The following is a 104,715-nucleotide window of genomic DNA, read 5'->3' as shown; positions in this document are numbered from 1 at the left end:
ATCTGTATCTGTATCTGTATCTGTATCTGTATCTGTATCTGTATCTGTATCTGTATCTGTATCTGTATCTGTATCTGTATCTGTATCTGTATCTGTATCTGTATCTGTATCTGTAATCTGTATCTGTATCTGTATCTGTATCTGTATCTGTATCTGTATCTGTATCTGTATCTGTATCTGTATCTGTATCTGTATCTGTATCTGTATCTGTATCTGTATCTGTATCTGTATCTGTATCTGTATCTGTATCTGTATCTGTATCTGTATCTGTATCTGTGCCTGTGTCTGTATCTGTATCTGTATCTGTGCCTGTGTCTGTATCTGTATCTGTATCTGTACCTGTATCTGTATCTGTATCTGTATCTGCATCTGTATCTGTATTTGTATCCTGTATCCTATATATGTGTATGTATCTGTGTAGATTTGTGCATGTGTGTATGTATTTTTAACTTAATTTGTATATTTGTCTGTATGAGCATTTGTATCGGCAACTAAAATTCAGCTATGTGCTTCGACAAAGTGAATTTCATATGTGCAATCCAAAAGCTCATTTACGCGGAACGCTTTTCAGCATGTCCAACCATATTTCAGCGAGTATTTCAGGTCTGTCAGTTTGAGTATACGTGGAATTAATTGCGCTGAGTTCGCTGCGCTAGTTTCATACAATGCGAATTGTGAAATGCGAAATGTGATAAGCGACGTTTGGCATAATTTTTTATGCCGAAACACGTAATTTTATTGTACATGCTGCTCGATTCAATGCACGCTGTCGATAAGCCCAAAGGCAGGCATGTAGCCACTCTGGCAGCCAGGATAAAAGCCAGGACGAAGAACTGGCTCACAATGTAGTGCAACACTTTGTCGACTTTAATCCGCAGCTCACGTAGCGGAAGGTGGAATGAGATAGATTGATGCGGGAAGGGGGTAAGGGTGTTGAGTGGGGTCTGTCAGGAAGTGAAGCTCGCCGCGCTGTCATGTAATAAGTGGCAGGTTCATTCAGTGGGCGTGGCACCTGAACATTTTCCATTACGCGCCAACTTTAATGCAATAATCCTCAACGTCGAACGCACGGACGAGTTGATAACAATTTCAATTTTTATGACAAGTCAACTTGCAACGGAAGAAGGCGAAACGAACTCTGCGGCCAAGCAATGCCTGCTGCTCGGGCAGTAATAGTAACTGCAACTGCAAGGCAACAAGGCAAAAGTGACAGAAAAATGCCGAATTCCAAATACCCTTGCCGGCAAATCAAACCTAGTTATCTCTGGCAGCTACAATGATACGGTAGTCTGATTCTAAAAAGACTTTGCTGAAATATATGTCTGCAAAAAAGTTAATATAACAAATAAATAAAACATATACGAAATAACCCAAATAAAATAATTGTAATTATATAAAAATAAAAAACAATACAAAATAAAATGAAACAAAAAATATAAAAATATAATATATATATATTTATTGGTTAATAGTTAAAAATAACAATATACAGTGTATATACAGTGTATATAGATATCTATATGATTGGTCCAGATTCTATTCAGGTTTTAGTATTAATTCATGGTGCAAATAATGCGTGGATAATAGCTGGCTTATGTACTCATTACACATTTGATGGCAAATGTATTGTACCCACCGCAAGGGTATATTAACAAAAGCCAACAAGAACAACAACAAATAATAACATGACCGATTGCACCATTACCGTTGCCGTTGCCAACACTCGACTCAACTCCGAGTTCATCGACTGTGCCGTCGCGTTATGATTTATTGGCGTGCAACACGAAGTGTGTGCGAGCGTGTGTCTGCGTGGGTCTCTCTCTGTGTGTGTGTGTGTGTGTGTGTGTGGAAGGGAGTGTGTGCACTCAACCATTTTTATGTGTGCGCAGTAAAGGGGCTTGCGAGGAAGCTTGCTGCAGCTGGTATATGATTCGCTGGGCTGTCAACAATTTTTGGATGCTGGCCAGGATTCAATGCATACGAGATACATTCCGGAGGGTATCACTTAATTGCCGAGCGCAGGTGCAAAACCGAACGCGTCTATGATATCCAAAAAGGATTGGGAAGTGGCTTTAGGCTGTGGAATTGGTCTAGCGCGTTGCTCAGATGTGACTAGATTAGCCACGGCTTTATTTAAGCTCTATTGCGTTTCATATTTATATCTCTGGCTGTATATTAAACTGAATTTCTCTATGTCTAGTTGCGTTTGTATAATATTGTAGGTGTGTGTGTGTGTGTGCTTGAACCTGTTTCTGTATCTGAATAAATATCTTAATACTTATGTATGTGTACTTGTATTCTTCGAGTAAGTATATATATATATATATATTCAGATCTATAGCTTGCATATTTTATCGTGTATCTTTGTATTTGTCTACCAAACTTTATCATTGTAGGTTCGATTTTAAATCCAGGTGTATCTCCTAAATGTATTTATTAATTTGGACCTGATATGTATCTGTATCTTTAAGTGTATTTTATTGTATCCTCATCTGAAATAATTAATTTATATGCATGTGTATTTGTATCTGTCTCCCAGACGCAGTGTCTGTAGGAATTCGTTTTATATATCTTTATCTTTATCTGTAATTCTATATGTATTTGTATCAGTAAATATATCTTCTGCGTAAGTATATATGTATTTAGTGTGCTTATGATATATATATATATATATATATAAATTGAATTGCATTAATCAGCGGCGAGATGTACTTAATTAAAATATGTATTAAGTGCGCCTATAAACTTAACTGTATCTATATTTTTAAATGTTTTTTTTTTTTATCAATTCTTTCAATATATGTAGGTTTTTGTAGTTGCTTGTTTGTGCTATAATCTCTTATATTGCAACTATTATACAAATCTTATCCATAACTATCAAGCTAAAGTCACGCTATTAATGTCTTAAAAAATGCAAAAACAAAAATAGCTCATACATCACGTAGTACAAAAATCTTTACAGCTGCTTGGGTACAAAACTTTAGCAATTCGCACAATGTATATTAAAACTTTAAGAGTTTTAAATGAATTTTCGTAGTTTATTTTTAATTTCAATAGTGGCTAGCCCTGGCTGCTTCTAATTTTAGGCAACCGTGTCCTCGACACACATTTCGTCAGAGATTTCGGTCGAGAGTCACGAAATCAATTGGCAAAGTGAATAAGCAAAAGTGTGAGAAGCCGAAGCAGAAGCGAAGCAAATTGTTTGGAATTTGCATAAATTATCAGCTGGCAATTGGCAGGGCGAAATGCAGCAAATTGAAACAATGAAGCGACCATTTGTAGTGCACTCAAACTCAAACTGACAGCATTCTCCTAGCGAGGGGGAAAAAGCAGGAAAATAAAATAAAAATAGGTCCCCTTCGGTGACGGTTGCTTCAATAAAATTTCGCCGAGTTTGCTTCAATTTGCGGCAATTTTCGCGACGTTGCAGCAACTCCTGCATCCTGGCTGCATTTGCTGCAGCATTTTGTGTGAAGGACTCTTGCAAATGGCTCGTGAAATCAGGCACAGTCACGCCCAGCCACAGGCAGCGCCTCCCCCATTTGCTGCCGTCCGCCTTGGCGGCTTATTGACAAAAAGACCCAAACGAACGCTCAAATAAAACGAAAAGTCTTTTGCTTTAGGTTTTTCGCTTTTCATTTCGCCTTTTTTTTTTTTTTTTTTTTTTTTGGTTTTTCTTTTTGGGTGAGCCCGGAGTCTGCTCTAAATTGCACTTTATTTGCGGTTTGTTGATTTTATTGCACAACTTTGTTTACAATTCTGCTTAAATTTCATTACACGATCCCAGTGAAACGAACCAAGCGAATCGAGGAGCGAGAAGCAAAGAGAGAAGCAACCAACCGGCGGACATTCAAAATGAATGACGGAACCTTGATATGATTTAATATTTGAGCAGTGCCCAAACCAAATGCCAAGTGGAGCAAATTGTGCTGCAAGCACCATTTCAGATAAATATATATATATATATAAAATGGGTCAATTGTGTATTGAATGAGCGACAAACCTGGTTAGACAAATTGCTGTGCTTAATTAGTTGAGTTAGTTTTGGTTTTTTTTTTGACAGCAGTGCACATTTTGAAATGCAGAACTATGCTAGGGAAAAGGAAGTATTGAGGAACTAAAGAGCGTACTGAAGCTAAAGAGTTTCAATTAAATACACTTTTAGACCCTGAAGAGGCTATTAGAGTTTTGCGTAACGCAAAGCAGGGAACATCTTCGATCCCGTAATGTATATATATTCTGAATCAACATCAAAGTCCAACTTGATAAAGGCCATGTCTTTGGGTAGATCGCACGGGGGCCTCACTGTGGTGGAGTCAGCCAGCCTGCGGAAGAACTTGATCTTATCTGCAACCTCTGTTAGATGGAATTCTATTTTTTGATTTACCATCAATCGAATTCCACACTTTATTAAATAATAGTTTGGTTAAAAGTTAATTGTGTTTTTCTTTTAGACGTATTATCGCACGTGCGCATTGTTAGTTTTTGCAGGCTTCTAGGGTTTGCAGCTATTTTTACATACAAATCTATTTTTGACCGAAGCGATCTACATCTATCTGGAGATATATTCAAACAACAAACAGTTCTTAATTCGTTTTTAATTCAATTGCTTAATTTTCTTTGCTCTCAGACACACACACACACACACTCACACATACTCATGCAAACTTAAACACAATCCGCAGTGCAACACGGCCTGCACAGTATCTGTGTCTGCATCTGTGTATCTGTATCTTTAACTACCTTGTGCCTGCATCGCGTTGAGCTTTCATATTATTACCAACCCCTGCCCACCACCGCACTCACCGTGTGCATTTTATTTAATTTGCTTGGCACTTTGTTTGCCTGCCTGTGTTTGCCTGTTTGCTTATTTGTTTTGATTTCTCATGCTTCGTGCTCTGTTTGTCTCTGTTTTCTTCTTCTGCTTTTGGTAGTTCTGCTTCTTGTTAACATTGTTGCACGAATTGCAAATCGGTTGAAGGTTTTTTCCCATATTTTTTTGTGTGTAGGTGACTTTTTGGTGTCGACTTCCATTCACTGAAAGCCGCCGCCGACGACGCCCACTGTTCCTCAAGTATTTTGACCTTTGCCTTGCAGCCTTTGACCGATGGCGTGTTTTTCATATATTACGACTAAATCACAGAGTCATCAAAGCCAACTACAAACACTTACTGAAATGTTGGTGCAAGCACAATGAACTTGGCTTAAACCAAGACTGCAGGCAACAAAAAATGTGTTTAGCGTGTGCCCCTCATAAATTACGTGTATTAAAAAAAAAGGCCACATATATAAGCCAATGGATTTTTGGATTTTCTTGCAATAAAAGTAATATTAATTAAAAATAAAAAATGATATAAATAATATAAATAAAAATAATCATAAAATAATATCATTGTTCATTGTCTAAGACTAGTATTATTATTTTAAATTTTATTTTTATTTATATTTTTATTATATTATAAACAATGAGAAAAATATGGTTTATAATATTCCGCAGCTTTATGACACTAGCCACAGGACTTGTAATTCGTTAGCATTATATTTTAATATGAATAATAAATCCTTCATTGATATATATTTTTTGATATATATTCAATCTTCGGCCTTGTCTTATTTTTGTATTTTTACTGGTATTGTAAACTATACGAAATTTATTTAATAATTATTAATTAATTATTCAATATAATTTTTAATTGTTCGTTTAATCTGTCTCGTTCGACTGTTAGATATATATTATTTTATTATACATTCAATCTTCGGGCTTCCTCAAGTTTTATTTAGATTTATCTTTTATCTTGGCTCTATAGATAACAAGCATAACAAAGTTATAAGCGACCTCATGAACAGAAAAAAATAAATAAAAAACAAACACAAATCAGCGCAGACAATAAAAAACAGCGCCGCAAACTATGCAACGAAAAAACCCAAGTGTTAACAAAACGCGTATGTATGTGTGTAAGATTTAGAGAGAGAGAGAGAGAGAGAGAGAGAGAGAGAGACAGACAGGTAACGTGAAAGGGAGAGGTAGAGCATAAGCAAGGACAGCAGCTCGCCTGGCTGGCAGGATAATCAAAAATGTTAATTTGGCAAAAACAACAACAAGACAAAAATCAAGAAGTTGTTTGCAAGCAGTTGCCGCACAGGGTGACGCAGTCCGTGCGTTGTGAACTGCGCTGTGTGCCAGGCGCAAATGATGCGCCAGCTGCCATTATCACAGCCTTCATTCATGGATACCAACCGATGGCAGCAGACGAGGACACGGCCGAAGGCGAGCACGAGGGCTCGCAGCAGCTGACGCAGCAGCAGCAGCGGAAGCAGCCTCCCGTGTCCATCGTTTCGTGTGTGCCGAAAAAAGTTTGACGAGCACTGGAAGCGCAAACAGGGATAAACACAATGGAAGTCATTGAAGCTGAGCGCACAAATGCGAGCGCATGAGAGCGAGCTTTAAGCTGCAGTTAAGAGCGCGCACAAAACCTACAAGTGGCTTGTAAGAGTGAAACGAAGACAGCACCACACGTTACGCTCTCTTAACTGGCGCTTGTGCGACTCTCTAGCAGCGCTGTGTGGGCGTCCTGTAGTTTTCCCGTTTGTAAAAGCCATTTTTCATTCATGCGAATTTACTTTAAATTAATTTTTTTGTGGGGTCATAAATCATTTTTGGCTCTGGACCTACGCAGCGAGAGCGTGTGCATGTGCGTGTGTGTGTGTAGATGTGCGAGAGCATAAGCATGTGTGCGTGCGTATGGGTGCTTGTGCATGAATGAACGTGCGTGAAATTTGAAATAATTTGAGTTAGTTGCGTTCGCATTGAAGGATTTGGGTCAAGTGAGCTGTGGACTATGATTGGCTCTGTAAATGTTAAGATATTGAGTGGTATCGATAACAAATCTTTACTTAAGTAGCTGTTTTTTTTTTTAATTAATCAGCTTTCAAGTAATAACAATTGCTTGAGAATTGTGTGGAGTTTGGGATACTTTGGAAGAAGTGGAAATAGGAAAATAGAGTTTAATTGTTTTGCTTAGAAAACTTTAACTGGAAGCTGGAAGTAAGTGACTTAGATAATTGAAAAATTCTTTCGATTGTAAACTAGGCTATAGTTTAATAAAATTTAAATATTACAAAACATATTTGAATAATTTTTTCTTATTGTTGGTACTAATAAGATGAAATAAAATGAAATTATTATAAGTAGGAATATTTTAATATAGCTAACAATTAAATTACATTCCTTCTTGTTCAAATCTTTAAAAATTTAATAATTTACAACAGAAGCAAACCAGTTTTAAAAAAATATCAATTTTAAATCCGCTTGCACTCAGCTGCCAACTCAATATTCAATTGAGTGAGCCGCTAACCAAAGCTCTTATCTCATACCCTATATGGCGCTCACACACACATACAGAGCATTGCGAAACTACCTCAAGTAAAGCTCAATGGCGCGCGCGCTCTTTCGCAGCCTCTTGCAAGTTCTTTTTTTGAGGTCCTGCCTAAGCCAACATGCGAACTAGTCGTCGAGTCGGAGTCGGATTAGGTTAAGTTGGGTCTCTCTTTGGGCACTTCCAGCCAGTCGCTCGCAGCTGGCTTCCAGGCACGAGCGTGTACGAGCGCATTCCCAGTCACGTTTTAGCATCCCCACGCTGTTTGGGGCATCCAATCGGTCTGCTGCAAGAGATGTTCGCTCGTGTGCGAGCGAGCTTAACGAAGCTCTCCGATTCGCCTGCTGCTGCTGCTGCTGCTGCAGTAGTCACTTCCAGCGTCGCCTGGCTGGCAATTGCGGCCTGGCAGCGCATTCAGTTGGTGTTCCGGTTTCGGGTTGTGCTGTTAGTTGCCTTTTCCTGCACAGCCAAAGCAGAGCTAAGCGGAGACGCGTCGCGGTCGTGCCTGTGTCTTTGTCTGTGTTTGTGACTTGGACTGTGACTGTGTATGGAAGCGCGTGCGTGCGTGTGTGTATGTGTGTGTTTGTTGTCTGTCGTCGCTTAGCACTGCGCGCGCGTTTTGTCAGTGTATGTGTGCTTGTTTGTATGTGTGTGCGCGTGTGCCCGTGATTCTCTGTGCTTCTCTGTGCATATGTGTGTGTGTGCGTGTGCGTGTTAAAACAGTGTGACCATATATATATATATATACATATATATATATATATATATTAATGTATGTGCGTGCCTGCGTTTATTGTGCACCAATATACATACACTAATACATAAGTCCACATACATGGCAACTTTTAAGCGCCCAGCAGGATGCTCAAGCAGCAGCAGCAGCAGCTAAGAAACAAAAAATGAGAAGAAAACAATACTAGCAGGTAAATCGGCGATGCCAAGTCAACTAGTCAGGGAGATATAGCCACATTTATGTATATATATATATATATATATATGTGTCTATATATATTTATATTTATAAATATTTATATATGTGTATATCGAAGTGCGTGTGCGTGGAACTGAACATTTTTGCCTTGCGCTTTCCAACAGGAGGAAATTGATATTCTTATTTCTTGTGCTTTTTTGCAAAAAACATATAACGGCACGAGGCTCGCTCTCTGCACTGTGTGTGCGTGTGTGTGTGTGTGTTTGTGAAAATTCCATCATCATCATCATCGGGACTCGCGCTGGCAACATTGTTGTACACATATTTCTTCTTCTTACACATCAGCGTCCTTCTGCCTGCCATCGCACGCGCTGTTTCCTGCCCAGCTCTATCTCAACATCTATGTATTTTATTTACTGGTTGATTTGCCTCTTCATCTGCGACTGCTTATTCTTCTTCTTTTTCTATATTTTTTTATTGCTGCGGAAAAGCGAAATGCGAAAAACGAATTGCAAATGGCAGGCAAATTTCTAATTGACCATCAAATAAATATTTCAAATTGCAGCAACAGCAAAAGCAACAGCAGCAGCAGCCAAAAAGTATCTTTCAGATACATGTCAAGTGCAAGGCTGTGTGGGTGTGTGTGTCTGTGTGGCTGTGTGTATAACAGGTGCCAAAAAATATATAAATGGAAATGGCAAGCTTTTATGCTCGCATTGTGCCAGTATCTTTTGCTGCTTCTTCTTCCTTTTTGTTGTGGGGCCATAAAATAAAATCATAAGAAATTGTTTTGACATTGTCAACAAGTGAACAACTTGTGAAAATGGCTTATGAATAGTGTGAATATTTGTGTGAAAAATGAATGTCTGTAGCGTATCAAATTCTCTCCCTCTAATTCGCAAGCAGTTTTAGCATGTTTTGACTTAAAAGCTTCGCCATGCCATGATCATTGCTGAAAGCTTCAGTTGAGGTCTTGAAGTTGTTTAAAGTAATTTAATGGAACATTTTATTAAAATCTTCCGCTGATAATTTTATTGTAGTTAAGATATATGTTTTAAATTTATCTTCCATCTTAAGGGCATATTAAATATCTAATGTTCTATCTGCTTAACTTATTTAATTTTAGCAAAAAATGCAACAACAGCACACAATGGATGTTAGAACTAATTGAAAAGAACACCATAAAATAAATCAGCGCAAATAGAAAATACTGTTTTAATAGTTATGTCAAGCAATATTTTAATGTTTGAGTGAGAAGCACAGAAACAAATAATAATACCAAAAAGTGTTTGTGCTTGTGGAAAATAAGAAAATTAAGAGAGAACCAATCCCAAAAAACCATGAATTGGAAAAGTGCGTGAAAAGCAAAAACAACTGAAAACCAAACGAAATTCAATCTCTTATTGAAGCAATTGCAAAAGGTTTAAAAATAAAAAACAGCACAAACTATAAACATAAATTACAAAAAATGTTTAAGGCAACCAAAAGAAAATTTTGAAATTTATTGTAAATATTGAGAAGCTATAAAAGTTCTTTACATCTTCAACTTATACAAACAAATACCAAAAGTAAATTACAACAAAAAAAAAACCGAACAAAATACGGCCACATTTTTCGCTGAATGATTTTTAATATTAATTATAATACCCAACATAAATTTAAATCCAACATTTTCTATTATATAGAAAAAAAGTATTATAATTATATACAGAATATAAAAAACAGGAATCTCATATAAAATAGTTCATAAAAACTTAATAAGCAACCGAAACACGCACAAGATTGAACGAGAACGTTTATGATTTTACATCTAAGAAGCATATATATAAAAAATATTCAATAAATTGGCTGCATTAATGATTGACGTATTGAATGTAGTTAATATGGCAACAGTTTTCCATGCAAATTTATTCATAATTCAAACATAAACAAGACAGCAAATTTTCAATCATTGACATTCGTGACGTAACATATGCATATTCAATAATCGCAACTAATTAAAACTAATAATATAATAATAAAAACAAATACGAATAATAATAATAAGAGATTTAATAATCACATTGTGCTACAACTAATTGTACTCCACAAGTAAATTCATTAAATCAACTAAAAACCCGCATGAATACATCAACATTCATGTTCATCGTAATTACATCTTATTAAAAATATATATGGCAAATGAAAATGCTCAAAATTTGATAAAATATTTAAAATATAATAATAACAAACAATAAATGGAATATTTATAGTATTCAGCTAGTTCAACTAAATCTTTATATATATACACGACGACAACCAACAAATTGGAAAGCGACAACATTTGACTTACGAAATACAGAGAGTAAAAAGGTGAGTTTTTGAAATAATTATAAGTTTAAAACGGATTTTAACAAGATGGGTCTCATCTATTGTGCAAATAGAACGGAAAGTTAGACATATATCTTTACATGTGCTTCCTATTTAAATATTCTTAAAATTAAGCAGTTTGGAAGGCGAATTGAGCATTGAATATAAAATAAAAGGTTCAGTATTTAAGGTTAAATATTAAATATTAAAAGTTAAAAACTTATGCTATTTAATCTTTCTTTAATATTGTAAAGTAAAGTATGTCAAAAAAATCATAATCCAAGCATCAAAACATTTTTGATATTTGCCTTTTTCTGCCATTGGGTTCTGAAATTATTTTTAACATATCCAATTTTAAACAAAAATAGTGAAACAAAACATTGAAACGTAAAATTATGGTTTTATTTTAAATTTTTCGTAGACTCCATCAATTTTTGCTAACCAAAAAAACAAGGTATTTAAGTTCAGAAAGAATTGTAAGAACTTATTTACTTTTATCAACTTGGTTAAATATCGTAAAATAATTAAAATAGCAGCACGGAAAACAATACAATCGCAATCGCAGTGCTGTTAATAGAATTCAAAGCAGACGCGCAAGAACGTGTGGGTGTATGTATACAGAAATTCTTGGAGTTTGCGCCTGCTGCTGACAAGTGTGCTGGCAAAACAATTGGGTTTTTTTTTTTGATTTATAGCCTTGTGGTGGTAGCGGGGAGGTGGCGATAGCTATAAAATGAAAGATCCTTGATGGATATATAAACTATTCTAGAAGCTACATATCATGTTTAATGGCTTTAGCTCTTATTACTTACCCAATTTGCTCAAACAACAGAATTCTAATATCGATTTTTATCGATTACATGGAAACGCAACAAATTATCGAATATCGGAAACAAACTCGATCTGCGCAGGCACTAGGAGGACCTACAGCTAAAATTTCAAGTCTCAAGCTTTCATAGGTTCTGATATTCTTCCGTTCATACGGACGGAAAGACAGACGGGAATGTCTAGATCGACTCTGCGGTTGATGCTGATCAGGAATATTTATACTTTATGGGGTCGGATATACTTCCTTCTGCCTGTTACGTACATTTGCACAAATACATTATACCCTTTTTATCCATTTTAAACGGTAAATTGCTAAAAAATTAATTATTAGGCAAATATAACAGAATGTTTTATCTTTATGCGTTTAAAATGGGTTTCAAAGGAAGAAATGGGAGTTATGGATGGTAAATAAAACAGAGGGTATATAATCAAGAGTCTACCATATCCCTAATCTAAGCAGAATTTTGAACAAATTTTAAAAATTAAAATCAAAATTAAAATTGAAATATCTTTAGTTCTCATTCAATTCTATTCAAATATATAAAGAAAGAGACCACAAATTAAATACCCTATGAGGCATATCTAAAAATAAATGTTTAATTGAAAACTGGAAAGCTGGAAACTTAAACCCTGCAGAAATTCGAAATTTTTCACAACATTAAAGGCTGAAATTTTAAAATTGCAGAAATTATAAATTTTCAGAATCCTGAAATTATTTTAGGAAAATCGCTTCAATCTTTAATTTAAATAATATTATTTTCTTCGCATTTTAAACATATTTGAAATAAAAATAAAAATGATTATTCTATTTATTTTTGTTATTAATTTTATACATATTATTATTATTATTATTATTTTTATTATTATTATTATTATTATTATTATTATTATTATTATTATTATTATTATTATTATTATTATAATTATTATAATTATTATTATTATTAGTATTATTATCATTATCATAATTTTGATTATTATTTTAGGTTATATTATAATTATTAATAAAAATTGTTTTCCTTTTTATTATCGTTATTGTTATTGCTTAATAAATAATTTTAATACATAATTTATTTTATCAATTATATATATATTTTTTATTTTCAAATCATTATTAAATAACTACCTCTTAAAAATTTTCCACTAAAATCACAATTTAAACTTGATGTTATTTAAAAGAGAGGGAATCGTTTTGTAAGCAAAATCATAACTGCAGGCACATCATTTTCCCAGTTGCCGCAAAACCGCCCATTCCAGCCGCCTGCTTCGTATTGCCCCCGGGTGCAGTGTGTCCCCAAGTAGCCACAGCTCGATTTTGGGGGTTTTGTTGTTGTTGGTTGAGTTTGGGTTTTGGTTCTTGGGCGAGCATTTAAAAAATGTTTCATTGACCTTTGACGACCAAGCACACACACTCACGCACATACACAGACAGCTGTCAGGTGGGTGGGTGTGGTTGGGATGTGGTGGGGGCAATGCCCAAAAGCAAACAGCAGCCACCGCAACTCTGACGACAATAAAAAGCAGCAGAGCAATTGCCAAATAAATAACTTGACGCTCGCTCAGCGCGTTTATTTGCTTTTGTGCTGTGGCCTGGGCTTGATTTTCATTTTCATTTTGCCAACACAGACACACAGACACACGCGCCTCCACACGCACACCTACACAAATACAGAGCTCAGGCTCTAGACTGTTGCATATTAAAAGTGCCTCAGCTTCCTGTTTTCCTCCATTCTATTTTATTCTTTTTGCAGCCGCTGCTCATTTGGCTCTGTCTAAAAATCTGAATCTACATCCTCCTGAATCCTCCTTGATTTTTTTTTTGGTTTTTTCATTAATAATATGACACAATTCCTTCAGCATTGTCCTGGCCAGATGCGCCTGAGAGCACTTTTGGCTTTGACGCCTCCTTATGCTCATTATGCTCATTTGAGGCTTTGTCTTCTAGCGCCCCTCTGCAATCGCTTGCGCCCACTGCCAGGCAACGTTTTTCTGCTCTTTCTTTCATCATTCATTCATGCAGCAGCACTCACACACTCACACGTACACCCACGCTTACACACTCGCACACACGTTGAGTTACATCTGCAAATCCAAATGCAAACACAGCAGCAACGAAAAAGACCAACAAAGCAAGAGTGCAACAGCCACGTGTGTGTGTGTGGGTGTGTGTGTGTATGCGTGTGTGGGTGTGTGTGCCTGTGAATCTCAATTACACTTAAATAATTAAAGTCCGTTCGTTTTTGCTTGCAGTGCGTGCAACTTCAGCTTACAAAATGACCTTATACGTTAATTAAGATCAAAACGATTTAACGATGCTAACTTAGAAAACGTATTTCCAATTTGTATATTTTTGTATTGTTATGCAATTGAAAACTTGAAAAACGTGGTCCTTTTAAGTTTGTTAGATGCTTTGATTTGAATTGCCGTAGTCGGGAGTACCCCGCTCATGATACACACATTAAAAATATTTTTGCAACACAAGAAGGTACATACCTAATTTTTTGCCAAATATATAATCTAAATCTTACCAATTGAGTGGATGTACAGATTAAAATAAATGTAATTGCAGAAAATTATCAAATACCCCATCTATGCAAAGGACAACAACTGAGTTTATCAACCTAGCAACTTTTGCCAACGTGGCAAAGAGTATTCATGCATTCGTCCTTAGGTTTTTTTTTTTTTTTGGTTAACTTTCATTTGTTAACTGTTGTTGTTGTTGTTGTTGGGCGAAGTCCTTAATTATGTGCCAGAGCCCATGACTGACTGCCACAGTGGCACACTGGCTGAAAGGACACACACGCGGGCACAACTGATAGGCTCGACGGCGGCGGCGACTGCGACTCGCGACTTGCTCGTTGTCCTTCTCCTTGTTGCTGTCCTGCTGTGTCAAGTTGGGCGAGCCTGAGAGAGGGAGATAGAGACTCGAGACTCAAGTCCTTGTTGCGCTTGTGTTTATCGCTCGTGTTTGGCCGTTCTTGATGAGTGTTGTCGCCTCTTCATTGTTGTTGTTGTTGTTGTTGTTGTTATTGTTGTTGTTGCTGGTCGTTTTTGAAGAGGGCCGTTGTAGAGGGTGTCATGTCCATTTAGTTGTTGTTGTTGCTGCTGCTGTTGCTGCTATTTTTCCTGGCACTTTGAGGCGACGCCGCCTGCTTACTGCTTATTTATGTATGAAGGACCTTAAACTTTAGCTGCAAATGCAAATGGCCGCGCACAGCACACACACATACGCACAAAAACCAGATGATGAATTAGGCACAGCAATGAAAAACAACATTGAATAGTTTGTTTAAATCAAAGAGCAAATACCCTAGCAGGCATATCTACAAATACATTTTATCTAAAAATTTGTATTTGCTGAAAACTTTAATTCGAATTTTCCAATAGATTACTTGCTGGAATATTATAACTTGCAGAAAATAGAAATTATACTTGAGATGTTTTCTTTATTTTCTATTTTCAATATATTTAAGATTTTAAAAAAATTAACATTTTTATAAAGACTGTTATTATATTTTTATATATAAAATAAAATATATATTTTTATTATTACTATGTTTTTTTTTATAATAATTAGTTTTATTAATATAATTGGTTGGTTATTAATATTATTATCATTTATATATATTATAATTTGCATTATTATATGTGTTATTATTTTGATAAATTTTATTATTATTATCAATATATATATTGTTATTATTATTATTTTCTATTTATTCAATTTTAACAGAGCTTTTCAACATGAGTTTTTTCATTAATATTTTATTTTTATTTTTCTTTATTAAATTTATTAATTAATATTAAAACTCTCTCTCTCTCTCTAAATGAAAGACAACTGTATTCACCTTTTGCTTCAATCATTATTGACCTGATTTTCAAGCTATTTAAATCATTCCGCGTTCTTTACAATATTAAAGAAAAATGTGTGTTCAATAACACTTTTAGCTAACTAGGGCTAGAAAAATAAGGCTTTAAACAAAATTGATTTTTGTATAAAATTTGGATTTTCCCCTTGTCGTTTCTATATGTTCTGATACTCTCAGCTTGGGCATATGTTAAGATAATATGTACTGTCTTTAAAAAGATAAATACGGAACTGGGCAACATTTCATCAATAAACTAAGAGATTAGCTTGTAAAGAATTAGATTAAATTGGCTTGGACAAATAGCTATGACCATATCGCCCGATACGGTTGTCACAAACAGCTGTACAAGTTTCTTATACCCAATTGAACTCGCTTTAATTAGTTACAGGGTATAATAAAAAGTGGCAACAAAATGGCGTAGCTGCTTTTTAATCACAGACGGCGACGCAGCTTTTCCTGCCTGCCAGTTGCACAGTTTCTCACGTGTGCCAGCATCCTTATTGTCCTTGTTGTTGCCTCTGCTGCTGCTTAGAAACAATGCGGACATTTTTGTAGCTTGGCTGCGTTTTCATAACCTTCGCTACATGAAAATGAGAAGAGAAAAACAAAAATGTAAGAAAATTTAAGGTTAAAAAATATCGTTTTATTATTGTTGTGCCACTTAATTTGAAACTAGGCCAACGCAAAGGTTGTGCCCCCAGCTAAAATGAGAAAAGGTCACAGTTACACATATCTAACTCAAAGCGGTTGGACATTTTGAAAAGCTTTTATCTATCTAGGGGCTAAGAAATGACGTGGCCTTAGGCGAGAGCGAAAAATATGGTGGAGCTTATCTATTTATATTTATATAAGGTATGCCTAGTAAAAAATACTTTTTAATTATCTTTATTCATAAATATACTAACTACAACATTTACGTTTGATATATCCACAGGCTCTAAGTTTTCTCGAATTCTCTTTAATGCACGCCTTTCGATTATGTTTTGGGAAAGCCCAAATACGCTGGTGTTATTTCGCCTTACTCTGATCAGTTTTGATTCTTCAAATTGTGTACATCAGTTTCCATTAAATATATATATTTATGCATATACATATATATATTTATAAAGAGTATATATATATATCTTTCAACTACATTTACTACATAAAGCGGGAAAGATTTTTGGCAATCGCACTATAAAAATATTTTAGATGTACATATTTAAATTCGATTGAGTTATATTTCAATCAACTAATTTCCGCCCATTTAACAAAATCCTATTCTTTGTTGTATAATCTGCAATGAAAATCCAATGTTTTTTCTTCTTGTTTCCCAAAATTTGTATACACATACATTAATTGAGATACCTAATAAAAAGTTGAAGTATTAAAATATAAATTTAGCCATTCATTTTGATTTTAAATTTGCGCACTTAAGACCAATTAGTCATAGTTGCAGGCAGTCAAAGAGAATCAACACGATATGTATAAGCCTTTAAAGGTGTACAAATGTTTGAATTTAATAAAAATATATTTTATATTTCAATTAGAGTTTCATTTCGGGCTGAATAAAATCTAAATAAAAGTCAATATTAAAAGATTTGTACTAATTTAGAAAAACTTCCTCGGCAAGCCTAAATTTATTCATAATTTTATTAAAAAAATATATATAAAATCAAACTTGGCTCTTGTTAGTATAGAATACCCATTTTTTCATAGCATACTTTTGGGAATAGTTTGTAATTCTCTAAGGTATTTTTCTAGTATTTGGTATTTTTAACCAGCTTTTGATGCTGGTTTTATTTATTATTATTCCATTTTTTATAGCTTTATCTTTATTATTAATTTATATTTTTACTATATCTACTTATCTTACACTTTTTACTGATTAACGGAGAGTCGAACTCTAATTCATAATTAAAACGATTGTCTAATCATTTGGGATTTGCCCACAATGTGTTCACACTAAGTTGGCCAAGACCGTGCGTTGGCTCAACACTTTGCTAGTTAAACTGTCTGTTCACATAGAGAACACCCCAAGCCCTGGCTTCTATTTCCTCTGTCTTCCCTAGATGGTTACGTGCCTGTGCATTGAGCAGCAGATGTCACATGGGGTTGCTGAAAGTTTTTGCCACGCGCAACTTGGATAATTTAAGAGTAAAGCAGGGTTAGTGGGATGATGGCGGGTGGGAGGGGGAGAGGGGGGCTATGGCTCAGTGTGTTGGTGTGTGTAAAGGATGTACCCTGCGTTCTACGTGAGATAATGCAAATTTATGGCTGGCAATTAGCGGGTCGCGAATCGTAACCAAAGCCAAGGCAATAACTCAAGCGTGCGAACTTCGACTAGGCCCAAAGTTTTGGCCTAATTGCAGTTGCCAAAATCTCTCTCTAGCCTGTGCATTCAACGGCTAAGCCAGAATTCAGTTAGCGAGTGCTCCGAACATTAATTAACACAGGCGACGCGTCGCATATGTCTGTGCTGCAGATGAGGATACAAATGGAGTTACGAATGCAGCTGTAGATACAGATACAAGTGCAGAAAAGAAGTTAAAACAACAACTAGTGGCAATCGGCCACCAAAAATGTATCTAACTATTTCACCTATTATGGGCAACATGTATCTGAATCTATATCTGTACATGCATCTGTATCTTCATCTGTATCTATATCTGCAGCTATATCCTTAGAAAAAAATCACCACCTGTCTAGTAATTTGGGAATTATATATTTTATACTATTGGCCTTTAAGGTAATTTTAAAAATGCTCTTTACAAAAGAATGGAACTGAATTTTCATAAAGCTTTAAACTGATTTACGTACAACATTTTCTTGGGTGCTTCTTTGAGTGTATCTATAACTAGTATATGTATCTGTATATGTTCGCTACAGGCGAAGCGCAAGGCATCAGTTGCAATCTGCCTTCAATTCAATTATTTTAGATTAGAATGTGACTGTGTCACAAACACACAAGCACACACACGCACACACTTTTGTTTCTCTATGTCAGCTGTCATTCAACCGTTCATATGTTCATTTTGTTTGGCTCGCCGGAGCGACAGGCACGATTGGAAGACAGAACGCAGGATACGTGCCCCGTGACGCCTGGTTCTGCATTGACAGTTCTGTTGTTGTGCTCTGTCCATCAGCTGTGTGTGGGACTGTGTGGGCTGTAAATGTGCTTAACGGAAAAAAGTGTGAGCAAAGAAACCCTATGGCACTGTCACAACAGATCTGACAATAACGCTCCGCGTGACGTCAGAAGTACATATTGGATTTTGGTTTTCTCTGTTCGAGAAATATTTTTAGCAAACATATTTTTTGCGAATATTTTTAACAACGATTAGAACATAACTAGCTTGCATGTATGTATATAAAAGTTTGTTTTTTTAGCTGGTTGAGGTCTGGGCCTTGGTGTTTCCTTTTTATACATTTTATGTTCTTTTATTTCATTTGTTGGTGTTTAATTTTTCTGCTTTGCTTTTCTCATGGAACCAACTGCTGACAAATCATAATTTAAAAGCATGTTAATTATGGCCATTATTTACATTTATTTCTATGACACCCTCACAGTGCTGAAAAAACAAATCTACCTCTAGTAGGTAGGGACTGTATATGGAATATATTTTCCAAGCAGGTAAAGGCTACCGCTACAGGTAGACGGAATTACTGTCGACAGGGACACGTGCATTTTTTTGTAAGCATTCTAGTTTGAACAGGTTTCTCATGCCGAAACCCTGCGATATGCCTTGGCTAAACTTTTGTTGTTATTATTATTATTTCTGATAACACTAGAATTATCGTGGCAAATCCGTAAGCTGAAAACCTTCGCTATAAATAAGCAATAACAAATCCGCAAAGGCATTTAGTTCCGCTCTGGCGCCTCTTTGTGAGTCATAAGGCAACGCTTCGTGAAAATCACAAATGTATCTTTTACTTGGTGCAGATGCAGCTATTTTCCAGCTTATCAGCATCTTATATGCGGGTGTGACTTAAGCGACTTATTCAGCGGGTATTATGATAAAGTCAGGCATCCAACCCAACCACCCAACCAGTCGACAGCCATCAGCAACCAGCATTTGTATTGTCTGCTGCTACAGCCAGCAACAGCTGAGTGACCTTTGACAGCATCTCGGATAACACTATACAACATGCGTTTTGAGACTGAGTACGTGCAAGCAATAAAAAATGGAAGAATAAAATAAATAAGTCAAAATAAAAAAATAACTAAAAATAAATGCTTTAATAAATATACCAAAATATAAACAATAATAATTTTGGTTATTTATAATGTATTTTTTTGTTGTGCTTATTATTTTGAAGTTTTTTTTTTATTCATTTTATAAATAATTTAAAAATATAAGAACTCACTTTTATAAAACATAAAAATGTAATTACAAGTGAATTATTAAATAAATAGAAGAAACGTGTAGTTTATAATGTTATAAAATGTAAAAATAATTGCCAAAACGAATATTAATAAATTAAATAAAATTTAAATTATATTATATGTATATGCAATACATTTTTTAAAAATTATTTGTTTTGCTATTTTTTTTTAAATATATACAAATCGTTAAGCGCTCAGTTATTTAATAATTGAAATATAATATATAAATATAATATTTTAAAAATATTTCATCGGAGTATTTCGTTCCAAACACTCGCCCTTCTATAATTTCGCCTTCATATTCATCGCATGGCCTCAAGAAATGTTCACATTTTGCTGCCTAGTGTATTTTACGATATGCATTCTTCGAGTGCCCGGCCTGTCGCACTATGTCGATGCACTGCAACCCTCCTCGACTACACTTATCAGAGGGACGCGCCGCCAGAGAGATTGTTGGGTGTGTGAGTGTGTGCGTGTGTGTTTGTATGTGCGAGGGGAATAGAGCAAGGGTCGCCCTGGAACTTATCTAGCGGCGGATGTTGTTATTGTTTTCAAAATTTTTGGACAGCCCTCGAGCTGAGTATCGTCCGCTCGGGGCAAGTCAGTGCTTAAGTGAAGCTCGAATCGAACGGTTGACAGAATGAGAACTAACTGCCTGGATCTCTGCATGTGGCTGTGCCTTCTGGGCACAACTGTGGCCCTCAGGGAACACTACTGCGAACGGAATGTGACGACAAGCAGCCTGGTGCCCGTGACGAAGCAGCGAACGGTCATCAAACAGCCCTCCAAATGGAAGCTGTGGAAGAAGGCTCAACGTATCACCGAGTTCTACAATACGCACGAGGAACAGATTACCTATAAACTAATCTCGGAATGCTGCCCAGGCTATATGCAAGTGGAGTCCGGCTTGTGTGAGCCCATTTGTGAGCGCGGCTGCCCGGCCCATGCCAGCTGCGTGGCGCCACAGCGTTGCCAGTGCACCGCCGGCTATGTCTCGGCTGTCGCGCATCGTGATGGCAGCCACTATTGTGAACCCATCTGCGAGCGCACCTGTCCCACTGGGTCGCAGTGTGTGGCGCCCAACACATGCGCCTGCAAGCCCGGCTACCAGTCGCTGCCGCCCACGGGCGATGGTGTCAGTGCGCCCTGTGCACCCGTTTGCAAGCTGGGCGATGGTTGTGCCAATGGCCAATGCGTCGACGTGGAGCGTTGTGTCTGCAATCGTGGCTATCAATGGAATGTGGACAGACAGAGCTGTGAGCAGCAGAGCGAGGAGGAGATGCTGCTGCTCTCGAATGATGACGTCACCGAACTAGAGGAATACCTTAGCAGTGGCAAAGCTACAACATCAGCGATTGCCGCCGTCGCCGCCGCCGCCGACTGCGCCGAGGGATTTGTCTTCTATGCGGGCGAATGTCGTGCCGAGTTCTTTGAGAGCAATGAATCGGTGGTCAAGGATTGCCGCCAAACGGGCTGTGGTGCACATCAGAACTGCAACGAGCAGGGCATCTGCAGCTGCAATGCGGGCTACGTTGAGGAGCAGAAACAGGGGAACACGACTGCGAATGCGACGCTCACCTGTCGTCGTGGCCTGCTGGAGCAACTGTTGAGCATCGATCAGGCTGCCGATGATGAGGATGAGCTCAATACGCTTACTATACCCATTGTGGGCGTGGCCACGGGCGCTTTGCTTGTGCTGCTCATTGTGGGTCTGATTGGAGGACTGCGTCGACGTCGCGGACTCGAGTCGAACGAGTCGGTGGAGCCCAAAGAACCGGTGCTCCAATGCGAATTCACACAGAAATCCTACGATGTAGACGAGTGGGTTCCATGAGCGCAGTTACAGAAGCAACAGATGCAGCTGGAGGCAATAGTAAGGCGTCTGTGTTACTGGAGTATTGATTGTTACCACCTAAGTTTATCATAATAAATGTTTTAGATTGTTTGTAGAGTACAACTTTGGACTCGTTTTGGAGGGGTTTGAGCTGGTTGTATGTGACATCTGTAAGTTCTTCTGCCTTTTCTACTCCGTAGTTGCTATATACTATTCTTGTGGAAAGAACTAACAAACTAACAGGTAGAGATCTTAGAGTAGGAAGTGGGAAATTCGGTTGAAAGAAGAGACTATCTACGAAGCAGGATAAACAAAATTAAAAGAGAGAAAATGAGACAGAGTGAGTCAGAGACAGAGAAAGGATGGGTGTGTTATGGAATGCACAGGCCTTAAAATATTTACGTTGGTCCGTTTGCACACAGCATTTTCTATGCCTAAAATTCTAGTTCTCTTCTGAACTAAATATCGCTCTCGTACTGAGCAGGTAGTTCTTTGTGTGTATTCAGTTATTTTTAACAATTTTATTGCCTTCGCGGTGGTCGAATTATGAGCTAGTTTATATAGAATATATGCTATAGTAATAAGCCAATGTATTATTTTGAATGAATAAATAACAAGTATTTACAATTTATCAAATAGTTGCTATAACAACTTTTAATTCATTTTTCAATTTATGTTTTTTTCTTCACCGTTTGCTAAGTGTTAGTACAAATGAATCCATTTTCATTACTTTAAGTTTTGAAGTTTTTAGATATTTAATTTTTATTACCACCCAAGCTGGACATAATATTCATGGAATGGGCAGTTGGGCTATGGCTCTATTCTTCCATTCCACTCCTTTATTCTGTTCACACATTACTTAAAAAAGCTATAAATCTATATACTTATTTATTTATCTATTTGATTCTCAATATTCATCAAAATAAGTATATTCAATTAAATCACAGCGTGAAATACTGATTCATGCGCTTTGACTTTAGACTTTGTCTTTTTCAGTTATTTCTGATATTAATGTCTGCCCAAGGACAGTCTGATAAGCGACAAAAATTACAGAGATTTATCATCGAGCACGCAAAGACAATAGTCTTTTTGTGTCCGTATGATATACAAGAGAGCAATTAAAATTAAATGACAGTTTTATCAGAAGCTCAACGAGCAGAGAGCAAGAAATAAGTATATGTGTATGTACTCAGAGAAAGTTCTTGAGACTTTAGTCCTCCGAGTTCATTAATTGTAAAGTGTATTTCGATTGAACTTTAGACTGACTTGAAATGTTACTGAATCTAAAAAGAAAAGGCCTAGATTAAAAAATGATCACAAGAAATTGTAGACATAAGTAGACATTTCCTTAATTAAGAATTTCGTTCTTTAGTTCCTTGAATATAAAATATTCTTACTTCTACGTTCATTTTAACGCAAAGTATATTTTTTCTTTATTATTTTTATATTTGAATTTGGAACGATTCATCAACATTTATCTAGACATATTTCATTCTAAAAGTAACCACAAATATCGCGCATTTATCGCCCAAAAGAGGCCAACCAATTGGTTCCCCGAGCAGTCATATATGCACTCATCTGTCGATTACGGACATATATAAATAAAAAATTCATAAAAAGGACGCATGAACAAAAAAAAATTTAAAAACGGCTAAAAATACGCACAAACACACGCACGCACACAAACTCGCACACTCACTTGCACACCAAAGCACATGTGTGCACACAGATGCACACACACACACGCACACACACACACGCACACACACACACACGCACACACACACGCACACACACACACACATAAGCACACAGAGGCCGCCTGTCACTCTCGCTAATGTAGCTGAGAGTTTTTTGTAGCCATCGCTTTAATATCCATAGCAATTTTTTATCAGCTGCATATACATATATCGCATATGCATGTGTGTGTGTGTGCTTGTATCTGTATCTGCCGCTATAGGCTTGAGCTGTAGCTGTATCTGTATCTGTGGCCTGTATCTGTAGCTGTGACAGTAGCACAAAGATCTTTTAGCCATAATCGCTGCACATTTATATATTTTTCGCACTAAGCCACACACACACACACACACACATGCGAGAGCTTTAAGATGCGCAATAGGCAGAGAGAGGGAGAGAGAGAGTCAGAGCGAAAGCGAGAGAGATAGAGAGAGAGAGAGAGAGAGAGAGGGACCGCGCAAGCCGCAGTGCGTGAGAGCGCATAAACTTTGGCAGGCAAAATCTTGGAAAAAATTAAAAAAAAAAAAACAAATACACAGAAAAAAAGAAAACAAAAAGACAACCAAGCGAGCAATTTCTGACAGCAGCAGCCAGCTACCCGACCCCACACCCTTCGACCCTCACTCCTCCAACTTTTCCCATAGCTCAAGCGTCCCCTCGCGCTTCGCCCCCTTCGACGCCAGCACATTTCCTGTGGCGTTGGCGTTGGTCCTCACAGCAACAAGGATACTTAAAGCTTCTTTAATTTTTATGTTGTTTTCTCTTCTCTTTGTCGGCGCGTTGAGTGCGTCTGTGTACCACTCTGTGTGTGTTTCTGTGTTTGTGTGTGCGTGCGGGTGTTTGTGTTTGTGTGCGCCTCAACCATTCTCTTTGATTGCTTTTGTGCGTGTGTATTTGTATTGGTAACCTTTGCTGGCTGTGCCCACATTTTGCGTGGGACGTTGCCCAAGGACATGGATCCGTTTGCCTCGTTTGCCATTTGCTTTACTATTCCTGCTGTTGCTGCTGCTGCTTCTTCTTTTTTTTCGAGCTTCTCTCTTACACATATATATTAATTCTCTTTTTTTTTTATGCCCACTTTCTTATTTATTTATGATTTTTTGTTTGCAACATTTATTTTTGGCCAAGCACTAAAAACGTGCCCAACACCAACAGTCAGACCTGCATTTAATTGAATCAAGTCTGGAAATTTTAGAAAAATGTACAACTAAAGCAATGTTTTTGTTATTGGGCTGGAGCATAAGATCCGTTTGCTGCACGGTTTTATTTTACTTTAATTCCTCTTCAATCTTTAAGCTGACTCTAAACAGCGACTTTAGTGCACAGCCTTTTGCTTCCAGGCCGGCTTTAGGTGCTTTATTGATTCTCAGTTTTTGGGGTTTCAGGTCGGCAAATTGGCCTAGGTAATCTAGATAACCCCCCTAAACTCACTTAAAAGAATCAGTTTCTAAGCTTTGCATCTCGGTAAGTTAGTTTATTTAAATTGATAACTTTTAGGAGAACGCATTCTTTAGCTTTGTGCATATTTAAATATTTCTCTCTTCTTCTGTTGGAAAAGGGTGAGAGCGAGAAAGAGATCTAGTTATCGAAATCATACCCATCGTAAAAGTTAGGTTTAATACGCATCCTTTAAAATTTGTATACCCTGAACCCATTAAAAATGGGTACAAGGGTATATTGTATTTGTGCAAAATCCAAATGTATGTAACAGGCAGAAGGAAGTATCTCCGACCCCATAATGTATATATATTCTTGATCAGCATCAATAGCCGAGTCGATCTAGCCATTTCAGTCTGTCTGTCCGTCGGTCCGTATGTATGAATGCAGGGAGCTCAGAACCTATAAGAGCTAGAGACTTGAAATTTTAGATGTAGGTGCTCCTAGTGCCTGCGCATATCGAGCTTGTCCGATAATCGATAACTTACTGCGTTTCCAAGCAATCGATACAAATCGATATCCTGTTATTTGGACAATTTTGGTAAATAATAAGAGCTAGAGTCACCAAACTTGACATATAGCTTCTAAAATAGAATATATATTTTAATTTGATGTTGGAAGAAGGAGGTTCAGGGTATCCCCTAGTCGGGAGCTCCCGACTAGAACCTCTTGTTATATTTTTAATATCCCTTTTTTTTTACAAATGTAGACAAAGGCCAGTAAAAAGGAGTGCTGTCTGACTTGAAATGGTCTGAGTTAGAGTTAGATTAGGGCCTTGTGAAAAGCTTGAAGTATGTATGAATGTTTACGTATATATATCTTGGGGAATGGATAGAGCTAATCGCTGTAATTTAAGTCGGGATAATGAATATGCTGGAGAAGAGTGACATTCGCATACATAAGCTCGGACAAGTTAACACTAAGGCTGCTGGCTCAAATCCTAGGCTAGGGCAAGGATGAAATCCCTTACATGGACTTTATAAGTATTTTTATTTAATAGTGTATAATTATAACCTCTATTAATAATACTCTAATTAAAAAAGTTTGCGTATGGAATGAATTTTATTATACTACGGGTATCATAAGGCAGGCCTCGGGGTGAGTTCGCACCTAGAATTTCAATTGCAGAACAGTTAAGAAATGCATAAAAGTAGTTTATTCAAGAAGAATTTGCATTTATTTTTTATACCCTGAACCCCTTAAAAATGGGTAAAAAGCGTATATTGTATTTGTGCAAAATGCAAATGTATGTAACAGGCATAAAGTATATATATTCTGGATCAGCATCAACAGCCGAGTCGATCTAGACCTGTCCGTCTGTCTGTCTGTCTGTCTGTCCATCTGTCCATCTGTCCATCTGTCCATCCGTCCGTCCGTCCGTATGTATGAACGCAATATATAAGAGCTACAGACTTGAAATTTTAGATGTAAGTCCTCCTAGTTCCTGCGCAGATCGAGTTTGTTTCAGATAATCGATAACTAACTCCGTTTCCAACCATTCGATAAAAATCCATATCGACATCCTGTTTTTTGAGCCAATTAGTTAAATATTAAAAGCTGGAGTCACCAAAGTTGATATGTTGCGACTAGAATATTATGTATATATCAAGTATCTTCCATTTTATACCTATCGCTACCAGCCCTGAGCTATGAATCAATATATTGCCCACCAATTTAAGCCACAATTTAGTTTTTGAGAATACACAAATATTCTACAATACAAAAAGATATACTATAGAAAATTTCATAAAGATCGGTTAAGAAAAAAGCAAAGTAATATGCGCAATTGGATGGAGCAGCTAGCGAATAATTCAAGAATTTCTGCATACATGTACACACACATTCATGCGCGTCTGCTTCGCATTCTAACAGCTTGGTAATTGCGACTTTTTTCTGTAATGCTATTTTAGTTCCTTTTTTATCATGAGCTCTTAATTATTGATGTGGTTACTGAGTAGAGGCATAGCAAGTGGTACGGTCTGTCGCGGGTTCGACCCCTACCGGGGAAAGTCTTTTTTGTTTTTTTTTTTTGCTGCTAGTGTGGCTGTTGAGTAGAGTCGACGTCAAGTATTTTGGTGTTTGAAGAAGACGGTTCAGGGTATTCCCTAGTCGGGAGCTGCCGACTAGAACCTCTTACTTGTTTTCCAATTGAACAGTTGAAGAATTGAAATCGAACACTTATCGCTCTATTATATATATTCCATATTCGGCGCCTTTATTTTTGCTTTTTACAGCTAAGAGACTGTTTATGAGTTTATTATTATTTTATGATGTGCACAGTGATTTATGAAGCGCAAACAGAATACAAATTTCTGCTAAAATTTTCAGCGCAGTAATTCCCCAAAGTTGCAGCTTATTTGATTTCCCCCTGCTCTAGCGGCTCGTTTATTTTTTGCTGATTTTTTTTTTATGACTGCATCTTGAAGTTGCAGCTGCACTGATAGAGATGAAGAATAATAGCAACGCCCAGTTGCGTGCTGTTGGGTATACTCTATATACTTGTTGATGCGCCAGCCATACACACTCATACACACACACAGCAGCTGCTGCAGCTGCAAAAATGCATTGTCAGAAAGTAGGTCGCTGCTGCTGCTGTTGATGCAGTTGCCTGTGTAAAAGAAATGCAAAACAGTTATCAAATATTAACCACTAGTTGCGCTCTGGTGCTCTGGCTGCATGCCACGCCCACCAGCGCCCAATTAACTGGTGAGTTTTGTTAGCTACTTTATGGCCAGAAGTTATTTCTTTCCCTTCTGTGTTTTGTTCGGGCTGCAACTTCAGTTATGCCAGTTTGCCGTCACGCCCAGTCACGGTCCGTGCTGCGGCAGCATCAGCAGCAACAACACACAGCTGACCTATTTTTACCACACACCCACCAACACACACACACACATCCTACACGTACACACGCAGCTTTTCGTATTACTTACAACTAAAGCATGCGAGAGATACACACACAGTTACAAGGCGAGCGCAGCATTGCGTATACGCCGCGTATGTATATGTAAGCCCAATGCATGGCTGCATCTGTGTGTGTGCGACCAGGTGTATGTGTGTGTGCGTTTGTATGTGCTCGGCGCTGTGCAATGCAATGTGTTTCAATAACCATTGCTGGCGTTGCGGGCGTTTTTCATAATTTGCAAGCCCATGTATCCTGCATTTTATTGTCAAGTTGTGGCAAGGCCACGCCCACATGGGCGCAGCTGCAATTAAACACACACACAAACACACACAAGGAGCTCAGTACACACTCCTAATGCATGTGGCCTGAAGTATGTTAATAATTTTCGCATTAGAAATGCGCGCGTGAGCTGAGCTTAAGTTGTAATATGCTCTGTTTGGGAATAAGAAAAGGGGTATTAAAAACTTGCGCCAAGATATGTAACAGGTAGACGAATGTGTTAAGCTAAAATACATTTCTTTTTTAAGCGCTAAAAATTGAATGGATAAAAGATCTGGCCAGTATTTGTATTGCCTGCATAGCCCTTAGGAACTCGGACCAGCTCAAATTGTGTACCTTTACTTTGCATATGTTGAGCGATTCAATAATGAAGAGAAACTTTATAAGCAAATATTTAGTATCTTTCATTTATTATCCCAAAATAAACAATATATTTCTAGATTCCCATACATACACTCATATCTGTCCATTTACTCAGTATATCTGTTAAAAATCCAGAATTTCGGAATCTGTAAAAGCTATATATGTAAAATATTTGAGTCTGTAAATTGAATGTGTTTTTATTTTACAAAATATAAGTATGCTGTCTTGATCTGAAAAGTTGTATCTAAAAGTTAAATATGTTTTTTACCATACTCTCTGCAGACCAAACTCTATTAGTTGCCTGCAAAAGAAACCAACAACAATTGTCAGAGGTCAGGTTTTAATTATAAAGAGGTAATGCATATCTTTTTAAACAGTAGGTCTTGAAAAACTTAGTACTACTTTATTTCAGGCTCTTGTGGAGCAAAAAATATGTAACTTTAAATTTAGTTAGCTTACATCGAAACTGTGTATATCATACTGTGTGATACCCTCTACTTTTTTTCAAAATTTGTAAAAAGGGTATAATAAAGTTGTGATATGTATATAATAGAAAAGAGAGGAAAAGCAGCTTAACACTATCGAATACAAGATTTCAGAGCATATCTCGGTAATAAAAAAAGGTAGAGAAGTTAAATTGGGCATGCAGCTTTTACTCAGGAGTAACTTTATATATGTTTTGCATAAATATCACAATGATTCGTAGGTCTGTACAGAGTATGTCCTAATCGGAACTCACGACTAAGAGCACTCTCAGTTGTTTTTCCGCTGTTTTTTACAGGAAACTCTCGTAAACTGCACTTTATATTAGGCTCTATGTGAGTTCGTGTGTGAGAGTATGTGTGTCTGTGTGTGGCTTGGCTGACATTTATAAACTGCCGCCGGCCAAGTCAGAGAAAAATATTCACATTTTTATGCTAAAATATTTTTGCAGTCTGTGACCTAAAAAAATCGTTAAATGTTTGAAAAGCGGTTTCGCTTTTTTTCTTCTTCTGCCTCGCCTAGTGCTGCCTTTTAGAGAGCAAAGTGCCCAACCCACAAAGCATTTAAGTTAATGCATGTGGCACTCACACACATACATGTATATCCAAATGTGGTTTGACAGGTTAAAATGGTCGTAGGGTGGTTGCAAGTGTGTGTTGGTTGTGGAAGGGGAAGGGGGTGTGGGTGGGTGGGTGTGTGTGCTGCTTGGCAGCATTGTGGTATCTTGTTTAAGATGCAATACTTAAACTTTGCCTGAACATTTTGTTGCAAACACATATTTCATAAATACTTCAGCTTGGAATATGTTCCATTGTATTTTATGCTAAGACTATCTGAAATAACTATTTAAAACTTTGTTAGAACATCTAAAAAAGCAAACAGTAAATTCTACAATCAAACTTCAATGTTAAAAGAATAAAAAAATATGAAAAGGTTTTATTTTTAATATTTAACATAGTTTCTTATGCCAAAATGAATTTTAACAAATATCATGAATTTATAATAATCATTAATCTTAAAAGGTTTTCAAAAAAAGAATATTAATTTGTCTTGAATCGGTTGCCTTGCCATATCGTGGAAGTATATCAGAACACTATATCATGTTTTTATTATTAGATCAAAAAATTAGTTACAAGTAAATATCACATGAATTCTGTATTTTTATTAGGCTTTGAAATATTCAACACTGTCAAATCTCAAATGAAATCTGTTTAGAACGTATAAAATATATATATGGAGAATTGGGTGTAATTTCCTTTGGACAACGGTTATAATATGACTTTCACAATCCCAAAAACTATAAATAATAATATATAAGCAACATATTTAGAGTATAATGCTAAGCCACAGAGAAATCCTTTAAGATTTGTTCAACTCATAAAAGTAAGAAAAGTAGTTTCTAATGGTCTCACAGCATGTCTCATTTTTCAAAGTTAACCAAGGCTCAATGGAATGGCAAAGGGCTTGCCTGTTGCAATTCCCAATCGAGGCATGGTCAGAGAGAGAGAGAGAGCAAGTACGAATAACTGAAAGTGTGGATCAGATAGAGATAGAGACTGTGTTAAGTGAATGTTTTATGCGGTCATAATGGTTGAATGTGGGGCCGTTAACACCTGTCATAAAGTTAAAGCTCAACTGCATTTGCAGTGCGAACCAGACAAAAGGTAGCTTCACAGCTACCCCCACATTTACCCCCAAGCCACCCTTCCTCGCCCAGCCGCTCCTCACATAATGCGTCCCCACACTCAAATTAACAATTTGCTTGCAGCGACGCCGCCTCAATTAGAAGATAAATGTTTGTGTATACCAAGAAGCTGGCGAAAAAGGTTAACGAGTCCCACACACTCACACACAAACACACATATCCACACACCAACCCACACTCACACATGCATATAAAATTGTGCTGCAATATTTTGTACGGGCTGCGGGGCTTTGCCTGGGGGCTGCTTGAATATTTCCGGGGCGCTGCTGCTGCGGCTTTGGCCAACAGCTGCGCGTCAAATAACTCAACTGTGCGTTCAGCAGAACTAGGGAAGGGAACTGTGTGTGTGTGTGTGTCGGACGGGGTGGGGATGTAGTCTCTGTAAATGTTTGTGCCTCTAATGCTAAGGATGTAGAGCAGCCTGTTGGCACTGTGTGTGTGTGTGTGTGTGTGTGTGTATATGTGGTTGTGTGCGGGGCATGTCGCGCATTTGCACGGCAGCAGCATCCACGCTGCCACCGTCGTCGTTGCCACGTAATGTTGCCTGATTATTGGAGCAAAAATTAATTGAAAATGTTGGTCAATTGCCTTGCAGAAAGCAACCCCCTTACGAGCCACATCCCTCCCAATCCCCCCGTGTGCCCTGGCAGCGACCAGCTCTGCTACGCAGCTGCCTTTGGCTTTGTAAAAGCTATGCTCATCATAAAGTTGGTTATTTATTTTATATTAACTCCCACCCCCGCTTCCCCACCAACCCTTGTTGCCACAAAGTTTGCTGCATTGCTTGTTGCAACTATTTATAAATCAGCAACAACTTGCAACACCCTGCCCAGCCCTTGCCAGCCGTTTCCAGGCAGCGTTAATTAGTTTTAATGGAGTTTGAGGCCAGCCGGCGTAATCTTGTAGAAAAAAATGAAGAAAAATAAATAAATATGGATAAACGCGGCTTGCGGCATGTGGCAAGCAGCTGTGCCAGCTATCGGCTGTCGGCAAATTCTGTGCAGCAACTGCAATCGCTTAACGTTTCCTTAAATGCATTTCCAGCTGCAACAGGATATTAAAAAATGGTTGTGGTTTAACTTGAGGCAGACTCTTAAGTGCTCGCCTTTGTATTGTATTGTTCATCTGAAGAGATTGTTCACTTTTATTATGTTGGCTCACTCAAAGCATTAATTTCAATACCTTATGTACTATTATGTCTAGGGGTCTCGACAGGAGCCACTTAATCGCCCGAATTAGTGCTCTTGAAATGGAATCATAAATAATGCTCCAAAGGGAAGGTTTTTGATTGTTTATAAAGTAAAACAAATAGGTCATTCCAATTTTAAATAAAATTACAATTTTTTGAATGTTTAAAGATTAGAAGAATGGCCAAAGGTTATTTTTGTGGCTATACAGAATGTCAAAATTTTAGACTCCAGAAGGTACTGATCGATTATAGCGAACAATCAAACAAATTGAATTGAAATAAAAATAAATAAAAATGATAGGCCCACAATAAATTAATCAGTTTCGAATTTCTCGTAAACCCAAATTTAGCTAAACTCGCCCCACAAGTATTTCATCTTAAGTTCCAACTTGTCTATTTAAAAAATATATAAAACTTTTCCTCGTTTGCTCTGCATTTTTTGCCTGGCTGCCTGTCTTGATAAAGAGAATAATACATTTATAGCCTCAAACGAGTCTAATAATATTCCAAACACAATTCATTTTGCACTGAAATAACACAAGCAAAAATTGTATTGCTTTATAATATTAACAACGTGCAGCTAATATTTATGCACATACATATGTATACAATATATAACAGTGTATAAATACGCACACATACCCTGTAAAGTTTATTTGTGAATAATAGAAAAACGCAACGAAAAAAGTAATCAAAATCAAAATGAAATTGCGTGCAGCTTCCAGCGGCAACGTCAGGCGCACACACACACACACAGTTGCCCTCGAAACTGAACATGGAGGACAAACATTAACATTTCTATGCGTGCCACGGAGCCTATAAGTAGGCAACAAAAAAGAACCGAACTAACAAAAAAAACGCAGCAAAAGGAATTTCCAGCAGCATCCAGGGATAATTTCAGTTGCGAGCTTTTGCCAGACTCGTGACACAGAGAAAGCGAGAGACAGAGAGAAAGAGAGGAAGAGAGGGAGACTGAGAGAGCGTGCGAGCGTGAGAGTGAGCATAAGAGCAAAGACGCGTTCTCTTTGCTGTGGCAAAGGCAACAAAACTAATTCGATTTGTTGTCGGTTGTGTTTGTGTGTGTGTGCTTGTGTGCCGTTCGCTCTTTAACTGTTTGTTTATGTGTGTATTTTGTTTTAATTTTGTTTTTTGCTGCTGTCTTCGGTTCCCGGCCTAATAAAACTCATTAAAAACGCAGCGCAACGCCTACGCACGCGGCATGGTCTACGCGGCGTATGTGTAATATTTTTGTCGTGGCTCTTCTAGGCGGCTGCTCTTATTGGCTTTTGTTGTTGTTTTATTTTTCGCATCGTGACATTTATTTGTACTTAATTTATTTTGTGCGCCGCCGCTTTGCAAATTTCCACACACATTCATTTTCCCATTTTCTGCGCATCTTCCCTGTCCCCTCCCGCCGCTCCCTCTAGCCAGGCCCACTGTTGATGCCTCCTGCTCCTGTTTCCTTTGGCTTTGGTTTGTATCAGTGTTGTGTGCTGGCTTTTTTGGCTTTCGCTTTTGCGTTCCTTTCGTTTATTTGTGTACATACATATTTATTTTTCAGCATCACAACACCCACACCCTCCCCGCCTTACAGGGTCCCAACCACCTCTTCCCATGCCTTTGCTTCGATACACGCTTCCAGCTCATTTGCCGCTTCGACGACAAAATTTCAGTTTTCAGCTTTTGCTACATTTATGTGCGCTGCATAGAGCGTGCGATGGGCGATATGGTGGGCAGTGCTGGGATGTTGGGGGACTGAGGTGTATAAATATTGGTCTGTGCGGCGGGGCGGTTGAGGCGGTGTGAAGTGTTTGTATGTGAGCAGCTTTAAGTGGCGGCCAACGGTGTGTGTAGAGCGCGGGCGGGGGCATTGGAAATATGGGTCAAGTTGTTGCCGCCTGTGCTAAAAATTAAGTCGTCGCTGTCGACGCCAGCGCTGACTGCTTTGCCAACGTCGCTGTCGATGTTGCCGTCATGGCAATTATTGCTGTTGCGCATTAAGGGTTAATCCTATTGCCTTATAGAGGGCACAGAAATAAATTTCAGTCTATGTATGCGGCTGTGTGTGCCTGCCAGTGTGTGTGCGTGTTTGTGTGTATGTGTGTGTGCGTGTGTGTGTGCATATGTTGTGCCAGTAGGCACATGTTGACCATGTTGCTATTGTTTTTGCTGTGGCCATTTTTTTGCTGGCCATTTTGTGGCTGGTTAATAGGCAACAAAATATGCTTATTTATGATTGCAACAGCCAAAATTTTATTCATACATTCGCATTGGCCATGCAGTAGCAGGTTATGTAGGCACTTGTATGTTTATTAAGTCTTTGTTAATTTTGCTCAATGTAGGAAATCAAAATGAATAATAACTATTTTTATTCACTTCGAATTTGATTAAACGAGTGCATAAGAAGTGGCTATAGTATTATTTGATGAGTCCATTGGCTTATTGTTTTCTTTCTAAATGATAGCTGCGTTTTTATGACGTTTGAGTTTCAATCTTGTTAGAAATATTATATTAAGTTAGCCAGAAAATATTAATTCCATAATTTTTATAGGTGAACTTTTTCTAAACATATTTGTAAATTAACTGAATAAAATAGTTATACTCGGATTTTAAAGATTTTACATAATAATAATATTAAATTCAATAGTTTTCAAAAGTTTTGTTTTATATAGTAATTAGTTAAGTATTTTTCATTAAGATAAATCAAACTTTTCTACAAGCAAGGCAATAAATGTAGAAAGTATTGTTTTTTTTTTTTTTGAAATTTCCTTATGTAATATGTTTTTGGTTCTGGTACTTTGCATTTACTGGAACTTAAAATGAAGCGTATTTAACCACAGGAACAGCAACCGCTTGTTCCATCAGTCATTTGGCACCCTTTCATTGTTTCTTTCATATTTAACCAATTGGTATGAAGCTTTTGTAATTAACTGCAGGACATTTTCTTTATTAATGGACATAAATAACTTTTGGCATGCTTCACACTCCTATCTGACAGACGCAGCGCCCAGGCATGTGCCATAAACAATTGTCGAGTAAAATCCAAAGAAATGCGAAAGAGCCGCAACAAAAGCTGAGCGACAGAAGCAGAGAACATTGTTTAATGTATTTCAGTGCATATTCATTATTTGAGCGCTGGCTACGCATGATTTATGTGGACTTGCAAAGACACAAAGCCACTGGCGACGTAGACAATGCAATATTGGGGCGTGGCAGGCAAAAGTGTCGCCAGTTTTTAATATATACATGCAGCAACATATCTGTTGAAGGCTACCAACCAGAGGCAACCGCATTCAGCACACAGCAGGACACAAACATAAACAGCGACAACAAACAACAACCGACAAACAACCAACAACAAACCAACAACAATCAACATCAACAACCAACAGCAACTTGACAGAAATTCCATGCGAACATCGACAGCGACAACTGGCAAATATTCATGAGCTTGTCATGTTTGCTGCCTCCTAGATGGGGCCCCAGCAAATACTAGACAGCTGCCACGCCCCGCCGCCCTCGCTCCAACATGCTGTCCGGCGTGCGGCCATAAATTTCGTTTCGTTCCTGCCATATGCGCCGGCGAAATAATTTATTTGCATTTAAAATGCAAAATGCGACGCCAAACAATTGTTTTATGACCAAAGCGACGGGACGTGAACGTGTTTTATTGGCGCCTCAACTCACAGTTCAATGCACCCTTTAAAGCGGGCGACACCCTGTTTTTCAGCCCGAGCCAATTCATCAGAGCCCCGAGTGTGCACAGCTAGCCAGACATCTTCAAACAAAGAAGCGAAATTGAAATGCAACTCAACTAGCCCTCCATTGACCCCAAAACCAAAGGAGTTGATTAAAAGGGGACGGTAATAAGTGTGGAGAAAATGTTGACCAGAAGGTATTTCCCAGTTAGCGGCGATTTATGTGCGTCATTAGAGAGAATAGCCCTAAGAGATTAGTGGATAGACTTGGGGCAGGGAGAAATTTTTCGACATTTGTCAGATGGCTGAGACAAGACTGGACTGGACAAGCTGTACTGCGGCCTTATGGAACTATTCAATTAAATTTCTTAATTTAACAATTTTGTACATCTTTTATTTTTTAACTTGATTTAAAAATCACAACTTTATTTAAAAAAGTATTTTTTGATTTAACCTAAGGTCCGAGACGACTAATTACTTAGGCATCTGTGTGGGAAATATGAAATGTTTACTTTATCACAAGAGGCTACATGTGTAATTATGTTTTTTATATTTTTATTTAAATTTAAGTTAATTTGCATATCTACATCTGTGGTTTCATAATTTTGAAAAGCCTTTCGAGTAGAATTAGACTTTAATGTAGTTATTTTAATAATATGTAACATCAAAATATTATTTTAATATTATTTTATTTAGTTTCCGAGATTTCCCTACAAAAAATACGGATAAAAGATCATAACCTGATTTTATAGTGTAAATTCCAATTTATCAATGTTTTTTATTTTTCCAAAAAGCTTTCAAAATTTCCACAGTTGCCACCGAATGTTAACTCCCACTCAAATATTTGCTATGCACACAAAACAAGCGAAATTCCTACACAGATATTTTTGTCTATATATACTATATTTAAGGGTGGGCCCAGTACATGCCGAAAGAATATGCTTCCAGCTCATTGACTAGTGTCGCATGTGGGCGGGAATGAAGGAGTGGCTATGGGTCACAAGCGGCGCGTAAACTATGCGTTTGCAGCGTCTGCTTATGTGCAAAAATATGGCCAATTTAATGGACCAGACCATAAAATGACATACGAGAGTAAGAGAGAGGTAGGGAGAGAGAAAGAGTGTGGGGGACTGCGCAGCGTACAGAAGTAAAGAAGCTTATAGTCCAGTCCCCATTCCCCAAACTGAGCACAAAAAATAAACTAAATAAAACCCCTTTCAATGCAACTGAGAATAAAAGTAGAGCGGGCAAACTAAAAAAATCATAAAACGCGCAAAAAATAATAGTGTGTAGCAACAAGCAAATCATGATCCCAAGAACAAGAAAAAATACAAATACAAACCATGAGTAGACGACTGGATGATACCCTGTCGGAAAATTACTATGTAAATGAGCGGATCTTTAAATTTAATTGAAAGGTTTGAAAATATGTACTAGTCGACTGAAAGATACCCTCTGGTGATTATGGTAGACATTGCAGTATATAATATCCATAAGTGAATTATAAGGATACAGGGTGTCATAATTAAAATTTAAAACAAATTTACTATTACTTATTAAAATGCCTTAAAGTTTAATTAAGCTCTTCTATGCCTTCTATGGTGCTCTGTAATATCTTCTTTTATATTAAGGGCCAATTTACAAGGTATGGAAATTATATATCATAGATTTATTAGAAGCTCAAAAAAGTATTAAATAATAAAAGACTACATATTTTAAAAAAATATTTTATTATATATCAAGAAAATATGTTCCTATGTTGTTTTGAATAAGACCCCATATAAAGTTAGTCCTATTTAAGTAGGATATTCAGTAAGAAGAACTCTCTTTCCCTAAGCCTACATCCAAAAGCCCAATATAAATTACATGCCATAATGGCCAGAGTCCGAGTTTTCTGATACAGTCATACACATTACCACACGCATACACACACACGTTCCAACACACACACAAACATTCCCCCACACATACACACAACCCGCACACATGCCAACTGACACACTGTCGCATTTGTTGGCTGTGGCAAGATGTTATCAGGACACTGGGTACATGGCATAGGCACACGGTCTGCACAGGACACGTCGCTTTGTTCCACGTCAATTGGCTGCCCGCACGCAGAAAATGTTTACGGAGGGGCTCGGTAGCAGACCGTTAAGAAATCACATAAAATATTGCTAATATAATCCTTTATAGTTAATTCGGTAGGACGATAGCAAGCAAAAGGGTTCGTTTGTAGTTATTGTTGTTGGTTCGCTTTGTGCGAACTTTTCAGAATGTTGACATTTCTTCTTTACTTTTTTGTGTTGCGTTTGCCTCTTTGGAAAATGGGTTACAGGCAGATATAAATGAAGAGTGTTAACAGTTGGTAGCAAAGGACATGGTGTTAATCTTGGCACGAGTTGGCAGCTTAAATGTATTGAAAATTTAGTGGCTGAGGTCGATTGTGGTTCTTATCATGCTATAGTTAAGGCAAGTGATAAATATTTTGGTATAAATCGGGTAGATTATCTAACTTATTATTTCCGAGAAGGGGCTGTACATCTGCGAGCTTGAATTAAGATATTGTTCTACCTCTTTTGCCACAAGGAATGCTCTCGTTATTGATATTGGGCTGAGGGTTAGTGTTTTTAACTTTCGTTAAGGTTTTTTAAAAGCCTAAGCAGAAATTTTCTGCGAGCCAGTTTAATCAGGTTGAAGAACAAGCAGGTATTTATTGATTTACAAAGAAAGTCACTTAAAGCATAACGTGTTATTATTCTGATCCTAATAATTTATATCTTGTTTGGAAATTGAAATTTGTGCATTTACTTAAATTACTTATTAAGTATTTTATTTAATTAATATTAAGTTCGTATTTAGGGTTATTCTATTGGGGCTTGAACAATTTTGCGTGAAAATTATCGACGAATTTCTAGATTATAGGTATTTTTTCAGGTAAAAATTCTGATAACATAATTTCCAGCGGTATTTTTAGAATTAAGGCTACCTTTCAGAGTTTTAACAATATTTTGAACTTATTGATTTTAAATTTTAAAAGTTAAGCAAAATAAGTAAAACAAAACTAAGATTAAAAGGTAGACGTGCATTAGAAGTATTAATGATTGAAATCAATTTTCAAATATATAGTATATATATATATATATTTAAACTTTGATTATAAAGTGGACATGCATTAAAAGTATTATTGATTGAAATTAGTTTACATATGTATGTATTTTGTATGATGCAATATACTCAGCTATTTGACTGTCGTCCCTAAAATAATACCAAAGCTTCGCTATTTACGAGACAATCTACTCGCAAAACTTCACAAATATGTTTGTTTGGACAAATCATTGCTCACAAAATTGCTTGAGGGCCATCAGCTGCAGCAGCAGCCAAAGGTTACAGTCAGGACCACAGACGTGGGACTCTTAAGTGTGCCACAAACGATAAGAAGAGCGCACAAAACAACGTTTAAACTGCAATTGAACTTGGTCAAAATAAAAAAATAAGAAGTTAAATGCATAAGGATCTCGGCCAAGCGACACGCGGGGGTGCAATAACAAAAATGCGCGACTGTTGCAGTTGCAGGTGGGGCACACACACAGAGGCAATTTGATGGCTCTGTTGGCTGCCAGTTGTCTGAGAGACAAATATATATATTTAATTTCGAGAGCACAGGTAAAAAGGCCAAACAAGTGAGCTTTTATTTCAATTTTTTGGCTAGCTGCCCACTGGACCAAATAATATTGCGCATACGCCGCATGTTGCAAATCATTTTATTTCTGTGCGTTGTTCGCTGCAGCTCTCTCTTGCTTTCTTTTAGCCTGCCTAATCAGTTGAAGTGCATGCCACAGGCCATCATATATATAAAAAAAAGAGAATGAAATTTTGAAGCCCATTCTGGGTCCATTCTCGTTGCATTCGTTGGCCGTTTTATTGATGTATGGAATTTCATGAAATTTTATGAAATTTATGCGATTGCCGCCGCACAAATTGTGTGCATCAAATGGACGCCATTTTCGCACATTTCATACTACTAGGATACAGGGTGGCAGCGGGGGGTATTTGAAATGTGGATACTGTGGGCAACTGGCCGCGTCGCATTGCAGATGAAACCATTTTCAAAAGGCAACGACTGCGAGGCGACTCTCGACTGGAGCGTGAGCAAATTAATTTTCATCGTTGAAACAAAAACAAGAAAACAATTATGTTGTAGTGTTGTTAAGACTACTAGTTACCCTACATTTATTTCAATATTAGAAAATAATAGTGTTCTGAGATTATTGACTTATTCAGTTGCTTCAGTTTCTTGGATTTTCATTTGCTTGGATTAAAGTTTTTGGCGTATGAAATGCTCGATCCTCAGTTTAACTTCTTGTTGTGTGAAAATATAGATAAATATATATTTAGAAATATTTTTATACCCTGAACCCATTAAAAATGGGTATAAGGGTATATTGTATTTGTGCAAAATCCAAATGTATGTAACAGGCAGAAGGAAGTATTTCCGACCCCATAAAGTTTATATATTCTTGATCAGCATCAACAGCCGAGTCGATCTAGCCATGTCCGTCTGTCTGTCTGTCCGTATGTATGAATGCAAGGATCTCAGAACCTATAAGAGCTAGTGACTTGAAATTTTAGATGTAGGTGCTCCTAGTGCCTGCGCATATCGAGCTTGTCCGATAATCGATAACTTACTCCGTTTCCAAGCAATGGATAAAAATCGATATCGTTATTCTGTTATTTTTGGAAATTTTGGTAAATAAACTTGACATATAGCTTCTAAAATAGAATATATATATGCATTTGATGTTGGAAGAAGAGGGTTCAGGGTATCCCCTAATCGGAGGCTCCCGACTAGAACCTCTTACTTGTTTTTATATATATTTAAGACGAATAACAAATTATAATTTATTGTAGGACTTTGCAGTAATATTAAAAAAGGTGTTAAGTTAACTTCTTCTTCATTCGACATGAAATGGGTCATACATATTTTTTTTTAATTTTTATGGTTTCTAGTTTTGCCACTTTGCGATAAAAACTTTTTCGAGCCAACAGAAAATTTACAAATTTCTGCATATATTTTCAAACAATTGCTACTATTTTAGGTTTTCATACAATAAGTACACTCAATATACTATGTCAAAACTAATTGAGCTAATTTTTCAATATAGTATAGCTGTACTGTGTTCTAAGTTGTCTGCTATTGCTCGACGCATACCCATGCTGTGCTTTTACAGGGCATATATTCTGACACACAGACACACGCTCACACACAGTCTGGTTGTTAAAAAAACGGCTGCATGGTACAAATGATACGGCGGGCAGTATAACTCTTAGCTAAGGTTCCAGGCCCTGAGGCCGGTTGTTTTACCGCAGCCCGTTCGTCCCGCTTTGCGCCCCTCTCTCTCTCTCTCTGTATCTCTCTCTGTCTACCAATGAATTATGAATTCGTTTTGTGTGCACCAAAACTTTTTTCAGCCATTGCCTGGACGAGCCTCTTTGCCATTTTTATACCCTGAACCCATTGCAAATGGGTAAGAAAGGTATAATGTTTTTGTGCAAATGTAAATATATGTAACAGGCAGAAGGAAGTATCTCCGACCCCATAAAGTATATATATTCTTGATCAGCACCAATAGCCAAGTCGATCTAGTCATGTCCGTCTGTCTGTTTGTCCGTCCGTCTGTCCGCATGTATGAACGCAAGAATATCTGAACGTATAAGAACTAGAGATTTAAAATTTTAGCCTGCGCAGATCGAGTATCCGATAATCGATAACTTACTCAGCTTCCACGCAATCGATGATAATCGATATCGACATTATGTTTTTTTTTTTGTCAAGTTGGTTAAATATTAATAGCTGGAGTCAGCTAACTTGATATGTTGCTTCCAGAATATTATATTGTATATATATATCAAGTATCTTTCATTTTATGCCTATCGCCACCAGCCCGCTAACACCGCAGAGCTATACATCAAGTTAATATCCCAACTTATATTGCCAACCAATTGTTAATACACAAATATTCTGAGGTACAAGAAGATATATTGTAGAAAACTTCATTAAGATCGGTTAAGATAAAACCAAAGTTATGTTTGCGCAATCGGATCGTTCAGCTAGTGCAAACTGCAAGAATCTCTGCTTCCAATTTTATCAACGGCATTGCAATTGCGATCGCTTTCTGTGCTGCCATTTTAATTCGTATTTTTCTCAAATATACTTAGTTGTTGAGTAGAGTCGATAGCAAGTAAGCCAAGGGAACTGTTTTTTCTATTATCTATATTACTTCAAACGAGCTCGTTGCGCGAACCACATTGGGTATTGGAATAAGAGGGTTAAGGGTAACCCCTAGTCGGAAGCTCCCGACTAGAATCTCTTTTTGTTATTTTGCTTTTTCGCCCTTCCTCTTAAGTTGGTGGCTCGTTTTTTTATTTTGAGGCTGGCAAGAATTATGTGCAAAATGTTCTTAGCCATGTTTTGGCTTTGCGCATGTTGTTGTTCTTGGCATATTTTTCGCGTACTGGCGACAGTGTCAGAAAATGAATATTTGTTCAAGTGGATTTTTGGTTTGTGAAAATAAAAAAAAAAAAAAAAAAAAAAAAAAACTGAAGAAAACTTGATGACAAACTGCGCAAATTTCGCTAGGTTTTATTCACAGCCATTTGTTCAGAAGTTTTTAAGTTGTTTTGTGCATGTGACAAGAAAGAATTTAGTGGGTATTACGCCAAAAACTCACTAGACTTAGTTAAGTGTGAGATGAATGTGAGAAGTAGAGTAGCCAATAATACTTGCATTTTTTTTAGTCCGAAAATAATGCGATTATAAAGTTTTGCCTGTTTTACAATTCATGAATATACATTTTACACACATTTGTATCAATAAAATCTTTGGCAAATTATTCAGTCATTTATGCAGAATCGAATTGAATGCACTCGTTTATTAGTCAGAAACTGATTTGCATACAAAATATTTGCATAAAACTTTTTGACAGCCAATCGCATTTCATAACAAAAGTCCCCTCTGGCCCAATGCATTTCTTCTGCTGTCAGAACTATTTGAGTCCAAACATTTATCATATTACAGTGTCAGCCAGAAGATGCATAACATTTTTCAAAGGCAGCTCCGTAGCTTGCAGCTTGCTGGCAAAAACTATTTTCATTTTATTTCAATTTCGCCTGCAGCTGACAGCAGCAGGCTAAATTTAGATTTTAACAGCTTCTACCCTTTAAAAGTTGGTTAGCTGTAATGCAGGTACATGTGACTATATCATATTACTTCCAATTGATCAATAATAGTTTTATTTTTTTTGTTTTAAAAAATTTGAAGGAGTTTAATATATATACCAAACATATAATGCCGTACTGATAAAATGAATGAGCTTTTGTAGTTGGAACTTGTTGGTTTATCAAGTTTTACGACGAAGGTGTTTATTATAAGATAAAACCTTTTGTAGCCACAGCTTCATCTTATAAAGTATTTTTTTAAAGAATATTTATTTTAAATTAAAATTAAACTATCGAAGTCTTTGGATTAAATGGTATTAAGGTTATATTGCTTGCATCTGTTACATATCTGCAACTGCATATATTTTTCGACAATCTAAAAATAACCTTCCATTTATGTTTTTAGCTTGTCAACTGTTGCTAACTCTTTCTAAGTGCTTAGTTGCTCCTTCTACCCTCTGTCTAGTGCTCTTTTTGTGGCTAAAAATATGAGCCTTTCAAAAACAATTGACAGTTGCATCGACTATATACAGAGAGCACTATAAGCCTTTACAAACCCCCTTGAAGCTTCTTCCTACAAACTCCTTACCAGGCTCGAGTAGACCCCCCGATCCCCCACCCCTCTCACTATCTCTCACTCTTGGGCCCATTGTAATTGCAACTGCTCAGCTTTTGCCTGGTTTTGCAGCCTTTCTTCTTATGCAAAAGTTGTGTTTGTGCAGAATGTAACAAGTTTTGGTTATGAATATGCATATAAAGCCTTTCGGCTAGGGCTGGATGTCAAGTGTCCTGCCACAGCAGGACATGCCACAAATTCCCCGCACATGTCCATCAACGTCAACGTTGGTGCCCCAAACGAAAACCCATTTTGAAAGTTTAGCATTTGCATTTGTTGTCCAGGCTGGAGGCTCCTGGAGGCAGCTGCAGCTGCTGCTTTTGGTCATTTGGTTGCACACACACGCACAACCGTACACACAGTACGTGTGCATATACTGTGACAGGATACGCCCGGCGTCCAGGATGCACTTGTGCGTTTATCGTTTTGCATGTGCATTATTTATGCGAGCCGCAGACCAAAAGTCTACTTGGCATGCCTGCCCTAAGTATGCCTGCCTGTTCTGACCAGCATGTCAGGCAAGTACCAGGACCCAGGACTATGGGGCACTACCTATACCCGCTGCTCGCTGCCCGCTTCCCGATTTCCGCTTCACTTTGTGGCAGCAGCTGCACAAATTCCTGCCAAGCGATTAGCATGCAAAATGTTTTGGGTTTATTGTTTTAGCAAAACTAATTAGTTTGAGCAGTAATTGAAACTCAAAGTGAACCGAACCGCCCCTCACGCTGCCCGCCACCCTAATGCTACTGATTTTCATTGGTTGTGCAACAATACGCTCCATTTGTTCACTCGTTTCTGACATTCTGGCCTGACTGCTCGGCATTTAGTTCAAATCGCTTCAATATTCTGCATATGTTGAACAATTGGAACTGCTGTCAATGCAACGAATGGCCATAATTAAATATATTTTCAAGTAGCTAACACTCAAAGCTTCTGAAGTAGATCACATAATTAGTTTGAGGGATTTTAGCTTTGAGGCACAATCGAAGAGCTTTGAGGTCAGAGTGTAAAATGAACAGAAACTAAAAGTGTATCTGACAAATACAAAACAGGCGGGAAATGTGCAAGCCAAACGGAAAGTTATAGAGGAATCCACATTGTACTATATTAGCACTCTAGAACATTCTCAAGATTTTCATAAGAACTATAACGAACTTCATTTGTTATAAATATAATTAAGTTTTAAAAAATGTTATTATATATATATATATATATATATTGTCTTGAACTTTAGTAGTGGCGCGCCCATAAAAAATCATAAGATGGACTAGAATTGAAAAACATTCAGATATGACTATGGATATGTGGCTATTCAGCTTTTTTGTAAATGTGAACTTTTAATAAAAGAGTAACTATTTAAATCAAGCAAAGATAACGTTCTTCTTGTACTTATATAATAATATCTAGGCTCAGGTCTTCAAACAATTTTAAACATATTTAATTTGTATTATAGTCATTTTCAAAACACAATATTTATTAAGAAAAGTCCGTTAGTAAAGTTCTATTAAATTTTACATTGTAAGCATTTTGTGGATACTCAACTTTAAATTAATTATAATTTCAAATATTTCAATATCTTTGTATTTTCCGATATTTACAGGCCCGTCTTGCCACAGCAATAAGAAGCAACAGCAACAATAGCAAATAGCTACAAAGCACTGCCATCTAGAAACTGCAACAAATTGCAATTGAATAACAGCCGCAACAATAAAACCAAATTCAGCATCAAACATAACAGCAACAACAGCAACTAACGTTTAATATGCGCAATATATTATAAATATACAAATAAAATAAACATATGGCATAAATAGCATATATAAAAACAAAAAAAGGAAACAAAGGAAATTTTACAAGCAACAGCTGAGAACTTGACAAAATGATATAAAATAATAATTTACAAGTCGCTCAAACAAGGAAAATGCACTAAAACCCAATCTGAAGTGAAAAACCTTAACTATAAGAAAAAGAAAAAGATTGAAAAAATAACACGCACACACTCTTTGGGTTGTAAGCACAAACAAAGAAAGCAAAGTAAGAAAGAAAAGCAACAAAGACGACAACAAAAAAAAACATTATAAAAATATTGCAGCTAAGGGCAAACAATAAAACATATACTCGCCATATTGAAAATAAAAAGGGAAAACAAATTAAGAATTTTTGTAATATTAAGAGATATTAAGCAACAGCAGCAACAAAAACTGAATTAGAGACAATGTAAGCCACGAATAGAAGGAAAAACTGTATAAGAAATTGCAAAGAAAAAAAGAGAAAAGAGGAAAGGAATAAAAGGATTAAAACAAATATACGCAACGTCAACAGCAAACACCGAAGAGACTATGAAAAATGCGCAACTGAAGCTGAGTGAAGTTGATGATGATGAGCTGTGGCTGCAGCAGCAACAGCACCAAAAACAGCAGCAGCAACAACTGGTTTTTAGATTAGCACACAACACCAACAACCAACTTACTCAACAGCAACTAAAGAGCTTAAGTACAAAACACCACAGAAGCTGCAGCAGCAACAGCAACAGCAACAACAACACTACATTAGCAACAGCAGCAGCAACAACAAACCCACAGCATGTAGTCAGCGTGTCCAGCGAGAGCGCCCGTCAATATAATGCAAGGGCCTTGCAACAACAGCAGCGGCAGCAACAACAACAGCTAGACAGCAACATGTTGTCAGCGGCCAGAGCCGGTAGAGATCAAGCAACACATACAAACATAAGACTGTGCGCACGCAAGAGGCAAAGATTACGTCGGCGTCGAAAAAGAAAACCAACAGCTGCAGCAGCAGCAGTGACAGCAGCAGCAACATTTAGCAATAGCAACAGCAATCAAAGCACTACAGCAACATATTGGCTAGAGCGTAGCAGTAACAGCAACAGCATAAATTTATTTCATGGCCTTTGGCCAATTAGTGTTGGCATTGTACTCCAACTGTTGCTGCCAGCGCTGAGACTGTGGCAAATGCAGCTGCAGCTGCAACAGCGAGCTGCAACAGTGCTTAGAGCCATTGCTAACAGCACCACCGCCATTATTTCCTATGCAAATGCCATTGGCATGCAGCTGCTGCACAGTTGGAAGCGCATCAGAAATACCAACAGCAGCAACAACAATAACAGCAGCAGCGGCAACAGTAGCAACAACAACAACAGCAGCAGCAGCGCCACTCTTCTAATCAACGGACTTAATAAGCACTCATGGATATTTTTATTGATATATTTGAATTTATCTGCTAAAGGTAAGTGCCCCTTAACAACAATTATCCGTTTATCAAAATACCCAGCACAAGTGCAACACTTGAGCAACAGCAGCAACAACAGCAGTACCCAACGGCTGTCTGTATGTCTTGTTGTTGCTGAGTGTGTTGCAATTGTTGTTGTCGCAACCACTTGGCAGCAACTGTTGCCGCACTAGCTGGTGCATTGTTTAGCTGCACGCCAGCAGCAGCATCAGCAACAACAGCGGCTGCGGCAGCAACTTCATAATGCACGCCGGCAACATATTGTCACTTTGACACATAAAACCACTCAAGAGTGGGCAGAATATCTTTTTCTGGTTTTTTTTTTTCTGTGGGGGCGTTTGTTAGTTGTGACATTTACGACAGCTTCAAGTGAAGCATGCCGACAACAACAACAACAAACATGGCAACAAGAAGAGGCCCGACCTCAGACCCAGACACAACCTCAGTCGCAGCCGCAGCCACAGCCTCTACTGCCTGGCTGTCTATGGCACTTGAAAGCGTCTGCGCCTAGGGCTGTTTGTTGTTGTTGTTGTTCTTGTGCCTGGCAAGCCGCATAAAGACAGCGATAGGGCGGCTGCCACCTGAATGAATTGCATAGACAGTTTAAAACGCTTAAGAGTATGCTGTATAATAATCTTTGCACAAAGGAAATTCTACCGAATTGAAGCAATTGCTATGAATCATAAAATAAGGCAGGGGAAAGAGGAGATAAAATATAAGATGATTGCAAATAATTTGTAGGAGTTATAATAGTATATAATAAAATAATATATAGAGTGCAATATTGCATTAACATTAGCTTGTAACAGAAAAGTGGAAAGCTGGAAAGATCAATAATTGCATTGAAAAGATTTTTAAAAATATTCTGTTTGATAAAAGCAAGATGAAAGTAATTAAATAAAAAAAGTCACTCTAAAGAGTAAAAGATTGAAGGCTAGACAGACTGATGAAACAAAGCTATAAATGTATCTAAGAACTAATTGTCATGAAATATAGAAAAGATACAGAGCAGTGGGTGGAAAAATGAATGGAAAATTAGAATGATAAACGAAAAAAATATACAACGCCCATTAAAAAGATAGATAATGACTGAAAGAAAATATATAAAATATATAAAAAATAGACAATTATTAATGACTTCTGTAAGATACTGTTAGTTTGAAAGAAGAATAAGCTTCTTTATAAGCAAAATTAGGAATGCGGAAAGTCTTCATGGTAAGTGGTCTATTAAAATGGGTTTATATTAAGGAAAGGAAACGGAGAAACAGCCTTACAAATAAATAGCGTCCGTAAAGTTATTCCGCAGTAACACAACATATTATTTGCTTTAAATTTAGGTAAGAAAATTAAAATAAATTGATAAATTGCATGTAAATGTCGCCTGTTCATGTTGAACAGTGTTATGTGTCGCTTTATTTCAACAACTTGGCATGACACAAAATATGTTTAGCAAACATTTTCTGCTGGCAGAAATGAAGCCCAGCACGCTGCTCTAACCCAGCCAGCGGCTTTTCTATTTGGTTTTCTCCATGCAATTTTTGTGTGCAGTTTGGCAAAAATCCTTTTAATGGGTTTTTAGCAGCTTACAAATTCTTTGCCCTGACAACAATAATTTTTAAGCGCCTTGGGGCTAAAGTAAGGCGATTTCTGGTGTTGATGGGGCGGGTGGGGTTGGGGAGGGTGTTTCGGCTGACAGGTGTAACAGCAGGTTATGAATGTATTGGGTAAGAGCACAGCTGAGGCCGCCGCCTGCCACTTACACATATTGGGGTTATTAATGGGCACAGAAGGGCTTAGGTGTAGTGGGGTGTGGGGCGTGTGCAGCAGTTGCAAAGTGTTGCCTTGTTGATTTGCCACCCGACGCCTGCGCCAAGCCCCCAAGCCTGAATAAGTTGTTGGGCTTTGCGTGTCGCGGTTGTTGCCAGCTATGAAAACATATGATCACGTACACACACAAATGCACATATATTATATATACATGTGTTTATTTGTGTGTGTGTGGAAACTTCTTTGTCTCTGCAGTCGAAGTTGTCGTCTCTACCCCTCACACGTTGTCTTCCGGGCGAGAGTACATGTTTCATGCAGGCAACTGTCGCTGTCCATGTGCGTGTGTGCATGTTTATGATTTTATGGCAGCACTTCCGTTTCCGTTACGCCATATTGTGCTGTGTGTGTTTGTGTGAATGTGTGTGCGTGTTACTATGCCCCCTGGCTGCCGCACCGTACCGCAACACAGCGCTGCCAACGATAATCAGATTTAAACTTTGCACAACGTCAACGTCGCTTACAGCGCTGCATATGCATAACTTTGTGTATGTGTGTGAGTGTGCGTTTGTGTGTCAACTGCCCTATGACATCGTTCATACGCCCTGTTGGCCAGCCAAGTGCCACTGTTATGACGTTTATTGCTACAGAAAGCTTTTTGGCATGCTTGAAGACTTCACGACTTCAAGACCCCAAGACCTCAAGACTTTCAGAATTTTTGGCCATTTGACAGCCATATAAAAGCGACCAAGTTGATTTTAATGACTTCTATTTTGTTCTTGTTGCCGCTGACTAACGAGCTGCAAGAGCCAAAACACTGGAGAAAGCATGGACTACCGAGTGGGGCGAAAAGTAAGAGGAAATTGTTAGCTTTTTAAAATATAAGTTGTGATATACTTATGCATGTCAAAAATGTGTCACATGACTGAAAGGGACTAACAGAAAAGTGAAAGGGGGAAGCACAAGGGATGGGGAGTTTTTGCATAATGGCAAGTACATAATTTCATCATCTACTTGAGAGCGTTAAATAATTTTTAGTGACAAAAAAAAGATACAACAGAAACACGAAGTACGTATAGCATATCTGGCAACAAAGTATACAGTTTAGTATTGTGCATTTGCCTTTTTGCCAAAAGCTCATTTCAGCTTTAATTTTAATTGCCAAGCTCTGAAGTTTTTCTTTTAAATATATCAAGTTTTTATAAGCCAAATGGCTTTAAATTGCTTCATGTTTATAAATTATTTGAAGTAAGCAAAATTGATATGTATTTTTTAAATTAGTTATGATCAAATAAATAGTTACGAAACACTTAATATTAAAGAATGCACTTGATTCTTAAATAAGTTTTTATAAATTTAATAGCTTTGGAGAAAAGCACTTTATATTGTGAAAATGTATTACACGTAGGTCTTCGAACCGTATCGCTATTCAAAAAAAAAATAAAAAAATAAATTATTATTTTGTTTTATTGGAATTTATATATCAAAACTCAACTAGCACTTTAACTAGGATACAAAATTATTTGGTATGTGAAATAAAGTCTACCAGAGTCGAAAAACTTCTGTCACATATCTCCCCTAAATACATATTTCCCCTGTTTTAGAAGAAACTATGAAAGTCCTTTCCTTGTAGCGACAATACTGTGAGTTACTGTCAGTTACTCAACTATCTGGAAGATATTTTTTAATCTAGTTGACTTCAGCTTTTTCTAAGTAAGCTAACATGAAATTTTCCTTTCTTTTTTATACCCAAAGTATCACCTCTGCTGTCATTACCTATTCCACTAGGGTTTCTAGATCCCTACGTTTAATACACTTTTCATATAACTGCACGTAAATATTTGTATGTAAATGCAAACATACGCTTATCTAATGCCATTCAGTTGTAGGCTCTATCAATCTATATTCCTTACGTCTCATCTCCGCTTCGCTCCACTTAAATGTCATATGCTTTCCATCATTAGCTAAAGGGTTACACAAGAAAGAAAAACAGAATGTCATGCCAGCCATTTGCCTTTGCACACACACACACACATACGCAAGCACAAACAAGCTACACACACAAGCACACGCATACATACAGAGAGAGACTACCTCCTTTTGCGCCGCTCAGCTGCCACACAATGCTCGAAACTTTTTTCTGGGCTGAAATCAATCATCAAATATGATAGCATTCATAATTTGAATAGTGGACACAGGCGTTTGATTGATGGCCAGCCACGCCCAGGATGCTGCCAGCCCTCATTCAGCACTTAACGGCATTTGCTGTCACAACGACGCCCCAAGCCCCTGCTGTTTTTCGATTTGTAACCATTTTTGAGCCATGTTGCGTCTCAGGTTCCGTTTCAAGAAAGAACAAAAAACAACTTAGGAAAAAAAAAAACAAAATAGCTAGTCATAAGCAATTAAATACTCTGTTCCTTTACCAGCTGTATCCAATTAGGGTGTAAGCATTGTGTGATTGTGTGTATATGTGTGCAACCACCCTTAGCTAACTGTTGGAATTTTTATTGCATAAATTAAGCTTTGAATGGTTAAGCGTCACCTCGGCGCTATTAAAATGCTCAGCTTCAGTATGCTCTTCTCTTTTTCTCCCTCTCTCCTTTTCGTGCTCTCTCTAGCTTTCCCCACAGCCATTAGCAGGTGGTGCTGTGTCCCGCTGTGCCTGCTGTGCTGCTCCTGGCCACATTGCTGCTCATCAGACAGGCCATCAAGTCTAACGAGTCGCGCCGTGACCTCTCAACCATGTACCACCCGCCACCTACCATCTCACACTCCGCCTCGCCCCGCCACAGCCGACTCCCTCTTCAGCATCGCTCTTAACCTTTAGCTCACTCCTTATGTATAGGTTTTTAGCAGCTTAAGTGGTTTGGCGCCGCGTCAGTTTTCATTTCGCTTTCAATTTTTAATATCGACGGACAGCACGAGTGCCAAATGGCGGAACTGTTAGCTCTCTGCAGGATACTAGCGCAGCTTAGGGTATTTTAACTACATCATGAGGTCAATAGTAACTATGGAGACTAAGCAGCTAATCAAACATAAGAGCAACATGCACATAGAGCCTAACTCAAAAGTCTACAACACTAGGCGTATTTCAATATACCCTTTTATTTGTGTTTTATTATAATAGAATATATAGACGGAGTGGAAATAGGCATAGAGAAACGTACTCCCCAATAAACGCTATAGTTAGTCAAAAATTTGAGGGACAAAAAGACAAGTTTGGATATTTTATTTTGGCTTTCCTTTTTCTGTTTTGTGGGAGAAGGCGAAATATTACTTAAAACATCGATCAATTAAATTTGTTTTGTCTTGTTTATATATTTATATTTATTTCTTATTGCCTTGTGATTTTCAGTGTTCTAATAGATCTGTTAGAGTATTCTCATTCTGACTTGCTAAAGAAATATTTTTTTCCCGCTTGTTGTTGTTCTTGTTATTATTGCCTGCTGCCACTTTTGTAGGCGACTGCATTTTGTAACCAATTTTGTTGTATTTTATTTTATTTTTCTATTCCCTTTTTTTCTTTGCACATTAAATTGGCTTGTGCTTTGTGGTCGTGGGCCAGGCAACTGACTTGGGCTCATCCTGAACCTCAGGCATGGCATGGCCATGTTGTCCTGGCGCAGCTGTTGCAGCGTTTCTTTTGTTGTTGCTCTCTGTGGCTTCGCTGGCTTTGTGAAATAGCAATTACTTTTTCATGCTTCACTGCAATAAAATTGCAATTTTATGCGGCCTGCCGCCAAACAAGCGAAGCCTCCAAAAACAACAACAAGGGCAACAAAACCAAAAGGCAGCCAACGGAAGTGCAGCCATTGAAAAGGCATTTCAAAATGGCCGCAATTTATGGTGGCAACAGTCGCTGCCAAAAGTTAAGCCCACAAAACAGGCCATGACTAGAGCATTTAACTGTCCCAGCCATGTGAGCCATTATTGGGTGTGAAGTGTGGCAAGTGAATATATTAAGTAAAGCTACAGATGAGTCAATTTCTAGGAATGACCTCACAATCCAAGTTGGACAAAAATCAAAAAAGTTTCGTTAAAAAATTTCACTGTAAGTCCAGATGTGAGAAGTTCTTATACGATTTTCAAAAGCACCTGCAGTAAAGTTAGCTTAGTGCGGCTATTACTCTAATGCTTTATAAAAGTCTTATCGAGCCTTTTAAATAATATTGAAAATGAAATCAATAGATTTTGTGAAAGTTTTGTGATCAGCTAAAGTAAGTTTTTTTTCAACACCAGTGCTGACGGCAATTTAAAACTTTTGCGATATAACATAGGTTACAAATTATTGGAAGTTCTTCAAGCAGCCTCTACTACCGATCACAATCCAAAGTCCCAAAAAGCGCAAAAGTGTTGTCCAGGCTTGCCAGATATTATAGATATATGTGAGTAGATAATTAACAACTTTCATCTGGCAGGTTTGCTCTTATTTGATAGTTAACTGAAATTTAAGTTATGTTTTGAATAGTTAACACTTCCCTAAATAAATATCTGATCTAAGTTTATGCTGTACAATTTGTTAAGTATAAAATTAAGCCGTATCGAAAGGGTCTGCTCTAGGTCTGCGCACCTGCAGAGGGCGCAGTTTAAGAACAAGAGTTTTTTTGATGCCTTTTCTTTTTTTTTGAGAATGCGTTGCTTGACCTGCTCGTATTGCATTGTATTTAAAGTAAACGTAAATTTTATTCAAGAATCTGTTTGCATATTCATTAGTTGCACTTCCGGTTAAAAGCGTTGCCCAAAAAAGTATGCTATATATTTTTTTGTATGCTCTGCTGCAATGCAAATAAAAATGTGTAACAAACAGAAACGACTCAGCTGTAAAAGTAGATTTTAAATATACAATGCGCTTTCATCCAGTTGCGCTACTCTGTCCCCCTCTCTTCGTTCTCTCTCACTCTGTCTCTTTCTCATTAGGGCTTTCTCTTTCGCACCTCTTGTTGTATTTGTTTTTTTATTACATTCATTTTGACACTTCATCAGACGTTGGCCCTGTTTATTTATTTTTTTCTACTGCTGCTGCTGCCTGTTTGCTTTGTGCTCTGATGTCAATGCTTTGCCTTAAAGGCTTAGCTGCCATGCCCCGCCCATGTCGAGGCCCCGCCCGCTTGCATCGCCCGCCCTCCATTGTCAGCCAGCTGTGCTCGTTAGCTGCGACGCTTGCGGGCGCTGCATTTTGTTTAAGAATTTTTAATTTTAAATGCAACGCAAACGTGCGAAAAGAGAATGAAATATGCAAACGTGCTAGAAAATGAAATAAAAGAATTTTTTCCATTTTCCAGCGGCGGACAAGTTGTGCCTGGCAAAAGACTAAACGCGAATTAAAACTAAGCACACAAAAAAAAAAAAAAAAAAAACAAAAAAAAAAATTTATGGAATTTATGTGCATAATTTGTAAGCTGTTCATTTTGTATGCAAATCGTGTTCTATTACATTTAAGCGCACAAGGGCTGGGGTTGTTGGCGTGCTCGTAAAAATTAAAGTACAACTTCTTAAGAGTCTCAAAATGTCAATAAGAAATGAAAACATGTATATAAATATACATGTTGTCTAGCTGTAATTGTAATGGAATAGGTAATAATATAAAAAAAAACATTGTTTTACATTGCATACATTATTTGTTTATTATTATTTTTATAATGAGAGAAAATGAAGTAATATTACAATTTATTAGTTGTCTGTTACCAATCTAAGCAACATTTTATTTAATTTAAAATCATTTTAAAACTTCACACAAATATTCTTTGAATCGCATTTCTACAGAGGATGCTTTGATTCTCCGAAAAATGTGAAATGCGTGTCAAATGATTTTTCACATATTTTCATCCACAAATACGGATGGTAAACAAAAAAAGTTTCATAAAAACGGGGTGGGTTTTCCCTGAAACCTCGTCTTAACGTGCACCTTCATCACGTAAGGTACCTACAATGAAAATATCGCTTCCTAGCTCTTACGGCTCGGGCTATGCATTGATCACCAATCAGTCAGTCAGTCAGGACAAACGGTAAATTGAGATTCTCTCATATTCAAAGATTTTTGAACACAAATTTTAAAACGAAACTAAAAAGCTTTTTCAATAAATCAATCAATATTAATAATGTTTAATGCCCAACCATCCCTATTCATGCTTACACACTCGAAAACGTTTTAATTTCGCAACTGCATCATAATCGAGTGCAATTAAAATACAGTTCTGCCCGCCTCAATGCTGGGCAAGGGGTCTGACTGCAATCAATATGCCATTATCAAACTTCAACCTTGCTGCTGCCTGGGCTCTGGCACCTCATGAAAATCCATCACAGCATGGACAGGATATTAACTCTGCCGCCCCCGCACACTCTGCCAGGCGCCACAAGTGGCAATCATTAAAAATGAATTCTCAAGCAAGCGCTGCCACAATTTTAGCTGCACTTGCCTCATGCCACAAATCCGACACTGAATGCTACTTAGTGGCAAGAAATTCCCATTGTGCGCTGTGTTGCATGCCACAAAAAAAAAAAAAATGGAAAAAAATCGAGAAAAGTGAGGCAACTTGTGATCCGCAACTGCAAAGAACTCTTGAGAAATTATCAAATTGAGAGTGAGTGAGAATGGCAGGGAAAGAGAGGAGCGCAGTGCAGAGTATTTCTAGTTTTTCCTGTTCGGTTGCATGCATAAATAATTCGACGATAACGACGGCAGACAAATAACGGGGCGTGTGAGTGTTTTTTTTTGCTGCTCTCTATTCTTTACTATGTGAGTGCGTGTGGGGGTGTGCGTGCGTGTGTTTGTCGACGCCAATTTATTATCGCCAAGAAAGCGAGCAGTCGTCCGAGCAGCAGGCAAGTAAGAAAATTTGTATGTTAAAAACTTTCTGGCTCAATAAAAGTTTCCCTTTGTTATGCGCCAGCCAGAACAATAGAGAGACAGCCTGGCACAGGGACGTGTCAGCGGGTTGGGAGCTGGGGGGAGGCAGCACAGAGACATATGTTTAACAAAAAGCGCAAAAGTTTCATCCTGGTGCCGCCTACCGCCTGCCTGCCCGCCCGCATGCTAGCAAATAGAAACAGGAACAACAGGCATCGAATCAGTTGGCCAAGTTGCAAACCAAACCAGAAACTCGTAAACTTTTGCATATCAATAAATTTCAGTTGCGAGTCAGACCCCGCACCCATTTTATACTAGCAACCTTAGCAATCCCCCGATGCCCTTCCCTCCCTCTCCATAGTCTACTGTCTCTTGTTCCATTTGCCGCACGAATTATTGATGTTGATTTGCGGTGCTTTTGTGAAATGGCAAATGGCAAACACTTGCAGCTATCTGTGCTCTGAACACCCAACACTACAACCTACCTTCAGTCTAACTATACCCGCAGCCTAACTAACTCACCCTTATCCATTTTTTGTATCTCTATAAGCGCCTGCATTCGGAACTTGTGTGAAAACTAATTTTCATCTTTTATCATTGTCTTCTTCTCATTTTTCTTTTGCAGTTTGCCTAGCAGGATATCATGAAAAGAGACTGTTACATGATCTATTGGATCCATATAATACACTAGAACGTCCGGTTCTTAACGAGTCGGACCCGTTACAATTAAGCTTTGGTTTAACTTTAATGCAAATTATCGATGTGGTAAGTGCAAGCAAATTACCAAATATAAAGCAATATAACTAAATATGATGCTAGAATATTTTAAAATTTAAGATGGAATTATATAGCAACTTATGATATAGAAAGCATTTGCTTAAACTGAAATTATTTTCTAATACATTTTAGCGAAGTCATTGAATTTGCCCAGTCTGCTTTGTGCTGTATCCGTAAAAGTTTAATTGTGGCTGGGAATTAGGAAATAAAAAGTATTAAATTTTATATATTTGAATGCTTGAGAAAGAAAAGTAAGTGCATTGGTTAAGTGGCATATCCGTCTGACTAAACAACATTTATTGTCAACCTATTAAACTAGATAATTAAGAAAATTTTGAGAAAAACTCTTTTCTATCCATGACGGATGTGCTAGTTTTGGTCATACCCACCAGAGGCAGTAAATTTGGAAAATGTATTATATATATATTACAATTTGAAAGCCTTACGTTGTATTTTTAGCGTAACTGGCTTTAAAATTAAGTCAAAACGGCACTCGCTATTTTATTACATGTTTCAAAGGCAGCTTGAATATCGTTTACTAGTTGAATTAAAAATTTATTGGCTACTAGCAAAATCCACTTATTTTCCGGTATTTGCATTAAGCAACTGCCTTAAAGTGAAAGTTTGTCGTGGAAAATAAAACGAAGGTGACAAAAGCTGATGACACCATTTTGGCCGCTGTGCATGAAAAGTGAATTGCCAAGAAAGTGAAATTTTAATTATTTGCCTATGTGTCTGTGTGAGTGTGTGGGAGAGTGTTGGCGTTTGTGTGTGTGTGTGTGTATGTGTGATCCCTGAATGACAGCTTGGCTTGAGGTCTCTGCTTGGCTGACTGGCCTGGATGTAGACAGGACGCACACATCCTGCCAGCTCGACTGCCAGGCGAGTGTCGAGCAAATTACATGCAACGTCATGTGGCATGTGGCATTTGGCTCATTCGCACCTTTTGCCATGGTTTGTGCAACGTAGGGAAGGGGCTGGGAGGGTCAGGAATTGCATGCTGCATTCACTGGGGCAAAGTTTCTGTTGCGTAGAGGGCAGCCAAAGGTGGCTACATTTGTACATATATCAAGTCAGAGCGAGGCGTTTGCTTTTGTTAGTGAGACAACCTCAATTCATATTAGATTCTCCATGTGTGTGTGTGCAAGTTGTTTGTTGCCTGCCTGCCAAGCGGGTGTCCCGCGCAAAGTTGGGATTCAACTAAAAATGGAGCGCACAAACAAAAGGCACTGCGCCTGAAAGCCAGCCAGTCAAAGGGGTGTGGCGGGCAGAAGTATGGGGAGCGGCTTGCAGAGGGGCAAGTTGAATGTATGGGTGCAGTGGGATAGCTGCTGCTCGAGGCATAAAAATAGGCCTAGAACTGCGCATTCACTGGCGCACGCTAAAAGTCACACACGGGAGAGAAAAACTGCTGCAAAGCATTCACACACACACACACACACACACACACACACACACACACACACACATACACTCACACATGTGGCATGCAAATAAAATGAATAAATAAAATTTTGCACGTGTGTTGTTCACACCTGCCGCTAAAAACACACACATAAAAGTTGCGAGCCAAAATGAAGTGCGAGCTGCAAGTTTCGAGCTGTTGTTGCTGCTGCAAAATGAAGTTGAAACGAATGCGGCACAATGCTTTGGCCACTGGCTTGTTATACCCTGTACCCATTTAATATGGACATGAAAGGGGCATAATGCATTCTGTGCAAGTGCGGATAAAGGCATCATTGAATTCCTGAAGCATATATGTATATGCTCGATCAGCATCAAGACATGAGTTAAGATAAGCATATTCGGCTACCTGTCCTTACTTGTTTCTGTGTAATAACTGGAGACACCAATGTCGGCATATATCATTAAATAGAGTATGCTCCAATCAAGTTAAATTAAAACGATCGATTCTCTCATTTATCGATTTCAGTCAAGACTCTCTCTCAAAAAGCTTCTCTGCATTAAGAACTAGAGACCCCAAACTCGATATATATGCGAGTGTGTAATCTAAGGCTTATTTTAAATTGTTTTATTGATTTCGGCCTAGGCTCTTCTATAAAAATTAGATTCCCATTCATCATGCATTGATGATTTATATGTTTTCATCTTTACTAGATAAAAAATCTTAAGTTTTGGTATGTGCTCACATTTAGATGTCAAATTTAATGACCTTTTCTTAAGATCAAAAATAAAACAATATGATTTTGTGAATCAATTTCTATAGTATGGAGCTGAGCAAAAAATAGGAATAACTTTAGGATTTTGCACAGCTGAGCACAGGGCATAACCTGGTCGAGCATTTATTACAACATTTTGCATTTTGGTTGTTGTTGTTTCTCAAAAATTGCTGGCAGTAAAAACTGCAGCACGCACACTCGAAACGCAGCAGCAGCAACAGCAACAGCAACAGCAACAGCAATTACAGTCGCTGAGCCAGGCATAAAAATGCGAAAATCGGGTCATTTTGTTACAGTGGAGCTGGCTGGGGTGTTAACACTGCCATTGGTTACCCTGTAAAACAGCAGGAGCGGCGGGGAGCAGTGTAAGGGGAACTGTTGCTCCTGCTGCTGTTGACTTCGTCGTAAAGTTTATGTTCTGTGCAAAGTGTCAGCGCGTCATCTCAAAGTATGTGGCTGGCAGGTTTCTCTTCAAGCTGACGGTGCTTAAAGTTTTTATTCAAGGCACAAGTTGCGTATTGCTTAGATATGGCAACGCCATTGTGCATGCTGCATGTAAATATTCTCGCTTATGTGCCGCAATTAATGCAAGCAATCAATGTGGCAGCTTTTTAAGTGCGGCCATAAACGATTCAAGCATTGACATTTGGTATATAGATGATGCGTGTTTTTACAATAATAACAAGCCCATATGTGAGCTAATGGCGGATATGGGTTGTGTATGCATCGAATATCTGTCACTGCTGGTTTTTAAATTGAGTCTTTTTGCGATGATTTAAAAACTTGTATTAAAACTAATCAAAAGATAAATAAGGTAATACAATTAATTAATTAAATATATGTATCGCTTTTTTATCTAAGCAAACATTTCATGACAGCGCTTACTACAAGAAATATATTAAATCAATGTAGTCGGAGAAAATATACTTTCATTTTCTGCTGAAAGATAAGAAAGCGAAAAAAAGGCGATACCTCGGTTGTTAGCCCCACTAAGGGTTTACAAGATAAAGTTTGTCTGAACAACTGAGTGTCTAAAATGCATTGCGAAAAAAAGAAATTAAAGTATATATATATTATATCTTTTGAAATACTTGATAAAGTATTTTCCACACGACAATTTCTCCTAAGATCCACGAGAAATTCTTCCAAATATTTTCAATAATATAAGTAATAGATTAAATATACCTCATAAGCAGCTGGGCATATAAATTCATTCCAATAATTCATGCTCATTTAGGTATAACATTTTAAAATAAGTATGAACTGCAGCCATAGTATATGACTTTCGAATCAACAAATATCGGGTTCGTGCTTTAGGCTAAGGATTAAAAAACAATAAATATGATATTTTATTCGAAGGCCAGAGGTGCCATTGTGGACTTATTTAAAAATGTATTCATATAACATAAACTTTATTTTAATAAATTTCGTCTCTGGGCGTGTTAACATCCACTCGGCTTGACTATTTATTGTTGTCAATTTCTACATAATTGCAACGTCACAAATAAGAGATACAAATAAGACTATACTCTCTGGATTGTGAGACAGAGACAATTGACACTGAGATACATAGATACACAATATCTCGACTGACCCATGGAATATTAAAATGCGATGGTACATATAAAACTTACATATAGATTTACATATGAAACCTATACATATAGACTTAATAAAATTTATATTATATATCGCACCGCTTGAACAAAGGATACTTTATATCATATTGCTTATAACATTATATGAGGACTAGCCCGATAGTATTAAATAAAGTTTTCTCTCTTTGGGCCATTCTGACAAGCAACTGCGAATATAATTCAAATTCGGTTATTTACACTTAAAGGGTATAATATTAATGCACTTTTCTCGCGCGCTCTCTCTCTTTCTTTCTTTCTCTATCGTGTACCGTTGCCTCTCTCTTTCTTGGTCTTTTTCAAGCTCTGCCAATGGTATTACATTTCCCCCTGGGATATTGAGGCATTTGACACTCGCAATATTTTAAGTGTTAACTGCATTCGTAGCTGCATTTGCATATTTTACGTGCACGCTGCTGGATGCCCTGATAGGTACGGTAAGGGGCATAGGGTATGGGGTAAGGGGTTTTGGGGCAGGTCTCAAAGCAATTTGAAGATTTAACACCTGACAGCTGCCTCGACTGCTGCCTCGACTGCTGCTGCTGCTGCTGCTACTGTTGGTAGTTGAGGGTTGTGGGCGTGGCAAGGCCAGTGCAGTGTTGGCAAAGGCCAAGCGAAGTTATCCCCAGAGCAGCTGCAATTCAATTTAAACTACAAAAACTGGCACACACAGACAGCAAGAGAAAGAGAGAGAGAGAAAGAGAAAGAGAGTCAGTGTGGGTGAGTGCAAAGCATCATCAATTCAGCTGCTTATCAGTGAGACAGTCAACGTCTCTTATCTGTCAAGTTGCCAAGTGATTAAGCTTTAAGGTTGCCAACGCAAGCTGTTAAGGCGAGCGTGCGCCAACAATGGCAACGGGCTGGTTCAGTTTTTTGGAATGTAGCTGCTCCTCCTTAAGGACGACAGCGATTATCGTAGTGATATCTGCTATGCATTTTTATCGCTTGTGATTTATACAGGCGTTGGCTGTCAGGCAGCCAAAGCATATGCCATAATTGCGCCCCTGGGAGGTCAACTGTAAAAGGACACGGCAACACAGCGAAATGCAGCAACAATGCAGCACAAAGCGAAACTAAACGAAAACGTAACAAATCCTGTTTAAATGCCTGTATGTGTGTGTGCGTGTGTCTCTGCCTCTGTGCAGCATAGCTGAAAATTGCATTTAAATAACTCACAATTTATGCGCCACATTATGCCACAAATGCTGCGCTACCAGCACGCTAGAGCTGAGCGCGAAGCGTGACACGATTTCGGCATTATCCAACACGATGTAAAGATTCATGGATTAAAGAAAGAACAAAATTTTAAATTAAGCATGAGTATATTTCTATCCAACGTAAATATTGTGCGCCCAATACTCAAGAGCTATTTTATATTTATGGTGTGGGTCTACATAGTAACTTGTTAGATTTGCAAACAATTTATGTAGCCGTGATTACTTTCTGACAAACTGAACAAAGAAAGTAGTATGACCTTATTTTTTTTTCAAAAAGAAAAAACCGATAATTTCTTACACTTCTGGCAGCCCGAGTTTATCGAAGCTGCCAATGTCTGTTGCAATTTCTTTTCCACCTCACGAAAAACAGCGGTTAGCAAACATTGCAATTATGCAAGTAATTTATCATTTAAAATGTTTTTAAAATTCTTCTTAAAGACTAAAAACGTACTGTCCAAGAGTTTTTTCCACTCAAATGCAGTAATTTTTGTTTTTAGGTGATTTCTAAAATACGAAAATAAAATGTGTAGCATTCTTCTTAACCGTTAAATAATCAAGCATCTTAGTTTGCAGTGTTGGGAAACGCTCGTATATTCCTTGAGCTAACTCCTTGCAATATTAAAGGCGAAAAGCTTTGTTTTCTCCAGCAGTTTAGGAAACATAGTTGACGACATCAATTAGAATCTGTATAAAACGCATAACTTTCTTGCGAAAATACGTAAGTTTTTTCTGCACTTTTAGAGGATTAGAGAGGATCGGATTGTATTTGTCACTTGCGAATTTTGCGCGTGTCGTGTCTAGAGCATTCATCGCGCGCTCATCTGCAGTACACACACCTTTATATATACACACACACCCACTCGCACACCTTTATATACTCACGCAAACGCCTAACGAGCTGTGCAAACAGCGCCGGAGCAGCGTCGCAGCGTAGCTGCCCTGAAAAGTATGCTATGTATTTTATGCAGCACACACTTTTGTTTACCTGTTTCTCAAATTAGAATGTTATCATGTTGCAGTTTGTTTACAACTGGCTCCTGGTTCTCGCTGCCATTTCAACTTCGTGCCGCCCTCTACCCTGCTGCAACCCCACAGTGCATTGCAATGTTCGCCTAATTCCAAGCTGCCGTCAATTTTGTCTTCGTTTTCGTTTCTGTTAACAGTTTTACGTGTGGTTCAAAGGCACCAACAGGCACCTTTTCCAAGCGTTCTATACATGCATTTCATCAAGTTAAACGGGGCACCTCAAACACACACACATCCACACACATGCTTGGCATAGTTTTCAATGCATTTGGCTTTGGGTTTCATTTGAAGCTCCTCTTGCAGTCACTTTCCCGTTGATTGATGTTGTTGCATGTGCGAATGACTGCAACTCGAGTGTTCCCATATATATATATATATATAGACATATATCTATATGTGTGCTCTAGCGCTTTCAAAGGCAAAGAGTTTGTCAAATGAACCTACACCCACACCCATCCCTCCACACACACACACTGATGGTACAGTTGTTGGCATGTCCAGAGCATTGCTCAATGGTCTATGCGAGTATTTCTCATTTTCACCCTAAATTGGAACAGCACTTTGACGACAACCAAAGACACAACTCCACTTAACTAGGCGTAGTGCATGTTGTGCTTCAAATGATCTTAACTTTGCCTGAGTATATGCAAAAATACACTCAGAAAATCCACAAAATAAGAAGTTGTAGACAAATCTGAAAACCATTTGTACAATGATTCAAAACGTAAATACTGATAGAAATAAGTGAAATTGAATAATACCTTAAAGCTTACTCAATTTGTATACCCCCAATCCATTGAAAATGGGTAAAAAGGGTATAATGTATTTTTGCAAATGAATGTAACAAGCGGAAGGACCGCATAAAGTTTATATAATCTTGATCAGCATCAACAGCCGAGACGGTTTAGCCATGTCCGTCTGTCCGTCCGTCCGTATGTATGAACGCACGGATCTTAGAACCTATAAGAGCTAGACACTAGTCCATACGCAGATCGGATCCTGTTTTTTTTAACAAATTAGGTAAATAATAAAGAAAGAGTCACCAAACTTGATATGTATCTTCTATAATAGTATATATATTAAGAATATTTCATTTTATAGCTGTCACCACCTCCCCTTTACCAATTGACTTTTTGTTAATGTACGAATATTCCATGTCACATTTAGATGTACGGTAGAAAATTTTATTAGGATCGGTTAAGAAAAACGAAAGTTATGTTTTACCGTGCAATTGGATGGTTGAGCTAGTGCAAATTGCAAGAACCTCTGCATACATGTACACACACTCATTTATGCGCGTGTGCTTCGAATTTTTTCAACGGCATTGCGATTGCGAACGTTTTCTGTCCTGCTATTTTAATTCGTTTTTACCTCAATAAATAACACTTTTTGTGGCTGTTGAGTTGAAGCATAGCAAGCGCCGTCTATCACTGGGGAAACAATTTTTTTTTTTGGTGGTGTGGCTGTTGAGTATAATCGTCAGTAAGTAATGCGGTCAGTTGCGAGCTCGATCCCTGCCAAGGAACATTTTTGTTTGTAATTTATCGTTGTTACTTCAAATGAGTAAGATGGTTCAGTGTATTCCCTAGTCGGGAGCTCCCGACTAGATCTGCTTTCCTGTTCAAATTGTACGATTCAATTACAATTACTCAAATACTTTTAACTTGAATAAGGAATTATTCTGCTAAAGAAAACAGCTTAATACCTACGGAAATCGAATCAGCTTTTCAAAGCTCTAAAAAAGAAGATTACTTGTTTGGCTTAGAAAGAATTTAAAATTTAATTGATGAATGATAAACGCCTGGTTCATTATTATATTCATTTTTTTTAGTTAATGACTTTTCTTTTTTGCTGATTTCGCAGAAAGTGCTTGCCACATGCCTAAGAAGTGGCAGTAGAAGCAGAAGATGTATAGTTTGGCAGCAAATCCTGCCAACAAATGGCTGTAATTGTCGTTTGAAGCCATGGGCCAAGGCACATTCAGTTGCCTGGCTACGAATTGATGGGCTTTATGGGCCACAATGGCATTTTTGGTTTAGCAGCTAAGCCACCGACGCGGGCTGAAAATTACGTAAACACTTCTGAATGAAAGTCAAGTTGTCGAATGTCCTTGAAAAACCCAAAGCAGTGACAAACTAGGCTGTATATATAAGTGTGTGTGTATGTGTATCTGATGATAAAGGCGAAATTTAATTAACTGAACGCAAAAGATGCGCGGCTTCAGATACAAAATACAAATACAGATACAGATACGCACAGAGCAGCGCACTTGCATTGCCTTTTGTCTTTGGCCTCGTTCGATATCGAGTTTATGGCGTATATATATACATATTATATATATATAATATATTTTATATGGTATATTATATGTGTGCCGCCTTGTAAATATTTGCCGGCAGCTGTCATTTTGATAATGGAGTTTCAAATGTTTGCTTTTCATGCTCATAAACACATGTTGGTAAGCTCCCCCCTATGTCAAGGGCCTTAGGCCAGGCTGGCTACCACCTGCCGCCCTCGCCACAAACATATCCTGCTCCACTCGCATTGCCGCATTTTCTTGCGAGGCTCCACTAGGCAACTGTGCTTGCCTTCGATGGGAACAGCCTTACATGCTACATGCACACCCCTCCACACACACACACATTCGAACTGCTTGTTGTTGCCTTTGAAAACATGCAAAAATGGCCACGCCTCTGCCAGCCGCCCACGTTTCGATTTAATTGCATTTTAAACAGCGCACGTCGCATGCCACAAAACTTTTCTTGCTCTCATATTTTCTATTAATTTTTACCGAAGCAAAATACACACGTGTTTTTTAATTAAATTCACAATTCAAGTAGATCTTCATTTTGAGGAAAAAATATCGATCGAATTGAAAATCCGACGTGAATAGAGAAAATATTTTTGCTAAAATACTTTGACTTGGCATACATACTTCAAATCAATAAAAATGGTTAAGCATTTGAAACTTCACTTGAAAATATTATGTATTGCAAACAATGTACCATAAATGTGATTACACAATTCTTACAGGCCGAGGTTTGATCTAGTTCCGTACCTGTTCACGACTTAGTTTCCATTTATCGATATTAGATGTTTTATCAAGTCGATAAGGCCGCCAGAAATCTAAGAGAATAAAATTTTAATAATTTTTTGGCTGATAGCCCCTAGCTATATCCCCCACTAATAAATAAATCATAATATTTATTTACAGTCTCTGGGCAGCATAAAAAATCGGGCAGCCTAAGCTTAAAATCTATCATCATAGAAATCGAATTTATGGTTTTTTTCAATTTATTTTTTTCTTTTTAACTTTAAGGGATTTCTCTAGAGCTGCGAAGAAACTTGTGTCTTACAGATATTATTTAGCTTTATTTGGTTTTTTTTTTTTTTTAATTTGATATTTCTTCCCTTTTCGGTCTTCAATTTAGCTATAAAAATCTTACATCACTAACGGTACTATCGATATACTAAATTTAATATGGTGAGCATAAGTTGAGAGTTCAACATTTGCTCTATTACTTATTTTTAATTAAATCTACATACAATAAAAACCTTAAAATTTATATTTAAAAAACACAAACGAGCATTAAAAAGTATCGATAGTTATAACCATACCATAATTTAGCCTTTTTCAACACTAATTACTTGGGCTTTGTCTAGAACATAATGACATATATTTTAAAATACTGTGAAAAGGAAAAATGCTAAATAAATATATTTTTTGCCAGTGTGGTAATCACATAGCGACAGCTGAACGAGGACAATAATCGAAACCCCAAGAAAATCCGGTCAAAAAGACGCAAAAGAACTAAAGAAGAAATAAAAAGCAACAAAATAAAGAAGGAAAAATATATAAAAATAAAAAAAAAAATAAAAAAAAAATACAACTCCCAGGCGCATTAATTAAAAGGCGCAGACAAAGCGAGTCGCAGATTAATTGGCGTCAATGAGCAGCAGACAAACAGAGAGCAAAAACAAAAAAAAAAAAAGGCGAAAGAGTGCGAGCGAGCGAGGGAGAAGAGGAGCCAACGACAAGGACGAAAAGTGACTAGGAGGAGAACGTCAAGGCAGGCGGCAGGCCGTGGCGGAACCCGTTGGCATATCAGCGGATATCAGCGCAAATGAGTAATGAACTCGAGCACAGAGCAAGGCGTAATAATTTTTTTTTTAGTTCTCAGCACAATAAGAAACTAGTAGGCCTGCTTGAGTGTGCGTGTGCGTGGAGAATGCGAGCCGCGTTTTATGCTACCGTTAATTTTACCGTTGCTTTTAAATTCCCCGAACGCGCAGCAAGTCAATGAACTGCTGCAGTTGCCGTGTGTGTGCGTGGGTTGTAAGTGTATATGTGTGTATATGCAAATTATACGCCAGCCGAAAATTTGTCTTAGGGCGGCGGGTAGCGGGGCGTGGCACGCCGCACAGGCAACAGAAACTTGCCTGTAATAATTTTGCCGTTTGCTGTTTTTTTTTCGCTCATTTAAAATTCAACAACTGCCGTTTCTGCCATTTTCGCCACACAGAAAGAGCACGAATCAGCGTGAGATAGAGAGAGGAAGAGAGAGATAGAGAGAGAGATATGGTGGGTAAAAGAGACAGCGTGTGCCATATACACGTTCGCACTTTTTGAATGGGAATAAGCCTCGTTTATGTTACGTATGTTGCTCGATGCGCGGCTCTACTAAAAAATAAAAAATAAAAAAAAATAAATACACATCAACCGCGCACTATACGCCTAGACGCTCTCCCCTCCCGCCATATATCCCCCTGCTGTCTGCTGATTTGCATGCATGCAACAACTACAGAGGGCACCGAAGGCGAAGAAAAATAGGCGCCACAATTTCTGTGACTACCATTTCGCATTCGTCTGGCTTTCCCGCAGCTTTCTTCTCTATTCTCTCTCTTTTGGTGCCACGCCCCTGTGCGTACATTTTTATTTTAATTAAACTTGCTTTCTTTTTTGTCTATTGCTTTTATTTCTTAGCGTATATTTTTCTGCCATTTTTCGTCGGCTTTTTTTCGCATTCAGCTTTATAATTGTGTTGAAAGTTCTGCTGCAAACGAACATGCATAGAAATAGAAATTACATTTAGAGCGCGGGGAGTGCGCGCTGCAACGGTGGTGACTAGGAAATGCATAGAAAGTTAAGCAAATAACTGGAGAGGCACCACTGACAAGAGAGTTACCAGATGGCAAATTTGATGTGGGACTTAATTAAAATATAAATATACATTTTAATGAAGTGAAAATATCAAAATAATGCTTTATTCTACTGTAATAGTTTTTATTTTCAACTCCAATTGCTTCAAGCAATTCTTTTTGTATATCTTTAAATTTCGTAGTCTATGTATTTTCCTCTCCTTGTAAGACAAACCCCATTAAATTTCCCTTCACTTTTCATTGAATATCCATTCGAAATTGCCTGCCATTGTCTAGACAATATATGCATATGTGAAACTTTAAATTAAATAATTGTGATGTGTGAGAGTTAAGCTCTCAGTTAGGTATGTAAAGTGTACTTATACAATTTTCGGCAGGCTTAAGTGGTACAGCAGCTGTAACAGAATATAAACTCGAATACACTCTAAACGCTTTAGCAATCTATACAATATCCAATAACACTTTGCGCTAAGCACCACCAAAATGCGCGACTGCAACAATCTGGTAAATTGAGCTACCAAACGGGAATTATGCGACTGTTCACAAAGCACGCCACTCCTTACGCCAGGCATTCGTACAGTAATAACCCACTAACCGGAACGCACAAAAACCAATTTTCTGTTGTAATTTGTTGAAAAACGAATTTGATTAGGTTGACGCCGGACGCGCGCGCACACACACACTCATGAGGAAAGCATGGACAAAAAGCATAGCATACTTTCCAGCGGCTCTGTAAATGTGGTGGTGGGAGAGCTGGCAAATAAAGTGAGTAAAATGGAAACTGCAGTCGACTGCAATAATGTAATGGTTATATTTAGAAAGAGATAGACGAGCAGAGAGAAAGAGCGAACAGAGACAGATGCAGCTGTTTTTGTTGCGTTTGGTATGGCCGCAATATTACGTGTCCTGTGCACACTTCTTGCCGCATCCTGAATTGAAAGTAACTCCGTTAGCCGCTGTTTGGTTTTATATGCTAGCTGTTCGATATTGTTGAAACCGAAAAAAAAAAATAAATAAAAAGTAGTGAACTTAATTTCAGAGTGCCTAACTGGCAGATTCTCTGTAAGTACTAATAATTATAAGTAATAATACAAATAACAATTTTACTTGATAAAAGATTAAAAAGCCAAGAAATGCAACCAAAATTATTAAAAAGACTAAGACAACTGACTTGAGCAACTTTCCTTCTGAGGCGCAATAATATTTAAGGAAGCGCGCCTCAGCGCAACTTTAATATACCCTTTTACTATTCCCCTTCCCATATGCACAGGGTATAAATACGTATTGACGACTGCATTTTGGCCACGCCTCTAGGCAGCTGGCGGAACCTATTCGGCCTGCCCTGGCTTGGCCATTGCTCCATTTCATTTTACCGCATTTCTGTCGCAATTTTGTTCGTGCTGTTGCTTTTGTTGTTGGTGCTTGGCGCATTTTGTGATTGCACTAGCAGCTTGCGCACAGTTCATACCCGGAAATTGCTCGGTCAAAATATTTGTGCAATGCCAGGAATGGCTAACAGTACACACATAGCCGCACACTCTTTTCCATCCCCTCCACTGTTTGGCCTGCAACGTTAGTTAAGCGCCCAGAGATTTGGTTTTTGGCATTTTTCGTGCCCGGCGCGCGCTCGTGAATATTTCAAGCATTTAATTGTAAATTACACATACGCCCTGTGTGCGCTTTATGCATTTTTTACAATTGTTTGCCAGTTGTTGACGCTGTTGTTCTTGTTGTTGTTGCATCTGGTTTTTATTGTAATGCACGGATTTGGTTATTGGACCACGCGCTTGGGGAAAATGTTTCATCCTTTTTGCCATCATTTGGTTAGCGCGCATTTAAAAATTTAACTCGCTTGATTAAAGTTCTTGTAAATTGAAATGGTTTTCGCTTGTCGCTTGTTGCCGCTCTTCAATTATGCAATAGCTTGATGGTTGATGAACAGCCCGTGGCTGTCCATAAGCCCCAAGGGAGGGACTTATTGTACATATTTGTTATTATTGTGTGCTGAACAAATTGTTCCATAAGTCTTTTAAGCTATGAAGTAGGCTGCAGAGCTTTAATAATGCTACAAAATGAATGCATTAAATGTGGGCTTATAGACTTGAGAATAAGTCAAAAGTATTTCTTCTATATTTCTCTATGAAAAATTATAAGATATATTTACACTATTACAACAGTTGTTAGCTGGTAAACGGATCAATATATTACAAAAACAAACATTCATTTTGTTATTTGGAGTTTCAAATCATTAAAAAAATATTGACTTCATCAAAATATTGGCGTTGTTAAGTGCTACCAATATTAATAAATAAATAAAGTGTAAATTACACAGTAATTTATACAGTGTGACCACATTTTTATCAATTACTATCTTCATAATAGGAAGTTTTCTAACACTGTCGTGATATAATATTTCTGCATATATACATAAAACAATTTTTTTTTAATGCACGAACAAAAAAAATCGGAAAATCTCATTAGATGAATATATTAATATAAGTTCTTATTTAACAATATTTATAGAGAGATATTAAATTTTAAAAATATATTAATTTAACATTTTTTAAATTTAAAATGTAGCCACGATAGTTATAGTATAAAAGCATATATATATATATAAGCATATATATATAGGCATATATATATAAAGTATATAAGCAAAGCATTAGTAATAAGAACAGTTAGGGCAAGGGGACGATGTATTGAAGCTAGTTAAGGCCAAGGAGCTAAGATCACAGGCACCTTTTCTCTAGCTCTTATAGTGTCTAAGATCCTTGCGCTTATACATACGGACGGACGGACAGACAGACAGACAGACGGACATGGCTAGATCGACTCGATCAAGAATATATATACTCTATGGGGTCGGAGATGCTTCCTTCTGCCTGTTACATACATTCACATTTTGCACAAATACAATATACTTTTTTTTACCCATTTTCAATGGGTTCAGGGCATAATAATATTCAAAAGTTGATATTAGCTATCAGCTTCTAAAGTTGTTAATTTAGCATTTATAAATATGTATTTTGTTATTATGATGGAATTTTTTCCTTGCGGTTAAATTACAATTCTGTAACAAACTATTTGTCAATTCTATTTTTAATTGAATATTAAATTAGGTTTGTTTTTGCAACGCGTCATTTAATTAAATTTGTTGTCGTTTCATGCAGGATGAGAAAAATCAATTGCTGGTCACGAATGTTTGGCTAAAACTGGAGTGGAACGATATGAATTTGCGCTGGAATACCTCAGACTATGGTGGTGTTAAGGATCTGCGGATACCGCCGCATCGCATCTGGAAGCCGGACGTACTGATGTACAACAGCGCCGATGAGGGTTTCGATGGTACCTACCAGACGAATGTGGTGGTGCGCAACAATGGCTCCTGCCTGTACGTGCCACCGGGCATCTTTAAGTCAACATGCAAAATCGACATTACGTGGTTTCCCTTTGATGATCAGCGCTGCGAAATGAAATTCGGCAGTTGGACCTATGATGGATTTCAGGTTTGATTCAGTCGACCGAGTTTGCGAAAAAAAGCAAGGCAACCAGGGAGTACACAGCTCGTAGTTGTTATGCTTATACGAATCATTTTGCAAAACTTTTATAATTTCTTCAGTTGATTTTTATTTGTTTATGATTATTTTTTGTTCATTCGATTCATATCGAGGTGTGGAGATGGCGTAGCGATATATATATTTATATTATTCTACCCTCTCCCCATTGTAACTAAAGCTGGATTTGCAATTACAAGATGAAACTGGCGGTGATATCAGCAGTTACGTGCTCAACGGCGAGTGGGAACTACTGGGTGAGTAAGCCAATGCCAGAAACAAGAAAAATAAACAATTCGCTTGAAGAAAATAGAATAAACTGGCTCTAGAGCGGGGGCAGGCGTTGCTGACTTTAAGTAACTCACGTACTCTGTCTCTCAATCTCTCTGTCTCAGACAAATGAAACAAAAACATACACATTAGAAAAATTGAGAAATGACTGTACGAGCAATGGCATTGTCATTCTCTTGCTATATAAATATATATGTATATATATATATATATATATATATATATATTTATATCTCTATATTTATATTATGTGTCCGTGTAAAGTTCGTTTGCCCAGCAACAGAAAAGGCAAAACTAAACTTGTTTTTTCCATCTGCGACACACACACAACGAATTTGCCTTAAGCTTTAAAGGCCTAAGATCTTCTAGTATTTGAATAAAGCAGTACTTTTTCATATACTATATTAGCCTCTCCAAAAAAACATGGCATTAGATATTTCTTACTCAACTCTCTCTCTCTCTCTAAACTGAAGCAGGGTTCAGGTTGCGAGCTAAAGTTCCGAACTCGTTCCGTTCGAAACTCAGACTGTTTAAATTGGCGTTTCCGTTCAACAATTGATTGTATGCCAGTGTTGGTATGTTATCTGTAAGTGTGTACCGTCCAGCTCAGGCAATGGCAATCAATCGGTTTGTGGAAACGTATTCTATCACTGTTGCTCTCACATCTTAATTTATCAACTACTTACACCTAACATATGTAACATATACTTCGAGGCCATCGAATACGGAATGTAGTACGGCATCTAATGAACCCTGGTCAACCCTCTTAAAACTATACTACTTAAAACTGTACTACTCTTTAATACTGTTCAACACTCAAAAATATCACACGCTTATCCAGTGTTCTCCCACTCACTCACTCTATCAACAATAATAATAAACAACAAAAAAATTAAAAATTAATATAAACTATACAATCATCAAACTTGGGCGCTTTAACTTTTCAAGTCCGAAATAGCCGCGTAAACGTTTCGTTTACCATTGATTCAAATAACATACTTTGTTTAAGTACCTGTCAGCGGTGTAGCATAGTTTAGGGCTTAGTCTAAACTAGTCTAAAATATGCTGCGCCCACTGGCGAGTACCCCCAAAGATAAACTAACCTATGCAAGAGGTAAGGCCTGGCCCACGTATGCAACCCCTTAGAAATTTTTTCAAATTCTTTCTCATATATTTTTCCTTCTAACGAAATGGCATGTTGGAGCAGCAGCTCAGAACTGAATTATAATGAATGCTGTTTAGAAATACATAAACAATCAATAACTATTGCATTTTGTTTAGCTCGTAAGTAAAGTCGGGCGGAAGGCTAAGAGAAAAATATAGTTCAATTCATAGAACCCGACCCGATAAAAACTGGAAGCACCCATTAGAAATATTAAATATTCAATACAAATTAGTAAGAAAATCCTATGCTCATTTCCTTTTCTATACCTTGCAAGCTCTTTAATTGTCTTATTTGGCAATATCTATTTGGCAATAATTTAGCTCTATTTTTGTGCCCTTTTTACAACTCCTAATTGGTTTTGACATTAGTTTTGATTACTTCCCTAGCGTATACTTAAATAAGAGATTCCTTTTCCAAGCGTTGAACTGAGAAAAACGCTTAAAAAAGGAAATAGAAATAACTTTGCGAACATGGATAAAACTCGAAATAGAAATGTTAGAAATTAAAGGGAGAAGCAGTGTTGCACACAAAAGCGTAAATTGCACTTTTCCGCATAAAATGCTAAGACAGCTGAATGCGCAGACCCACCCACACTGACACAATCACAGCGACCGCCAACCACCACTCACCACACAGAGCTGAACTTTTGTTCAACACACACGCATACACCCACATAAACACATACATGATAGAGCAAGAGATTTGGCTCTTCAGTTGGCTACAACCACGCACCAAACCAATTAAGAAATTAAAAGACAAATACAAATACATTCCCAACAACACTCACACACACACACCACTATAAATTAGCAGTTGCACACAATCACACACACAAAAAAAAAAATAGAATTCTCTACTCAAAACTGGCCACAAAAGTTCACAACACACAAAAGAGCTGAGAAAGTTTGTGCAACAAATTTCCCCTTGGTTTTTTTTTTTACTTTTCTTTGTGCTCTCTTTAGCTGCATTTCTTTGCATTTTTATATTTTCATTTGCTTTTCATGATTTTATTTGGCTTTTGTTTTTTTTATAAAATTTTTTTTGTCTTTTGCTGCGTATTTTTTGGGAGTTTTTCTTAAGTTGTTGGCCTGTTTTTTTTACTGAACAGCACTTTTCTATGCGCATTTGTGGCAACCGCCTTTGGCTGGCAGTTTATGCAAATATTTTGGAGTTTCCACAGCTTTCACAATTTTCTCAGCGCTCGAAACGCGCAACACAAACGTTAGCTGGGTAATTTTTAAATACTTATCAAGACGGTTTTGTGCGCTGTCTGCGTAATCCCGCTGGTAATCTATGTTTAAGTTGTGCACATAATTTAGCCAGCCTTTGGCATATGGCAAATGGGCTTGGCCGAAAGTTTTTCAATGAGTATATGAGGCTATGAAAGTTGAGAGCAATTAAGAGATAAGCTTTTCAATGGAATTAAGGTACTTAACAACACCAAGCAACCTACCTTAGTGCACTTTATAGCCAAGGGGTTGCTTAATAATGGATAGAAACAAATGTACCCGATGTAACCTGTCTAGAAATCAGCCTTCCATTTCTCAACTTAAACGTTTACATTACTTTAACTAACTTGCTAGTTACTTGCAGCTCAAGCAAAAGCGCTAAAAGTTTTTGGAAACATGTTTGCCTCTGCGCTTACTTCAAATTAGTTGCTCGTATGCAAATAAAACTTTTTGCCAAAAACTACAGTTACGCATATATGTATATTCACACACACACACACACACACACGCTCACACTCACACAGAGTCTGTACACACAAAATTTTCTGACTACACTTAAAGAAACCACAGCATGCTTACAGAAACCAAAGCTTTTCTACTCAATGCATATATCATTCTGTACTTTCTTATAGACTATAACCTTACCTATTCATAATCTAATCCACACACATACACACGCATTTGAACTGCAAACGCTTCACTTTACTGAACTTTCTTAACGCTTTCATAAGTACTTTCATAACTACTCTACACACGCTTTTCTCTATCCAAATACTTACTCTCTCTATTACTACTTACTCTTTTGCCTGTATGCCATGCTCGAAATAGACATAAAGCTCAGACAAAGGCCCAAGTAAAAGCTGACACGATATACAAAAAGAAACGAAAAAGAAAAGACTTGTAAATATTTTGGTAGAATTTGATTTACTAATATCTTTATCTTTGGCTCGATAACGCGCTACTCCTAGGTGTTCCCGGCAAACGTAATGAGATCTACTACAACTGCTGCCCGGAACCGTATATAGACATCACATTTGCCATTATCATACGACGACGTACATTGTACTATTTTTTTAATCTGATTATACCCTGTGTGCTGATTGCATCCATGGCTCTGCTGGGATTCACCCTGCCGCCAGATTCGGGTGAAAAGCTGTCGCTGGGTAAGTAATTTTAACAAGGAATTTAAATAAAATAGCAAAGAAAATTAATAATAGCGTGCTAACAGGGACTTAAGTATTAGGTGCTCGAGCAGGGACTTAAATACTAGACGCTCGAGCAGGTACTTTAATTCTTGGCGCGCGACTTTAATTCTCGATCAGACAGTCGAATAGTTATATAAATTAATATAAGTTTTCACTTATATAAAACAAATACTTGTCAAATGGCACCAGCTTGAGAGGCCCTTCAGAAAGTATTTGCCAAGTACTTTTCACAATAATGACATCCACCACCCAGCTCGACTATAAGATTGAGCAAAAAATCAGCCCCTCGTTGTTGATGAGTGCTTGGAGCCTCGAGCCTGGCTGACATCGCACATTAGACCTTATTGCCAGGCGGGGAGAGACCGCGATGATGATGGGTGATGATTACGCCAAGGGCTGGTAAAAACAATCTATTGAACTGAGAATGTTACCGTGGCTGGGCCGTAAAAGTGGGTTTAAAAACGTGAGCTATGTTCGACAGGACCCTAAATGTGCCTTCAAAGAGGTGTGGGTTGGCTAAATGTAAGAGAAAAGTGCTGAGAAAAATTTGAATACCATAAACATTTATTGATGATGAGCTCTCAATAATGCGGATGGAACTTAAAATAGTTGAAGTAGCAGCGCGTCAAGCAATGATTAATTGAAAGAAGCGTCTGAACATTTAACTTGTCCTTAACATGACTCAGCCAAGCCTTGAGCTAGCTTTAATCTTTACCCAAACCTTATTTCATCTATATATCAACTCGTATCTGTTTTTTTTTGGCACACATATTTTACTATGTTTATTTTAATATCTAGGCGTTACGATTTTGCTCTCGCTGACCGTGTTCCTCAATATGGTTGCCGAGACAATGCCGGCCACCTCAGATGCCGTGCCTCTGCTAGGTAAGATCTTTATGTTTGCCGATATTTGCTGCTGGTATTGCTTATTCTAAATATATATATATATATGTATCCATATATAAACCTATGTAATCCTTGTATATCCTTGTCATATGTATACTAGTATTATCGCTGTGTCTTCGTTCGATTCTGCTTTTGCGTTCTTTTGATTACAGTTTTTAGTATCATATTAAAGAGCCTATATATCATAACTCTAAAGTTTCGATTGAAGTTACGTTCATATATATTCATATACTCATGCATTTCTAAAACGATTTTAATAACCGAATAAAATCCGATGATTTTATAATATTAAAACTTTGACACACAATTTAAAAATAATAAAAATAATAATCAGCTACTTTTTGAGATTCAAGCAGTTACTTTGGTCTTAAAGTCAGATTATATTGCCAGGCAAAGTCGTCTAACTTTAAACTGGCCAAAGCAACTGCGCGCTGATGTTAAAAAACAAGAGTCTAAAAAACCGTAGAGAAAGAAAAGTAATTAAAAAACTAATTCGTAGGGCAAATAAATGAAGCAATCAATACTTAAAACCTATACAGAAATTTAAAAGATAAAGATACTTTAAGAATAATACTCGTAAATTTCAGTTATGACACACAGAACACACGAGTTGGTTTGATAAAATGCACACACATTTGAAAACGAGTTACTTGCACGCTATACTCTTTCCTTTTGGGTTGTAATAACAATTAATTAACTTAATTCGAACGATTTACAATTATGTATAGGTTGTTTCTGAACGCAAAATAAATACTGCAAATCTTTGTAGGAACAAATAAAATCAGCTACGAGTTTTGTAAATTTTTAAGGATTTATATAAAGTGTGTTTAACGCAATTCATATTTTTAGTAAAGTATATGAGTATTTATAATATTAAATATGTTTCTTTTATCCAAATCGGAACCTATAAATTATGCTCCGTTAAAGTAGTAAACGTAGCATTTTACAATTGTTCAGTGTTTATCTATATATATTACAATTCATCCTATAAAGGCTTTTAACGATTCCCCCGAATTGCTTAAGAAACAACTTATGCGTAATAAATATTATTACTTTAAAATTACAACCAATTGAGCTTAAATATTTTCTGCAAAATTCTTTCAAAATTCAAATTGCAAACTTTCATCCAAATTAATATTGTTCGTATTTCAATTATAATATTAAAATCTCTTCAAATCAAGTTCATATATTTGTAAATCTATTGTTCAACTTAAACTATCTAATTCAGTTTCTATGGCGTACATTTTTTTGGGTGTCTAATTCAATATATAACCATTAAAAAATTACGTAAACTTAAAGTTAACTGTGTGTGTGTGTGTGTTTTTAAAAGAATATTTTTATATCAATACAAATAAAACAAATTAAATGTAAAATGATAAGAACAAAGATATTGCATTTCATATAAATACTAACTAAAATATTTGTATATATCTCTGCCTCTTTTTCTTTCTTTCAAAAAACTGTATACCTTTTGCCAAAATACTAAACTCTTAAATGAATACAAAATATAAAACACTGAATGAATTCTGAAATAAATATGCTACCCTGAACTATGCTCGACACAAAACTAACCAAATCAAACAAAACTAATACAATAATAATAAACCGAAACGCTTCCAATCAAAACCATTTGCACCACAACACAATCACACTGAAAACTGTCGATACACACCCAACGATAAACGATAAACTATTTTATATATATATAATATACATATATATAATGATAACACGCCCAACCAACCAACAGGTACATATTTCAATTGCATAATGTTTATGGTAGCTTCATCCGTTGTGTCAACGATTTTAATATTAAATTATCATCATCGAAATGCTGATACGCACGAAATGTCCGAATGGGTAAGTTTTCAAATGGGTCAGTCAACCAAACCAAACCAAACCAAACTAAAACCAAAACCAAACTAAACAACAACTCGTATCCAAATCAACTAACAAAACAACAAAACAACTGCAAAATGCGAACCCATCACTTATCATTGCCTCGAGCAGCAGCAGCAGAAATATGAGCAGCAGTAGCAGCAGCGGCAGCAACGGGAGCAATTGCCATTTCCAGGACCAAAACAAGGACCTGGCACTGGACTTGCCTCGCCGCTTGCTGCTACCCAAATAGTCCCACATAGTCGCCATGGCATTAGCATTTCTTTCATATGTTTTTTTTTTCGTTAGACCCACAAACTAAACAGAGACAATATATATATATAGTGACATATCCATAGTCGCACCCACCCTTTAACATAACTTAGCACATAAGCATAAGCACAATTATAAACATTTCTAATATTGTAAACAAAGAGCCTGGTGATAACATCGACATTGGTCAAGATCAAACTGTCCCCCTTTGGTAGACATAAACAATTCACCCTAAATATCACGCCACTGTCAATGTTCCCATCAGAGTACTATCCCACGCATAATTGCTGACGCAGCTCAAACTTCACTCAATTTTGACTCAAACTCTCTCAAAGCGAAGTTTGCTAAGCGACCGCAACAGTTAGATAAATCAGTTCATATTCGGGAAGCAAATCTGAATGTACTCAACAAAAGTAGCCGTTAAGTGAAAATAATAAATTGAAATATATTTTTTTATAGTAACCTAACGTGCAAAACTTAATTGGCGCAGCCGGTAGGATACGTCGGGAAAAATTAAAGATCGCTAAAGGATAATTAATTCCCAGATCTAACGCACAATCGCGACCGAAAGTGTTGTCGGAGTGTAATAAAAATTTTCTCGAATACGTATCCGCACAAGAACCTTCGGGTCACTAGTAGCTTAATAATATTGACCCTTTGGGCAATAAAGCTACTACAGTTAATAACGACTGGCTTTGCATATCGTTTGATCCCTGCAATACGTTATTACTGAGTCTTTTTAAGACACACACACAAAAAAAAAAAAACATTTAACCAATAATCCATCACAAACTTTAACCTAAAATAAAAGTGCAAAATCAAAGAACAATAAAGTTCAAACCTACAAACTCAAAACTATTCAAAAAAAAGTGTATTACACCAAGATGACAATGGAATTATCAGAACAACACCTCAACCAGGCCCTTTCACAACTTAGACAGGTGCCAAGCTTTGACGGATCAACGGATCAACTAAACGCCTTCATTAAAAGGATAGATTACATCCTACACCTGTATCCAACCCGAGATGTTAGACAACATAGCATCTTATACGGAGCCATCGAATTGCAAGTCACAGGAGATGCTCAGAGAATATCACAAAGGACAGCAGCCAACACTTGGCAGGAGCTGAGAAACGCATTAATTGAAGAATACAAAGTGCAGACACCATTTGAAGAACTCCTTCGACGCTTATACAACACGAATTACCAAGGAAACGTCCGTAAGTTCATCGAGGAGCTCGAGAATAAATCTTTTGTTATATTAAATAAGTTAGCACTAGAAAATATACCTAGCAATACAACCCTTTATACAAATGCTATGAATAACACAATCAAAGATGTTATTACAAAAAAATTACCAGATAGGCTTTTCATGATGTTAGCCAGACACGACATTACGTCGACACAAAAACTAAAGCAAGTAGCTCAAAGAGAGGGATTATATGAAAATAGCTTTACTGAAAAACCTAAAAATAATAATGTTCAGGGAAATCCAAATAACAATCGTAGGAACATGGGAAATTATCAGCAAAATGCTAACCCAACCACCATTTCAAGTGGTTATTCCAACACAAATCAGAGTTATCACGCACAAAATAAACAGCACAATAAGTCCGAAGACAATCAGAAAGCTCACCACGAGTTCCAACAGAAATTAAGTCAAGGTAGATACCAAAATCCCTTAAACTACCAAAATCAGTCCCATTCACGCTTGAATGCACCAAACCCTCCGACTAAACGTCAAAGAGATAGTAACAGTGGGCAGATGAAAATGGATACATCCGAAAATTTTCATCAGCAAGCCTCGGAACAAACAGAAGAAATCCATTCATAAAATTGATTATGAATGACGAAGTTCTAAAATGTGTCATCGACACAGGTTCAACCATTAATCTAATGAAAACTAACCGCTTAAATTTTCCAGTTTACAACGAAACATTAAAGGTTCACACCATAAATGGTGTTATTGAATTAAAACAAAGTATACGATTAGGAGCAAGCAAAATTTGTCCGAGCAAACAAAAATTCTATATTCACGACTTCTCAGAGCATTATGATGTTCTGATTGGGAGAGAATACCTTGAGGCATGTCAAGCAAAAATAGACTATGCACAAGGATCCGTAACCTTAGGAGAATTTAACTTTTGTTTTAGATATAACGACGAAGAGGTCGAAGAGGACATGACCGCACAAGAGTGCCTTGATCCACCCTCAACAGAGGACAGACCATTTAACTTCGCTATTAATAATGAATTAATAGAAAACAATGAGTTTAGGCTAGAGCACCTAAACTCAGAAGAAAAAGAAAAAATAAAAAAAGTTTTACATGAATTTCGTGATATCCAGTACCATGAAGGTGACAATTTGACTTTCACTAGTACAATTAAACACAAAATTCTAACAAAACATGAGGACCCAATTTACAAGCGTCCATACAAATATCCTCAAATATACGATGAGGAAGTAAATAAACAAATAAGCGATATGATAAAACAAAATATCATACGTAAATCCAAATCCCCTTACTGCTCACCAGTAATAATCGTTCCAAAGAAAAACGATGCATCTGGAAAGCAAAAGTTCCGGTTAGTCATAGATTACCGCAATCTCAATGAACTAACTATTAATGATAAATACCCTATCCCGATCATGGATGAAATATTAGACAAACTTGGAAAATGTCAATATTTCACAACCATTGATCTAGCCAAAGGCTTCCACCAAATCCAAATGGATCCTGGTTCAATACCCAAGACCGCATTTTCGACTAAACATGGCCATTACGAGTACACTCGCATGCCATTCGGTCTTAAGAATGCACCTGCAACGTTCCAACGTTGTATGAACAATCTCTTAGAAGATTTAATTTTTAAAGATTGTCTGGTCTACTTAGACGACATTATTATTTTTTCCACTTCATTGGAGGAACACATTTTGTCGCTACAAAAGGTATTTAAGAAGCTTAGAGAAGCTAACTTAAAACTACAGTTGGATAAATGCGAGTTTATGAGAAAAGAAACTGAATTTCTCGGTCACATCATCACAACTGAGGGTATAAAACCAAATCCCAACAAGATACAAGCAATTGTCAAATTCCCAATTCCAAAAACCCCAAAAGAAATTAAATCATTTCTAGGATTATGTGGTTTCTATAGGAAATTTATACCAAATTTCGCTAATATAGTAAAACCATTAACACTTAAATTAAAAAAGGGAGCAAAAATCAATATAAAAGACAGAGACTACGAGCTAGCGTTTGAAAAGCTAAAAGTACTCATAACATCCGACCCAATTTTAATATACCCTAACTTCGAAAAACCATTTTCATTAACTACAGACGCGAGTAATATGGCAATAGGGGCCGTCCTTTCGCAAGAGCATAAGCCTATATGCTATGCAAGTAGAACTCTCAACGAGCATGAGTTAAATTATTCAACGATTGAAAAAGAATTATTAGCAATCGTTTGGGCCACTAAATACTTTAGGTCCTATCTCTTTGGTCGACAATTTCAAATCCTTAGTGATCACAGACCACTCGTCTGGTTAAATAATATGAAAGAACCTAACATGAAATTACAAAGGTGGAAGATCAAGCTAAATGAGTTTGATTTCCAAATTAAATACGTCCCAGGAAAAGAAAATTATGTGGCAGATGCTCTGTCCAGAATTCAATTAAACGAAAACTTCTTAGGCGAAGATACAATTAGCACAAGAGCAACAATACATAGTGCTCAAGAAGACAACAGTAACCATTTACAAATCACAGAAAGACCACTTAATTATTATAATCGACAAATAGAATTTGAAAAAGGAACCGAGAACGAAACAAAAGTTACGAATTACTTTCACAAAACCAACATAAAAATTACGTACAAAGACATGACTAATACGCATGCCAAAGAATTAATAAAAGAATACTTATGCACAAAGAAAAGTGTGCTATACTTCCACAACGAAGCAGATTTTCCAATTTTTCAAGAAGCCTACTTAGAAATAATAAGTCCGAATAATTCAACAAAGGCAATGAAAACTAGTACAAAATTAATAGACCTTCAAACATACGCAGAATTCAAAGAATTAATATTAAAAAAGCACAAAGAATTATTACATCCAGGAATTGAAAAAACTATCAATTGGTTCAAAGAAACCCACTATTTCCCAGATTATCAAAATTTAATTCAAAATCTAATAAATGAATGTGAGATTTGCAACATCGCAAAAACAGAACACAGAGATACAAAATTAACTTTCGAAATAACTCCGGAAATCGCTAATATCCGAGAAAAATATGTAATGGATTTTTACATAGTAGGAGATAAACAATTTTTATCTTGCATTGATATCTATTCAAAATTTGCATCATTAATAGAAATAAAAAGTAGAGACTGGCTAGAAACCAAACGAGCTATATTACAAGTGTTCAACCAAATGGGTAAACCCATCGAAATAAAGGCAGACAAAGACTCAGCTTTTATGTGCACAGCTTTACAATTATGGCTAAAATCAGAAGCAGTAAATATTAATATAACCACTAGTAAAAATGGTATATCCGACGTAGAACGATTTCATAAGACAGTTAACGAAAAACTAAGAATCATTAACAGCGACTCAGACGTCGAAAATAAACTTACAAAATTTGAAACTATACTCTACACGTACAATCATAAAACAAAGCACAAAACGACTAACAGAACACCAGCGGACATATTCATATATGCAGGTACACCAGAGTATGACACTCAAGCTAATAAAGAAAAACTAATAAATAATCTCAACAAAAAACGAACAAATTATGAAATTGACACTAGATACAAACACTCACCGTTAGTTAAATCAAAGACGACAACCCCGTTCAAGAAAACAGGAGAACTAAGACAAATCGACGACAAACATTTTGAGGAAACTAACAGAGGCAGGAAAATAACACATTACAAAACCAAATTCAAAAAGAAAAAGAAGACTAATCAAAGCAAATATAACAATTACAGGTCAACAACAGACAGCGATCAAAACATACAAGCACCAGCTTAAATTAATTATTATAATATTACTATCAATAACTGTAAACTATATAAATGCACAGAGTATTGAAATTAATCCTATCAAAGCCCATAACGGATATCTCATATTTAAAACAGGAACCATAGACATTCCGACAGATTACGAATTCCACTGTTTAACGGTTAATATAACAAAAACCGAAGAAACTTTTAACAATTTAATTGAACAAAGTAAAGAATTCAATAACCTTATACAAATCGAATACCTAGTAGAAAAATTAAACAGAGAAATAAACGGCTTAAAAATAGCCAAACGCAGCAAAAGAGGTTTAGTTAACATAGTAGGAACAGCATATAAATACTTATTTGGAACATTAGATCAAGAAGACAAAGCAGAAATTGAACAAAAAATAAGCAACTTAGCAGAAAACAGCGTCCAGGTTAACGAATTAAATTATATAATAGAAGCTATAAACAAAGGAATAGAAATCATGAACGAACTAGATCAAGAGAAACAAAAAGGAAAGAAATTAGATATCCTTATATTTAACTTACAACACTTTACAGAATATATAGAAGACATTGAGATGGGAATGCAGCTCACAAGATTAGGAATTTTTAACCCAAAATTACTAAAACATGACTATTTGTTGCATGTTAATTCTGAGAAATTGTTGAATACAAAAACTTCCACTTGGTTTAAATCAGATACAAACGAAATACTGATAATATCCCATATTCCTCGAGAAATAATAAAAAGCCCGGTATTCGAAATAATTCCATACCCGGATGAAAATAATAATATTTTGACAGAAATAGCTCATGAAAAATATTTTACCCAAGATAAAAAAGTTTATAGCAGAGAAACAAAAAAATTAATTAATAATGAATGTTTAACAGGAATTTTAAACCAAATAACATCAGAATGTAGTTATACTAAAATTTTGCAAAATTTTCAAATCAACTACATAGAACCAAATATAATTTTAACTTGGAATTTACCAAAAACTATATTAAACCATAATTGTATAAATAACGAAATAACAATAGAAGGAAACAATATAATAAAAATCTTTAATTGTTCATTGCAAATTAATGAAATTTCAATTTCAAACAATATGTTAGATTATACTCAAAGCATTTACGTAAGCAATGATGTTATAAAATTAGAACCACTTTCGTTTGTACAAACGAAACAAATTATAAATGCACATACAAAATTTAACAATGTATTCCAGATAATTACAATAACCATATTTGTAATCATATTAATAAGTTTAACACTGTATTTGACATATAAGTTCAAAAGCATACCTAAGAAATTAATTATAAAATATAAAAAACCCAAAGTAGAAGAAACACCTACAATAATAGGAGATATACCAATTGTAAAAGAAGAAAATGTTACACTATATCCAAACTTAAACACCTGAGGACAGGCACTTTTCTAATGGTTGGGGGAGTGACATATCCATAGTCGCACCCACCCTTTAACATAACTTAGCACATAAGCATAAGCACAATTATAAACATTTCTAATATTGTAAACAAAGAGCCTGGTGATAACATCGACATTGGTCAAGATCAAACTGTCCCCCTTTGGTAGACATAAACAATTCACCCTAAATATCACGCCACTGTCAATGTTCCCATCAGAGTACTATCCCACGCATAATTGCTGACGCAGCTCAAACTTCACTCAATTTTGACTCAAACTCTCTCAAAGCGAAGTTTGCTAAGCGACCGCAACAGTTAGATAAATCAGTTCATATTCGGGAAGCAAATCTGAATGTACTCAACAAAAGTAGCCGTTAAGTGAAAATAATAAATTGAAATATATTTTTTTATAGTAACCTAACGTGCAAAACTTAATTATATATATATACATATATATACATATATATATATATATATATATACATATAAATACATCTACAATTTTTTCTTTATTTTTTTTTTGTTTGGTTTGAGAGATGTGCTAAAGTAATTTATGTGTTAGTTAGAGAAATGTTTTTTGTGTTTCCTCAGTTCACGTGTTATTTAGTTATCGCCCCGGTACCTTGTGTTGCATATTACTCATTTGTTATTGTTCTTTCAACGTGTATTTGTTTTTGCGTTAGTACAAAAATTAAGCCACAAACTTGATCAGCAATTTGAATTTTAAATGTAGAGTCCAACAAAATGGCAAAGGCTTACAATTTTGCGGCTAAAAGCCGAATATATTTGGAGTGTTTCCGGCTGAGCGCACCGTAAAGTGTATCTTTATATACGTAATTAATTCTGAAATCGTGTTAAATACTTTAAAATATCTGTAGAGTACGCTAAAAGCATATTTAAGTAAACAAAGCAGCATAAAACGCGCGATTTAACAATTTGGCGCCCCAATTTGGGTTATGCAAAATTCTAATTCGCAACGATTTTCCGTTATTTGCAAAACTAATGCGCAGGGGGGGCTACGATTATATTTAAATCCGTTATGATATAATAATAGGCGTTCGCATATATATATACATATATATGTACATATATTTCGTATGTATCACGCATCATTGTCAATTCATAGTTCATGACATCTCGGTGAAACCTCCAAAAATTAACATACCATGCAAAATGCAATTATTCTAGTTGCTGCACCAAAAGTACATGCATACCCATTCAAATACACACACACATGTTTATATATATATATATATACATATACATATATATATATATTAATTGTTGTTATTATGATTGTAATTTTATTGTTGTTCTGCCCCGTTTGTTGTTGTTGTTGTAACACAGTTTTTTGATTTGCGTACACAGAATTATTGTTTTTGTGTATTTCGTATATCGTTTTTATTGTGTTAATTTAAAGCCTACTTAGAGGCGCTTATGCAAGCTGTTTATGTTGTTTTAGAACTATACTTGGCCTAAACCCAAAAATATCAGCCGTCTCTGACGGAGTCGATGTGTGTGTGACCCAGAAAATAAACGAAACTACAAACAGAAAAAAAGAAAACAAATAAAATGAAAAAATATTAAGTTGAATACGGAGCCTAAAATGTGACGGACGGATGTACAGAGTACAAAATGAATGTTGTAACTAATATGACTAGCCAACATGTCTGGTACGACGAGTACTGAATATGTCTACTATAAAATAATTTATGTAATGAAAAATATCGTAATGTTGATGTTGGGCCCATAATTTTCTTTATATAAGCAAATGCCACTCTCTATCTCTCTCTCTCTCTCTCTCTCTCTCTGTACAATCCATCACAGCCTGCCCACTTTTTCCCGCAACGACAACCCATTCACAAACTAACCAAGCCAAACCAAACCATCTACCCCATTCACTCTGAGCCCCCTGGCTCGTTTCTAGCCACCAGTAACTAGTTGCACAATGATTTTTTCCTATTTGTACTCTCGTATAACAGATAAAAGCGCAGCCCAATTTATTTAATATATGCTGTCACATAATATCGGAAATCTGTAAACTATGTATTTTACTTGTGTAAATAGCTTTCTATGTGTATGTGTATAGAATGTTGAACGTTTGATGTGGTGTGCCTTCGTTATTGGGTGGGTACTATTCTATATGTTTACCATAAAATATGTTTGTTTTTCAATTGTACAATTAATTAGCTTCAAAATCTGAATACTCCTTTTTATTAAGCATTCATAGTTAGCATAAGATATTATTTTAGAGTAGACAATACTGCAAGTTAAAATATTGTACCGTATCCAAGAAAAACGATGCTAATAATTTGTTATAATAATAATAATAGAATTAATAATAATAATAATAATAAAACTAATAATTATAACAGAAATAAAAATAAAAAAAAAAAAAAATAAAAATAATAATAATAAAATTAATCATAATAATAATAATATTAATAATGAAAATAATAATAATAATAATAATAATAATAATAATAATAATAATAATAATAATACTGATAATAGTAATAATACTATGCTAATGAAAATAATAATATTATATATTACTTTATTATATAATTTTATTAAGGGTAATTTTATTTTAAAAATTAACTAACTTGACCTATTAAGTCAATAGTATAGTAGACTTAAAGAAACGCAAAAACAATTGAATTATTATTATTAGAAATATTATTGATTAGAAATAATGTGAATTTGACCAATCGAAGAAGCATCCATTGTCTTGGCTATTCAAATTATTTTAAATCGTTATTGAAAGCGATTTCATGACAAGTGCTCGTTTCGCTTGTAAAATTAGAATATCAGCAGCCAAGTATAATGCTCGTCTAATTTTCGTATCATGAGCTAGTTTTTTATTTGTGCCAATTGAAAATGGCCGAGACGTCAAGTGGAAAGCAATTTCTGCACATTATTGCCATAGCAAGAAGAGCATAATGGAAAGTTGCAATGCCTTCCCCGGATTGTATGTGTATGTGTGTGTGCTCGCGAGTAGTACGTGTGTGTGTGTGTTTGTATATGTGTACAGTACATAGGAACAAGTTGTTGGCTCACAAGATGGCTAAGAAAAGGAGCCGCTAAACCGAATGCAGCTCAGTGGAAGTCAATTGGCTTTTAAGAAGTCAGTCACATGAAAAGTTTTCTATTTTTTTGTTCAAGAATGTGGACAGGCGCTTGTGCCGACTCGACATGCAATTGAATTTGGAGCAATTGAAGAAAAGCCCCAAAACGAGACCAACAAATACACACACATACAGTGTGGCAGGCGACAGTTAGCCCAGTTGCAAGAAGTTGTCGTGACACGGGCATGAAAATTGAGCCAATTGGCAACGCAGGTGCATTAGAAATGTGCAGCGCTTGGAGCATGTCAAGAGCTCTGCCCCTTGTCCCAGCTACCCTCATGTAAACCTAAGTTCTATGTGATAACAACAAATCAATTTGCACAAAATTTGCACAAAGCCAGCGACCAACAAAAAAAAAATAATGTGAAGGAGAAAACACAGTAGCTGCACACAGCTGTGGTCTGTGGGGCAAGGCCCAAGCGATATATGGTTGCCAGAAACCACCTACATACTACCTACTCTCAATCCTACTCCTTCTATCCATGTTCTCTGTTGGATCGCATTCAAAACTTTGCATTTGGTTTGCATGCCACGTCCTCGAGCGCATTTCCATGTATCCATCGCTTGTTAGCGAAACCGCCATCGTCAAAGGAGTACAAGACAAGGGAGACAACGGGCTGGGCGGGTCGACCATTCGCTGCAGCAGATGTCACTGCGGCTTGGGTTTGCAAAAATAGAAAAAATACAACAACAACAAAAAAAGTTGGGTAGTCACAGAATGAAATGCAGCTTAGCATGACAATCGATTCGGTTTTAGCTGTTTCTTTCGATGGCTGCGCTTTGAACTTTAATCAAAAATAAACAATGTTATGGAATATTTAATGGAAGCATTTACGAGGGGTCTTAACAGTAGATAGATTGTTGGACATACAAGAATTTTTATCTATGCTTGTGCTCTTATTGTTTGCTTAGCCACAGCTTAAATCAAATAAAATCAAGGTAGCTAAGGAAAATGGTATTATTAAGAGATTGTTAAAGAGCACTAGAAAATTGCTCAGAAGGGTGCAATTTTTTTTGCGAATTTATCCTTATTACTTAAGTATAAATTGTATTCAAGGCATCGTGTTTAGTTAACCAAAATAAACTTAAAGCTATATATTAAAGACCTACCGAAGATACAAACTAATCAATATAGATACTTACTTTTTAGTTAGAAATATATCGAAAAAATATTCAACAACATATATATTCGAAATTATAATTAATTCTAAAATAATATACCACAATATTTATTTATTTTATTATCAAGCAATATACATAAATAGTTTAAAACAACCCCTTATATATATATATAAAAAAAAGTATAATTAATTTGTTAGCCAAACTTGTTGCATTAAAAAAGAGCCGACACCCCAAATAAAATTCCCAACGCATATATAGATCAAATGTGAATAAATGTCTATATGAGTATGAGTGTGATTATTTGAGTTGTTTGAGTTATTTTGAGTACATGGTAGTGTTGTGCTTATTAATAGCTATCAACGAATAGAGCTAAGCAGCAAAAAGCATATGTATATATGTATCTGTGTGTGTATTTATGTGGGTTTCAGCCTTATATAATACAAAATTGTTGTCAATGCTTTGTTTTATTATTGTTGTCATTGTCGTTGTTGTTGTTCTTGTTGTCGTTGTCGTTGTTGCTAGGACGTGTTTATTGTAAATGATAAATTTTGCATGCAACATAGCTATAAATAAGCGGCAGAGCAACAGACGAAAAGCACCGCACATAAATATTATTATAGCTAAGCGTAACACCACGTTACCCAACACTAAACCGAACACTATTCACACTGTGAGGCAAACAACACTGACAACAACCACTGTGCTCTCGATGGGGGAATATTTGTTGTTTTAGTTGTAATCAAAATCAAATATAAATCATAAATGTGTGGCAAGTGTGTGTGTGTGTGCGCGTGCGTGTGTGTCCATGTCTTTGTTCATGGCAAAGTGCAATAAATCCTTACCTGCCCAGTTAAATATACCACACAGTTGGTCAGACACACACACACACCAACACACGTGCCACACTGGCGCACAGCTCATCACACGCCAAACCTGAAATACTCGTTTTACACGCATTTGGAGTCGAGTTCATCTTTGCCGTACGTCTACTAAACGTTTCAATTTTCACCTGCTGCTGTTTCTGCCACCTTGCCACCGCATATAGATACGCATCGTATTCTTATGCTGGCTGCCATGGATATTGCGCATGAGTCGACCGGGACGACCGCTGATATTGGAATTCCCGACAACGCCCTGTTCGGATACCTCATCCGAGCGCAAGCATCAGATACTATCCGATGTTGAGCTGAAAGAGCGGTACTATATACTATTCTATCATGTCATGCAATTCTGTACTTAAATCAATTATTTATCGATATGCTAAATATAATCTCTTTTTGAAGCTCCTCAAAGTCGCTGCTGGCCAATGTGCTCGACATTGATGATGACTTTCGGCACAATTGTCGCCCCATGACGCCCGGCGGAACACTGCCACACAATCCGGCATTCTATCGCACGGTTTATGGGTAACAACAACAACAACAACTACGCACACACACACACACCCCACACACCCCACACACCCACACATACAGACAGACAAAAGCACCCCTACAGACTAATATCATTTTAGTGGTCCACCAACAAACTCCGCTTCTCACCGCAAACCCCTTTTTTTTTGTTGCAGGCAAGGCGACGATGGCAGCATTGGGCCAATTGGCAGCACACGAATGCCCGATGCGGTCACACATCATACGTGCATCAAATCATCAACAGAATATGAATTAGGTTTAATCTTAAAGGAAATTCGCTTTATTACTGATCAGGTAAGTGCTGTCGTTGTCAACGACCCAAAAAACTACATAGCCTACGTTTGAATTAATCATATTTTGATGAACTTAACCTAAACTTATCTGAGAAGCTTACTTGTGACAGTGCAGGCAGGGGGGCAAGTAAAAAACTTCGCCTCAGATTAAATACCTTTGTAGACATTTGCCTTACGGTTTTGTAAGGCTCAGATAATTATAAATAAATATATATATCCATTAAGCATTGAAAATAATTTACAAGAACAGGACTTGATCCACTGTATCGGCACGTGAATATAGAAAGCCGTATCTCAAAGTTAGTTATAGGTTAGACACGTTATTTAAACAATCAGCATTTTATATGTTTTATATTGCCAAGTCCAGGCAACATGTGTGTCCGAAAGAAACAAATCGCACTATTCTATTTTATATGAAGGCTGTTTTGAAAACTCTTTTCTAGAAATTTGTTCAGTTTGCAAGCTACCTTCGACTTTGGGAAACATTTTTGTAAAAGTAGAATTTAATATCAATAGCAGTTACTAAGAAAACATCAGCAAATTTATTTAATATAAATAAAAAATTTACTATAAGTTTCATTTCTTATATCTTCTAATTTATGTTTGATTGCATGCTAAGTCCCTAAAATAGATTTTTTTGTACACCAATCCCACAAGTTGAAACCTTGAAACCAACCTTTATTGCACCATAATTTAAAATAATATATTTTTAATATATATTTACCATAGTTTAGCTGCGTTTATAAAAGCTCGATTGATTAGTAAAAACCATTACCAAATTATTTTTCCTTCTATTTTTCTCCAAATTTCCATAAAATTTAAAAACAAATCAAATTTATAATGATAATAATATAATGCTACACGAAACATTGTTAAAACTGTTAAATTGCAATTATGTAGCTACGTAAAGAGGACGAGGACAATGACATTGCCAATGATTGGAAATTTGCAGCTATGGTCGTTGACAGACTGTGCCTTATCATATTCACAATGTTCACAATATTAGCCACAATAGCTGTACTACTATCAGCACCACATATTATTGTCTCGTAGCCATATGGGCGAGGTGGTTATTGTTATTGGTTTTATTATAAAATCAATTTGTTAATTATTAAATTAATAACGAAACTTTTTAAGTAAATCTAAAAACATTAAAAAAAAAAAACCAAAATCTAAAAAAGCTAACAAAAAAAGAGAAAAAACACTTATAAAAACCATTGACTAAATAATACCAAGAAAAAACCAAAAAAAAGCATAAAAAACAATAATTTAAACACAAAATGAAACTCGTTTAAACAAATCTTTAAAAATCCCAAAACAAAAAAGAGACTTAAAAAAACATGAAATAAATTTGTTTACATATTTTAAATTCAAAAAAAAAAAAACTAAAAATAACCCTTAACCCATAAACAACATTTCCAACCCGCAAATCCCAAACCAAGTAATTAAGTTTCTTCCATTTAGTATTTAAAAAAAACTAAAAAAAAAAATGAGACAAGTATGACACGGGTATATTTTCTTTAAAGATTTGTATATTTTACACTTTAAGGGACAATTTTCACAAAACAGATGAAAAATTTTCCAAGTTTTTGTGGTAAACTTCAAAGAAATTGCAGTATTACATAAAAATGTTTCGAAGACTTCGATTGTATACGCTCAATTTCATTTGATAGTATTGAGCTTTATAAAGGGAAATACATAGTAGAAATTAAATGGATCCAAATGGTAGGCGAAACCCAACGTTTTTTTATGCTGGTTCTCCAGCAAGATTATTAGAAGTACTGAGTCCAAGCAAACCAAAAAACCAAAAATAAAAAACTTCTTGAGCATATTATTCAAGTCAGTTTATGTAGCTTTTCCAGGTTCAGATTTTTCTCTTAAGAACATCAATTCCAAATAAATAAATAAAAAAATACAAAAAAAAAAAAACTTAAGGAATTGCATGATTTAAGAACATAGGATTAGAGTCCCATACTTAGCACAAACTGCATTTCTAAACAGAACCAATATGACGACCTACATATCCAAACAATTGTACGTAAACACCTCCTAAATCCCTAACCAAAACAAAAAAAAAATAATTTATTTTCAAATCAAAAACCGAACAATAAAACAAGACCCTATCCCAAAGCTAAAAGCAATACAAAACCAATAGAATAACCCATCCATCGAAATTAAAATCTAAACCCAATTGGAATTACAAAATTTAATAAGATATACCAAAACGAGCAGTGTATAAAAAATACTGAATATCTTTACTCCGTGCATTAAAAAATATAAAAAAAAAATACCTAGCCCAGGATGTGCACAGCAAATGAAATGCAATCGACTGCATTACATTTGAATGTGAACGGCAAAGCAAATTGATTGAGCATCAAAAAAGGCGAACTTGATAAATTAAATGGTTGCGAGCAATAATATCTGCGTGTTGATGAATTGCATGATTTTTTGGTGATGCAAACAATGATCGATCGATCTATTGTCTAAGGCACGAGACTCTAGGCAAAAGTTCGCTCTTTCATTGCATTGAGAACAGCGAATGTATCTAAACTGTACACAAATTAACAACTTTCGGTATTCTTTCTACTATTCAATTATCATTTTTTTAATCGTTATTATTTTTATGTTAAAAAAAAAATTAAAACTTAAATAAAATAAATACGGAATACTGAAATTTGGTACAAACACCAAAATGCATACAAAGTGATTCAACACCTTTCTACAACAACAAAAATACTAACAAAATACCATAGAATACTGACAAATCACATAAGAATATACCAATAACAATGAACATCATAGAACACAAAACATGTCCGGTGCATAGCAAATTATGTGCTTTGCTTCAGTATTGCGAGGACAACAACATACAAGAGAGCTTTATACCTAGGTACACATATTGTATATATATATACAATACAAAATTGTATATATACCTATATATAGATCACAAATGATGAAAGCCAGATTCAAAATACACGATTCTTCTGCTTAACACACACACACACGAACATACTCAATTATTAGCTGATGTTGCCACACAAGATTCACAGATCCACGATCTTGTCGTATGTTACTGTCCACAAACTAGCCAAGCACACAATTTCTATACATAACACGCTACAGAAAATCTTAAAAATTACAAATTGCATGTGAGTCACGCGAGAGTCTGGAATGGTATAAAATATATATAAATACATATACTTATATACCAAACCCGGGTAACTCAAATGCCTCGACATGCCTAAAACAGAATATAACTTCGATATATGTTAAAATTTCACAACTTTAACATTTTACTTTTATGATTTTTAAGTTACAGCAATTCTGCTTCTAATTGTAAATCTTGTGCATTGAAAACAATCAGAATTTTTCTTTGAATATAAAAAAAAATTAAAACAAAAAACAAGAATAACCACAACAAAAACAAAAACAAGAACAAAATCAACATTAACCATAAAAGCAAATACATACATTTGCATATATAAATATATAAAAATGCAATTACCAAAAGCGAACAAAACAAAAAAAAAAGAGAAAAGAAGAGAAGAAATGTCATATGTTTAAACTTAGCTTAACAAATTACACATCACAAATAAATCATAAAAAGTAATTAAGATTCTATCAAATGGCGCAAAACAAAAACCAACAAAACATAAAGCAATAGATTTTCTCGTATATTGTGTGAATGACTAGAATTCCAGCAGAGGGGCAATGTTTTGTAAATCTTTTAATTTTTTAATTGTATTTTTTTTCAGCATATTTTTGTTACAATAATTTTCAAATTTTTTAAAGTCTTTATAAATCACTTTTGATACATTTTATAAGCAAATACAATATCGAAACTCTACAAAAGTTTAATTTACATTTATCTTTTGGTTTTTACCAATACGAGTGCACTTTATTTTGGAATCAATATTGAAATCGTAGTGTTTTTTAAGAATGTCGAAATTTGTGGGACAGCTTAGTAAAATTAAGCTCTAGCTTTTGATATAACAACAACAACAAATTAAAAACCAAAGTAACTGAAAATTTATCTTTGCGAGAAATATACTTCATATATTTCTATGTATATTGATAAAAGGTGAAAACATATATTTTACTTTTAAGTTCTTTCACAATTCAAAAATGTGTTTTTCACAATTTTTTTTTTGTACCCAAAACAATTTGCTATTGAATGGCACACAAAGATTACGATCCTAATACATAAGAATAATAAAAATAATAATAAAAGAGAACAGAGAGAGAAGAAAAATAGCAAACAAGCTGCCATCATGAAAAATAATAACAATAATTAATTTTAATATTTTATAACATTTTCCATGATTTGAGCTCATTTTTAGTATCTGAAAGCAGCTGAGAATAAAGCTAAATAAAAAAAAAAAACAAAAAACAATTGTAATTGAGAATACAGCAACAAAGTAAGGCTTAGCAATCGATAAAGGGATTAAACGCAAATCTTATCAATTGACAGAAAGAAAAACAAAAACAAAGAAGCAGACCGATTGTAACTAAGCGTAAGCAATTTTTAAACAGTCAGCAAATAGATTTAAACATAAATAATTGAAAGACAGCCCCAGTTCTGTGCAATGACGAACCCAAGTAAAATATATAAGTATAAATACAGAAACTGCACCCGAGAAGACGAGAACGCTAAGAAGCTTAAGCTGGCAGTTCAAGAGATTAATACTACATATAAGAAAATAAAAACAATATTAATACATTTCTATTACATAAAGAAAACTGTTTGGAAAACGTTTCTTTCGTCATGCATACATATATGCGTATATATAGTGTTTATCTATATATACATATATATGCTATATATATATAATTATATATATACATTTCTTTTTTACACTGAAAGCAAATATATGTGTGTATATACATATATATAAACTTAGCGTACTATGTAATAATGCAAAAATATTTAAAAGCAAATGATGAAACTTTTTCCTAAAAACTAGTTGCATTTAAATGAATTTTAAAAAACAATATACATAAAAGTATATATTTATTAAAAGAACAAAAATGAAATGCTCCTTTCTCTACTAATACAACATAAATAAAAACAACTTTAATATAATATCTAATTAGACATTAAAAATAGTCAAAAGTGAAAAAGAAACAAAAAAGAAACCAAGTCAAGCGGACAAGCGGACAAGCAGAAATCGTAAACTAGAAAATATTAAAATAAACTTAATTTTTAAAAATGAGAAAACAAAAAAAAAAGAAGAAAATGCGCTGATTTTTTATGTCGTTATTAGTATTTAAATTTAAATAATTGCATAAAAAAAACAAAACAAAACAAACAAAATTAAAGCAAAACCAAAAATTAAAATTAAAAAAAAAAAAAAAAACAAAAAGAAAACAGAAACATATAAAAAAATAAATTAGAAAAATTGAAATTGGTCATTTTGACCTAAATAGTAAATTATAGAAATAATAATAATAAATAAAAAAAAAAAAAACAAAAAAATTGAAAGGCAAAAACCCCAAGAAAAACAATTGTAAAATTTTAATTATTATTATTCAATAATAAAAATACAAAAAGAAACATTTTGACAGAAATACCAAAAAGAAAAGTAAAAACAACAGTTAAGCTGATGGTCAACCATTCTTATTGGTAAAACACAACTTTTTCCATTCCCGATCAGCTATAGCAAAAACTCGAAGGATTGTAAGGATTGCTGCATGTCCTCGACCCTGACTCCAGTGGAAAGGTAATTGCCGTGACGTTGGGTTTAATATATGTAAGATCTATGCAATGTATTATAAACACCGCCGAACCGTTCAATGTAAATATTGTTTAGTTAACTAACATTCATGTTTTATTGCAAGAACACTAATCGCAAATGTTTGTGACAAAACGCGCTCATTTAATTTTATTATTTTTAAAACTCATGTAATCATCTATTTGAACAACAATCAATACATTGTAAAAACCAAAACTTAGTTTTAAAATAATCAATATACATATAACAAACAATGCAAACATAAGCAAAAACAAATTAAAATAACATATCTATGAAATATTTATATTCAAAGTGGTAAAATTTCACATCAGGTCGCAACAGGTCTTGGTGTCATATTCAGATTCAATCAAAAGTAAATTTTACATAAAAAAATTCTGATGTCACGCGCAGTTTGTCAACAAAACCAGCTGAAAGAAATTTTTAAAATCCATGTCCTTCCTTTACAATTTTCTCATAATAGCTATAAAACAAAATAAATAAATAACAAACAAAAAATAGTATTTATCAAGCAAGCCTGACAAAAAGCGGATGCTGCGTGTATGTATAAAAGTAAATTTTAACTACATATATCTTCCAACGTACAAGTTGACAATCTGTTTTAAATCGAAATAACTTTCCTATATAGTATATTATCCACAATTTCGGCATGATTTCTCCATTTATTCCTGCTACTTACTTCCAATTCCACTATCACTATTAGAAACAATGCTCAACAAATTCTTAAATCCTACAATTATAAACACATATATTTTTCATTAATCTGCACCTAGATTTGCACCCATCTACCATTTATATTGCATGCTAAAATCACCTCACTTATATCCTGTTTAGCCAATAACATTATGAGAAAAAACTAATCCCAAATAAATTACTTTTCCTATGCTTTATGGCATGCGGTGAACGGCAAGAGGTGAGCATAACAATAATCTTATTGTAAAAAACAATTGTCAAGTGTACTAATTAAATTGTTTACTATTTCTTACAATGCTAACGTTTAAGGATTAAGGATGGCTTTAACTAACTACTAATACCGGAAGAGAGGAAACAAGATTCTTCAACAACTATAGTCTACAAAATATTTTGTTTTCAATTTAAAAACTAACAAAAACTGTGCATTAATATTAATAAAATTTATAACGTTTCATAAGTGTGTTTTTTAACATAAGGAATCGGGCTACTATTTTTTTTTTTTATTAATTCAAAGTAACGACATAAGGTATTACTCTGAGCTTTTTTTTATCGTTTTTATACGTTTATCATGCGTGATGTATTGGATTGATCTGCAAACACAAAATCAAACCCAAAGTTCGTTTACCAAGGAAGCAATAACAAAACAATTGCAAAGGAACAACCGTGCTCATGAAACCTCTTTTTTGTCGTCCGTCTTGATCACCGAGTAGCTTATGTGAGATGTCGAGGTCATAGGAAACTCAGTGCAAAGAAAAGGGACAAATAATGCCTTTGTGTTTCCTAAATGGCCTCTCTGTCATTCCTAATACGCAGCGCGTAGTCACAACAACACAATTTCTTGTTGCAGAGCCGAGTCCCGGCACCAGCAGGTATAAATTAAAATGCCAACAGGCCATGGCATTCAAATCAAAGGGTTACGCGCACGGCGCCCAACATCATATATTGTGACGTCGCATTTAATAGATTTTTATACCCTGAACCCATTAAAAATGGGTATAAGGGTAAATTGTATTTTATATTCTTGATCAGCATCAATAGCCGAGTCGATCTAGCCGAGTCGATCTAGCCATGTCCGTCTGTCTGTCCGTCCGTCCGTCCGTATGTATGAACGCAAAGCTCTCAGAACCTATAAGAGCTAGAGACTTGAAAGACTTAGATGTACAAGCTCCTAGTTCCCGCGCAGATCGAGTTTTTTTCCGATAATCGATAACTTACTCCGTTTCCAAGCACTCGATAAAAATCGATATCGATATCCTGTTTTTTGGGAAATTTTGGTTAATAATAAGAGCTAGAGTCCCCAAACTTGACATATAGCTTATAAAATAAAATATATATATGCATTTGATGTTGGAAGATGAGGGTTCAGGGTATCCCCTAGTCGGGGGCCCCCGACTAGAACCTCTTGTTTTTTCATGTGATGTTTAGTATATATTTCTACCTTTATTACGTACATTAAAATAACGTATGAATGGGGTCTTTGATAGTAAATAATTTGTTGATATATGTAATAATTTTATATACGAAATGATCGCACATAAAAAGCCTTGGACTGTGACGTCACATGCGCAACAGAGCGTTGCAATCTTCTTAAATTCATAGACTTCCCTTGGCTTGCCAGACACATACATATGTGCAGATTTGCACCAATATGTGTGAGATGAGGCACACATAAACAACAAATAGTTGGCGGGTCGCGACATTGATACTCTTTTTTTATGAGAATGGTATATAATTTATACAGAAAACAATTATTATTGACTGTACTAAAAGTTGAGCACTAAATACAATTTTATATATTTTATAGAATTTAAATAAAATGTATATATAAGATGGTTTGTGCTATTTGGCTACATTGCTTATGAATAGTTAAAATACCCTATTTTGAGAAAAGGTGCCTTTCTGGTCGAAAAATTAAAAATTATACAAATCTGCCGATCTGCTTGCCAGTTGAAAGCGAGAGAAGAAGAAGAAGATATGACTGCGAATTATAGGCAAAGCAGTACTTGAAAACCACAACAATGAGTTAGAAGGGTGCAGAAGCTAAGATCATAGACTGTAGCTTCAAACAAAACGGGATAGCAAGGACACAATTTGTCGCATGCTTTTTTCATTGTTAAGTCGTTTGTTTTGATTATGGTTGTTCTTGGTTCCTATGATAAATAATTTGAAGTTGCCTTTGAATTGTAGGCATCGGCAGAAGTAGCTGCAGACAGCCGGATGTTGTGTTTGCAATTTATGTTTGCAACCTCGTTTTCAGGAAAGAGCTTTTGATCCAAACGCCTGCTCTTTCTCTTTATTACTCAATGCAAAATACCTTTCTGTCTATTGCTTACCAAATGGCCCAAGTGGTTGCTGAATTTTCACACCGACTATTTCAAGCAGGACTCATTTGGCGCCTATCGCACGAGTCTGTTTTGCGCTGCGCGAAAGCGGAGCCAACTTCGCCTTGCGCAATTCTTGTGTATGCCTTGAACTTGGCTGCTCCAAAAGTAATGACTAACGTGAAGTTGGCTGTGCGTATGTGCTGCTTAAAGCTTTATTATAGACACGAACCATTAACAAATATAGTGGGGAAGCAAACCCAGTATTTTCGTCCTGAACTGCTTTAAAAACCAATATTATTTTACTAATTTTAAATCAAAATAATATTTAAGCCAAGTTCCAAGAAAGAAAAAGATTATTTGGACAATATTTTAAGTAATTATGCTTTCAAGTCCTTGTTTGATTAAAGATATGTATTATATCGAATACTTATGTTCGTATTATTGCAGTTTTTGCGCCGGAGCGATTCAATACGTACCAAATATATAACATTTTCAGAAGGCAAATTAAAATAGGATATTCAAACACCAGTTTACAAAACAGGTTATGGCATAAACGATTCCCCTAAGTATACGGACGTTTACTTGTAAGTATATATTTATCCATACTAAATTAAATATACCCTTTAATGTTTCCAAGTGGAACACAATAATAATTAGATTTCCCCCTATATAAGGTATATATTGTGTGCCTTATTAATATTGTGGTTCTCTATATTGCCATGTCCGCTTATCTCAGTTCTTAAGCTCACATATATATCCTGAAAGCCACATATTCATATGAGAGTCCGCTGAATCAGATAATTATATTGAAAATCCCATTGGATTATTCAATATATCTTAAACAAACTTACTTGTTACCAGCTTAAATCTTTTTTATAATAAGAGAGTCTAACTCATGAAAATTGAGTTTAGTTTACGAATATTGTTTAATTTTTAGGATTTTTCAACTAAACTTTTTGGATGATGTATAAAGATATTTGTATAACCGGACCACAGAAGCGTTTAGCTGTTATCGCATAAAAAAAAAAAACAAATAAGAAGTATAGTTTTTAGATAAAAGACTTTTATTCTCAAAATATTTACAAAAATTTCAAATTTCAAGATTGCGTAATGTTATTTAGATTGCAATACAATATCGTATGCCTTTTTCTAAAAAACGAGGCCTGCTCGTAATTTTAAAAATATATATTACAACTACCCCTGGCAGATTCTATAACCGTTAACATCCCGAAGATAACTGTTCCGTAATTGTTTATCCATTTAAGTGCCCTTGGTGTGCCGCATTTAAATATGTTATATTACAATTTGAGTCCTGTTTGGGCCTCCCTTTTCATTTTCTAATCCTTATCAAAAGCATTAACCCCCGCAAAGTTTACATTTGCATTTTGTTTAAATATGTTGCGATTTTTTCGCACTTGTAACTCAAACAACAAGCAGCACACACACACACACGCAAACACACGCACAAACAACCCGCTGCACTTTCGAGTGCATGAAGAATGCAAATCAAATGTAATCGGGCAACAACAACAGCAGTTGACCATACAAAGCGTATTTTATTTTTTTATTTTTCAATATATTGTTTTTTTAATATTGTTTTTTTTTTTTGCTGTGGCGTGTAGCGCAAAATTGCATAGCAAATACTCAAAGCAAGAGGCTGCTTGACAGAAGGGAGTGGGGTGGTGGGAGGGGGTTGTGCGGGCAGGGGCAAAGGGTGTGCGCAATGGCATCACCAGCACACTGTTGGTAATGATGCCAAAAACTGTGGGGCGACACAAACGCACACCCCCCTTATTGACTGTTTGTTTGCTTTTTTCATTGCATACTTTTGTGCGTGTAAAAAATAATATGCAGCTTTTTTACGCACACACACACACACGCATGCACAAAAGCGGTTTAAGCTTGTGTATGAACTATGTATATTGCGTATGTAGATGCATGTATGTGTGAGTGTGTACATAGGCAGCCCCCACAGCCCGCCCACATGCCGCCAGCATGTATTTATTGTAGTTGTTGTTTATGTAAATGGAATTCTATGTATGGCAATGCCTACGCACAATTGCATCAGGCAACAACAACAACAACAACAACAACAACAACAATGGAAAATGTAACGCGCTTTTGTTGTATATTAAAATTGCCGCCTGTCTTACTGTCAATGTGTGTGCGTGTGTGTGCGCGTGTGTGTCACGTAGGCTAGTGTAAAGTATATAATTAACGGCATTTCACATATGTGCGGGCAAACGTATCGCGTATATAAGCCGCATGCCCGACCCCCCACCCCGCTGTTTGCCGCTGATTACACGGAATACATAAAGTAAATGTCAAAAGCGACACACACACACACACACACCCATAGACACAGACACACGCACATTTGTTGTTGTTGCTGCTGATTGAGTTTGAGTTGCTGATGAGTGCAACCGGCGACCCCAATGAACCGCCCCCCACTCAGCTTAAAGCTCAGCAGCCCCAATACCACACACTCTTGTCCACTGCGAGCCTACCTCAATATTAGCACACACACACACACACTCAACATGCAGCTGTGCGTGTTCTTGTTGCTGTTGTCAATTGCTGCTGTATACACCCGCTGTCCTGGCCGCTTCTTTCGTGTGTGCCTGCCATCTTGAGTTGGCAATCTCCCAGCTCACTTTGTCGGCCCCTGCCCTAAGTGGTGCACGCCACATCCCTGCCCCAGCACCAGCACCTGCCCCTGCCCCATCACACGCCCCGCTGTCCAAGCCAGTGAAGTGCACAATAAGCACAAATTACGAGTACGCATTTGACTGGATCTTAGCGTGGGATTGTCCAACGTATTTCGATTGTCCTCCATGGGGGTCAGTTGTTGTTGCTGCTGTTGTTGCCATCTTTGGCAGCATTTCTTCTGGCCAAATTTATGTGAAGTTTTAATTTATGCATTTGGCTTCCATTTGAATTGAAGCTGATTTTTTGCAAACATCTTAAAGCAACTGGGCGACATTTAAGATGTGCTTTGTAACGCACTTGCAGAATGGTTTAAATTATGCAACTGGAACTTATTTTCTTGCTTAAATAGATGCTTAAGGAATGTTTTATATTAATTTATTAGAATTTCATTTTTTGAAGATAATTACCTATTGCAGTCTACGAGTCTGCATTTATATAAAGATTTTCAACAAGGTTTTTACTTTCGCGTTTGTGTTTCAAACTTTTTTCTTTTTGATTTTGATTATTTTCTGCAAAAGTTAACGAGCAACAGAGAAAATGTGTTAAAAACACTTTTAAAATGTTTGGCATGCCTTTAATTCTCACTCCCATAAAATCCTTTTATTTTGGTCTTAAAATGTAGTTGAGGAGCTTTAAAGATTTATAATATATAATTGATACATTTTTAATTAAACAATATTTAATATTTTATTTTTACATTATTAATGCAATAGCATTGTATTAATTTATTTATTATAATATAAAGTATATTATTATTATATTAATATTTTATTATATTATATTTTATAAATGTATTATATATTTGATTGATCATAGTAAACATTTATAACAATATAAGTTTTAGTTTAAAGCATTTATTATCTTAATTACACTTTCTAGTTTGGTTTAAGTATTTTTAATACAACAGGGAAGGTAAGCGAAGAGAAATTTTATTCCAGCCTACATACATAAAATAGAATTTTGATTTGAACCTGGGCTCAGCACGTTTCTTTTTTTTGCAATTTCCAAATGAAATAGTTTTGTTTATAATATTTACATATTTTTATTTGCATATTTATTGTTGCAATAATATTTCCAATTATTTTGCTGTTTGCCAAATAATTAACCCAAACAGTTTATTCCACTTTAATTTCAGCTGGGTTTTGGGCAAGTTTGGTTTGGTTCAAGCCTGAGCTTAGATTAAAACTTCGGGTTTGAGTTGGGTCGATTCAATAACAATAAAAAGTTTACTAGTGTACTAAATCCATTCGACTAATTAATGTCTTAAAAGTTATTATTTAAGTTTATATTATTAAAATAATTTAATAACTATTTGATTTATTATTGATTGTTATGACAGGCCAAATAGAATATTTAAGTATTAACAGGCAAAAGTGACAATATTATCCAGTATGCCATCGCAAAACAGTTTTTAACTATTTATTTGCATCAATATAACTAAATACAAAATGTGAAAATAAAAAACTATGCAATTACATAATTTGGCTAATGGCAGATGAACAAATTCACAAATGCACAAGGCACAAACAACAACAAAACAAACCCACAGACATACATAGACAAACCACTCACTAACACACACACACGTACTACCTTTTATATACTTTTGCTAGCATATAGATACATAAGTGCCTTTCGTCCTGCTGGCAAATATTACTGTACATAGAAAACTGTACTCGCCGCTTGGCATCTAATTATATACAAGCTAGAGGCCAGCGGGCAGGGCGGTGTGCCTATGAAAAATCACTTGAAAATCGACCAACCACTGCCCTAAAATGACCCCAAAACCAACCAAAACCCAATCCTCACGGACCGTAACTCCTAAGCAAGCTGCAAAGACACTTAAGTCCGAGCACTTTTGGGGGCGCCTGCAAGTAGGCTTAAGATTTTCTTCGAGAGTGAACAATGCATGAGGCAAGACAAAACCAAATATAATGCAACATTTTTGACAAGATGCAGCACGCACAACTACTCACACACACACAAACACACTCACACACTCACACACTCACTTGCATACGCACAGCATGCATCTGTGCAACATGTGCCTGTGTATTGGTTTACTCTACTCATTTGCAATGTTTTTGGTAGAATGTAAAATTGAATTATTTAAAATTTAATAGAAAATCTTTGGCTTGTCTCAAAAATATATATGTAAATGAATATAAATATATATGTATATCAATATGCATATGCCATATATATAAATACGTATATGTACAATAAACAGGCAAAGAACTTTTAGATGCCCTATCTTTAGTTTGGTATATGGCTTTTTTGACATCATTTGCATGTTATTACCATATATATTTATTATTATTATGCTTATATTTAGTTATATTTTATTATTTAAAATATTACTAAATATTACTTTTTTTTAATATTTTCATTATATTTTTTATGTTTAAAGTTTCTACTCGCAGATAAATTTATTTGAATGTTTTCATTTGATGTTTTATTTTGGAAATGTTGATCAACTTATAGAAATAATTTTGTTAAATGTTGATTATATTTTTTATATATGAGATTTTCGAAATGTAAAGTTACTAATTATGTTATTTTCTTATTTGCTTAATTAATCAATTTTTTATTTCTAATAAAAAACTGAAAAATAATTGCTTGTATATCAGAAACTTAAATTAAATAATATAGCTCCAAGAAACCTCTTTTTAGAGTTTCGAACCTTTTTGCGTGGCATTTTCTTTAATGGAAAAATTCTATCCCAATATAAACTAGTCTCCGTATTAAAATGTATGAATTTATATCTTTTTAAACAAATATAAATACATTTGCTTTGGTCTAATAATTCAGTCAATGACTCAGTTTAGAGTAGATGATAATTTCAATTATTAATTTCATTTAATATTTATGTTATTTTATATATATTTTAATAAATATATATTTCTTATTAGGTTTTCAAACCAAATTTGCATAATTGATTTATTTGCATAACTAGAATTTATTTATTGTATAAATTAACTTTTTTTATATTTACTTTAAAAAGCGTGATTTGTTTGAATTTTTAGTTTGGTTTTGGAAGAGCATATAAAATTTGTTGTGTGCATTTATTTTGGCATTGTTTTTCTATCTATATATATCTATATTAATATATATTTTATGCTTCACTTCACACACTGGCACACACACACATACACACACACACGCACACTGAAATATCAACATCTTGAGTTTGCTTGGCAGAGTTGAAGACGGAATCGTCTCGAATTCTCTATTGCATCCATAGGCCATGTTATCATTTCAGTAATTGCATTTTTGTGTTTGTCGTTGTTCTTGTTGTTGTTCGT

General features: G+C 36.1%; 2 protein-coding genes across 2 annotated transcripts; both read left to right on the top strand.

Moving 5' to 3' along the window:
• Nucleotides 1-7,786: 7,786 nt before the first annotated feature.
• Nucleotides 7,787-96,823, top strand: nAChRalpha5 (nicotinic Acetylcholine Receptor alpha5). Its single transcript, XM_002057474.4, has 14 exons — nt 7,787-8,299; nt 9,434-10,659; nt 44,778-46,423; nt 55,666-55,805; nt 70,208-70,543; nt 70,773-70,848; nt 74,245-74,439; nt 75,280-75,366; nt 77,138-77,247; nt 89,272-89,423; nt 89,510-89,632; nt 89,794-89,932; nt 90,832-96,597; nt 96,687-96,823. Exons 3-13 carry the CDS (start codon nt 45,517-45,519, stop codon nt 90,982-90,984), a joined length of 2,418 nt encoding a protein of 805 aa, XP_002057510.3. The 5' UTR covers nt 7,787-8,299; nt 9,434-10,659; nt 44,778-45,516; the 3' UTR covers nt 90,985-96,597; nt 96,687-96,823.
• Nucleotides 20,360-21,553, top strand: NimC4 (Nimrod C4). The gene has a single exon (XM_002057473.4). The coding sequence runs from the start codon at nt 20,360-20,362 to the stop codon at nt 21,551-21,553; it is 1,194 nt and encodes a 397-aa protein (XP_002057509.1).
• Nucleotides 96,824-104,715: the final 7,892 nt, after the last annotated feature.

Source organism: Drosophila virilis, chromosome 4 (genome assembly GCF_030788295.1).
Source record: "Drosophila virilis strain 15010-1051.87 chromosome 4, Dvir_AGI_RSII-ME, whole genome shotgun sequence".
Lineage (NCBI taxonomy): Eukaryota > Metazoa > Arthropoda > Insecta > Diptera > Drosophilidae > Drosophila > Drosophila virilis.
The sequence above is the reverse complement of the archived record's forward strand: the minus strand, read 5'-3'. Positions and strand labels throughout refer to the sequence as shown.

Bases quoted from the DNA above. Each gene is read 5' to 3' on its own strand.
- NimC4 (XM_002057473.4), top strand. From the start codon at position 20,360: ATGAGAACTAACTGCCTGGATCTCTGCATGTGGCTGTGCCTTCTGGGC.
- nAChRalpha5 (XM_002057474.4), top strand. From the start codon at position 45,517: ATGAAAAATGCGCAACTGAAGCTGAGTGAAGTTGATGATGATGAGCTG. The intron at 70,849-74,244 runs GTGAGTAAGCCA...CGCTACTCCTAG, and splicing joins CGGCGAGTGGGAACTACTGG to GTGTTCCCGGCAAACGTAAT. The intron at 89,933-90,831 runs GTAAGTGCTGTC...GCAATTATGTAG, and splicing joins TTCGCTTTATTACTGATCAG to CTACGTAAAGAGGACGAGGA.